The following is a 114075-nucleotide window of genomic DNA, read 5'->3' as shown; positions in this document are numbered from 1 at the left end:
ATGCTTGCACTTAACCGCTGGAGGATACGGGTTTAAGATGATTATCTTAAAAATAAGAACAACAATTCCGATCACTACCGTCTGTTTACACCACTCACTCCCAGGAAACGGAACAAACTGGTTTTACTAGTAATAGAACCACACAAATAAGAAAAAGAGCTCACCCAAAGAACCCTGCATTGGTTGGGCCGTTTCCTTTTTCTGGATTTTCTTATTTAAAATGCTTGAAGAGCACATTTTGACTAAGTTGGAGAACAAAAACATCAACTTCAACTACAAAAATGAATAAACAGTCACATTGAAGGAGAAGAGATGATGCTGTTTGGGAACAGATCCAGGTGCTTTGTGCTCACAAGCTTCCTGTTTATCACAATTCCACCCAATTTACCGTGATATTTTCACTGCTATTGATTTTTAAAAAATGACAGTTTGAACCCTCTTCTTCTAGGTCTTCGGAGAAGGTCTGATTATTTCTGTGAAACAAAAAAATTCATGTCTGCAGTTCATCTGTCGAGCTCAAGAGACTTTATTGTCATCTCAGCTATATATAAGTACACAGTGATATGAAACCACATTCCTCCAGGACAATGGTGCAACACAGGAACACAAGGGTAGACCAGTACAATATACACAGTGCAGACAATACAGTGAAATAAATACAAAAGACATTATAATAAATGCAAAACAGGACACAGGCAGTACACGGTACTGAGAATAAGTTGATTGTGCAAAGCAGGATGTAACATACTATGACATATTAGCAGATAGCTTAGCATATATGAGGATGGCAGTCATTGAGGTAACAACGAGAACAACATCAGCGGAATACAGTATTTGTTTGATTCAGCATTCTAGCAGCTGATATTGTAAAGTATATGAAAGGTGCAAAAATGCAGGTAGTTAGATATGAAATGAAAGACCACCCAGCGATCAGGTACTGTGTCTGTCCGCTGCTGACGTGAGAAAAACTCTGGACTCTAGACCAGACAATGTTCCTGGCTGAGAGCTCAGAGAATGTGCTTAAATTTTAACTCACAGATTAATAATCTTGCTTGTTGTATTTAAAGTCTGCAAGTATTGTAGTACTTGATTTCATTGCTAAGTTTTGGTTGGAAACCAAAGGGTTAAAATCTTGAAACGGCCAATCAGGTTTGTTCTCTCCATGCTAACTAGATAGATACAGCCGAGCGAGCTCTCCCATTGCTTAGGACTTCAGGAGCTGCACTGAAGGTCTTACAGGTTAGATTAACTACCAACATAATTAGAAACTCAAAGAGGAATCAACCAGTGGGACCAATTTAGTGAGAAAAAACATCACTGTAGACCTTCTGGAAGTTCTGGATACGTCACTGACTGTACTGTCATACACACTTAAAAATAAGCTCTTCAGTGGTTCTTTAGTAAACAAAATGGTTCTGTATAGAACCATGAGCACTCCAAGAACGCTTTGCATAATTAAAAGGGTTCTTTGCATTGTGAAAGGGTTCTTCAGACCAACGGAGAATGTGTTGTATGACCTTTTGAAAAGGGTTCAATTAGTACCAAAGAGAGTTCTTCTATTATTACAAGCTTGGCATCAAGAAGGTTCTATCTAGAACCATTTTCTTTACTAAAGAACCTTAAAGAACCATCATTTGTAAGAGCGTAGTCTAAGCAGGTTTGGGTTAGTAGTTAGGAATGGAAAACGGTGGCGGCAGCTCTATGGCAGGACTCTTTACTGAAAGAGTCACTGTATAACTGATACATACAAGCTGAGTGTATTCTAATAGTATGTTAGTGTATAAATTGCCTGGGTTTTGATGTTTATGGACTGACAAATCTAATTCTAATACTCCAGGTCTATCACTGTTCCAAAGGTATCCGGATCCTGTACGAGTGACTCCACACACAGTCTATCAGGATATGGGGCAGGGCTTAAGCTATACATGCATAAAGCAAATGACTGGATTTTTTGTTTATGAATTTTAGCAGTTACAATTTTTGGTGCCAATTTTGTTAGAGGGTGTCACAGCAGGCATTTAAACACAGTTTAGATGTAGTCACATGCAAAATTTTGAATATTTAGTCAAGGCCATTCCTCAACAGAACTTGCATACATAGGAATAAAATGTCACTCTCCAGGTCAAAATAAATGTTTTGCTGACTTTCTAAGTGAGAATAAGCGAACACACTTCAATATGGCATTTTTCTGAATATTGTAGCATACAATTTCCATTGCTGAGTTTAACATATTAAAAATGAAAAAAATGAGTCCTCTCAACAAAAAGCTGTTCCCAAGGAGTCCATGTTCCTCTTCAAGCAGACACTAACATTCACACAAGCGACTACCCGAACTCTTCTTAACTGCCTCACCCATTTCTCTCTCACAAGCATCTAAAACAGCTAAAGGAGGTATTTCTGAGGAGATTACATGTAAGATAATCCAAGCAGATTGGATACACCAAATACTGAAGCATTAGACGTAGATTCTTATGTCAGTAACTGTCTGTAAAAAAAACAGTCTCTGCTTTTTCTGTCATTGGAAAATGGATAACTTGTACTTAAAGACTGTGCTGACCAGAAATGAAGTAAATAAAGGGTATATAATTATATGTCACTGCCCAAGACTATTCTTTCATGTAGAATATCTCTAGTCTATCTACATAAGTAGTACACACCTTTTTCATTTTCCAGTGGAGCTCAGTAGACGATTCTGGGATGGCATTTGCAAAATGCTCATTCAATATTTTGGATCATTGGCCAGATGGAAGACCCAGTGATGACCCTCTTGTAGCCTTTTGGTGGAGTCTAAGAAATCATACAGCCTAACAAAGTTCTGAGAATCTGATTAGCAAATTCCAAGTCTTCATGTTTGTGCTTTGATGAAAGTAAAGACTGTCTGGCAACCCTTTCAAATACCTGCTTGGCATGAAGGTGACACCTTATCATAGCTCTCTCTGAGAGTAGGACGCCAACGTCAACAGTTTTCAAACTATTATTACTGGATCATTTTTAGTCTCTGTAAGAATTCTGTTTCCAGGTGTTGTATTGATTGACAAATGAAGGTCAGAAATCTTCATTTCTGTGTTCTCATGCCTTCATCCTTCTGATTCTTTCCATTTTTAAGGCATTGTGGCTAGGGGACTTTCCATTCAGCTCTTCTATGTGAATTTTGACAATGAGAATAAAAAAAATGGATGGAAAAGTCAGAAATTTGAAAAATTCCCAAATCTCACAAAAGACAACTTTCTGCTTGGAGGTAGAAAGGTTTCATGGATAAAAAAAAGAAAGGTAAAAAACAGTGACAGAAACAGATTTTTTTAATAAATGATGATATAACAAATTCAGGTGTTTCTGTTTCATAAGACGAAAACAAACGTGGTAGATGAAAATCATCTCAAACTGCATATATCAAACTAATTAGTACACCAAATTAGTACAAAACCAGTGGTGCCACTACTAATGTGAACATACTGGTTATTTCAGCAGTATGTAAACTGAAACACAGTCACTGACTCGTTTGGACTGACCAAATATTGTTTTCCTGAGAAAATGAAATCATTTTCTTCTGATCTTGAGAACAAAAGTTTTATTTCTCATGAAAAAAACAAAGTTTGATTGTCACGAGACCTCAGGAAAATGATTCCGTTATCTCCTAAGTCTCTGTGTTGCTGTCTGCGTTCTTCACCTGAGCTCTGAGTCTGTTTACTGTGTTTGGTTTTCCCTGGTTTTGACCCCGCTACTCTTTTTGTTATTTCTGATTATGGATCTGCATCTTTTCCTGCCTGCCTGTGTGTTGACCCCTGCCTGCTACAACAGTCAGTATCAGAATGCCCCTAATAAAGGCACTTTGCACTTGCAACCTGCCTCAGCCCCTACTTTACAGTTTGAATGGAAACTCTGCTACTGTCAGTCACCACATTTACATGCAGCCTGAAAATCTGTTAATAATCCAACTAATAGCTCAATCGGATTAGAATACGTCCATGTAAACACCTCAATCGGAATAAACTAGTCCAGTTGGGGCCATTTGGAATACAGTTTCTATTCGATTGAACGAGGTGGATAATCCTGTAAATAAACCATTAAATAGAAGAATAATAACCGTTATTCTACAGGGACACCTATGCTCAAATGCTTGGGCTGACATTCCAAAAGTCATGGGACAGGATCTAGTATCGTGTAGGATTGCAGCAACTTGACATGGTGTCGATTCCACAAGTGGACGGAAGCTGTCTGGAGGGACGTTGAGCCATGTCTTCCCATAAATGCTCGATTGGGTTCATGTTGGGCAAACATGCAGGTCATACCATTTGTCAGAGCTCTTCAGAATGCTCCTCAAACCAGTTCTGGACAACTTGGGCCTGATGGCACTGTGCATTATCCTGCTGGAACGTTCCATCATTGTGGGGGTACATGACATCCATAAAAAGCTGCAAATGGTCACCAAGCAATGAAACGTAGCAGTCACCGGTCAGTGATGTGTTCAGGCGGACCAGTGGACCCAAACCCATGCCATGAGAACACACCCCAAACCAGTATGGAACCACCACCAGCCTGCACAGTGCCTTGCTGACAACTGGGGTCCATGGCTTCGTGGGGTCTGCGCCACACACATGAACCCAATCAACAGCCTCGAAACAGTTGGTACTATGCCACATGTTGCCAGTCTTCTAGGGTCTAGTTAGTAACCTCACCCCAGCCCAGGTGAGGCACTGTGTCCGGTGTCATGGTGTTAACAAAGGCACACTGGTGGGTCTTCTGCTCCCGTATCCCTTGGAAGCTGAAGAACACTGCACTGACCTACGGGATATGCGTGTGGGGCCTCCCATTGAATGTGGATGTGAATTCGGCCAGAGTTGCTTGTCGGTTTGCACAAACAATTCTAGTCAGTTGCTGCGAGTCATGATCATGAAGCACCAGTAGGCGGCCACTGTGCTGCCCACTGTGGGTAGTAATGCCTTCTATGATGTATTCCTGGTACACACATGACACTGTGGATCGAGGAGTGTTAAATGCCCACACAGCTTCGGAAATGGAATGACCCATCTGTCTGGCACCCACTATCATGCCTTGTTCTCTGATACTCTGATAATTCACGTCACCTTGCCATGAGCACACTGGCCAGTGTTCAACCTCACTCACACCTTATCACACCTTATACAGGTGTGGGCGTCCCAAGCCGCCCCCTGAAGAAACGCCACTTCATAATCAGTTTACATACTGCTATCCCATGACTTTTGGCATGTCAGTGTATTAACCGATTATAAACACTAGGGGTTGTCCCCAGGTAGAAGGTCCTTTGACTACCTCACTGCCTCGCACAGTGCACATAAGGTAGTGTTTACAACTATAGATTGCTAAACAAATAAACACTGATGGACTCCACATTGTCCATTTGCTTGTTTTGCTTCTAATTTTTTCAAGACTTGCAGCCAGAGAATCAAAGCGTTTGTGTGGTCAGTAGAGAAACTCGCTTATACCAAACCTCTACCTCTATTATGAAATTATTAATCAGAGTTTTGCCACATTACCACACAAATCAGCAGTAAATAAGAAAAATATATTCTTTGTTTGTCTGGACTTGTGATAGTGTCAGCTGGAGGGCTATAAAGTGCCCCAGCACTGGGTAGTGGAGCAGTGGAACCACGTTCTCTGGAATGATGGAGCACCATCCAATATTTCTGGGATGAGTTGGAGTGATCCAGAACTGACCGCCCAACATCAGTACCTGACCTCACTAATGCTCAATCAAATTCTCACAGCAATGTTCCAACATCTAAGCCTTCCTAGAAGAGTAGAGGCTGTTACTGCAGCAGCTCCTTCCTTATGAGACTTTTGAGAAAGTCCATCGAACAGCAGTTTGATTTTAAAGGGGAGAGATGGCCTTGAGACGTTTAACGCATTGAGGTCACTGTTGTCTGTCAGTTCCTGCAAAACTCTCACAGGCCAGTAATAACAAGCGCTCATTCTCGCCACACTGCATCATTACCCACAGGGCTGAAAACATTAAAAGCAGCATTATGTAATTTGTTGATAACTTTAAAAGTCATAATAAAAGCTTGGCTCAGTAACCTACTTCAACATACAAAAGCGTTTTGAAAGTGGTTCTTTGTATTATTCCTGGAAAAGCTGATGTCTCATTACACGCCACTCTCACTATGAAATGCTGGAGGCAAGACTTCCACCTCAGAGCAGAGTGAGTCTGTGCCTGTGATGTCTGTAAAACAATTACTGGAGAGGCTCAGTGACAGACAACAATGGATCCTCTTTGTATGACAGAGCAGGTCCCATTAAGAGGAGAAAACCACTAAACCGCAGATACTGGTACCCACAGGCACTGTGAATGGAGCAGATGCAGAAATAATGCTCTGCTAAAAATAGGATCTTGTCAAGTGAAATTATTTATATCTAGTCAATATATCTAATATTTCCAATTTTGAGATGGTTGTGCACTTATTATAAGATGTGAAAAATGTCTAGAAATCAGTTAAATAACCTTAAATTAAGCTTGCAACAATCCCAACAGGAAAAATATCAGATTTCGTGACTATATTAAAGCCAATCTTATTTGGACGTCTCAGTAGCGTCTATGAGGCAAGGCCAGTGCCACTGCAGAGCACACACTGCAACAAGATACCATTTTTTGCAGTGTGTGCTCTGCAGAGGCACTGACCTTGTCTCATAGACGCTACTGAGACGTCCAGTTGCAGGTAACACATACAGTGTTACTTGCAACTGAGTCCACATTTAAAATAGGATATTCTTTCATTTAGACCTGAAAATAAAGTTTTTAAACTTTGAAATTTTTGAAAATTTTAAACGAAGAAGTTATGACAACTAAAATGAAGAAATTTTCAACATTCTGGAGGTCACTATTCAAATTGAAGCAAATTTTAGGCACTGACCATGTACAAAAGGTCATTTTTATCTTTTCTCTTTCAAGAAAGGTCACGTTCAGACCCTAAGGTGGATCTGACCTGCTCATTAGAGGCCTTTGCACAAACGTGTGGAGCCCACTTTATGTTTGTGTGAGTTTATGCACCAGAAAAAAATATCAGTAAAATATACATATAATTACATATATAAATATAGGTAAAAATATATGTAAATAAGCTCTGTTCTGATTGGCTGCCTCATTCAAAAAGCAGAAACATTCCTTATAACTTCAGTGCAAGTGGGCAGTGCTGAACTGTGAATAGGCGAATATATACAGTACTATGCCTTCCGCCCAATGACAGCTGGGATAGGCTCCAGCACCCCACCGCGACCCAGAAGGATAAGCGATTTAGATGATGCATGTATGTATGAATAAAAGTACTATGCAAAGGCAGAAATTTAGAATTATAAAGCTGTTCATCTGGTCAGTAATGTTTGTTTTTTTTTTTTTGCTCAGTAATAAATACAGATACTATTAATACACTATATGAACAAAAGTATTGGGATATCATTGAATTCAGGTGTTTCATTCAGTCTCATTGCCACAGGTGTATAAATTCAAGCACCTATCCATGCAGTCTGCCTTTACAAACATTGGTGAAAGAATGGGTCGCTCTAAAGAGCTCACTGATAATTTGAGTGTGGTTCTGTAATAGGATGGCCACCGTTGCAACAAGTCAGTCCACAAATTTCTTCCCTCCTAGATATTCCACGATCAACTGTGAGGGGTATTATTAAGAAGTGGAAGCGTTTAGGAACCACAGCAACTCAGTGGGAGACCATGTAAAGTTCATAGTGCATAAAAGTCACCAACGCTCTGCTGACTCAATAACTGCAAAGTTCAAAACCTCCTCTGGCATTAACATCAGCACAAAAACTGTGCGGCAGGATCTTCATGGCAGGGTTTCGATGGCCAAACAGCTGCATGCAAGCCTTACATCACCAAGCACAAGCAAAACATCGGATGGAATGATATAAAGCACACTCACTTCTCTATCTGGCAGTCTGATGGACGAGTCTGGGTTTGGCAAATGCCAGGTGAACGTTACCTGCCTGACTGCATTGTAACTGTAAAGTTTGGTGGAGGAGGGATAATGATATGGGGTTGTGTTTCAGGGTTGGTCTAGGCCCCTAAGTTCCAGTAAAGGGAAATCTTAATGCTTCAGCAGAACAAGACATTTTGGACAATTGTATATTTCCAATTTTGTGGGAACAGTTTGGGGAAGACCCTTTTCTTTTCCATCGTGACTGTGGGCCCCAGTGCACAAAGCAAGGTCCATAAAGGCTTGGCTGAGTGAGTTTGGTGTGGCAGAACTTGACTGGTCTGCACAGAGCCCTGACCTCAACCCCATCAAACACCTTTTGGATGAACTAGAATGGAGGTTGCAAGCCAGGCCCTCTCGTCCAACATCAGTGTCTGACTTCACAAATGCACTTCTGGATGAATGGGCAGTAATTCCCACAGACACACTCCAACCAAAATCTTGTAGAAAGCTTCCCAGAAGAGAGGAAACTGTTGTAGCTGCAAAGGGGGACAAACTCCATCTTAATGCCTATGGATTTAGAATGGGATGTCATGAAAGCTCCTCTAGGTCTAATGTGTAGGTGTCCCAATTCTTTTGCCTATATAGTGTACTATAAAGAGTGATTTCACACAAATCATAAAACCGAATAAGAAATTATTGTTACTGTGTTTATGTTGATTTGCACTTATTCTAATGATATTCTAATGATTTAAAAAAATAAGAATAATAACAAATAAGTGTGGTAAAAACACATTTATTGCCCAAGCAAAAATGGGTTTACCCTGATAGTGTTTACATACTCTTATTTAATATAAAATGAGGATAAGTTGATTTTCCATGATATGTGCCTTTACTAAAAGGGGAAATACAAAAGCGCTGCAAGAAGCTGAAGAAACACGTGACTTCTGAAGAGGATGGAAGTGGTTTGGTAGCTGTTAGCCATTTTGTTAATAAACACTGTTTACAGGAACTCCTGTCTTCATGCCCAGTGAAGAGTGCCTTAACTGACAATTAAGCATCTGCTTCCAAATGAGCTGGAGATCACAGTAAATACATTACATCACCTTCAGGACAATCAGGGTGACCAAAGCCCTGGCTGCTGCAGTGATGTGAGTGACACATTAGTCCAAAACAAAACATGCCATTCTTGGTATTTGAGGCAATTTTAGACTTCAGAATTAGGAAAAACATTACAAGCATTTTTCATATCTTCTAGCAGAACGTCTGAAGTGTTTCTGACAGAACTGCTGTTTTTGACTCGGGTGGGGGGGGGGTAGGAAACCCCACTTCTATGACATCACTTACAAGCACAATTAGCTTGATGTGGAAAATGGGTCTTGAATTGTGGTATATCGTGATGCTTTCAAGGTGCAGCTGCCAATCGAAGTGCTATTCTGGGCCTTTTAATGCCCCTCTCAAAAACACCACACACTTAAAAATGATGGTTCATCAAGGGTTCTTCTATATAAAACCATGAACAATCATGCAAAGGGTTCTTTGTATCATTAAAGGGTCAGGTTTGGGAACTTTTCGTGTTTCTCCTTCAGACAAATACTTCCCTGATCCTCAGCTTTGATACCTGCTCTCCAAACACAGTTTGAAGAGCACTTTGGCCCATTTCCCCCTGCCCCTACCACTTAGCCCTACCCCTCTGTTTTGCACGCTCATGTCTAGGGTGACCTGATTGTTATTGAGATAGAGGGGTATGGCAAAGTGTTAGGGCTACATGGCCCTCCAAATAGTGTTTTTTCAGAGACACACTCCAAACAGAATGTTATGAGTAAAAAAGAAAAACCAGCAAGATGGCTACACAAGCGACCGAAGAAACCCACAAATGTGAGAATCTTCTCCATTAATAAGTTATGATAACCATGTATTATCTTAGTTTAATGTTGTTTCAATGTAATATGGTCCTTTTCTTCATTGGGCCTTTGTGTCTATTGGTCAGCGCTCCATGTAGTTTGATTTCTTTATGATGTAAGTGATCTTCACCCAAGTGGTGGGTCAAATGCCTGTTCATCTCCGTGGTTCCGGCAGCCCTGTGTAGCAGGGTTCAAGCAAAGTGTTACTTTTGGTTCTTTAGGGAACCAAAAGTGGTTCTCCACTCAAGGAACCCTTTGTATTTAAAGAGTGTGTCTGGAGTGGTGGAGTACAGCGGCTAAATGGCAGCCTATCTGGAAGATCTCATCCATTCTGAAGCTTGAAGGTCCATACTGAGACACCTAATTCACTAAATGATGCCGATTGTTGTTGTGTGAAGCCTAAGGAACTCTCAGGAATCTTTTCATTTTTTTCCCTGTTAGGTCATCACAAATATCTCTGGGGTTGGAACATGTTGGGAACATGTCTTTGAGTGAGCATATTCCCATTGTTATTCCTGTCCTCCAGGCATCTCCAGTTGACTGTACAGTCATTTTGGGATTAGCTCTGTGCTGTGGAGGTGCATCCAAACTCTGACAACATCTCAACTAGATGACCAAAAAGCACAGCAAATAAAAACAATGTTTAAAAAGGAATTCCACCGTCTTTTTTGAATTTATGAATAATTTGACCACTCAGATGTAAACAAAGTCATTCAGGTTGATTTAATGTGAAATGATTTTTCTGCATAGAACAGAAGTTACCATTTTTTGTGTGTGACAATGTGCATGTATTTAAAACTACTCCTCACCAGAAGCCCTCTAGTGGTATAAAAGGCTAAACTCATGATGAGAAGCACAAATTCCTATTAATTATCAGCTAATTCAGCATAACTGGCCTAATGATCAGCAACTATTGTGCTTATATACTATAAAATGTTTCGCAAATCAACATAACATTTCTTATAGTGGTAGCGAGCAGTAAATAAGCACTTTGTTTGAAACCGCACACAACATCTAAACCGCTTATCCTTCTGGGTTGCAGTGGGGTGCTGGAGCCTATCCCAGCTGTCATTGGGCGGAAGGCAGGATACACCCTGGACAGGTTGCCAGTCCATCGCAGGGCTGTTTGAAACCAGTCAAAGTAAAATAATACTTTAGATGAACAGCTGCATTATTTTTCATCAGTTCAAATCTTAAAACCACTTCAAATCAGCTTCTGTCCTGCTCCACTGTTTACAGTCTATAGAGAGGGAGCAAACAGGCAGACTGTGCTGATTTAGGCTCACAGTAAAAGTAAATTAACACATCAAGGAACATCTAAAGATTGATTATGATGATGTACACTGTGTCTGTTGTTTTAACATTTAATCAACATTTTATATTTTAGAAATTCAATGCAAACAAGTAATATATGAAAAGTATGAAATCAATTGCTTGTAGGAACTGTGTTCTCGCATTAAAGGTGCAGTGTGCAAGATATAGTGGCATCTAGTGGTGACGTTGCAGATTGCAACCAACTGAATCTCTGTCCCTCACCACTACCTTTCCAAGCGTGTAGTAGAACCTACAGCGGCCGTCAGGTTTTCTGTCATCACCTGTCCAGATTTGATTTTGCTTCTTTTTGTTTTCTCTTCTTTAACGGCAAGGATTCACCCTCCCTCGCTTTTTCTTGTGCTAAATTATAAGACTGATTCTATGTTTGTGTCAAAATTTGGGTTCTAAAACTTCTCACAACACAAAATCAGCCAGCACCGGCAGCAACCACTGATTCTCTACATCATTTTTCTACATCTTCCAAATGGAGCTACAGCACCACTAAATTCAATCTGCTACTTCAACCTAAAAATGTGAAAGGCGTCCTCTAAAGCCAGCATTTGGTTTGTCCGTTCTGGGCTACTGTAGAAACACTGTGGCGCAACATGGATCTGTTGGAAGAGGAGACGCTCCCTATGTAGATATGACGGGCTCATTCTAAGCTAACCAAAACACAATGACTCATAGTTACAGGTGATTATACACTAATGAAGACATGGTTTTGTGTAGTATATTCCATTTCTGCTAACAGATCCTCCTAAATCTTACACACTGCACCTTTACACAATTATTTGTTCAAACTGAATTCTTATATGTGAACTTTTAATTACTGTTTAATTGTTGTTCATATTTAATTTTAACATGTTAAATGGAAAGTTGTATTTTTAAGAACTAAATTTTTATATGAAACACTTCAATTCAGTGTTGTTTCATAAGCTACTGGGGATTTTTAAAGGGAAGTTGTCAACTTTCTAGCTACTTAGGGGTGCATCTTTGCTAGCCATAAATGAGCATTGTAGGGATTAAGATTAAGTGACTCATATTAGTCCCACAATGGGGAAATTTCACCTCAGCATTTAATCCATCCGTGCAGAGAAACACCACCTACACACTAGTGAACACATACACTAGGGGGCAGTGAGCACACTCGCCCGGAGCAGTGGGCAGCCCTATCCGCAGCACCCAGGGAGCAGTTGGGGATTAGATGCCTCGCTCAAGGGCACTTCAGTCACATACTGTCAGCTCAGGGGATCGAACCGGCAACCTTCCAGTCACAGGGCTGGTTCTTTAACCTTCAGCCCATGACGGCCCCTGATAATTTAGCAGTTATTGCATACAGCTGTGCATACATATGTTTTATTAAGTGCCATTTTTAATCACTTTGTTCTTACGTACCGATATAGCACACGTTTTCACATGCTTTGATAAATAAGACCCCGGGGGTTGTGATGTCTACAACACAGTCATGCATTTACTGTCCAATAGCACCAGTAAACCTACATGTGTCGGCTGAGTTTTTACATGGGAGCTTTTAGAAGTGGACATCTGGTTTCTATCACCACCACTGTAAACAATTCTGACTCAGTAAGTTTCTCTAGAATGGAGCATTTCACACCAAACCACTCTGAATGAATCTGTTTACATCTCAACCACTTATTTATGCTGAAATTTCTTAAAATGAATGGATGCAGATTCACCACAGCATGTGGGTGCCTTGGAGCAGTCTCAGTGACCCAGCAAGAGGGCTGGGCACGGTGATCAGCTCACCAAATTGTGCCCATGGCCATGGACAAAGCCGTCCATCGCTGCGTGCGTGCATACATGACCCAAGGGATGTGCCAGTGGGTGGGTGGGTGGGGGGCACTTAATTTTAAATTAAACCTGATTAAGGAACAACCATAATTATTGTAAAGTGACAACCTGTCACTACCTTCCCTTTTTGCCCACTTCATACTCAGCAATTAGTCCATCTCACTTTTTCTCTCCCTCCTCACGCTGCTCTTGTTTGTCTGGACTGAAGTCAATAGAAGAGCTAATGTTTTCTCTGTCCATCAGCTGACCTCGGCGTTCCCTTCGGTGTCCTCTGTAGACGTGGACGGTTGTGTGCTGTTATGAAGAATGAGGGGAAGCCTGATTAATGCTCACCACACCTTTCTGTCCTCCCAAAAGCAAAAGGTTACCTGATTTCCCATTTGGGCTTTCCCAGAAACTTTCAGAGCCGTCAGACGACCGTGTAGACAGATCCCTAAATCTCTGTCTCTGAAGTTAACCACAGATGGAAGGTGTGGACAGGACGCTGCTTTGTTTTGTTGACCCGCTGCCCTGGCAACAGCTGCGTTACGGCGGGCAGGCATTCCGTGATTATCGCTCCACTAAATACTGTAGTCGGCATTTTATGAGAGAAAGTGGATGCCAGTTTTTCAGGTGGGTGGTTCATCGCGGCTCGGCTGCCAAAGCTAGTAGCTCTTTGGCTCCGGAGGCCTCTGACCTTTGTTGAACTGGTGATTGATGAGATAATGGCTTGAATTAATCAAGACAAAGTACGTGTCACGCTTTTAACATGCCACTCAAAGTGAGAGATATGACCCTTTAACCCCAGCTAAAGAACAGACAGGGAGATCATGACACCACTCGCCGCTTGCATACATTATAGTCGTGTGTACACATTTTGGACATTCCATCTCTCTAATCAGACGTGAAGATAACACTCACTGTTTCAAGTCAGTTTCTAAGGAGTTACCAAAATCTGTCCTGAGCTGGAGATAAAAAATGAAGCGTCTAGACTGTGAACTCCCTGGTGATCTTAAAGATCAAATAGGGCAAACGGACACCCGGGGCTGTCGACATCCACTGAAATCGATCTTCCGCTGCTCAGCAATTCTGAATAATGCAGTAAAGCATCATTTTCGTGGAATATGGCACAAGCTGAGATCACTGACTTTGTTGCAAAGCAGTCTTGTTCGGCCTACCCACAAGAGCAAGACCACTTTGCTGTCTTAAGGCTATTTCTTTCAATCCAGATGACCTCTAGATGTGTAATACATAACAGTCATGCCTGAAATATGGAGTCTGTTCCATGTAAAGCAGTGAGGACGTTAGATAACAGATAATCCACTTCCATAAAGGTTCTCATACTGGGGTCCAAAAACTGATTAAAAGCTACTGAGAAAATGAGACAAACTGAGAAAAACAGCCACCTGGAAGACGTGGTAAACACCAAATCTCTCCCATCAGATAAACACTTTAAAGCTTTCATCTTTGAGGGAGAGGAGAAAATCAAGCTGCTTCAGATCTGAAAACATCCACAGGTGTTTCTGTCCATCCTTCCACTGTCAGAAAACAACTCAGTGCTATGGGTCTGAAAGGATGTGTAGCTGTCAAGAAGCCTCACTGAGAAAAGGAGACAGACACAAACAAAGAAGCTGAACAATGGACAGATCACCCCAAAGTCCAACTTCTTGAGCCTGTGCATTGGACATTAATGTCATGTGGTGTGAAAACTCCCAACCCAATGCTTCTGACCTTTAAAGGACAAGTTCAGGCTTTACAGGTCGACCCTCACCATATTTTAGCCTGTTTTTATTCTCCTCACTCAGTAATGACACTTCTTTCAGTTTTACCCACAAAATCTTACGTAGTGCAGCTTGAAGAAATAGCATGGAAGCTCCTTAACCTCAGGATATGTTAGCATGTCTATTTGCATGGGATGAACATAACCTGGGGTTGTTTCTATGTTTTGTTGTATGGTAGGTAGAAATGACATTACCCCACCTCCCCTAGGAAAACTAATCTTGCCACACTTGTAATTTGGCCAATTTTACAGCAGCCATTAAATGCAGGTTCCAAAGTTTCGATGAAAAGGTGTATGATTTACAAAACCAGAAACAAGCTGGATTTTTGTCTACATAGGTGAGCAGGCACTTCAACATCTATAAAAGTTGTTTTTATTGTGTTTTAATGTTGTTTATTGTGTCAGTTGTACAGAATTGTTTGATATGAAGAAAGCTCCAAATGTCTGTTTTATCTCAGCACAGCTGTTTTTGTGGAGAGGTGTGAACTGTTTTTAACAACAGGGGGTTTTCACCTCTCCCCTTTCAGCCCTCATTGCTCACTAGCAGCGCAACAACATTTCACACGCACAGAGACAACAGAGTCCTTGTTCATCTGATAACAGAGTTATGGGGAACAAATCTGGTGTTTGATTATATTAAATCAAAATATCTGAGTCAATTTCCACTCTACCCACTAGGGGGCTGCAGAAAGAGGTCAGTCGACTAATATCCAACTGTTGGTGACTGCGTCCTCTGTAAGGAAATAGATGGGAACTAAATAAAAATTGCTATTAGTCAAATTCTACAGAGCTCTGATTGCACTTTTCAGTCATGATGCAGCCAGTATATGCCATGTACAGTGCTGTATAAAGAGCAGAAGCAAATTTAACAACCAAAACCAAAACTCTTTGAAATGAAAGAAGTCTTGAGGGCTGGTAACCAGGGCCAGGTTTCAGTAATGCATCACCGCGCTGTTACTCACTCACAGGAAATTCTTAACCTTTGGAGAGAATGTTCAAAATAAAACTTACAGTACCATCTTTGTGCTGGGATGCTTTTGAGAAACTCACTCTGGATAATAATTCATAGAAATCAAAGGCATCACCCACTCTGGGAGACTCCCTGACTTCCTATCTCTGTTTGTTTTTTAATTAAAAGACTGACAAGCCTCCCAAGCAAAGGGAATGTCCATTAGCTGAGCTCATCAGACCCTGGAAAACAAGCAGCATCCCCATCACAGAGCTGGCCACTTTATCAGAAGCCTTCGGCCAGTTTGTGGAAGCAAAAGGTGGGTGCTTTTAATAATGTGGCCAGTTAGTAGACGCACAAGGCAGGTGTTTCTAATAAAGTGTCCAGTTGGTAGACACACAAGTTAGGTGTTTCTAATAAAGTGGCCACTCAGTGGATGCACAAGGCGGGTGTTTCTAATAAAGTGGCCAGTTAGGGGAAGCACAAGGTGGGTGTTTCTAATAAAGTGGCCAGTTAGGGGAAGCACAAGGTGGGTGTTTCTAATAAAGTGACCAGTTAGTGGATGCACAAGCCAGGTGTTTCTAATAAAGTGGCCAGTCAGTGGAAGTGCAAGGCAGGTGTTTCTAATAAAGTGGCCAGTTAGTGGATGCACAAGGTAGGTGTTTCTAATAAAGTGGCCACTCAGTGGATGCACAAGGCAGGTGTTTCTAATAAAGTGGCCAGTTAGTGGAAGCTCAAGGCATGTGTTTCTAATAAAGTGGCCAGTTAGTGGATGCACAAGGTAGGTTTTTAAAATAAAGAGGCCAGTTAGTGGAAACATCTATATGCATCATGCTTCCATCAAATCTATGTAAATTTTTCCTTCATTACATTTCATTTATGCTTTACTGTTTGACAAAATGACCCTTTAGGCTATATTTAGATGTCCAAAATGATCTCAGTTCCAAGTACAATATTCTGATTCCTTACAATAAAACAAAAGAGAAAGGAATTCTCATTACAAGGTAACTAACAGAATGTCTGCCCTCATTAATGCATTTCAGTCAGCTGTATTGTGATGAAGGAGGGCGGGGTCTAAAGAATCCTAATTGGTAGAAGGCCAAATACTGACTGGAGTCATTCCAAATGAACTATTTCATGGTTGTAATTTCTTCAGTATTATTGCAAAACATAAAAGCAGTCAGAAAACATATTTTACAGAAAATAACACAGAAGCCTCAACAACTAACTCTAATATCAGATGTTTCAGATGTTAAAAGATGTTCCATTCTCTTCAGGAGACTCACTTTCAGTTTCTCAAAGAAATCTGCAGACACACCTCCAAAGTTCAGTCTTAGAAGTCGGTCAATCATTTTCTGAAGTAATCCAAACACATTCAGTGCTGTTGAGGTCTGGACTCTGGGGTGGTCAGTCCATTGTTCAGCTTATTTGTTTGATGTGTCTGTCTCCTTTTCTCAGTGAGGTTCTTCTTGACAGCTACACATCCTTTCAGACCCATAGCGCTGAGTTGTCTTCTCACAGTGGAAGGATGGACAGAAACGCCTGTGGATGTTTTCAGATCTGAAGCAGCTTGATTTTCTCCTCTCTCTCAAAGATGAAAGCTTTAAGTTTCTGTTTATCTGATGGGGACAGTTTTGGTGTCTACCAGGTCTTCCAGGTGGTGGTTAGGAAAAGGTATCTTTTAATCATTTTTTTGAGCTTCAGTTTGAGAAACTCCTCAGAAATATCTTTGGAAATGAAATGAATTAAGGTAGGTTTCTGAGTTTTGCACAGAACTGTACAGTAATATTGCACATTGTACCTACTGTAGCTCAAAAATTCAGCTGAAAATAATGTGGTGAAAACTGAGATCTGCTGTTTATGCTTTCGTGGTACACAAAATACTACCGATTGTGGTGGAGGGTTCCTTGTTGAAGTGGTTCTATATAGAACCATAAACACTTAAAGAACTATTTGCATGCTTAAATAGTTCTTTAACTCATGAAATCATTCTTCAGATTGATGGTTCTGTATAAATCCATTGTCTCTACTAAGGACCCTTTGTAGAATCATCTTTTTTGAATGTGTATGAAGCAGAGATTCTACAACGTGTCGAAATATTCTGGTTCAGCACTGTGGACTGTGGTTTAGCCTGGACTTTGTGTGCGCCTGTACGACACAGGATGGGGATTTAAGGAAGAATGCAGTAATTACTCTGCAAAGTGGCTCGGGAATGCAGGCAGCTTCGCTTCAAGCCATTCAGCTGTGCTGGTGCTCCCCACCGTAACCCGCCCTTCCAAATGTCTCTTTTCTGAGTCAGACATCCACTCCACACTATTTGCGACAGAATCAGCTGGCCAGACTCCTACTGTAAATCTCTGGCGCAGAGGAGTGATGGGAGGAAAACAGAAAGGAAGGGAGGACAAGCTGGAACACTGATTTGTAGTATGACACACCAGCACATTTCAGAAAGAGAGACCCCCAACAAAGGTCTAATTCTTTTTCATCGTCATTGTTGACTGCCGTCGCCAGAGGCATCCAACCACAAACTTGTTTTTCACTGGGAAAGCTGGGCAGTATCTCTCCAGTTGTGACATGATATCCTGCAGTATGTCTCCTGTGGTCAGCAGTGTTACAGATGGCATGTTTCAGATACAGTACTGCACTGTGCTGCGATGACACAAGCACAAATTTATGATTTTATAATTTTGAATTTATGAATTTGACACATTCTCAGCTGAGCGAACTAAACACTTTCTGTGGGCAACACTGTGTGCTGAACTAACATCAAAGCCCCGTCTGCAAATAGATGTATGAAGCACTGTGTGTACCTTTCAAAAGTTAATATTTTGTGTCCACCTTCATGGGAACTAAGGCATAAACCCTGAAAAACAGCCCCAGCCCATTATCCCTCCCCCACCAAACTTTACTGTTGGCACTGTGCATTCCGGCAGGTAATGTTCTCCTGGCATCTGCCAAACCCAGGTTCGTCTATCAGACTCCCACATGAAGTGAAGCGTGATTCGTCACTCCAGAGAACACGTTTCTACTGCTCCAGAGTCCAGTGGTGGCGTGCTTTACACCACTCCAGCCAACGCTTGGCCTTGCACATAGTGATCTTAGATTTGTTTGCTGCTGCTCAGCCATGGAGGCTTGTTTCATGAAACGTGTCTGAAATGTGTCTGAAATTGTGGAATGAAGTAAACATATGTTCATTGTTATATGACAAAAAGTTCATGAAATGACTGCAATATACAGTGATGGGTGACTGAATGTTCTTCTTCTCATTCAGCAGTCCATGGCTGCCTAGCAACAATACCATACTCTAAAGTATCTACATTTCATGGCAAAATACTTGTTTGTGTTGATTATAATTAATAATAACTTTAATTAATTTTTGAAAAATTGTGCATTTTATCATATTTTATGCTGGCCACCATTTTATAAAAGCAATTTGCATCATGCCTAAGAAACCCTTCCCTGTGATAAAATCACAGCCTCAAGTGACTTATTGCTTTATTATAGTATATGTATATGAACCATTCTGCTGAATTAGTTCAAACTGCTGTCCCTCTATAAAAAAATGAAAAGCAATTAATTATTTAAACAGATAAGGATATTATGATCTATTTAAAGCCAAGACATTAACTGAGACGGTAATAAGCTCAATATATACAAAATCATCAAAATCAAATCAATTTATAGGGTTCTGAAAATAATGCATACATTTTTAAAAACTCATTTTAAACAGATCTTTTTTATTTCTTTTAAAGTGAAGTTGAAAGATTTAGATTTATCATGAGTTTAATGATCTGTGCTGAACAAAATATGTAAAACAAGTTATGGCTAACACTAAACATACAAACAAAAATACACACAACACTAAACATACTTTTACACTTAAAGAAGAATTCTGTCAATTCAATATTTCTGCTTAATATTATTAAGATGTAAACTAAGTCATTCAGTTTGATTTGGTCTGAAATGCGTTCTACAGAATCTTACTGAGTCGGAATCTTTCAGAGTCTATTCGGAACAGTGGTGGTGATAGGAACCGGAATGTCATTACACAAAATGGGTTTGAATAAGTTGCTTAATACCAGAGACACTGCTTTTAATAAAGTTTTGACCTAAAACATATTTTTCGAAATCTTTTCATGGCAGAGAGGTACATGCAGGTGTTCTCAGCCAAAATAGTCCCAAAAGATAACTTATTTTTTAGATTTACCACTATTTCACCATCATCTACTTTACATGTAAACACCCAGAAGGAATATTAGTAACATCAGCACTAGTGGAAGGTGGAAAGCTCCAGTTCCCCTCAAAACAAGAGGTAAGTTAGCGGTATGAGAGCGACAGTCGTGGAGTTGGAACATGCAGCCACTGCTGAAAACTGGAATCTGTGTTCATGTGATTTTATGTTCAGGTTAAAGTTGAAATTCTGAAGGAAATAAATACATTCTGATGAAGCTGATTCTGTCCACTTATATAGCTGTAACAAACTGCACTGCTTTTTAGATGGAAAAGAAATGGAAAAGGTCAAATTAGAGCCACAAATACAAACATGATTAATTGTGATTAAGTGCACAAATGAATCTGATTAACTGTGATTAACTACAAATGCTAATGAGATTATTAATGAATACTAATTACTAATCCATTATATTTTCTTGTGTTTTCATGTGTTTTCCTGGTAAATATCTAAAACCAAGGTCTTTTTTTTTAAACAGGACTGCATGAAATTCAGAAAACATATTTGATGTTTTTGTGGAATAGAAGTAATAGATGTAAAGGTTGCCAAGAGAATTCCTTGAGTTAATTATTTCAAAACAGTAACAACGTTGGTATGTCCGTCACCATGTGTAAATGATGACCAAACCTTCCAAACCTTTGTGCAATTTGCCACAGCCTAGATCAGTGTTTCCCAGCACTGGTCCTGAACTTCCTCCTGCCTCGCATACTTTAGTGTTTTCCCTGCTCTAACACACCCGATCCAACTAATCAGCTCAATAACGAGCCTGTCCTGAGCTAAAGTGGGGGTGTTGGAGGAAAAAAAAACACCAAAATGTTCAGAGCAGGGGGTACTTCAGGAAACATAAGGCCTTGATAATATTTTCATAACCCAAGAGCTGGGCTATGGAGGGTGGGTCATATGTAGAGTGTTTTCTTGTTAAAGGAAAGTTTGGGTTGTTGCACACCGTTTCTGCTGGCAGTGGATGGAATGAGTCTGCCTTACACACCACCTTTGCCAGAGGTTTTTGTGCAGACACAGCTGGCTTGCCAGGACAGTTTACTGCCCCTGGAACAACTGAGCCATTTGGCGATCTCCACCTACTGCAGAGAAAGTTGAGGACCAGGCCCACCAACCATACTGTCCACCCATCAGCTGACTTACATACAGAAACCATGCAGCCATATTTAACACATGTAAAGTTTACAGTTAATCGGTAACACAATATGTGTATATGGTCAATTCCACCGAATTAGTTCAAACTGCAGACCCACTGTAAATAAAATAAAAAGGATATTATGATCTATTTAAAGCCAAGACATTAACTGGGATGGTAATAAGCTCACAGAATCACCATTTATACCGTACTAACCCCTAAATTTACACTTGTACAAGATTTAGATTTATCATGAGTTTCATTTTTCAAAAAAACACTAAACAAAAAATGGTGCCCTATGTTTTCACATCACTACCAAAACACAAAGAGTTTTAGTCTTTAGGCAGAGCCTTATTTTAGCCACACCCCAGCACTTTAGAGCAGGAAATGAGACTGCATCCCTGTCCCTCATGACCACATGGTGAGCAGTTAGATCCCATTGTTTTGAAGCGAATGTGTCCCAAAGACTGAAAATCAGTGTGAAACATTAAAGATGGTCACCACTTAAAAAGAAATTTTAATTTTTTGTGTTTCAGTAAAAAAATATAATGATTTTATGTGCGTGCAGCTGTTAAAAGCTGTGTTTTCTAGTCGTGTTCTGGCTGAGTTTTTGAGCTCATAATGAGGTAAAATTGTCACTACCGAAACAGTCTGTTTGTCAGTCAGTCAATTTGATAAAGATTTGGGTAGTGTTATGATTGCTTTCGTAGTTGTTCATTTAAGGTAGTAGTTCATTTAAGGTGGAATGGAAAAATTCAAACAAGAAGCTGGCGAACAGCTGATATCAGCTTCATATCATATCATTCATATTAGGGGTGGGCGATAACAAATAATTGTCCCCTCCTTCTTTGAAGGCATATGATGCCCTAGCACAGAATAGCAGAATAACACTGCTGCACTAGTAACATCCACAACAACATCAGAACAAATGTCTCTCTTCTTACAGAGGTCATGGCGCCTCCCGAGAGACTCTTTGCATGGCCATTTTTCATGGCAACGCCTACCACGCTCCCACAGCAGCACGGCCAGTGGTGGATGCTTCACTATGCATGAAAGGGCAAATCAGAGTTAAAATTGGTCTAAAATTGTGTAGTGTAGGCCTGGCTTAACACAGTCCAAAGCAGTAAATACTCCATTGTAGTTTATAAGGTGAGGTAAGAAAGCCCTCAGTCACAAACAACTGATAATCGTTGCGTGGTTACACTTGCCTCACAGTGATGATAAAGCTCCTCCAAAACCGTACATTCTTCCCATAAGATCACCTCCCGTCCCACAGCCGAGTGCGGTAATCCCAGGTGGAGGGTGCAGGTGCAGAGCCTGACTCCATTTTGCATAGGGGCCTGCACCCATAGAGGTGCAGGTGGGCTGCTGGTTGCCAACAACATTTACACAAACCACTTTAAAGAGGCACTGTCAGGCAAACACACATAAACAATGATGGAACAGTTGACGTTTTGTGGAGATACCACATCTACGGCAGGTTTCCTTGGATATCAGAAGGAGTTTAAACATCAACTCGAAGGGGGCTTGCTAATTTTTCCCTTTGTCACTCACAGACACTCGTGCTCTTTTTCCTACTGGGGAGAATTAATTATGACATCATTGCGGAGGCGAAATCAGTGCAGTGACAGATCAAGAGCAGAAAAGGCAAAAAAAACACAAATGGCCATTAAGCCCCGAGCCATGACCTCACTCTGAAAGTGCGTTTGCGGGGGTGGGTATGTGAAAAAATATTCTTTTTTCATCCTTTTGCATGGATACATCAAAGCCGTAGGTGCCCCTACAGCCTAGAGGTCCGCTACCCAACCGGAGCCCAATGTTGCCTGAAAAAATATCAGGTTTCGGGCTGATTCGTCATGCACATCAGGCTTGAATCGGCCAGGGATGTAGGCAGAAATAAATTATTGAGAAGGCCTGTGAAAAAGCGGGTGGGCCAACTTGGTAAATACAGTTTTCAAACTACCCTAACTGTTCCCACTCCTCGGCTCTATGGTGATACAAAACAACAGCAATCAACCAAAAATATACCAGATGCCACTACAGCCTAGAGGTCCACTACCTGACCTGGATTCAACACAACCAGCACTTTACATCAGGGGTTTTCAGCCTTTTCCACCCCAAAGCCCATCTGTATATAGCTATGAACCATAGCAGCCCACAGGAAAACTAATATCAGCTTTATAACTACAATTTTATTTTTCTTTTCTTAAATGCTGACACTGAAAACCTGAGACTTGAGGCCTGAAGAAGATCAGATCATCCATTCTGGTTGTCAGTAGGTTTGCAAAATTTGCAGGTAGTTTAAAAAACACCACATAATGTTAAAAACATATGGGTGTGGTGATGTTAAAAAAGAGGAAAAGGGAAAACATGAGTAGAATTGTAGATGTGGTCTGTGATTTGGAGCTGCAGTCCATCAGGTTTTCACTGAAAATCCTCCACTAGCCTTTACACTGCCTCTCGAGATGTCTCTTTAGTTATAAGGATTTTTGTGATTCATTTGAAACCTTTATATCTGCTTCTTTGTGATTGGTTTATCAATCTGAGTTGAATCACTCAGGTCTAAATATACGCTCCTTGATCTGTGAGTTGAAATCAAATGCAAACCTTCGCCATTATTTTATGGCTCATCTGTCGTTTTTAACAGCAGCTTGTGCTGAAAGTCAGTAAAGATTCAGATGTTAAAACGTACAGATCATGCTGACTGTACCGCACCGACGTGCTGCCGTCTGCACGCATGCCCACAGCTGTGTTGTCTCAAAGTGAGAGTTTAATTAGCCTAGTAATGCAGCGTTCTTATTTGTCTCTATTGATATTTATATCGGTTATAATTTGATTTTTAATTATTATGTTCATTTTTTCCCCTTATGGTTTTTTGTGGCTTACAGTGACACTACTAGCACACTATGAACTACTGCCTCCCCTGAGCACAGGCCTGCAGACCACTAGAGGGTGCTTCACAGCCCACTGGTGGTCTGCGGCCCATAGGTTGAAAAACCCTGCCTACACTATAAAGTGCACGCTTGCTCAGTGAAGACAACATAACTGAGTTCAGTAAACCTTAAAACGAGTTCACAGTAAACCTTAAAACATAATTCTAATCATGCTAGACTAAAGCACACTGGCATGTCAGACTCATAGAAGACATGACTGAGGCAAAATGGGCAGCTAATATGTGCAAACTTAAAAAAAAAAACTAAACCTAATCATTAGGCTAAAGAATACTTTAGCCTAATGATTAGGCGGGCATGAAAAATGTTTATGGTCCATTCATGTCTTACCTGTGACTCAGTAATGTTGCACTAAAGTAATGTTAGAAGTTTGCTTTGACATTTCCCCAAAGACAATGTCCACTTTTGCATTAAAAAAGGACTGTAAGTACCAAATTCACACAAAACTGATGTCGACAGCATTTTTTAAAATTGTTTTTGGCTTTGGATGGGTAGAAAACAACATACTCTACTCTATCAGGCATGGAAATTTTACTTTTATACGTCCTACAGGTACATCTTTTAAGTGCAACTTGAGCTTTAAATTCAAACACTGGCACACTGATAATGAACTGAATGCTTGAGGCAATGGGGAATAGCAACGGTTGCTAAGCAGTGATTGGAGGGCTGAGAAAAGAAAACAGTTTGGGCAGAGAATGCAATGATTTTATTGGCCAGCACTCACAGAAACAAATCAAGTTTCATTATCTTATCTGAATTTTGTTTCCCCATTTGATTGGGTAGGCTTGTGTTCATCATTCAATATAGAAACGTTTTCTTTACTAAAGAGCCCTTAAAGAATCAGCATTTGTGTAGTGTGTAGCCAACATACTGTAGTAATTTTAGAGTGTTTATATTATGTATTTTAAGTATTTTGTGTGTGTGTATGTCCTAAATTTTGGCTTTGGCCAACAATTTTCATTGTCGTGCATCATCAGTTACACGTTAATTGTGATTTTTTAAATTGCAACTTTAATATTATAAAGACGTAATTAGAATTTGCAGTTGTATTACAAAGACTGTGCACACTAAATTCACAATCACCCTTGTAGATTCACAAATCTGATTGATCTGAGTTCATGTATGATTATTTTTCACAGAAAATTAACTCCATACTTCTGCAGCCCCCTATGATTAGATATCAATAGCCAAAAACTAAATAAATAAAAACCTCTTCAGCTCAAATTTGTGATCCAGTTACTCAGGCCTTGAAACTTTAGACTGTAATCTTGTACTGTAGAGCTTTTCAGATGTTTTACAGTCATTTGGCACATGATATATTAGTGTAGATCAGTCCAAAGTTAATACTCTTTTGATCGAGGCTATTTATACTTAAGTGGGTAGGCAGGATCCAGCCAAATATGCTGATCCAAAGCTACAGCACATTGTTAATCATCACTTGGGTGCGACTGTCCATAGACATTTTAACCAACATCTGGAAGGAAATGTCTTAGTCCAGCCAACATGAAGCCCTTTTTATCTCACAGGCCAAAAGAAGAAGACAGAAACCTGACGGCCCAGATATACTTCCCAAATCTTCGACGTGCATAAAGATACATTATTGTATGTCTGCACTGTCCCCTCAGGGAAATCTAGTTGCGTCATTTAATAACAAGGCGTTCACAAGACACATCACAAGGGGAAAAAAGGAAGAGAGGAAGTAAATGTAACATCCAGAGATGGTGCGGGTAGTTTTGCCAGAGGCCAATAATTGTAAATAATTCAAAATGTTTTCAGAAAGGCTTATATTTATGGTTTATTGCACCAGTGTAGAAATGGAGGGAGGCCGTGCCAACGTAAAGAGGAGCGTTTGGAAGCGGGACGTAGACAGGGTGGGTGGGTGGAATAAGATTAATGCACCGCCTCTGAAAACAGAACCTCGTTGCTGGGGTGGATCAGTTGGAAACTTTTCCAACGTGCTGTGCTTATGAACGTGTGAGAATGATGGTAAATTAGCTTATTTTGGCTCATGCAGCCTTTCAATAAACAATTATCCACAACCCACAAAACTGCTGAAGATATTTACATTGAACGGCAGCACAAGATGAGAATAAGTTACATATGAACAAAATAAAAAGGAATTTTTATTAATGTGCACCTATAGACACCACAGTCAAATTACGTGTTTTGTTGAATTTCTAAGTGAAAATAAATGAACACATCATCCACATACAGTGAACTTAAGTATAACATTCTGATTTCACATTTTAGTGTACAGTTGCTATTTGCATGTGATGGACAGGCCGCTAGTCCATCACATGACACACACAGACATACACATCCACACCTATGGGCAATTGAGCACCTACTGAAATCCACAAACATGGCGAGAACATGTAAACTCCACACAGAAGAACCCTGGTTGCCTGGCTGGGGAATCAAACCCAGACCCTTCTTCTAAACAGTAAGTGTGCACTAAAATGTGCAGAAGTGTGTCTCAGTAGAGGATTGTTTTACAACAGTTTTGAGAGGATTTTGGCCAAAAATGTCTTTTTTTAAAACATTGATTCATGGCGAAAGTGTACATTCAGGACGTTGTGGGGCGAAGTAGTCCCCAAAAAAAGGTGAAGACAATTTTGTTGGGGGGGGGCTTTACACATTCAAGTGAAATCAAAGCTATATTATGATTAAGATCAGCTTTATTAGAGATTATACGTCTGCCTTTATTCTATTCAAAACTAAAATATCCAAAATGATCACAGAAAATGAGTATACAGCATTTTGGAACAGTTTTTTTTCAGATTTATGACTACTCTACCATCATCAACTTTGCATATAAAACTCAGAAGACAAGTTTAGGTTCCCTGGTGGTTTTCGATAATAAATAAAATGGCTATGTTTGTGTTGTAGACATTGAGACCCCGGTTCCCAACAGAACCACTGTAAGGAAATCTGAGTCGGTAAGTTTGAATGACTTTGTTTACGTCTCAGCAACTGAATTATGCAGAAATTCTGGAAAATCTGTGGACTTACAGTGCATTACGCATATCTTCAGCTCTCTCTCCCAACATCCTGCATTACTGTATCATACCAAGATGCTGTGTAACAATTAGGTGCTACTTCCGGTACAGTTGCTGTGAGGGCATAAAACATGTCGTGTCATGCCAAATCAGTTTCTCCAGAAAATGACACACTCTGACTTACTTGTGGATCTAATAAACGAGGCTCTACCATGACAACTTCAGACACAAACAGCCATTGATAAGTGCCTTTCCAACACATTGTAGAAGCACGTGTCATAGCTGTAATGGATGACTGTTCATTCCAACGCATTTTATGCACATGACAGCACGCAGGGTCACAGGGTAGTATTAGTTATTCACAGCCTGTTGTTGCACAATCTGACTTTAATTACAGAGGAAAAAGTAAGAATGGGAAAACTGAAATGGCACAAATTTGCTTTAGCATGTGGCTCTGAAGGCCATTCTTAATGAAAGAGAGTTGGCTGTGTGCCGTTGGTAAGGCGACCAAACATCCTTCATTTATTTAACTTCCAGTCAACACAGCCATCAAATACAAACTATTCATTTTTCAGGAGATATGCAAAAGGAAGGAGAAGTTCAGAAACTTATTAAAAGCTACTGAGAAAATGTGACTCCTAACAACCACCTGGAAGACCTGGTAGACACCAAAACTGTCCCATCAGATAAACAGAACTTAAAGCTTTCATCTTTGAGAGAGAGGAGAAAATCAAGCTGCTTCAGATCTGAAAACATCCACAGGTGTTTCTGTCCATCCTTCCACTGTGAGAAGACAACTCAGCACTATGGGTCTGAAAGGATGTGTAGCTGTCAAGAAGCCTCAATGAGAAAAGGAGACAGACACATCAAACAAAGAAATGGAAAAAAAAAGAAATGAAAAAGAAAAATAGCTAGTATATAATGGAAAACAGATTTATATTTCTCTAATGAAGATGAGATGAATCATAATACAGCTTTGATATTTCTTGTGTGTGTAAATCTCACTCCCAACATTGCAGAGCAGGAAGTGAGGCTGCATCCCTGTCCCTCGTGGCCACATGGTGAGCAGTTAGATCCCACTTTTTTGAAGTAAATGTGTCTCAAAGTCTGCAAATCAGTGAGGAACATTAAGAATTGTCACTATCGAAACACAAATTTTCTGTAATTAAGCAATTTTTTTGCATTTTAATGAACAATATGATGATTTCATATGTGTTCAACTGTTCAAAGCTGTGTTTGCTGGCCGTGTACTGGCTGTGTTTATGAGTTTTGACTCATAAATGAGCTAAAATGACAATTGTGGCTAATTTGAGCAAAACTCAGAAACTATAGCCAGTGATTGTTTTAGTAGTGGCAAAATGGAATGTTTTAGATTTTTTTCCCTGTAAAAACAAGGTCTCTGCATATGTGTATCTTCATCAGTCTGGTTAGAAAAGCATCTCAGATCCTTCCTTTTGAAGCTGCTTGAGAGAACATTTACTAATGCAACTCAGTCTTAGGCTAATTTCTGAATGAATCCAGATTTTTTTTTCAACATTGTTTTTGTCCTCGTGTGTTTCTTCATTGTTTTGATCTCCTGGCTGCAAAACAGTAAAAGTGAGCAAACTCTCCTCTGAGGAGGTGTGTCCAAACTTTTGACCAGTAATGTACGTGTGCGATTGCTTCTAATTACGTACAAAGTGCAGGTTTGGTCGAACGCTGTGCAATCTCGAGACAATCGACTGTAAATCAAAGATTTAACACACCCAAAGAGCAGATGACTTCAACTCCTCTCCCAGCAAACACTACCAATACAAACAGGGGTAAAACAATAACTGTATAAAACTGCCATAAATTCAGAGCAGAGAGGAGTGTGTGTGGAGGTGATGCAAAAATGGGAGGGAACTTCATATTTGATTGCCTTCAATTGTGTAACTCCACCTCTATATCTCAGCATGCCACCTCTCATCTAATTCCCTCCTACCTCAACATCTCAGGTCTTTAAAAGCTGTTGAGGCTGCAGGCTTCCACAGCAGCTACTCATTCACTATCTTCACATCACCATCGTACGGTGCTCTCCACTCAGAGGTTCTTAAGGCTCCTGGACTGAAAAGCAAAGAAGGACAAGTGCTTGCCCACGTCTCAGGTGCTTGCAACAGGACAGACATGCCTTCTCTTCAGGACATGCTCACATTTCTGCTCACCATACAGCTTCACCTGTATGGTTGCTACTCCCTCGATCCTCAAGTTGGACTCAGGAAGATCTGCCCATCCTGCCCTGGTTCCATCGGGAAGGGCCATGTAGCTGCTCCTCAGTCCAGGGAGGAGAGCACAACCGTGCTAGCACTAGGAGAACCCTGTGGGGTTTACACACTAGCGTGCGGAAGGGGTCTTCGCTGCATGCCTCCAGAAGGAGACCAAAGCCCCCTTCAGGCACTGCTCCAGGGAAGAGGGGCCTGCAGGAGCATCAAGACCAGCATTGAGACCGTCCGACCCACAGGTAAGACTGCTAACCTCAACAAGTGCCAACTAGCACAGTCTCCCTGGGGTCAAACTCCTGAGAAGAGTTAAAGCTAATGACTAAGTGATATTCTGTACAAAATGAATAAGAACCTGGTGTCATTTGTTATTGAATTGAAAGAGTTTTGGTACAAACTGTTCAATTAGCCTTCCTAATTATCTGTATTTACTCTGTAACTTTCTTATGCATTTAGTTTTTTTAATAAATTTTGTTGGCTGAAAAAGATTATGAGATGGTTCACGAGATGAAGTCATATATTTCTGCATCAAAGAATGGAAAATATAACATGTAATACTCAGTAAAGATCACATATATGTATATTATAATGTAATAGCAATAATATTAGCAATAGTAACTTCATTTATAGAACAATTTTCATACATATCGTAGCTCATATAACGTGAAAATATAATAAAAACTAAATTTTACTACATTAAAAAGGTTATATATATATATATATATATATATATATATATATATATATATATATATATATATTTATTTTTTTTTAATAATACTCCATTTATTAGAGGAATTAAAATGTGTTTTTCTGTATACATTAACTGTTCTTCTTTTCAAAAACTTGTTAAATCCAAAATTGGTCCAGCCTTTTGGAATGAAACTCATCATATATTATAATATGTGTTTTTTCTGAGAAAATAAACACTTTCTGCCTACATTAGAAAACTTTTTTTTTCAAATCAAAATTTCTCACCTGCTTAAACCTTCTCAAAGTTTACTTTGAACACCCTTGGTGATATTTAGTAATGAAAACTAGTCATATCCAAAATGTGTCCTGTTTAAAGTCAGCGATTTAACAGTAAGCGTGCATTAAAATGTGTGTTCTCTATAGAGGACGTGTTCACTTATCTTCATTTAAATCAAGATGACATGGAATTTAACCAGGGGTGCCCAAACTTTTGCATAAGACTGTATCAAAGTATTACGACACCATCCATAGCCATCTGAATAGTCAAACCTCCTCTTAACTCATTTCTCCCACTTTTTCTGTAGCCTTTCTGCTTTCAGCATCGGAGCTTTTTCCAGAATGAACCATATTTCTGTTCTGTTTTCAGAGTCTTGGCCGTCGATCAGTGACAACAGTGAAAAGGTAATAATTCTTACCTCACAGTGTTTGAATAGTTGCAGCAATGAATTAGCCCAGGATTAGGTGTAGTGCATGAGCCACAGAGCAGCCTAATGTTGCATTTCCCTTATTCACAGTGGGTTTGTATGAGAATTAAAATGCAAATACATGCACAGCACTACACAGCAATCACTGTGCTGCCTCTTTCTGTAGGGCCCCTGCCGCAAACTGCTGAACTCTGTCCTCCAAGGAATTGACCTCACAGCGATCCAGCGAGACCAAGACATCTACATCCCCAACTGTGACAAAAAAGGCTTCTTCAGGAGGAAACAGGTCAGTTGATTCAGAGACTGCCAATCTAACCAGCAGTCACAGCAGATACTTGGCATCAGAGCATTTCACACTTCATAACACATCAAATTACATGTTTTATTTTTCTTTTTTTTGAAAATGAGCTAACACATCCTCTACAGAGAACACACTCTATCACCAAACTGTCATTGAATTCTCTTTCATCACGCTCAAAAGTCAACAAAGCACAACCCATGTTATAAACTTTTCTTCCGCATACCACGTGCAATTACGCATCTCCACCAGAGAGGGCTCAGAAACGCACAAACTTACATAGTGTAGCTTTCATTATGTAGAATTTTTTAAAAATCAGTGGCGTACCCCTTTAATGGCAATGTCAGCAAACTGTATGCACCTGTATACGTAGTTTGACATGTTTTGTGAAAATAAGTTAGCATCTAAAATAATAAATACATTTTCAGGAAAATCATTTATTTTCATTCAGAAAATCAACAAAACATTATTTGGCGAGGGCTAAATGAGCTTTGTTCTGATTGGCTGCCCTGTACTGTACCTCATTCCAAAAGCAGTTAAGGCTGAATTTAAATGTAAATGTGTTTTTTGTGACATCACAAAAACAGTTAATTCAAAAACAGGCTGTTTTTAGTAGTTTAGTTCCCGTATATGGACTGTATACACTGGGGAGTGAACAGTACGCTGTGAAACTTCATATGTAAGTTCACAGTGATTTGTCAAAAGGGGGAATCACACATGTTTCTCTGAAGATGACGTGTTAACTTTTTTTCACTTAGAAAATCAATAATAAATTCATTCGATCAACCTCAATTTGACTGTATTTAAAGGCAACCGTAATAAAACAGCCTTAATGAAGTAAAGCCTGGTTGGAGAATGCTCATGTACAAATGACTTATGGCTGTTCTTGGTACATAAACCCACACAAAAAAAAAATACAAAAACAAACATAGGATATGGGCCCTTTAGATCATTACAATCAGCTCAAATAACTTCAATCAGACAAATATGTAATAATTGTAACAGGACTAATTACAGCAACAGATGCTCTGCAGTAAAGAACTGAAGCCTGGATTTAAGTGCTTTATGCACATTATTAATATTTTTTCCCTTTTCCTGTACAGTTGCCATTTTATAGTTATGAGGTTTTGTTGACAGCAATGCCATGTAATGCCCTGGATGTAAATCTGAGTGAATGTTCTCTTTTTCCCCACAGTGTTGGTCATCGCGGGGAATGCAGCGTGGCCAGTGTTGGTGTGTAGATGAGAAAGGAACCAAAGTTCCGTCACGCACCAGAGATGACGGTTCTATTGCCTGCAGTGGTGCTTGAGACACTAGTCTAGAGATTCAAGTCAAGTCTAAAAGAAATCACAACACAGGACTTTAATGGGGAGATGATGAGACAGACGGGTGTCTTTATTGCTTTCTTGCTACACGTTGAACCAGACAGTAAGCCAGGGCTCATTTTATGGTCCTATGATGCCCTCTACTGGGCCTACTGCATTTCTACTTTTCTAATATACACAGATCACAGTAATTCGTTCAGGACAGATTTCAAAGTGGTTATAATTTATCAGTTCAGTTATTTCATCTTACCTAAAATGTTTTCTGTGTAATGGACAGCTACACAGAGTGAGGTGAGGGGGATCACAGAGAGCAATCGTACTAGGGCCCATGGTGCAGGATCCCCCTAAAATCTTTATTGAGCCCCTCATATAAATAATGACCACGATTCACAGCAAAAGATCTATTTTCTTAACAACATACCTCAGTAGTTAGCTTCCATCAGCACTACACAGAGAGAACTGATGTCTGTTTATCTCCCTTGTGTTCTTATATCTCTGTTTTTTTCTTATTTGGCTTAATTTGAGCGGCCCTTTATATAGTGTTAAAATTTAATGATGTATAAACTAATTTAAATGGTCCAAAAATTGCATCACGTTAACTTATTATATTATTTATAACTCTTAAATCTTGAAAGATCTGAATGGCTGCATTCAAGTAACACATCAAAGTATGTACATTATCAAAATATATATGTCCTAAAATCAAGTTTTACCCAAGAGCCTCTTCTCACAGGCATGATAAAATTAGGGCTAATTTTTTATACATCTGTACATATATTTAATACTTTTTATATATAACACACAGACTTTTTTATACATCATTATTCTCAGTTTTCCAGATGAGAGAAACTTTGTATAGCCTATTTTCTTACAGTATGTATTTCTAACTTAAAATCAAGACATTTATTTATTGATCTTTCCTGTTTTTTTACATATTTGTTATTATTTATCTTTTCTAACGTTCAAACTGCAGCTTTTGGGGGATCAAATAAATGCTAATAAGGAACTAAAGTCTGTGATTTTCAACATTTGATGGTTCGGTTCCTCATCTGTGAACATATTCATGGAGTTTTGTTTTGTTTGTACTTAAAATATCTGAAGTAACTGTCAATAAAGTGCTGTAACGAAAGGTACAGAGAACGTTGTTTGTTTATTACTGTAAATGGGCTTTATGTCTGAAAAGTTCACTACCAGGTTCGTATTCACTTTGCAAAGATAGTTAGTGAAATCTTAATAACACATCTATAAGACGACACAAGAGAACCAAAAGGGGGACCGATTTTTCAAAGATTGTTATTCAGAGTGGTTTGGTGTGAAATGGTTCAGATTTCTTTACAGTGGTAGTGATAGGAACCAGGGAGTCACCATGACTACAACACAAATATAGACATTTTATTTACTATCCAAAACAACCAGTGAACCTGACATGTGTCTTCTGAGCTTTATATGGAATGTTGATGATGGGGAAATAGTGGAAAATCTGAAAATAATAATTTTGGGGGGGGGGACTATTTTGCCTCACAACACCCTGCATGTATCCCTAAACCATGAATGACTTTAAAATATGTTCCCTATTTTTGATTTTCAAGTATCCATTATAATTAATGAACTGATATATGAAACTATATATAAAAATGTAGTAGATTTACTATTTTAGATGAAAGCACTGCTGTGTCTGATCCACTCACACCAGTGCAGCACATACTAACACACCACCACCACGTCAGTGTCACTGCAATGCTGAGAATGACCCACCACCCAAATAATACCTGCTCTGTGAGGGTCCTGACCACTGAAGAACAGGGTAACAAAGTATGCAGAGAAACAGATGGACTGTAGTCTGTGCTGTGGAACTACAAAGTGCTACTATATGGTCAGTGGAGCTGATAAAATGGACAAAGACTGTAGAAACAAGGAGGTGGTTGGAATGAAGTATATGTATGTATCAGTAGATATTATATAATGTTCATGATGATATAATGAACCCCGTCTTCAACATTGATCAAAGCCGATTTTGCATCAAAACCAAATGAAGCGCATTGTGGTTTTTCAAAGGCAAATAACATCAAGCCTTAAAAGCTCAACAAGGTTCTACCTAGAGCCTGAGAGAGAGAAGGGAGAGAGAGAGAGAGAGAGAGAGAGAGAGAGAGAGAGAGAGAGAGAGAGAGAGAGAGAGTGAGTCACGTGTAGATCAAATGACCCTAGCATTTTCCTTCAGGAAAAAAAGACACAGAAGTGACATTCCAAAGCCTTAACAGTGACTCAGTTCATAGCAGAGACACCGTACACTGGTTTACTTCTTGTCCATTCAGCACTTTTACATTATTGTGCTTCTGGATCTTCTATAAATGACTTTTCACCAAATCTGAGGCTGAGCTCTGAGGGGAACACCCACCAGCACTCACCTGAGCTGACTGTCCTCTATTCTTACATTTCACTGAGAGATGTCTGAGCAGAGTGGCCGCCTGGCCTTTCAGCCACAGAGGAACTGAAGAAGTAAGGATTAGCTCAGAGATCTTCTGAAGAATGTTGATGTTTCTGCTTCACAGTGCTGAAAGCTGGTCTGTTCTGTAGCTTACTCAGTCTGTAGCTGACATCCTCTGACCGTCTCAGTGCTGAGGGTCATGGCTTCCCCCAGTAAGTCGGCTGCTGTCTTGAATCCTGCCTTTAAACTTTCCCGGACCAAAAGCAAGAAAAAGCACTTTGTGCAGCAGAAGGTGGAGGTGCTGAGAGCGAGCGACCCGGTCCTGAGTGTCTTTATGTGGGGGATAAATCACACGGTGAGTCGTCCTTTCTATCCTCTCTCTCTCTGAACAGAAAGTAACGCAGGGGCTTGTGGACCCCCCAACACTGTGAACGTTTCCTTCATTAAAGCACAACTGATTCAGCTCATTAACTAATTAACAACATGATGTGCTGGTTCATATGGAAGCCCACTGAAAACAGAGGAAAACAACTGTGTAACTGCGTCAAAATATTGACAAAGTATACAAATATTAATGACTTTTTTTCTCAAAATATTGACTAAGTTTATTGAAATAATGACTTCTTCACTCAAAATGTTGACCAAGGATCTCGAAATAATGACTTTTTATCTCAAAATGTTGACCAACTATCTCGAAATAATGACTTTTTATCTCAAAATGTTGACCAAGTACCTTGAAATAATGATTTGTCTCAAAATGTTGACTGGTTATCTTGAAAAAATGACTTATTATCTCAAAATATTGACTAAGTATCTCGAAATAATGACTTATTATCTCAAAATATTGATTTAGTTTCTCAAAATAATAACTTATTTTTTCAAAATGTTGACTAAGTATCTTGATAAAATACCTTTTTTTCTCACAATATTGACAAAGTATCTCAAAATAATGACATTTTCAAAACATTGTATAGTTTTAGTATCTGGATATAGTTACTAATTTTCTGAAAATAATGACTTGATGAATAATTTGCTCAAAATATTGAATTACATCACAATAGTGACATAAGATATTAGAAATTTTGATCTAATATCTTGAAATATTAAATACTTTTCTAGAAATGAATGACTATAATATAGAAATAGTGACTTAATATCTAGAAATAATGACAAATTTTATCGAATTGTTGACCAATTATCTTGAAATAATGACTGCTCTTCTCAAAATACTGAATTAATATCTTGAATGATTCATTTTCTTGAAATATTGACAATGTCTTGTAATAATGATTTTCTTAAGATAATGAGACGCTATGTCAAAATAAGTGATTCAATTTGAGGAAAGCAAGTAATTAATTGAGGGAAATGAGTCTTTATTTTGAGATAATGTCATCTCAACATAGTAAGTCAATGTTTTGAGATACTAAGTCATTTTATTTTGACACAATAAGTCAGTATTTTGAGAAAATAAGTCATTATTTGAAGATACTAATTCAAAATTATGACGTAGTGCTGCCAGAAACAGAGAAGGACAAAAAAATCTTATGTGTTCTCCTGTAACTGGTGGGAATGAGTTTCCAATGGGGGTCAGGTGTAAAGTAAATGAGGGGAGTGCGGGGTCTGCAGGATTGACATTGGGAACCACTTAATTACAGCTTAATGGTTGCTATCAGCACCTGCCCATTACATTTACTTACAGTGTTTCTTCTGAAATGAAGGGTATTCTACACTTCTCTACACTTCTGGGAAGGCTTTAAAATAGAAGTTGAACATTGCTGCGAGGGTTTGATTGAGCATTAGTGAGGTCAGATACTGATGTTGGATGGTCAGTTCTGGGTCACTCCAACTCATCCCAAAGGTATTGCATAGAGCTCCATCACTCCAGAGAACACAGTTCCACTGCTCCACAGCATGGTGACCTTAGGCTCATGTACATCTCAATGCTTTTCTGTGGTGCTTAAAGAAACTGAGCTGATTAATCCTCTGGATACTTTAGGACACATAGTGTACATGGTTGTATGCTGTTTAACTCTGTGTCCATTTCCCCTCGGCAGGTGAATGACCTCTCTCAGGTGCCAGTACCCGTCATGCTGCTTCCAGATGATTTCAAAGCCAGCAGCAAGATCAAGGTCAACAATCACCTGTTCAACAAGTACGACCCACCAGACATAATCTGCAGGAAAAGATCTGCTAGCGTAATGGTGCTAGTGTAATTAGCTGTCCTGTATTGTGCCTCATTCAAAAAACACTCCTTGTAACTTCAGTGTGAGTGGCCGAGGCTAAACAGCCTGTTTAATTCTGAGGGATAAAAAGAGGTTATTTAAAAAAGTATTATTACAAATTTTATGCTACATAGAAAGATTAGATCTCAAAACTGGACCTCATTGAAAAAAAAACAAAAAACAAGAAAAATCTATGAAATAGGCCCTTTAAAAGTTTAACAGTGTTTACATATTAAACCTTACAGGAAATGGGCCCTTTACAATGCAGCCACTCAGTTTTTATTAAAGTACAATCAAAAATCAAAAACATTTATTAATATATGAGACACAAACAGCAATATTAAGTAACATTTGTTGTCACTGGCCAATTAAAGCAGCAAAGCAGGTGCACAGCGTAGGAGTTCAACCTCACCTGAGCTCACTGTATTCAAATGCGCTCCTGATGCCACAGAACCTGATTCAAATTACATGCAACTAATTATGTGTTGGTCTGTGTGTGTGAGGGGGGAGGTGGGTTTTCAGGGATGTCCGAAAAATGTTTTTAGATGTTAAAGGAACAGTTTGGCAAAAAATTGAATTCACGCAATTTTCACAGTTGTATTGAATAAGGATGATTTGTGTCTAAGGGTTGCATCTTTAATAACAGAAGTAATACAACACATTTCCAAAAAATGATGTGCAAATCATTTAAACACTATATTTCATTGAAAATAGTACAAAGACAACAAATCAAATGTTGAAAATTAGAAATTTTATTGTTTTTTGAAAAATATATGCCCATTTTGAATTTGATACCAACAACACGTTCCAAAAAAGTTGTGATGGGGGCATGTTTACCACTGTGTTTCAGCACCTCTTCTTTTAACATCACTCTGTAAGCGTTTGGGAACTGAGGAGATCGACTGCTAGTCTTGAAAGCGTATTGTTTACTCGTTCTTCCTTGATATAGGATTTCAGCTGCTCATCAGTTCAGGGTCTCCTTTGTCATATTTTTCTTTTTATAATGTGCCAAATGTTGTATCCAGTGGTGACAGGTTTGGACTGCAGGCAAGTCAGTTTAGCACCCGGACTCTTTTAATACAGAGCAATGCTGTTGTAATACATGCAGAATGTGGTTTGACATTGTCTTGTGAAATAATCAAGGCCTTCCCTGAAAAAGATGTCATCTGGTGACAGCATATGTTATTACCATATGCTGCCATCCAAAACATATATGTATGTTATTATGTACCGTAGATGATGAAAAGCAAAAGTTCTCCTCCTCATCTTTACTTCTGAAAGACTCAGCCTCTCTGAGGTGCTTTTTTATACCCAGTCATGTTACTGACCTGTTGCCAATCAACCACCAGGTGTTTTTTTTCAGCATTACACAACGTTACCAGCCTTCTTTTGCCCCCGTCCCAACTTGTTTGGAACGAGTTGTTGCCATCAAATTAAAAATGGGCAAATGTTTTTCAAAAACCAATAACATTTCTCAGTTTCAACATTTGATATGTTGTCTTTGAAGCATTTTCAATGAAATATAGGGTTAAAATGATTTGCACATCATTACATTTTGTTTTTATTTACATTTTTCACAGCGTCCCAATGGAGTTGTAAAAAAATGGCTCTATATAGAACCCTAAACACTCAAACATCCTTTTCCATTATTAAAGGGTTCTTCAGAATGATAGAGTGTGTTTAATAGGTTCTATATGGAACCATTTTGAAAAGGATTCTGTATAGCACCAAAAGGGTTCTTCTATTGTTACAGGCTTGACATCAGAACAATAGCAGAACTCTATTTGGTGCTATATAGAATCCTTTTTAAAAAAATGTCTATATAGAACCATTTACAGTACATTCTCCATCAATCTGAAGAACCATTTCACCATTCAAAGAACCCTTAAATCATGTATCATGTATTCTACATAGAACCATTTTTGTTACTAAAGAACCCTTGAAGAACCATCTTATTTAAAAGTGCAATCTATGCAACCATCAAGCTAAATGTCAGTAGTCACGCACTCCTAAAAAAGATGGTTTTTCAAGGGTTCTTGAGTAACAAAAATGGTTCTACATAGAACCATGAACACTCAAACACTCATTTGCATGATTTAAGAGTTTAAAGAGTTCTATATAGCACCAAAAATGGTTCCACTACTGTTACAAGCCAAAAAACTTTTCTGGTACTATATAGAACCCTGTTTGCTAAGAGTGTGCTGTAATTCTGTGTACTCAGGAGAAGTCTTTGACATACTGTTAGCTAGTTTATGATAATTTTACTTTCCTACTTTATTCTGTTCATTCTGTTCATTCATTTTGTTTATGTCCAGACTCACTGCATCCTAAAGCTATAGAGAAAACAGTGCACACTGACCGACTTATTCCTGAATTATAAGAGTGAGGAATGTAAGCCTGGATCCGGTTTAAGAGGTTAAACGTTCACGAAAAGCCATGGGTCCACCAGCAGGCCCAAAGTTTTATTACACACTTCTATAAAATAAGAATAGCTCCATTAGTTTGCTTTGAAGTTCCTGTAGTTACTGAATAATAAGTCTTAGTATGAAGTAAACCTGAAATGTTAAGTGGTTAATATCTACAGCATATGTCCGTAGAAAGTAAGGACACATGCTCGATGCTTGTTTACATGACTGAGCAAAAACGCTGCACAAAGAGCCTTTCTCCAACCCGTAATCCGCCCTGGTATTCTGATACATGTGCTTTTCGGGGGATTTTGAGATTGCAGCACTGAGGCACTTTACTGAACAGGGTATATGTGTCTCAATCTGAACATTTGCTCCTTCTGCTATAATCTGACCCCATCATTCAAACATAATAAAAGATTATTATCATTATTTATAACCATAATAATATTTATCTTTGGAAAGAGTTATATTTAACTACTTTTTGATGCACTTTGCACTTTATGTACAGTAGTGGTGAAAAATTGTATTTGTTAAATCTTTATCATTTTATAAATATAATAAAGCTTTTGATTCAGTTTGTGTAAAAGTGAATTCATAATTCATTCTAATTCCATATGTGTATTTGCGAGTGTATTAGTTATGGTATCAGGGAGGTTCTCCAAGCCAGCTGAGCGACGAAAGAAGGAGATGAAATTTGATGTTATTAGTTAACACATTTTTTTTCCCTGCCCGCTGGTGCACAGTGACATCATAAAAAATCAGAAGATGTTTTAGAGGCGGGGCTAAAGTCATCGCATTTTGATGGAGGAGTACAAAGGAATCAAGACTTCGTCTTTTAAACGATATGAATTGTGCTGAATGAGTGGGCACATAAAAAATGTGTTATTTTTTATGTATCATATCATACCATATCAGTTTTCATATGAAGCTGACTGTAACACTGTGTTGCTAAATAGTGATGCACCAAAATGAAAATTCTTTTATTATTAGTTATTACAGAATTATTAGTTATTATTAGTTATTACAGAATATTCGGGGCCTCTTTTGAGTGAATCTCCCTGTAGTATAGTTGATTACGCACTCTAGATTTGTCCTAGCCAGATATCACTTAACTAACTAGACACAAGCTATACTACTATCTCCAAAATATCATTAAAAGAGCAAAGAAGGTCACATTGTCTTATAATGCAGAGAAAAAGGTAACACTGCACCTGTGTCCATTTTGGTCGCAGTCTAGAGCCCGCATTTAGAAAAGAAACAGCCACAAACCCACACCAGCAGGATCACACCAAGGTATGCATGTTTACACTAACAACTTTCAAAGTTTTACCAAAATATTATTGATATGATTATTGGTTATTGGTGTTTTACTGTTAATCTTCTGCTGCTCAAACTGTTCGAATGCAGCTGTGTTAACTGGCACAGAAGAGCAAAGATTATTTCTCAGTTTCATTGCCATTCAAACTATTTCCTATTAAGCATTACATTTTGACACTTCATTGTAGTCCTATTTAATCTTTCGCACTTTTCGGTCAATATTTATGACCTTTTTTCTCCTTCTCCTAAAAACAGAAAGTGCCACTTTTGACAGTTTTCATGAAAAAATATTTGGTGACATTTTTTGGTGGAAATTTCAGTGCATCTCTACTGTAAACTGCTGAACATTGGATTCATTCCTTAAACTCTAGGTGCATTATTCAGTCATTACTCTTAAACCAAATCAAATTTACCCAGTTTTCTCCTTTTACTCCAAATGTAAACAGTCAGCCACAACATGTTTGGTATCTGAAGTTCTTCTTTAGTTTTTGCACTGAAGCTACAAGACTAAGGTAGCGATCAAGTAATAAAAGGTTATTTACCACAAATTACCATCGTCCAAACTGTGACATGCAGAGGACATGCTGTTAGCTATAAAAATGGGATCTCTAGTAGTATGTCAGCGCTTCAGCAATTCAGATTTTTTTTCAGGACTTTTTTCATTCTATATTAAAGGTAAACATTTGACTCTTTCAAAATACATTTCATGTTTTATTTGAAACTTGTAACGGACATTTTCATATACCAGAGCTCGTATGTATCAGTTTTACAGTACATAGAGCTGCTGCCGCTGTTTCCCATTCCTAAGAACTAACCAGAATCCGCTTAGACTACAACTCTATTCAGGGTCAGTGACGTATCTAGAACTTCCAGAAGGACTACAGTGACCTTTTTCTTACTAAAATTGGTCTCAAAGCGTGACTGGTTGAGTTCTCTGTTGAGTTCCTAATTATGTTGGTAGTTAAACAAACATGTAAGGCCTTCAGTCCAGCTCCTGAAGTCCTAACCCTAGAAGAGAGAGCTCTACAGGACTTGCAGAGTTAAATACATGCTGATTGTATTAAAGAAAAATGAACAAGGGATTACAGTCATATTCTCAGATGCCTTCTCTGGATGCTACTACTGTATTCAGTTATGCTAATGTATGCTTATCCATATTTCTAGATAAGATACAGTGTCAGAAACCACATGAGCATCTCTGAGGGTTTAACTCTTAGTAACTTCACTCTGAGTTTCTCATTCTTTGTGTTTGACACAGGGAAAACCTTCCAGGACACTTTAAGTTCAAGGAGTACTGCCCGCAGGTGTTTCGCAACCTCCGAGAACGGTTTGGAATTGAGGACCACGACTACCAGGTAGGAGCTGTGATGTTCTCCGCATTTTCTGATTGTAAGCTCTGAGTTGTGTTTTAAGATTTAAATTAACAGAAACATAATTAGAGATTTTAGGCCTCACCTTAGCAAAAATGGTTCTATATAGTAGCAAAAAAGGGTTCTTTGGGCTTTTAACAATAGTGAAACCTTTTTGGTGCTATATAGAACCCTTTTCAAAAAGGATCTACAAAACATTCTCAGTCAATCTGAAGAACCATTTCATAGTTCTGTATAGAACCATTTTTTTGACTAAAGAACCCTTAAAGAACAATCTTTTTAAAGAGTGATGTTACAGTTATTACTATTGCCTGATTTTTATTATTTCAACTGATTACAATTATTTTCTACAGCTATTAGCTTTCACAATTACATGTTTACTTCACAAAAAAAAGAATGTAAATTAGGTGTGATGTCATACGTTGAGGCAAATATGTGTAAATTAAAAATGGGAAACACATTTACATATGATATATGGTGTTTTACAAGTACAAACACACTTATGGCCAAAAAAAATAGTAATTAAATTTTGGATCATTTCCATTGGTCCATTTATCATGAACATGCCACACAGTGCAACAGGCAACTAGCATTTTTAAATTAAGTAAAAAAAATGTTAAAAAAAAAGACAAAAATGAAGATACTCATTAATCTGATAAACCATTTAACAGTGCAAAGAACCCTTTAATTATACAAAAGATTCTTTAAGTGTTCATGGTTCTATGTAGAACCACTGTCTTTACTAAAAAAAGACAATCTATATTAAATATGAATGTGTTCCCCATTTTTTATTTACACATATTTGCCTCATCTCATATGACATCACACCCAATTTACATTCTTTTTATTGTAAACATATGATTCTGAAAGCAAACAGCTGTGGAAAATAATTACGATCAGCTTAAATAATAAAAATCAGGCAATACTAATAATTCTGACAGCACTCTTTAAAAAGATGGTTCTTCAAGGGTTTTTTAGTCAATAAAATTGTTGTTGATACAACAATGAACACTTTGCATAATTTAATGGTTCTTTGCATTGTTAAATGGTTCTTCAAATTGATGGAGAATGTGCTACAGATGGTTCTATAATCTATATCAAAAATAGGCATTGCTCAAAGGTTTAGAATTAAAATAAAGCTCTTTTTTGCAGGAAAAGGCACAATTTCTTTCATTAAGATTAAGGCTGTCCAACAAACAAGCGTTAATCTGAGTTGGCCCAGGCAACAACTGACCAACCCACAAAAACCCATAATTTTAAACACTTTCCTAGGTAACACCTTTTCTGGGTAACATCTGGCTCCTCCTTGCCCCTCCCAAATATTTCAAATCTTTTGATTTGCACACCATTATCTCTAAACCTTACACTGTTTCTTTACCTTGCACGTCATTATTAACATCATCATCTTTTCTTATCAAAAATTCCACCATTTTTTCCAACTTGAGGAGTAACATATTTTTTTAATAATCACAGGCCAAGGCCACAGTCAGGCCCAGGCCTTTAAACCTTATTCACTTCATGTATTACTTTAATTCAGTATGGTTACAACTGAGTCTTTCTACATCTGTGCTTTTCTCCTTCAAAGACATGTTAACACTCATATGAAACAAACAGGTTTTTCTCTCTGCCCTACTTGGCACACACCAAATATTCAGGGTCACCCACGGACACACACACACACACACACACACACACACACACACAGGGAGAAAGTATAATATAATATGATTAGAATCATTTATTACTTTAAATTTACCGTAAGAATCTTCCATACACTCGGGAAAAAAAAGGTACTAAACTGTGACTGGGGCAGTACCCCTCTTGTCATTGGGGTGGTACCCTCAAGGGTACATCTCAGTACCATTAGTCAGGGAACATATTTGTACCATAATCCATTGAAATTATATTTTCTAAGTTGTATTGACTCCACACACCCCGTCTCGTCTCCAGGCTTTTTATTGTTCTGTTTTAAAACAATAGGTTATGAAAAGGTAGACATACATACTTTTCACCTGGAGAAACCTATTAAAGGTTCACAATTAGACCTTAAAACCACTGTTTTCAGTTCTATATGTTACTCAGTACTTAAAGGGACATTCTGGTAGTGTTTAATCTGTTATTTGTTATGTTATATGTAATATTTTGTTGCATAGTACTGCATCCCTCAGCCTCATCGGTTCAACTGTTCTAGTGTTTTTTTCCATCAGTGTTGTCTCACTACGATAGCCAGCAATAGGCCCTTTTCACAAGAAACAGAAGTGTGTAAACGCTGGGTAAAACATGTTCTGCTATTGCCTCACGGGCAGTTATTAACCTCAGAAATACAGGCGTTCATATCATTTTAGCTCACCACAGAAAGGTGTGTTACTTTTTCTTTGTCATAGTTGCCAAGATTGAATTTCGAGGATGTGTCCAGAACTGTTGGAGAGTCAAACACCCAAAAGTCTGGCAGTCCAAACTAAATAAAGGATATAAATGATTTGTGAAAAAAAAACCTTCACATCTATCAGAGTACAGTAACAGCTAACATCTACAGAGCGATAAATTGATTGAGGCGAAGATAACTATAACCAAAATGCTAAATCACTAACAAAAAACTAGTTAGGAAAAAGCTAAACACGCACACATGCCGGCAGGGGGGCACACCTGGTCGTCATGGTCCGTAGTGTCACTGTAGATGTTTTACACAAACAGCGGCTCCAGTGAACGAACATCTACCCCCTCCTGAGCACTCGCTCTCTCAGACGCTCTCTCAGAAATCTGTTCCTCTGAAAGCGGCTGCAGCAGCAACTTTAAAGAACAAACTGCATGTTAACGTTAGTCAGCAGCGGTGAAATGCAGACACAGAGGTTCTTTTCCTCGGTATGACAAAGTTTATTCCTTTATTAACTGCACAAACTCAGTTCTCTTCTTTTCATGGTCTGCAGATAAACCACTGAAACTGAGATAAGGCTGTTTTTGTTTCAAACTCAAACACTTGAGTGAGCTGTACACACATTACTCATCATCGTGGTGATTGTTATTGTTCTAGTGGAAGCAGCGCTACCCTGCAACAACTACGTCCAGTAGAAAGAATGCAGAAATGTGAAAAGGGCCAATCATTACATAGATACATCACACAACTGTTGGAATCCCTGTGGTGTCAACAAATCCTGGCTGCTAGCCACTGATCTAAAGGCTAATAAAATCACCTGTGGTGCTGGGTGTATTCATTTGTTTCTTTGTTAAAGGTATAATTTAGTCCAGCTAGCAAAATAAATAAATACATAATTCACACAGCCTCAGGTCCAACATCAGTAAAAGGGGGTTTAGTCTTTAAACCAGGACATTTCACTTTAGAGACACAGCAGCTGTTACAAGAGTAATAACAGTAATTCTACGGTTAGAATTCCACTTGAACTTTGTTTCTATCACCTACCGTTCATGTACAATTCCACCCAAAATGAGGGGAAGTGCAGTGTTACAGTTTAACCCATGGGTGGGTTTACTGTAACAGACAGAGGGTCAGTTTAACACCTGCTAGAAAAGTCTGATGAATCAGTGCAAAGTTAGTTCAATATAATTCTATGCTGTAAGAAACAAACATATTTTCCAACCATCCTGCATTATATATTATCATCTATAAGACAGACAGACAGCTTAACTGATAGATGCACACACATCAAATTATATAGGAACACTGACAGGAGTCTGTGTGTCAAACAATGACAGGTTTATTTTTGTCCAGTGAAGGAAAATAAAAAACATCACACATTAGTAAAATATGAACATTGTTTCTGAATAACTACAGCTTTATCAACTGTTAATGTCAATTTCATTTATATATTTATTTAAAACCTAAATACTAACATCTGAAAGATACTAATGAAGTAGAAGAAAATCCCTGTTTTCAGATGTTTCTCTTTTTCATTTTAAAATCTGTGTAAACATACAGAACACAAAAGATCACATGTACTTTACTTGTCTTTGTTTACTAAAGGTGTCTGAGCTGCATTGTTGTGTCCCGTGTCAGGTTGCTTCCTGCGCTCCCCTACTTCACTGCAGTAGGATGGGCTTAGGACGCTCTACATGTCAGTTCAATTGGAAATCATACATTTCATTATTAAATGAATCACCAAGTCCACAGTTTCCAAATTTTGCTGTAGAAACTTTGTTGTTTTGTGTGCTACTTTATGAGTCCACTTTCTGACCTGTAAACTGATTTTTTTTTTTTTTACTGGAGCCGTTGGCATTCTGCTTGTGCAATTATGGAGGTGAGCTGTGGAGGTGTCTAATTCTTTTTCCTGTCAAATGCATTCCCCCAGAGGAAAACTATCCTCACTGGTATTTGCATGAGTGTTTGCATAAAAACAATCCCAGTGAGCTTAGTGTTTTATGGATGACTCCTGTGTGAAGCTTACCAACCAAGTTCTTTGCAGCTGAAAGAGCCTCCACTCTTCTGGGAAGCTTTCCACGAGATTTTAAAGTGTGTCTGTAGGAATTTGTGCCCATTCACTCAAAAGAGCATTTGTAAGGTCAGACACTGATGTTCGATGAGAGGACCTGGCTCACAATCTCCGCTCTAGTTCATTGCAAAGGTGTTCAGTGGGGTTGAGGTCAGGGCTCTGTGCAGGCCACTGGAGTTCCTCCATACCAAACTGGTCACACCATGTTTCTATGGAGCTCACTTTGTGCACAGGGGCTCAGTCATGCTGGAACAGGAAAGGCTCTTTCCCAAACTGCTGACACAAAGCTGGAAGTGTATAATGGTGTAAAATATCTTTGTGTGCTGTAGCATTAACGTCACCCAACAACTAAAGGGCCCAAACCCTGAAAAACAGGCCCAGCCCATTATCCCTCCTCCACCAAACTTTACTGTTGGCATTACACACTGTGGTAGGTAGCGTTCTCCTGGCATCCACCAAACCCAGATTCACCCATCAGACTTCCAGATAGTGAAGCGTGATTCATCACTCCAAAGAACACGTTTCCACTGCTCCAGAGTCCAGTGGCAGTGTGCTCATAGTGATCTTAGGCTTGTGTGCAACTGCTCAGCCATGGAAACCCATTTCATGAAGCTTGCAACGCACAGTTCTTGTGCTGTGTTGCTTCCAGAGGCACTTTGTAATGAGTGATGCAAAACAGCAGCCCTGTTCTGTGAGTTTGTGTGGTCTACCGCTTTGTGGCTCAGCTGTTTGTTGCTCCTAGATGCTTTCATTTCACAATAATAGCACTACTGACTTGTGGCAGAGGTGGCACCCAATGACAGTCATGTTTAAAATCACTGAGCTCTTCTGTACAACACATTCTACTGCCAGTGTTTTTCTATGGAGACTGCAAGGCTATATGCTTGATTTTATACGCCTGTTAGCAATAGGTGTGGGTGAAACACCTGAGCTCAGTAATTGGCAGGGAGATCCACATACTTTTGGCTATATAGTGCAGAAGCCTATCAGAATGTTCAAATAGTCATAAAAGCTTTTAACAAATCTAATAAATTATAAATAAATGATTCTCAGTATGCAAATGAGCTTGTCTCTAATGTTATACATTCCCAGAAAAGCTGGTTAACAGCAGCATTCACCTTCTATAACTGCTTTGTCCTGCAGCTCCATCTGCTAATGAAGGTTTTCTCAGGTGCTGAGCATTATTGATGTTTCTTCTTCTTTATTTTCATTCAGGTCTCTTTGGCCCGCAGTCCCCCCATTAAGGACAGCAACAGTCAGGAAGACAGGCTGCTGCTGACCTCATATGACCACACGTTGATTATTAAGCAGATCTCCAGCGAAGAAGTGGAGGATATGCATCACATCCTGTCAGAGTACCACCAGGTGTGGCATTGTTTATTAGTGACTGTGTCATTTAAAGGGGGATTTCACAGATTTTTTTTTTATATTTCTGCATTAATAAAGGGTTGAGATGTAAACAGAGTCATTCGGGGTTTTTGGTGTGAAATGCTTTGTTCTAGAAAAACTTAACAAGTCAGAACTGTTCACAGTGGTGGTGATAGGAACCAGATGACCACCTCTAAAATAACTCTTCATTATTTGAGCACTACGGTTGCCCTTCACATTGTGTGAGAATTTCACGATGAATGGACCAAAAGAAGCACGCAAAAATCACTTCAAATAAAAATACTTTCGCATGAATTAATGTTAAAAGTAAAGAAAGTTTTTTTCTCTTCTCCTGAAAAAGTTACTATTTTGGACCTGATGGTTTTTTATTTTTATTATTTTTTTTCAACACACCCAGAAAGTCACGTGTAGGTTCGCTGGTGGTTTGGATAGTAAATAAAATGTCTATATTTGTGTTGTAGTCATGGCGACCCCTGGTTCCTATCACCACCACTGTAAAGAAATCTGAACCATTTTACACCAAACCACTCTGAATCACTCTGTTTACATCTCAAACACTGAATTAGACAAAATATTTTAAAAATTGGTGGATCTCCCCTTTGATGACTGCTGGGTTGAATTCAAACAAGCACATGACAGTGAGGTTAATATCTGGTTATCTCTACACCTTATGTCCAAATGTCTGTAGACACCTGCTCATCCTGCGTTTCTTTCAGTTTGTATACTAGTGAGCTGATTTTGCTCGTCACAACAGTATACAGCATGTACAGCATGTTTTTGGCAATCGTTGGATCTGAATCTCGTATTTGTGCTGTTTAGCACATCGTGACATGCCACGGCATCACGCTGCTCCCCCAGTTCCTCGGCATGTATCGTGTTACTGTGGATAATGAAGACACATACCTCACTGTGACGAGGAACATGTTCAGTCACAGGCTGATCATCCACAGGAAGTATGACCTGAAGGTAACTTCTGAGGAAAATGCTCTCATTTGTTCCCAGCATGTTCTTTATGAGTGGACGCCTAGAGCTGAAGAAAAACACTGACAATGGATGATGGGTTCATGGGTCATGCCACCCATAACCATTCTAAGTGGATTTTTAAAATAATTCATATACCTTACTATTATCTCAATTATTTACAATGTAAACAACATTTGTGATGATGTTATTTGCTTTTGAAAAACCACAATGCGCTTCATTTGGTTTTGACGCAAAATCTGCTTTGATTAATGATGAAGACGGGGTTTATTTTATCATCACATTTAATGAAATATAAACATATATACACCAACTGGCTACTTTATAAAGTCCACCTCCTTGTTTCTACACTCATTGTCCATTCTATCAACTCCACTGACCATATAGGAGCACTTTGAAATTCTACAGTTACAGACTGTAGTAAATCTGCTTCTCTGCATACTTTGTCACCCTGTTCTTCAATTGTCAGGACCCCCACGGGTGGTGGGGTGGTGGATCATTCTCAGCACTGTAGTGACACTGACGGGGTGGTGGCTTGTTAGTGTGTGTTGCGCTGGTGCGAGTGGATCAGACACAATAGTGCTGCTGGAGTTTTTAAACACTGTGTTCACTCACTGTCCACTCTATTAGACACTCCTACCTTGTTGGTCCACCTTGTAGATGTAAAGTCAGAGACGACAGCTCATCTGCTGCTGCACTGTTTGTGTTGGTCATTCTCTAGTCCTTTATCAGTGGTCACAGGATGCTGTCCACAGGACGCTGTTGGCTGGATGTTTTTGGTTCTTAGTCCAGCAACACTGAGGTCTTTAAAAACTCTAGCGGCACTGCTGTGTCTGATCCACTTGTACCAGCGCAACACACTAACACACCACCACCACGTCAGTGTCACTGCAGTGCTGAGAATGACCCACCACCCAAGTAATACCTTCTCTGTGGGGGTCCTGTAGGCGTCCTGACCATTAAAAAACAGGGTAACAAAGTATGCAGAGAAACAGATGGACTACAGTCTGTAACTGTAGAACTACAAAGTTTATAGTTTTTAAGCATTTGTACAATACATTTTTCATTAGTTTCAAAAATATGTCAAATGTCTTAACAACAGTGCTACCAATAACACAAGAATTATAACACATTTCAATGTTTGGTGTAGTTTCTCTGTAACAGGCATAGCCAATCTGCTGGAAGAGGCGAGTCATTATTTGCCCAAAAACTGGACCTTTTAATCACCAGCAAATGTATTTCATGGAAACAAGTGTCTTAAACAAAAAGAATTTGATGTCTTAAAAAGGATGGTTCTTCAAGGGCTCTTTAGTAAAGACAATGGTTCTATATAGAACCATGAACACTCCAACAACCCTTTGCATTATTAAAGAGCTCTTTGCATCATGACAGCGTTCTTCAGATTGCAGAATGCTGTAGATGGTTCTATATAGAACCTTTTTGAAAAACATTCTTTGGAGCACTGAAAAAGGGTTCTTCGATTTTTACAGGCTTGACATTGTAACAATACAAGAACCCTTTTTAGTGCTATATATAACCCTTCTCTAAAAAGTGTTCCATATAGAACCATCTACAGCACATTGTCCATCAATCTGAGGAACCGTTTAATCATGCAAAGTGTTCATGGTTCTATATAGAACCATTATCTTTACTAAAGAACCATTGAGGAATCATCTTTTTAAGTGTGTAGTGTGCGTTGTTAACATTTTTTTATAATGCAACCCACCTACCACCACCATACAGTTCATATATGTCAACTAAGCTGCAAAACCGGCCCGTTTTGAATTCACTGTTTTTGTGGTGTCACAAAAACCAATGCATTTACATATAAACCTATTCAGCCTACAACTGTTTAGCCCCGCCCACTCACACTGAAGTTACAAGCAGTGTTTCAACCTGAACTGCTTTTTGAATGAGGCCAATGAGAAGAGATCTCATTTACATGTATCAGTCTTAAAGACAGTAATAAAAACAGAGAATCTGAACCATTTGATTAAAGAACCATTTAAGCATGGATTTAGTGTTATTTTATACACTCCATATGTTTGTTTTGCCTTGGAAGTAATCATTATACTATATTTAACCTGAAGAAAGTCATTCTCTCATTATAGGGCTCTTTGGTATCTCGAGAAGCAAGTGATAAAGAGAAGGTGAGATTTTAAAGAATTGTGCTGTATGTGTTGTATCGCTGATTAGCATTACTGCTACAGAGTGCTGATTAGCATTAGTGCTACTCAGTGCTAATTGGTTAGCACTACTACTGAGTGCTGATAGGTTAACATTACTGCCACTGAGTGCTGATTGGTTAGCATTACTGATAATGAATGCTGATTGATCAGCATTGCTACTACTGACTGCTGATTGCTTAGCATTACTGCCACTGAGTGCTGATTGGTTAGAATTACTGCTACTGAGTGCTGATTAGTCAGTATTACTATTGAGTGCTGATAGGTTAACATTACTGCTACTGAGTGCTGATTGGTTAACATTACTGATACTGAATGCTGATTGGTTGGCATTATTGCTACTTTTTGTGTGTGTACTCAGAGAAAACTAAAGCAGTAAATACAGGCCAAAATCTGTTAAACTTGGAAGGCAGACTATAATAAACCTGCATAAACTTCACTAACGCTACTGCAGATGTCTTCTTCTTCGTTTTTAAGGATTAAATTGCATTCTCATCATGTTTTGTCAGCAGAATGCTCTTTTTCCTTTATGTATTTACACTCATACGCTTAATTTGTAATTATTCGCATGCTGCCATCTAGTGGTTGTATGAATCAGTGAGACATCAGAAAACAGTCAGGAATGTTAAAGCAAGTGTGAAAACATGTGTTTATGTGTTAAAGGTCAAGGAACTCCCCACCTTCAAAGACATGGACTTCAGGAATAACATGCAGAGAATTTGGATCAGTGATGAGGAGAAGGAGAAGCTCATGGACAAGCTGAACAGAGACGTAGAGGCAAGTAGTTTACAATGTTTATATGTTCTGCCAAATGCATTTACAATACAGAAAAACACTGTTTATGAGTACTTTCAGACCTTGAAAATACTCATAAATTAAAGGTCAGTGGTCACTTACATGAAACATCTGAAGTGGCCTTGCATTTTGCATAAAATCCCTTGAGGTAATTGTTTAATTGCTTAACTGTAACACATTTTTTTCAAGTTCATATCACTATAAAAGTGAACCTCCCATAATCATGCTAACACATCTGTGTGCAGTGACCGCTCATTGGCTACTGCTAATAACCCATAAAGGTTTAAAGGGAAATTACACTGATTTTATTTTAAAAATCTGCATTATTAAATAGCTGAGATGTAAACAGAGTCATTCAGAGTGGTTTGGTGTGAAATGCTCCATTCTAGAGAAACTGACTGGGTCAGAATTGTTCACAGTGTTGGTGATAGGAACCAGATGTCCACCTCTAAAAGCTCCCTCACAGAAAGTTATTACATGAAAAGGTTATGAATACACTGCCTGATGCCTGAGACACTGTTTTACAAGAGTTTTGGCCTTAAACACATTATACAAATATACGAATATATGACCTTCATGGTGGAGGGATACATGCAGGGTGTTGTGAGGCCAAATAGTCCCCAAAGAAAACTTTTTTTTTAACCATTATTTTACCAACTTCAACATTCCATATAAAAGCTCAGAAGACATGTGTAGGTTAACTGGTGGTTTTGAACAGTAAATAAAATGTCTTTATTTGTGTTGTAGTCATGGCGACCCCTGGATCACCACCACTGTAAAGAAGTCTGAGTTTTCACAGGATCTCCTGGACAGTCTGCTGCTGCTCAGAAAGATTGTTACTGATCATTAGGAGGTTAGAATGGGTTGCATAACGACTATCTTGTGCAACAGGACAACTTGGCTCACGCTCACTCTTAAGGAAAGATAATATTTTTTCTGATGAGCAGCAACTTTTGACAAGTGTAGATCCTGTTAAAACAACAGCAGGAAAAGTGCACAAATGAAGGAAGACTAAAACTTTGACGATGAGTGTTTTCTCAGCTGTGAAAAGCATTTATCATGCTTGATACTTTTTATTCAAATAACTGTAATGTTTAAGGTAAAATGTGTTTTTTTAAAAACAAGCACTCATATAACAATAATTCATATAAACTCAGGGGGATAATTGACAGCATGATTCAAATAAAGACAGATCAGGTTAATTAGCTAGACAGACCTGTGTACAGTCATATGCAAAAGTTTGGGTGCCCCTGGTCAAATGAACACAGAAGGTCAAATAAGAAAGTTATTACTCAGAAGACACATGTAGGTTCACTGGTGGTTTTGGATTGTAAATAAAATGGCGGTATTTGTGTTGTAGTCATGGCGACCCCTGGCTCCTAACACCACCACTGTAAAGAAATCTGAACCATTTCACACCAAACCACTCTGAATCACTCTGTTTACCTCTGAACCACTGAATTATGGAGGAATTTTGAAACATTGGTTCATTGTGTTTGTTCCATCATATCTAACCTCAGAGAAATTTACATGTGGTGATGTACTGTGTATTGTGCTTTTGGGGTCCTACAGTTCCTTGTGCGTTTAAAGATCATGGACTACAGCCTGCTGTTAGGGATCCATGACATGGAGAGAGCAGAGCGAGAGGAGGAGGAGGACTACGGAGAGCCGCTGTGTGAGGAGGAAGAAGAGCCGGAGAACGGTGTCTCCACCGGTTCTCCAGCTGTAGGCTCTCTCAGCACCTCACCTGAGGGAATCGCAGGCTACATGAGCAGCCAGAAGCCTTTTGGTCCAGGAGAGTTTGACCCGTATGTTGATGTGTACGCCATCCAGAGTGCAGCTGGTGAGTCTTTATTCATTACAGTTCAAAACAAACAAAACAGTTCAAAACACACAACAATTTGCTTACCTTGAAGATACATTATATATATATATATATATATATATAAAATGTATCTTCAATATGTATCGGTGTGTATCAGGCATAACATTATGACCACCTCCTTGTTTCTACGCTTATTGTCCATTTTATCAGCTCCACTTACTATAAAGGTGCACTTTGTAGTTCTACAATTACAGACTGTAGTCCATCTGTTTCTCTGCATCCTTTGTTAGCCCCCTTTTACCCTGTTATACTCTAGCAGCACTGCTGTGTCTGATCCACTCAGACCAGCGCAACACACACTAACACACCACCACCACATCAGTGTTACTGCAGTGCTGAGAATGATCCATCACCCAAATAGTACCTGCTCTGTGAGGGTTCATGGGGGTCCTGACCACTGAAGAATGGGGTAAAAGGGGGAGGAAAGTTTACCCATCAGTCACTGCAGGTCTCTTGAAGATGTATGTTTGATTATGACACTTCAGGACATTCTGAATTATCAACTGAAGTTTCCTTAACTGAAATCCAGTGCAGTACTGCTTAGGGACCCTGTGGAACAGAATGCGGCTTTAGTTTTAGTCTGAAGGCGGAACCTTATTTTAGCCAGCCCCTGCATTTCAGAGAAGGAAGTGAGGTTGCATCCCTGTCCCTCATGGCCACATGGTGAGTAGTTAGATCCCATTGTTTTGAAGTAAATGTGTCCCAAAGTCTGCAGTGTGAAACATTAAGGACTGTCACTACTGAAAGACAGATTTCGATAAAAAATATGATGATTTTCACAACCGAAACAGTCAATACTGAAACATTTGGTAAAGTTTGGCCAGTGTTATGATTGTTTTGGTAGCAACAAAATGGAATGTTCAATCATTAGTTTTATTAAAATAAACATAATTAAAGTATAGAGTCACTCAAAGCAGAAGGGTTTTAGTCTAAAGTCTAAGAACAGTTAAAAGTCTGAAATATGTTTCAGGTCAGACCTTGAACCAGTGCGGCCGAATGATCCACACATATCCATCATGTTCTGTTTCTTATTGTAAATTTTAATGAATTTGTTTTAAAAAATATATACATATGTTTGAAAAACTCTCTTTTCTCTGCACACACTTACTTCATTATAATAATCTCCTCCCTCTATTCTGCGCTTTGAGAGAGAAACTCATATGCATATGCAAATGAGGCAACAGCGCAAAAGAGCAACGACACCACTTTGATCTTATTATGGCAAAATTAAGTTTAGGAGGGTGTAAAATCTTAGTAATTCTGCCCATAGAAGTCAGATAAACAAAACTGTAAAGCAACTTCACAACTTGCTGGAGTTATCTCAACATGAGAGTTCTCAAACAAGCTGCCTTATAACTGTAAGTTTGATCCGACTTTAACATGTTTTACAGTTTAGTCGTGTTTGTTCCTTCATTAGAATCGAAAGTTCTAAAAGATCTCTCTTTTTTTTAATCCTTCCTAGGTGCTCCACAGCGAGAGGTATACTTTATGGGGCTGATAAACATTCTGACGCATTATGACACCAAGAAGAAAGCAGCTCACGCAGCAAAAACAGTCAAACACGGGGTGAGTCAATCAGTTATGGATTTTGGTCCAATTCCATATCACCTCTCTCCCCTACCACTTAGCCCTTACCCCTCCATTTTGTGCGTTCACGTCTAGGAGTAGGGTGTCCCAATTCTTGTTGAGATAGAGGGGTAGGGGAAGTGTTAGGGCTGCATGGCCCTCCAAACAGAGGTCTTTCAAACTGCAAACAGAGTGTTATGAGGAAAAAAGAAAAACCAGCAAGATGGCTGCAGAAGCGACCAAAGAAACCCACAAATGTGAGAATTTTCTCTGTTAAAAAATCACAATGACCATTGTATTATCTTACTTTAATGTCATTTCAATGTATTAGGGTCTTTTTCTTCATAACAAGCATAAAAAATCACTAGTAGTATGCAGATGTCTTGCTAGCTAGCTAAATTTACCATTCCACTTGAAATGGTGCAGCAGTTACATTCTGGTGCCTCAGACCATTTAAGGTGGAACAGGAAAATTCGAACAAGAAGCTGGCGAATAGCTGACTTCAGCTTCATATCACTGAATAATTAGGGGTGGGCGATAATAAACAATTGCCCCCCCTTTGCATGCATATGATTCCCTAAATATAACTAAAGCCCAGCAGCGAGGTTGTCGAACTTTACCCTCCTCTGCTATCACTGCAGACTGACGGGGTCACCTACAGAGCACCGCTTGTAGCCTTTTAATGAAGTAATGTCCTTCTTTATTCTTCCCGTAGGGAAGATTTCAACTCCAACCCCTTGTTTCAAGGGGCAATGTGACACTTGAAAACAAGGGGTAGAGGTAAAAATAAGAAATGGGATTGGGCCGAATTTGACAGACAGACAGCGCTGTTCTCTGACTGTCAAGTATCACCAGCACTGTTATGAATTATCACACACAAGTGGTCAAAAGGAATTGATCAAATGATTCCAGTAATGATCACTAACGCAATAATGCAAAACACAGAAAGGAGACTTTATAGCTCCTTCTCTGTTCTCGATGACCACCTACCACGATGTTTCTAAATGATCTAAAGCATTTTCCCAGGCTTCTGCGCTGTTGTCCACTGGCAGTTTTTAGTATTTAGTTGCCTTAACAGTATTTTTTGATGTTTCTTCTTTTCCTAGTCTGGTGCAGAGATCTCCACAGTACACCCTGAGCAGTACGGCAAGAGGTTCCTGGAGTTCATCGGCAACATCATCGCTTACTGAACCCATTTCATTCTCATTAATGAAGAAAAGATCACCTTCATGCTTTTCTGTAGCCTTTATCAGATTCTGCTGTTCATGTAAATTGTGTATGTTGCTGTTAACAATTTCACTCTTAAAAATAAAAGATGACAAGTGGAACCAGAAAGGGTTCCACAGTACAGGGGTCACCAACCACTCCTGGAGATCTACATGCTTATCAATTGGTTCTTTAAGATTTTTTAGTAAAGAAAATAGTTCTATAAAGAACCGTAAACATTCAAAGAACCGTTAGCAGGATTAAAGCGTTCCTCAGATTGATGGAGAATGTGCTGTGGGTTCTCTATAGCACCAACAAGGGTTCTGTTATTGTTACGGTGTCAGGCTTGTTACAATAGAAGAATCATTTTTGATGCTATATTGAACCATTTTTAAAAAGGTTCTTTATAGAGCCATATAAAGCGCATTCTCCATCAATCTGAACAACGATTGTACCATGCAGAGAACCCTTTAATCATGGGTTCTTTCAGTGTTCATGGTTCTATAAAACCATTTTCTTTAATAAAGAGCCCTCTAAGAACCATCTTTTTAAGTGTGTAGATCTCCAGGAGCAGCTTTGGTGAACACTGCAATAGAAGAACCCCTTCTGGTTCCCGAAGAACCTTTCAGTGGAAGGCTCTATACCAGTTTTACAAAGGGGTCTCAAACTACACGTCATATTTGTAATTTGTCCTTAAATCCTCGCAAATCATTTTTTCGTTTTTCTGCTGCTAAATATTTATATCTGACGAGTAGATTTGCTTCATCCACCAAAAACTGTGATTGATCACCCAAATATACTACATAAAATCAGCTCAGGCTGAAGATTATGATAATAAAATCAACAATAGAGCTCAGCACAGAATAGGAACCATTCAAACGTAAACCTGGCGCAGTATAAACGCTGCACACTGAGCTTGACTGTAGTTTAGCTACTAATAACTCAGCTATTATTCCAATTTAGACCGACAGTTAGTTAAATCTACCTTTGTGGATTCATTCAGGACACAACAGGGGATTCAGCACATAAGAAATGAACTGAATTATTCAACTAATCCACTGAAAACATAGAATTGTGCAACACTTCTTTCGCAGTAACTTCAGTTCAGCAGGAACACCAATACACACAGAAATATACACTCAACCATATATAAATATATCGTCACTGTCTAAAGAAAAGCATGTATCTACGTTTTTGGCTATTTTTCTACATTATTTCAACACACCAGTTCTCCTTTACGTTGTGTGAAAATTTCATGATGAATGGACCAATAGAAATGCTCTAATATCACTTGGAATATATAATAATAATACATTAAAAACTACTACTACTACTACTAATAATAATAATAATAATAATAATAATAATTGATAATAGTAATAATAATCAACCGACCTAGCAGAAGACCACCTGGCTAGTAGCCCCAATTTGAGATGCCAGTAATAAAGGTTTTTCTTAGAACTGTATGCCTCAGTCAAGAATCATGTCTTTTTAAGAGTGTTCAGTTTGATATTTTGTAGTGTAAAATTATAATCATTGCTTTTGTCACTTTAAATGTGACTTTATGTGAATTTTTAAAAATCCCCTTTGCTGTCATGCACTGTTTGCTAATCACAAATGACAAAATTTATTTTGCTTATTTTGCACAAAATCTGTGCTGTTTTCACTCATCAGATGTCGCTTGATCATCACAGACGTCTTGTCTTTCTCTTCATTGTATCATTTGTGTTGTTTTCAGCTCACAAACAGTTAAGAGCAAAATCAAAGTGAGAAAACCTCTCTGGGATGAAAAACAAGTCAGACGACAACAATAACTCAGGCAGAAGGATTACGTGTAGTATGTGTGTGTTCTTGCATGTACACAGAGTGCCTACATAAATCTGTTGATGCAGACACTGTTTTTGGTTGCCATGGTATCCGGTGGAAACTGTTTCCTCTTGAGATGGTCAGAAGCTCAGAGGTTATTGTTTGTCCTTGCCGTTTGTCATAAATCACTTCATAATCCTGCTGAGGGGAACAAAATGGTCAGGAAGCTCAACATTTAGTCAAGGCAGAACTTGTTTAGTCAGATAAAGGAGTGATTTTTTGTGTGCGTCTCATTCCTACCAGCACCAGTGAGAGTTACCCAGCTTTCCCTTAAACCTATTCATGTTTTAGCCTGCAGGTAAGTGCAGCGGCCTTAATATTCAATTGCTTTAATTGATAATAATCTCAGTGGTGTTTTTAATAGATAGTTATTTAAATAGTGCATAGCCTGTCGCACTGGAGTATCCTTTGACGTTTTTGTTTGGTTTGCACTCTTTTGTAAGACTTCACTTATTGATTCAGTTACTGGGATGTAAACAGGGTGATTCAGAGTATTCAGTGTGAAATGGTTCATATTTCTTTACAGTGGTGGTGTTTGGAACCAGGAGTCACCATGACTACAACACAAATATAGCCATTTTATTTACTATCCAAAACCATCAGTGGACCTACACATGTCTTCTGAGTTTTATATGGAATGTTGATGATGGTAAAATGGAGGAAAATCTGAAAATAATAAGCTTTCTTTGGGGAATATTTGGCCTTATAACACCTTGCATTACCTTTCTGCTATGCTTGGATTAAAAATACATTTTAGGCCTAAACTGTAATGTTTCAGATATCAGGGACATATTTCAGCGTTTCTTCTGAAATGAAGGGTATTAATAGTGAGCTTGTGCTGCAGTAACAGCCTCTACTCTTCTGGAAGGCTTTACACTAGATGTTGGAACATTGCTGTGAGGATTTGATTGAGCATTAGTGAGGTCAGGTACTGATGTTGGATGGTCAGTTCTGAACAGAGACAGATCACTGTCTTGCGAGGCCCCTGAGATTAAACAAAAAGTGAGATTAAACAATATTTTGCATTGATGTGCGGATTTGATTTTTTAATATATAATATAATATAATATAATATAATTAACTCTGGTTCTGGATCAGAAACTCATCCCAAAGGTATTGGATGGTGCCCCATCATTCCAGAGAACGCAGTTCAGCTGCTCCACAGCCCAATTCTGGGGGGCAGCAGATCCAGAGCTTTTCTATGGAGACTGTACAAACAACAACAGTGGACATTGTCAGCAATGGGTGACCTTACTTTAGGGCTGTCCGGATACTTTTGGACATATGTACATGATTTTTCTCAGATATCTATTCAGTCAAAAAATCAACGAACAATCAATTAAAGCAAACAGCTGCCAGTTATACAAATAATCTCTTGCTAAATGACTGTAGACAAAATTCAGAGAAAGTCCAGCCTCCCTTAGTTACTGTTGCTATGTCCGTCAAACTTTCAGCTCAGGCTATCTGGTAGCATCCGCAACATAGGATGACCAGACACCCCTGTTTTCTGGGGACAGTCCCCGTTTTTGGTGGCCTGTCAACGGCTAAAGCTGTTGTCCCTGTTGTTAACTGTGAATTCAAAACACACTAGAAAGTTCTAAGAAAGACCTGCAGCAGACAGGCCTCACGTTGTGTTTGATGTGGCCAGCAGAGGGGGCTGCTGCTGCTATCTACTAACCACTTCTGCCACTTGCTAGCCTTGTTTTAGAGAATACTGCTGTGTAAAACTTGACCAGAAGCTAACAAGTGTCAGCTGAGTCCACAACATCACCACAAATGTCTTTTCATCACACAAGGTGACCCAGGGGTTAAAGCAGGAGTGGAGTTACGGGACTTGAATCGTACTACCAGGTGATCAGTGATTTATACAGGCAAACAGTCTACTTGAATGTAGCCATGTCATCTACAAATAGTGCATAATGTTTTTTTTAACTGTGTCACTTTTTCATCCTCCATATATGACATATATTGACAGAAGCCATCTCTGTCTGTCCAGAACTGTCCAGAACTGGAGCTGCCCAGGGTGTTTATTGTCTGGCTATTGGGCTACAGCCACAGGGTTTTTTTCTGTAGCCACTGGTCTCTTTTTACTGCCAAAATATTTGATATAAATGTGAATTATGGGCTCATACAACCACTGAATCTTCTGTGGTAACAGTATCCCTGCCTCATCCTTTTATTATCAGCTGGCCTTCACTATAATTTATTACGGTACAACAGTTACCATAGTCAAAATAAATTAGCTCAACTGGAATTATCTCCCTTTTTATTTCATAGATGAAAACATTGGATATTTTAATGATATATTGACCGCCAAACTGGAAATGTCCCCAGTTTTCATTTCAGAAATCTGGCCACTTTACCAAAAAACCTGACTAAGACTTATAGTACTAACAGGATAGCATCACAAAGGAAAGTTTAGAAAGACACAGAGCAGAACATTTAAGACATATTTTATCCAAAAATTAACTGGTTTTGCAAGCTGCTCAGTGCAGAGCATGTTTGAGAATCAACAAAATGGGCATGTAGGCCAATTTAAACTGAACGAAAAAATGGATTTTGGAAACTATGTGTGTATTAATCAAACCAGGGAAATAGTTTAGCCACTTGACATTAAAGCAGCATTTTTTATGTCTAAAGGAGGTTTTAGCCACAGCAACCTACTCCTTCAGATAAGCTAATGCTAAAGCTAACACTGTAAGCTAGTCAGACAGATTCTGAGGAGGGTTTGTCGTGAGAATTTCCAGCAAACTTTAATGAAACAATGCAAGGAATGGTACGTGTATGAGTGCATTAATAGCTTAACATTAATATTTTAATCAGAAATATAAGCTAGTTAGCTAACTGATCTTGACATTGTTCTGTACTGTTATTTATCATTAGATGTGATTTTTAGCAAATACAGCAACCCAGATAAAGGTTATCTTACCTTAGAACCTGTATAATTCTGTCTGGTACACTGTTAAAAAGGGTTCTTCAAAGGTTCTTTAGTAAAGAAAATGGTTCTATATAGAACCATGAACAATTAAAGAACGCTTTGTATGATTGAAGCGTTCTTTGCATCATGAACGCGTTCTTCATATTGATGGAGAATGTGCTGTAGATGGTTGTATATATCACCAAAAAGGGTTTCTCTGTTGTTACAATGTCAAGCTGGTAATAAAATAAGAGCCCTTTTTGGTGCTATATAGAGCATTTTTAAAAAGGGTCTATATATATATTCTTCTAGAACCTTTGGAGAACCATCATTTTACGTATGTATATTATTAGATATACTATTATAGATAGTAGTTTGGATGCTGAGCCGTGGGTTTGGTCTTCCACAGAGTTTAATCCCAAACCTTTTTTTCAGCTTCAGGAATGCAATAAAAACAGCTCCACCTCCAGACAGTGTACATCAAGCATTATAGCCGCATTCCTTTCCAATAAGCAGTTCTGTTATATTCCCTACGCACTTGAACACTGGATTTTCGTTGGGGGAATTGTAGTTAATAAATACCCTCATTCAGAACATCCTGAAGCATCATCATTGAACACACATCTTTGAAAGACATGTAATGACTCATGGGTAAACTTTCCTGTAACTTCCTGTGAAGTGATAAACCATTGTTCACTCCCTTCCAACGGAACTTTTTCACTCCCTGTGGTGTGGAATCACCCTTAATGTCTGAATACCCAGTGTAGTACACTTGGCAATTGAAATGCACCTTATATGTTCCTCAGTAACACCTTTCCACCATCTCTTAGTTTGAAGGTACTTGCACACCGGACACGTTGTGCCGTGTAGAATGGTGTAGCATACAGTTTATTTCCCAGGCCATTTTTACACTTATATAGATTTAACGAAATAAAACATTCAAAATCATTTATCACATTTTGTGAAGAGGAGAAGACAAATAAGGCTAGTAACATTAGCTGAGATAACAGACCAATAGCATTTTTCAGTTGATCTAAAAGACTGACTGCCTTTCTTTCTTTCATCTACTATGACTTGTGGTGCACTGAGAAACTGAGTGCACTTACTGCACTGTTGAAAAAAACAGCACAGACTAGCATGATAGCTGGTCACCAAGTATGGTCACGCTGGTTGACCAGCACAGCAAAATCGAAAACACAACATGTGCTGGTTTTGCTGGTGATCAGTCATGCTGGTCTATGCTGTTTTTTCTAGCAAGGTGAGAGATGTGTCAATCATTGTTAGCCATGTTAGCATGTTTGCTTGACCTATTCCTTTACCATTTTGCAAATTTTCCCTTTCTCTCTGAATAGATGGACTACTACGACAATGAGACGGAAGTCTACCTGTGCAACATCAAGGTGGACTACAACTCCCGGCGCATCGGCCTCTTCCTCCTCCACCTGATCACGTTCATGGCGGGCCTGGTGATGAACATGACGGTGGTGTGGGTGAACTGGCACCGCCGACACTCGCGCAACACCGTTCTCTTCTGCCTGCTCAACATGGGCCTGGCCGACACCATAATAATGCTCATGTTGCCCATCTACATGCTCGAGGTGGTCCTGGACCATGTCTGGTTGTGGGGAGACTTCCTCTGCCGCTTCTCCAACCTGGTTGTCGTGCTTAGCATCTATGCTAGCTGCTTCTTCCTGGCCTACATGTCTGTAGAGCGCTACCTGGTGGTGACACGAGGCTCAGCACCCAAGACCCAAGGCCCAGGTATGCCGGACAGGCGCAAGAGGAACATGATCTGCGTGGGCCTCTGGATGTTAGCGCTGCTTTTAGCATCACTAGAGACGGCCCATGTGCGCATTCTTCACTTGCAGGAACCGGGCTGTTATTTGATGCCAGTGCATGCATTCACAGCATGGTTCACCACCATCATTATCATCCAGTCTTTAATACAGTTTGTAGGGCCAGCAGCTATTGTAGCTACCTTCAACGTGCTAGCGGCTCGCGCGGTGCGGGCATGCCCTGAAGTACAGGCACGTAACGCGAGTGACGTTTGGCTGCTGCACGTGTACTCGCTTGTGTTTATGGTGTGCTGGCTGCCTTACCATGTGATAATGATGCTCATGATGGTGGACACTCTGAAGCCCACCTTATTTGACTGCAACATGCTTGAGCAGCTTTTCTTCGCCTATGCGGTGGTCAGGGCGACTGCTATGCTTCACTGTTTGGCCAACCCCGTTCTCTACAGCTTCTTAAGCAGGAGCTTCCGCAGCAAACTTGTTAACCTTGTCATGCGCCATTTGCCACAAGATGTCGCGTCCGTGCAAGGAACAGGTCAACATGGGAACAGCCCCGCCCAAGGGGAGTCTACAGTGAAGGCAAGTAATGTGGAAGAAAACAGCACCAGCCAATCAGATGGATCCTAAAGGGAATTAGAAACCAGTTGCAGTAGTAGTGAATCTTGAACGTGCTATCCACAGAGTAGTCTGCACAGTTTTAAACGGCTCCTTCTATGAAAGGTGGACAGTTTGGTTTGGGTGTTAGTCTTTATTTCACTCGTGTTGATGGTCCCCATCTGTTTCAGTTTTATCTGTGAATGTTTATCTGGAATAAATACTTCCTCTATGCTAGATTAAAGGGCCCATATCCTGGAAAACTGTGCTATTTTACATGAGTTTGATATAGTAGAGCAAACACTGTTAATGGTTCAAAACTCCTGAGTCCATACAGTTCATAGAGTCATATGCAAAGGTTTTTGCACCCCTAGTCAAATAAAATTTTTAAGTGACAATAAGTGAACACATCCTCTACAGGGAACACATACTCGCTTAATTTATTTGACCAGGGGCGCCCAAACTTTTGTACAGGACTGAATATGAAAACAAAAGTGTAAAAACAGCCTGCTTTGCATTCATTCTCTGTGATGTCACAATATATCCAATGCATTTATGTATATCTGCCTTTTCAGGCTGGAGTTATAAGGACTGTTTAAGTCCAAACTGCTTTTTGAATGCAGAGCAGCCAATTAGAACAGAGCTTATTGGCATATGTTCAGTGTTGGGCAAAATACATAACGTAGTGATGGCTGAACACTGTGTACACTGTTGTAGATGTATTCAGTAACGTATTCCATTACAGTGCATAAAAAATGAACAAATTCAGAATACAATTAGAATACACTTGGAATAAATCTCAGTAAAGCAGATGCAGTAATTTTCATTAAATTCACACTGTTCCTTTCTGTTACAGGTTGGCAGTTAGTTTAGGTTAGTTTTTTTTATGTAATTCTTCTGTCAATACATTTAATGAAAAAAATCTCAACATTACCCTCAACATTATTTTGGCTCTATGAAGGACACAATTCACCATTTTGATAACAAATTCTTGCAAATTTGACAATAAAGTGGGTAGCTGTAATAAGTCCAGTACACCGATACTACACTTATCACTGATGAACATCATCGTCCAATGTTGAGGAAACTGTTGAGGTCCATTATCCCTCGAAAGAGTTTAATAATGCTGAAATTAATAACTGTTTCATCAGTCTAAGGGATAAAGAGAGGCTGGAAAATGGTCATGTAAAAATGAATTATGACTGGTTTTGGTACATAAAGCTACACAACTGTTATAAGGGGACTACACAAAAATGTAGGGTATGGGCCCTTTAAAGCCACAAGGTTGACATGGCAAACCTGACATCCCTCTCCATTATGAGGAAAGCAATGAAAGATAGATAAATACCTCATTTTACATTCCACAATGTGCTTTATCAGCTCAAATGATGTCATTTCCTTTGAGTCATTTCAATGTTATGACTGTGTGGATATTAAAAAATACAGACACACAGTAAAGGGGTTGATGTAAAGGTTTGGGGAAAGAAAGAAATGTCTTGTCAGTTTTTCACAAATTTTGACAATTTTGTTTTGTTTAGATTGCAAACTATTCTATAAATGTTTCATCAGGATTTGAATGGACCTGTGGGACGAACCAGCGATCAATGAAATCAGTGATCATCAATGTAAATAATTTTCAAATACAATTGGGAAAAAAAGGAAGGTTACAATATATCTTTTTTTACAACACACATACAATAATGTGCAAAAGTCAGACCCTTCAATATTTTAATTTCCAAGAACAAGTTAGAATAAATTTTAAGTACAAGTTATTCATTTTTCAAAGCCAAGAAAAAAACAGAAAACATTTAACAGAACAACAACTAAATAAAGTAAATCTAATATCAGGTGTATGAGGGTTCAGAGTGTCACTCTTTGCGTTTATTACAGCTTCCATTCTTTTCAGGAGACTCACTTTCAGTTTCTCAAAGAAATCTGCAGACACACCTCCAAAGTTCAGTCTTAGAAGCTGGTTTAGCACTTTCGGCTTCTCAAGTTAAGTCAAAGTTTATTTATACAACGCTTTGTACAGCAGACGTTGTCATTCCAATCATAAATTGTGACTTATCAGTTGGTAAAACCTCACTCCACATGTCAGATTTGCAGTTTCAGAGTTGCAAATATTCCTCTTTGTTTATTTCCTTTTCTCAGTAAAGGCTCAATTAATCTTGTCAGAACTTTTACGGCCATTTTGATTGGAAATTAAATACGTGAAGGGTGGTTTCTCACTTTTGCACAGTACTAAATACATACATATGTAATATAAATATTTTATGATTGTCTTACTTTCATATAATAAGTTTGGTCCAGGATGCATACTCACGACAGTACATTCAGACTGAGACAAAAAATAATATGCAAAATATACAACACAAATAATGTGAAAAGTAAAATTGCAATAAACGAAATGACTAATGTAAAGTGGTTAACTCAGTGCATGAACTTTGTATACATGTGATCTATAAAGCTAGCCATTGCATACAAATTTAAAAAACTTTGGCATAACTTTTATATGTGATCATGTCATTACCTGTAAACTGCAATTAATGATTTTATTAAAAATATTGTGCAGTCTTACTTGCTGTCTGGGTTAATCATTTACTGGCAATTTCTGTCACTATGTGCTGCTTTTACAGTCTACAATAAAATCCAATGCAAATTTGTTAGTGTTATTTAAAATGACAAAGCGTAGTTCATGATACTTAAAGACTCCCTGCACTCAAAATGTGTTTAAATTGTTAAACTCCTTATTGATATTTGTATCAAATTGTACCAAAATTTTCCATTAAAAACACAGAGTTTCTCAGTATCTCTGAAAAAAGCAATTTGTGGGCACTATATAGCAGCTAAGTTTTGTACATCATGAATGAGCCGACACCTGATGCTGTTTTAGTAGCAGGTAGCCGAAGTAGCATAGCACCACAGCTCAGGTTAATTCTGGCTCATTGAAGCCTCACTGATGCAAGTTTGAAGAACAAAGACTCAAATCTGAGCAAATAAACCTGTTTTTTTGTGTGGGAGGCTGTTAGCCTAAGCTTTGCTCCATATTCAAACACATTCGCTAGAAGCTAACGTTAGCTTAACCAGAAGGGCTAAGCTTTACATACACCATGCAGGCAAGGCAGTCTCTGGCATTTTGGAGGCCCCAAGCAGGATTTTTTTCGGGGGCTCCCATGTGCCAAACTGTGTAAGTGGGTTGGTGAATGAGGCTAGGGCTTAAAGCTTAATCGTTTTTATATCGAAATTGCAATTATTGACAATGTTGTCTTAATTGGGGAAAATTAACCTAATATCAGAGTTTGTAAACTGCCTGTAGATGAGTTTGACCAATGAGAAGCAACCAAACATCTATACGCTGTGAAATCACAACCACAACTGGCAGTCTGGCATGTTCAGTGTTCAAGTCTCAAGCCAGAAAAAGTGGATGCTCTAGTATTCTTGGCCAAAATAACAGGCCTGGACTTTTTTTTTTTTTTACAGAAAATAATCGCAATTTAAATCAATCGGTACAGAGCCCTGCTGTCGACATACCGTATATAAATAAAAATAATGCGTGGCCACAACTTAATAAGGCGTGGGAACGAGATCCTAATGCGTGGCCACGACTTAGTAAAGCGTCTGAATAAGATAATTAAGGCTTTAACACAGCTTAATAAGGCATGATCTCATTCCCACGACTTAATTATCTTGTTAATGCCACGCATTAATACAGCATGCCAACACGTTATTTTTATTATTAAGTCACCAGCAGGGCTCCGTAAAGCAGAAAAATCGGGATTAGATATTTTTCCCAAATCGTTCAGCCCTTTAAGGCCCATTGATGGATGAAAGCGCACTCACTGAGGGCGGGGCATCTAGGGGATAGGGAGTAGGGCGTAGGCACCATCGCTCCGGAATGGAAGGCCCTCACCGCTAGACGCTGCGCTCAGTCCCATTCACAGCGCTCTCCGCTTACGGCGAAAGCGCAGTTCCCCTCCTATCACACTCGTGCCTGCTCGTTTCGTCAGCAATGCAGAGCGTTCGTGTTTTCGGCCGAAAGCCCCTTCACCATATCGGTCTGGTTGCAGTGCGGTGAGCGTGTTTTTCCGCCTAGCGGCTCAGTTCGGTCCGCTCGCCGGCTCTCCGTCCTCCTCCGGCCGCTGTCGCTGTGCGTAAAGACGCGCATGGAAGTCTCTCCTTCTGATTCTGTGCGGATTCTGCAGCCGCAATCTGAGCTGTGCCCTCCGCTCCCCACGGCATTCCCCGTCATGACCTCCTACAACAACACGGCTCGGATTCGGTGAATGGGATTTATCGCTGATTTTGACCTCGTGGAGATTTTACCGGCTGCTTTGGGCTGATAATCGAGTCGTTGACGCCGTTACGGTGAGCGCACTAGCATTTCATATCACAGTTATCACAGGCTGAAATTGTCTTCTTGTTCGATTTCGCCGTTCCACCTTAAATGGCGCAGCAATTCCATTCTGGCGCCTGAGGCTGAGAATGGAATTGCTGCGCCATTTAAGGTGGAACGGCGAATTCGAACAAGAAGACACATTTGGCTTCGTCTGGCGTTGCACTGTCACTACTGCACAGGGGAAACGTTTTTATATCACAATAGAGGCGAGGAGACTGAAAATAATCACTAATATTGATTCATGTCTGTTATTTCTATAGCTACCTAAACGCGGTTTCTCCGTTTCTTTGCACGCCGTTTGAGTCAAACGTGGCCCTCATGAATCACACGAAAGGTTTCAGACATCTGCCTTTCTGCTCTTTTTGGGTAAATCCTACAAAGCAAGATGAGTAGTCGGACATACTAGACGACTTCTGGAGCCTGGACACTCGTTTGTTTACCTCTCTTTGTAGCAGAGCACTGTGATTGTCAGCTATGCTATATGCATTGCTGGACGACATTCATCAGATTCAACATTGCGATATTTTCTGAATATACCGCGGTACCATGATATCCCACATAAAACCCTGTAAAAAAAGACATGAAATATGAGTAAAAATGTTCTCAATGTTTAAGATGACAGGTTTGCTGGGCCTTTAACAGAAAACACATGATTTATGAAACAAAAAATGTATTAAAAATAAATGTATCATATGAAACTGCAGGCTTTTACGTTTTTATGCTACCAATAACTTACTCTGGGGGAGGTGGGCAATATGGCAAAATGTAATATGATACTTTGGGGAATTTTTTAACGTGCATGATGTGTAACGATCTTTATTTTTCTGACATCAGATAAGTTACAACAGACAAAGTAGTGCCACATTTTAAAATACTATCAAAATGATTTCACACACTGTGCTGCACTAATACCAGTTTAAAAGCACCTAGAGAGCAAATTCTGCTCTTTATTTAATCAAACATGCAGTTGGAAAGTGATTTTTAAGTACTGACAATATTCATGATATGCTCAGAAAAGCATATTGTAAAGTAATTTATCACAATAATGGTAAATATTGCCATATTGCTCAGCTTTAGCAATATGTTGTAAAATATTTATATTTCTCTTATAGTTCACTAGGTGTGCCTCCTTTCAGAATATTGCGATAAAACAAAAAACAACTAAAACAAACCGCTTAGCTGTTATGGACATAATGCTGTTTATCTCTCAGATATAATGTGAATAATATCACTAAAATTGAAAAGCAATATCATGGTATTCCAGTATGGACACTACGTCATGCACATGGTTGCCTTAAAAGGGAATTCCACCGACTTTTCAAAATTGCTGCATAATTCAGTCATTAACATGTAAACAGAGTCATTCAGAGTGGTTTGGTATGAAATGCTCTCTTATAGAGAAACTTACCGAGTCAGAATTGTTCACAGTGGTGGTAATAGGAACCAGACGTCCCCCTCTAAAAGCTCCCTCACAGAAAGTTTTTGCATGAAATGGTTATAAATACACTTCCTGATTTCTGAGACATTGTTTTATGATAGTTTTGAGAAGGTTTTGGACTAAAAATACATAAAAGTATATTTATGACTGAGAGGTACATGCAAGGCATTTGGAGGCACTGGTGGTTTTGGATAGTAAATAAAATGTCTATTTGTGTTGTAGACATGGCGACCCCTGGTTTCTGTCACCACCACTGTAAAGAAATCTGAACCATTTCACACCAAACCACTCTGAATCACTCTGTTTACATCTCAAACACTGAACTGTGCAATAATTTTAAAACGGGTGTAATTCCCCTTTAAGGCATCTGCAGTTTTGGAAAGTTCATTTTGTGTTTGTGACTTTGTCCTTCATTCAGTTCTGTAACCCTGAACGTTTCATTTGTTTTAAGCCTTTGTTTTCAGCCAGAGGCGAGCAATTGTGTCTGTGCACATTTCAAACAACTTGTCTCTCCATGGAGTCTATCTGTGAACGCCAGAACTTCCTCTGAAAGACTAAAGATAGTAGACTGGGTGCGTGATGACATCAGCATCGCCTTTATACCATCGCTACTGTGGACCAGTTCCTGATAGGGAGGGAGTGGCATTGTTAAAATGCAGTGAAACATAAAAGGCATTTGACAACAGGTATTACTTTGATAGGCTGTTTATTGAACCTCTTATATTTCTTTATAAAAGAAGAAATCAAAGACAATTTAATATGAAATTAGTCCCAGCACCTTTTATTATTCAGACTATAATATTCAGACCCTGTTGCAGTATAGCTGTTTACTTTGTGACTTTGTGTAAAAAGCTCCTAAATGTATAGTTATTTGATTTAATACATTTTAAATGGGATGATTATTGTTAGGTTTGTACTGCAGTTTTGACTATAACGGACTAACTCTAACTAGATGCTTAAAGATGGTTCTTTAAGGGTTCTTTAGTAAAAGCAATGGTTCTATTTAGAACCATGAGTCCTACATAGAACCATTTAACCATTAAATGGTTCTTTGCATGGTGAAATGTGTCCATACTGGAATTACAGTATTGACACTATGTCCTGCACATGGTTGCCTTAAAGGGAAATTTCACCAACTTTTCCAAATTGCCGCATAATCCAGTCGTTAAGTTGTAAACAAAGTCATTCAGAGTGGTTTGGTGCGAAATACTCCATTCTAGGGAAATGTACCCAGTCAGAACCATGAGTCCTACATAGAACCATTTAATCATTAAACAGTTCTTTGCCTGGTGAAAACATTCTTCAGATTGATGGAGAATGTGTTGTGTATGGTTCTATAGCACCAAAAGGGTTTTTCTTTTTTTTTTTTGGTGCTATAGAACCATATACAGCACACTCTCCATCAATCTGAACAACATTTTCACCAAGCGAAGGACCATTTAAGCATGGAATGGTTCTACGTAGAACTCAAGGTTCTAAATAGAACCATTGTTTTTAATAAAGATAATTGAAGAACCGTATTTTTGAGTGTGTAGGGCTCAATTTAAGGGTGGGGCACAGGGATGCCATCCCCTCTGTAAAAAAAAAAAGAATGACAGAAATCATCCACTGTGGAAAAATTAAAACAGTCCTATCCATCTTTGAGTGACGTTTAACATTGTTACAATAATAACAAGCTCATATTTCTGCATAAACAAATCAACATTGTAATCACAAATAAAGATTTCAGATATCTGAAAAACAAAAAAGTGAGCATTGCAAAAAAGCTCTGCTAGCATACATGCTAAACAAGCTAGAACTAACTAACAAATACACAAACATTACTCAGCGCTGCCCTCCAAACATGGAAGAGCACCACATTAATGATGAATGAATTTTTTTGTTTTCATGAGTCCCATGATGTCTCAGCGACTCACTTACTGCTTCCTTTTATTTACATTTATTTGCCTCAACCCCACATGGCCAGTTCACATTGTTATGACTGTGAAAATTAACGCATGTGAAAATGACTGCAGTGCTGAGCTGTGATGTTTCGTCCAGTATCTTGTTATTCTTTTAGTCTAATCTCCTTTGGCTGCACCTGTAGCGCACTGTCACTGACCTCAGGCAGTAGCTTCAACACATTTCCCCACAGTTAGAACAGAAAATTCACTGACTTGAAACCCACTTCCCATAGGAGCCAAAGGGCCATTACTGAATTCCATCAGTAAACGTTTTTGTATAATCCTTTATGAATTTTTCAATTAAATATTTTCTTAATACTGCAAATCTGTAGAAATTTGTCTTCAGGAAACCTGTAGGCCATTGTTTTATACACTATGGGTCATGTTTGAGCTGGTTGCCACAAGGAGTTAGTGTCAGTAAGTAGCCAAATTGAGTGATGAGTCTAAGAACTTTTCACACCAACTCGGCACGTTTTTAAAATGTACAAAAACACGTACAGTATTAATGCTGTTTTTCCACATTAAGTCCATTTGTATTTTCTGTGTTGAGGCCACCTTAATCAACACACATTGTCGCTGTCATGCAAAAACCATCTCCATTTTGTTTTACTTTTTTTATAATTTGAAAACTTCTCCTTTATATTGTTGGTCCGTTCGTCATAATTTTAACACAGAAATGGTCCAAAATTGCAAAATTACTCAGAAAAAATCACCACCTTGACTTCCAAGTATTAATTTCAGTGTACCAAAGTATACAAATATATGATATGGTGCCTGCTTTGGGTCTTTATGTCATATTACCTAAACCACACTGTGTGTTTTTGTGTTTGCATAGTGTATATATGTATGTATGATTTTATTTATCCAAACATATGTAATAAACACACACACACATACACACACAGGGATAGTGGTTTAGGTAACATGACAGACAGGTCATGAATCGCAAAGCCATTATGTTATTGTGTTTAATTAATTGTTATTTAAATGGTAATTAAAATTATGTTCTAATTAATTAACATAGCATCTTAAATCATCCCAAATTACCTGAATCTACCTTGTATATCTAGATCCCACCAATAAGCACGCGCAGTCGAGAAAAAGCACATGAATTGTGCTTGAGTGTTCAGATTAAGGTCGTGTGTCCACGAATCGGATACGTATCCGATCTAGGACCACATATGAAAGTGGCTCAGGTCGGATTTGTAAAGATCAGATATTTGTGCTTCCACACAGCCCTGAAAACATCAGATCTGAGTAACATTAGGGCAAAAAATCGGATTTGGTCCACTTCAACCTGGTAATGTGAACAAAAACTCAGTTTACTCTGTTGCTTCAGTTTTGGAATGTTAAATGAAAAATATTAAGAATATCTAGAAGTAAGTTTTGATTGAATGAGTTTTCTGATCCTTTCTAAGTGCAAAGCAGTGCGATGAGGTTTCTGCGGTAATGACAGCACTATAGAAACACCATAGACAGGGATTAGATTAAAATTCCTCCTTTAATGCATAAAGATGACTTACAGGATGAGGCGTATCAGCGAGGATGGGTGTGTAATGAAGTTTATAGGCAGTAACCGTCCCTCCTCTGCTCCTAGGCCTACTTTTGACTCACTGACATTAACAGTCACTTAAATTCAGTGCAGTTTTATAAACCCTTGGGTCCTTCATGTTTGAGATTCTTGTGTGGAAGTTATATAAGGACAAGCTGACCTGTCTTTTGTACAGGCAGCGGAAGTACTGCACATTTTATGTCATTCTCTATTGTTTTGCGGACTGCCAAGGAGACTAACAGATAATACATCAGAGATTGGTTGCCAAATACGGAGCAGGGGCAGTAGGCTTGTTCACAAAGACGTTTATTTCATAGCTCTGCTGATTCTTGTCACAAAAACAGATACTGCATCAGCATTCTCATTCAGAGATCCTTTATGAATATGTCCCGAGACTCTCCTGTCACAGCTAGCTGTGGCTGATGATGTATTTCCAGGCAAATCAGTTAAACTACGTAATAAGGTAAGGAAACGTTTGTAGATTCGTTTCCGGCTGGCTAGCTTAAGATACAGCCACCAAGCACTAGTACATGATGATTAAGTGCACCATGGGATCATTTTATGATGTGACAAGTTTGCTAGCAGCTACAGGATGAGTTATTTATGCACTTATTTATACACTCTCAAGAGAAAATGTACATGACCCTGCTCTCTTAAAAAAAGATTGTTCTTCAAGGGTTCTTTATAGAAGCATGAACACTCAAAGAACCCCTTTGCTTGATTTAAAGGGTTATTTGCATCGTGAAATCGTTCTTCAGATTGATGGCGAATGTGTTTTATATGATTTTACATAGAACCTTTTTGAAAAAGTTCCATATAACAAAGAAAAGGGTTCTTGTATTGTTACAGGCTTGACATCATTACAATAGAAGAGCCCTTTTTGGTGCTATATAGAACCCTTTTCAATAATGTTCTATATAGAACCATCTACAGCACATTCTGCATCAATCTGAAGAACGTTTTAATGATGTAAAGAACCCTTTAATCATGCAAAGAGCTGTTTGAGTGTTCATTGTTGTATATAGAACCATTTTCTTTACTAAAGAACCCTTAAAGAACCATAATTTCTAAGAATGTGTGTAACTGCAGACATTTGTGTTAGTGATAGTGCGAGTATCATCTTAGATGCCTTCATCTTAGCTAGGGTTGCCGATCACCCTCCACCCCCCAAATTCATGGCAGCATATTACCAAGGCCAGGGGTTGTCACCGTAAATGTTAAGAAGAGCCATTTTGTCCTTTCAATAAAAATGAGACCACCTTGGGAGCCACATTTTATATCCATTTTACCAGTATGTGCTAATGTCCTAGTATAGGCTAAAAAAAAATAATATAAACGAAAACACACACAACTTGCTCTGCTTTAAGCTTTAGCGCAGCTATAGCCGCTTTTCTCACATCTCTGGTAGGAAACTTTTCCACAAAAATGGAATAGTTTCTTGTAAAATATCTCTCAATGTTCTCCTTTTTACAAGGCTGAAGTCTGCTTCTCAATCGCCAGCTTCTTATTCGAATTTCCTGTTCCACCTTAAATGGTGCCTGAGGTGCCAGAATGTAACTGCTGCGCTATTTAAGGTGAACAGGAAAATTCAAACAAGAAACTGACTTCAGCTTCGTGACTTTTTAGTATTTGACAGTTTCTCGTTGCAGATTAAATGTATCAAAACCGGCTGGAGTGATTATAAAAGTTCATTGATCTCCAAATTATCGTGTCTGTCTCTTTGCCTTTTCATTAGCTACTAGCTAGGTGATTCTGCATTGTTGTCTGCGTTGCTTTGGTGACCAGCAGTCTGTGTCCCAACCTTCAGGGCTAAAGCGTGAATTAGCAGTTATACTTAAACTCCAGCATTTAAGACCATTCATTGTTTAAACTTGTTTTAGACGATCAGCAGAGCTTTATTTTACTGTAAAGGAGGATCATTTTATTTTTACCTAAAAATCTAATTCTGCTGTGGAGCCACAACAGGGCAGTAAAAGAGCCGCATGTTGTTGACCCCTGACCAAGGCAGACAACACTTTAGAAAATCTTCTTACAACCCTTTGCAAACGTAGTTCGGACAAATGCCATGATGTAACGTTAAAACGAACAATTACACAGCAAGTAATGTAACTAACTAACATTAGCTTGATTGTGGGTTAGCAAACCGTCACTGCAGTTGCTACTGTGAAGCTAACCACAAACCGCAAACAGGACAATAAAATACTGACCTAGTGTTAAACAGCTAAAATAAGTTAATGTTGCCTGTCAAGCAGAAACAGCAATATTCTCATCCCTTTTCATGCCTTTCAACTCTTGAGGCTGAAGTCAGCTTCTTTCTCGCCAACTTCTTGTTCAGATTTTCCACCTTAAATGGTGCAGCAGTAACCATTGAAATAACCAGAGGCTACCCAGCCGAGACAGCTAACAGAGCAAAACAGTCCTCCTACTTCACAGATGGTTTCAAATGTACTGAGGAAGCTAAAAGGGCTGACACATAATTGTTTTTGTAGTTCTGCGTCTCATTTTTATTTTCAGCCCCTTCCAAAGCTGTAGGTCATGACGTTAGTGCAGCATAAGCTAAGCTAAGATTAGCAGTCAGATGCTAACAGAAAACTTTGACAATAAACCACATTAATTCCAGCTCTACACACTCACACAGTGAGTTTACAGCGAAATAGTAGCCAAGTATGTAATAAAATACTTCAGGAAAAATGTTTTTCATTAGTGAAATCAATATGACGAGGCTAAAGTTGGCTTCCTGTTCGCCGGCTTCTTGTACAAATGTTCCCGTTTCACCTTAAATGGTGCAGCAGTTACATTCTGGCACCTCAGATAAAATATGGCTCATATGTTTTACGTCACTGATCAGCTCTCAGATGGGCTAAGTTAGAGAAATATCATCTGATCACATATTTAGGCTGGGATATCAATACATAGCCAATCAATCCTTCCATCTATAATCTTAGCCACTGCTGTCATAATAAGAATTCCTTATAATTGGACTGTAACTAAAGGTAACTGACTTAAACAATAGTAGTCATTGTTGTTTTGCTTTTTTTTGGATAATTTATGCCAAATAGACCATGTCATTGTGTTATAATGTGGTGAAAGAAAACACATATAATGTTGCCAAGCTGCCATTCAATCACAGGGTACTGTTGACAGTGAACAACAAACTTTTAATATATGTAATGAGCTTGTAAAATGGAATATATTACATATAATTTCATGTTACATTGGCATTTTCTTTGAACATTATTTTTCAAGAATTTCTGTATCCTTTATTCTTCACTGAGGTGCAAAAAGTATCAAATGAACAAAAAGCTGAAGGAGACAAAAAGATTAAGTCTCCTACTACATGTTAATTATTAGAAATAGTAGTCTCTATTATTATTCTCCAGGGTATATTTTGGTTTGTCCATCTGAATTTACATGACCAAATCGTAGGGCAAATTATTCAGTAACTGCATGAAATAAATGTAATTTTTTATTTTATTTCTTTATTCTTTGTAAAAGCTCCCCTCAAATCAACAGAACGTGTTTTATGATCATACACATATTGCTACAATTGTTTACAATTTACTGCTGAAAGCCAAAAATCTTAGATGCTCTTTGTATTATTTTATAAAAATCATTTTTACAGAGCAGATCACTGAAGAGACGCCATCTGTTTATAGTTTATAGCCCAGATTTGTGGAAAAAAAAATTGCGAGTTCAGCTTCTTCTATTATAAGGGTTTAAAATTACATTACCCATCTATTTGACTGGAAAGAAGACAGTTACTCTCATATGGCACCCACCTTGTGAATGTAGCTTATGAAATATGAAAGTTATGAAGAATATGACGAAGTGCGTTTTGGAACCACCGGTGGTCTCAAGGAATTGAAGAGGTGTTTATTTATTTTTTTTTAGATGTTTGTAGGCCACTGTTTAAGGTGGTGGTTCTCATGGGGTTGAACTTTGAGACAAGTGTTGATAGTTGCTGGTATGAAATGCATAATTTGGCAGAAATCTGTTATCTGTAAAGTGATAAACCACATGAACAAGCCTGCAGCACCTTAATGAAGAGCTGGATGTGGTTTGAGCAGGTTGAGAAGGTTTGAACATGTATTTACAGACAAGATTTGGGTGATCATTTGATTTTTTTGCTGAACTTTTCCTTTAAAGCCTATTATACACTGACTTTTTCAGAAGTCATCAGAACAGTTTTGTTGTCTGATGACTTTTGGGTCTTTTGAGGATGTAAACCAATCTGTACACCAAAGCAAAAGTCTGTAACTTTTTTTTTTCTTCAAAAGCTAACGCTAGCTTGACCCAGAACCATCTGGTCACTCATCTTCAGCAAACTCAGCGCAGCGTCATAATCATCTGCGTTCTTTACGGTGACGTTTTAACCAAGCCGCTGTTTCTACAGGCCCATTAGTGTGGGTTGCTGTTGATCTGGATTATGTGGCTGGAGTGTGTGCCTGCACCTTTTGGGCGATCCTGCTTTAGTCATATTACAGCAGATGTCACTGGCAACACCCATCAACAGGCCTCTATTCATCGCCTGCAGGGTGTGGAGGAGAAGTCAGGACTTGTTGAGAGGGCAATCTGCATTCCAAAAACGGCTGTTTCGCACAGCTCGCCTCGTCCACTATCTTATTTTCTCAGCTGCTGAAGACCCAAAACTTACAAAAATAAAATACAGTTTCCACGCATGGCCATCATGTTTATTTCATAAACAGAAGACTGTACATCTGCACCCTTCAGTCATTCCCAAGTAACAGCACCACAGAAAGTAATACAGTTGTTTTCGGCTTTCTGTGTACACCACACTGAAAATGTGTTACTGATTTCACTGAAACCTGAAAATAAATAGAATTTTTGAAAAATTTAAAGCAGAGAAAAGTAATGAGACCTGAAATGGAGAAGAAGTATTGATGTTTCTGCACTATTTCTAAGTCACTGTTCATATATAAGCACATTTGAGACACTGACCATGTCGAGGCCTGTGTACAGATAGGTCAGGTTGGTCAGGTGATCAGCTCATCGGATGCTTTTGCACAAACTTGCGCGAGTGCACGCTGTCTTCAAGAAAAAAAGGGCAAGCGAAATACATAAAGATGGTTTTTCAAGGGTTCTTTAGTGAAAAAAAAGGAAACTCAGTGAACCATTTGCATATTTAAAGGGTTCTTTGCATCATGAAAGGGTTCTTTAAAATGTGTTGTAGATGGTCCTGTATAGGGTTCTATATAGCACCTAAAAAGGTTCTTCTGTGGTTAGCTTTTCAAAAAGAAGCACATTCTCCATCAATCTGAGAAACCATTTCATAATACAAAGAACCCTTTAATCATGCAAAGCGTTCTTTTGAGTGTTCATATTTCTTTATAGAACCTTTGTCTTTGCTAATTAACTCTTGAAAAACCATCTTTTCTACAAGTGTAAAAAAATGTAAAATTAACACATACTCATAAACACTTCAAAGATTCTATTTTTTACACAAGTTTTTGCACTGATAATTTTTTAAGTGAAAACTTTGTATGAAATTAGAAAAGAATGCAAAATAGAAGCATGTTCACTAGTACACACTTAAAATGATGGTTCGTCAAGGGATCTTTAGTAAAGAAAATAGTTCTATATAGAATCATAAACACCCAAATAACCCTTTACATGATTAAAGGGTTCTTTGCATCATGAAATGGTTCTCAGATTGATTGAGAATGTGCTGTAGATGGTTCACCAAAAAAAGAATCTTCTATTGTAACAAGCCTGAAGTCATAACAATAGAAGAACTCTTTTTGTTGCTATATAGAACCCTTTAAAAAAGGTTCTATAGGGAATCATCCCATTCTCCATCAATCTCAGGAACCCTTTCACAATGCAAGAAACCCTTTAATCATGCAAGGGGTTCTTTGAGTGTTCATGGTTCTGTATTGAACCATTTTTTAATGGAAGATCCCTTGAAGGACCATCTTTTTAAATGTGTAGACTTTTGCGTTCTCTTCCTCCTCCAATCTTACTTTTTTTCGACTGGTAGTTTTAGGTGTGGTTAGTTCCAGTTTATCCACATTTCTCATGAAAGAGTGAACTTTCAGTATCAATGCTGCTATTTTACTTCTTTCTTTCACATCTCAAATCTGAAGTTATGACAGACGCTGTGGCCACAGGATAGATCGTTTATTAATTATCACAATACTGTTCTGATGAGTTTCCTCATATGTCTCACGTCCAGAAGGGACGTTCCGGTTTCACATATTCTCATAATGATAGACCAGACCTAAAATATCCCTGTTTCACAATATCACAGTATTGAAGGGGAATTCCACTGATTTTTCTAAACTTCTGTGTAATTAAGATGTAAACAGTGTCATCCAGTGGTTCGGCGTAGTTTGGATGTAAAAAACAAAGGGCCCGTATCTTTGATGCATTAAAAGCCGCGTTACAGTTCACTCCCCAGTCCATACAGATATTTTTTAAAAGCCATTAATGGTCGAGGGATACATGCAGAGCGTTGTGTAGCAAAATAGTCATTGTATATGTCAAACTAATTTAGCTTGATTCAGTGATTTAATTTTTAATTCATTTTGGGTGGATTCGCAATTCTTAAAGGTTTTTTTTTCTTTGTTTTTTTGTTATTTTGGTTCTTCATTCACCAGTCCACTAATTGGTGTGCTGAAAGATGAGCAGGAGCAAAAATGGAGACATGGTTTGATTCCTAGAATTAATTTCCTTTAGCTCCTTTCACATTGACTCTTTTATGTCCACTACATAATTTTATTTATTTATTGCTTAGTTACTACCTTATTTTCTTTTCAGTGTTTGTTATAGTCTGTGTGCTGGTCTGGTATGTTCAGTATGGCTGTGTTCACATTACCAGGTTGAAATGGCACAAATCCGATTTTTTTGCCCTAATGTGACTCACATCTGATGTTTTCAGAGCTGTGTGGACACACAAATCTGATCTTTTCAAATGACCTGAGCCACTTTCATATGTGGTCCTAGATCAGATGCGTATCCGATTCGTGGACATGCGACCTTATTGTGAATGTTCAGATCGGAGTTTGTGTGCTTTTTTTCATGTGTTTTTTTTTGTGGCATCATTCAGTGTTGCCATGGCAGCTGCGCCAAACAGAAGTTAAAGCCTGTAAATGATGGGAAAGCAACACATCTCACCCTTTTCGCCTTCTCTGGCTCTAATAATGAAGAGCTGAGAGCTGTTCAGAGTGAATTATCTTTGCAGCGAAGGCTTGTTATGCTCGTTTCTTTGCTGATGATGCACGTGATTCATTCACGGGACGTTACTGAGTGGGTGTGCGCATGCGGGTCATTTCATGGCGCTGGTTCGTTCACATTAATGACAGACTTACCTAAATGAATGTGAACTATCATATCAGAGAGACCGGATTTGAGCAAAAAATCTGATTTGAGCAACGAGACTTGTAATGTGAACGTAGCCTTTGTCTCATCTCATACACGTCTGCACTCACCTAGATGGATTCCTCACGTGTAACACACTTTGTGAACGACAACTGGAAGACAGAACTGCAAACTTTCTATGCACTTTCTCTGATATACAAGCCCAGATCATTGAGTTTTCAGGCCCTGGGCACAAATGTTTGGGGGGCACCTGTCTGGCAACCAGGGAATTTTTTAATATCGCAACAGGTCACATGAGGGCTGTGAAGCGTCACAGTGGCAGCATACTGACTGCAGTGTTGGGCACATCACCACTACATGTTTTTTAAAAATGACTGTTTTTGAATGTTCTGACCGAGCTGCACAGTCTGGGGCTTGTGGTATACAAAACTAAAATCAGGTTATCCTAGTGGTTCTTGAAACAAACCTCTTGAATTAAATATTTGTGTTTGGTGTGATTAACTTAACATAAAGTGAAATTATTCATCATCTATTTGTTATTGTTTAAAAGGAAGGCTACTGTGTTGACCTGCGCTGGTTGCGTAAAGACAATACCAAGTTGACAAGCGACACATTTTGTAAGAGGTTATAGTCTACTGCTGACAGCGGTTAGTCATCCTCCTGCATATTTCAGTACGCTATTGTGATAAAAACAGAACCCTAACAAGATTATGCATATATGAAGGTTAACATAATCCCAACAAACAGTGCAAAATGTCCTAATACAGCACGTGTCCAATCTTCACAGGCACATTTACTTTGCCACTCAAAAGTTTGGGATTTTATTCATACAAAACCAAATTCTTCTGTATAAAATGATTCTACGATGAAACTAGTTATAAACAGTTTGTAAGAAGACATTTTGGATGATAAGCAGAGCTGTAAGTGATTTTATAATAATTGAGAAATCTGTACAGCGTTCAGAATGAACTTATAAAGAAACTGACATCTACTGTGTTTCATATTTGAAGAGTGATGACCAAATCTCACTAATTAAACAGCTGTTCAGTATTTTTGTGGCAACAAATTCCTATGAACAAAACATTGATTTATTATGATTTATTAAACTTATTATTTATTAACACTTCCATTTTTGTCTGTGTCCTGACATTATGTTGTTCCCAAAATGCTCTGTGGTAAATAATTTGTTGATTCACGCTTTGGTGTATAGTTTATAGCATTTCATCCTACGCTGTATGAGGTATTACTGAATGCCAATTATTATGATAAGTGACCCCAAACTTTTAAGCAGTAGTGTACATAACAAAGACGAACAAAACAACACCAGCAAACTTACCCACGCAAAACTCTCGACCATCCTGAGCTAAAGCACACTGCCACCGCCAGGTGGAAACCCAAGGGATGATCCAGGCCTGCTGATGCACACTTACAGACAGAATGGATCAACTGTCTAATCGTGGCCCTGTAATCAGGAGATCGCGAGTTTGTTCCCAGGTGATGCTACAGCCATCCATGGCTGTATTCACAATTGGCTTTGCTCTCTCTGGGTGGAAAGGACGGCCCTGTCTCTCCCCCCATCACTCAGCACGATGCTGTTCAGCATAGCGTCTGTTAGCTGACATAACAGAACTGGCAGTAAGCGTTCTCCTCTGAGCACGTTCGGCTGGCGCTGCGTGAGCGACAGTTTGAAAAGATGTGGTGGTGCTTCACAGGTCTTTTTGAAAAGGGTTCTATATAGCACCAAAAAGGGTTCTTTTATTGTTAAGGCATCAAGGTTATAACAATATAAGAACCCTTGAACCATACACAACACATTCTTCATCAATCTGAAGAGCCCTTTAATCATGCAAAGGGTTCTATGAGCATTCATGGTTCTTTATAAAACCTTTTTTTTTTTTTTAACTAAAGAACTCTCAAACCATCTTTTTAAAGAGTGCAGGGTATGTGTTTTATGTATTTTTTTAAATTAGGGAAGAATAATTCTTGTGTTTTATTTGTTGAATGGAACATTTTAATCCCAGACTAATATCTTTTTTCAAAATAATCGATTAATCAAAGTCATTATTGATCAACTAATCACTTATGAAAATAGACCTTCCTTGCAGCCCTAAACTGAACTATGGAAAGTAGGAAAGGTTGAAATTAGTGAGCACCTTAATAATTTGTGCACTGCTTTTCAAAAGAGAAATTTGGGGGTCTTTGGGGTCAAATTTGAGCAAATTAGACAAATACGACCAATTAATCACGATGAACTACATAAAAGGATGTGATTTATCGTGATTAATTATTTCACTTGTTTAACAGTCCAAATTGAAATAAATGAACTGTACCTTAAGTGCATCAGTTTATCTGTAATGCATTTGATAGTACACTTTTAAACAGGTGGCACAAAGTAAGAAAAAACACTTTTAGATGTTCGATAAAGAGATTTGTGAGAGTGAAGAATCTTTTAAACATGTAAAGAACCTTCACATAATGTACAGGTTCTTTGACCTCAAAAAAAGGTCTTCAAACTGAAGAACCATCCATTGAAAGAGTTTTGGGGAACCAAAAGTGGTTCCTCTATGGCATTGTGCAAAGAACACTTTCTGGAACATTTTTATTTTTTAAAAAGCATAGCACCACACAATGACAGTATCAGTAAAACCTATATAATGATGGGTGAAGCCTTGCATTATGACTAATAACAAGCTTAAAGGGGAACTCCACCAATTTGTTAAAGTTTCTACATAATTAAACAGTTAAGATGTAAACAGATCTATTAATGGTGGAGAGGTAGATGCAGGGCAAAATTGTCCCACCCCAAAAACTTGTTTCAGATTTTCCATTATTTTACCATCATCAACTTTCCATATAACACTGGATAGTAAACATCAAACCACTCTGATGGAATTATACAAAAATTTTGAAACATCTGTGGAATTCGCCTTTAATGTCCCAGCAACATGTGACATAAAAATTTATTTAATTTTAAAAAAGTTTATTAATGCTTTGTTTTGGTCTTGTTTTGTTGAGTAATAAACAGGCACATGTAAAGCCCAGTTCATTGGTCCAAAAATATCAGTACCTCACTAAAACTTCATGTTAAGCTTTTCCTTTAATTGTCTGTCCTCCTCTTATGTAACCAGAGCCGCTTCAGCTGTGTGACTGATGCTGAAAGGCTTTTTTGCGTGTCCAGCATGCTTCAAGTTCCTCACAGCGTTTCATCTGCGTGTCGATCTACTGACTCATTCCCAAACTTTTCCATTTCTTCTTTTTCAGAAGTTCGTGTTTTCTCAAGTGTTCATCACCATCAGCATTTTTTTATTTTTTTTTATTTTTTATTTTTTTATTTTTTACAGATTCACCTCCTATTTGGCTCAAAGTGGTTCTCTGTGGAATTCGTGTAGGCCCGTCACAATCACAATTTATTTGAAATGATTGCAATTATTTAAGCTGACCGCAGTCGTGCTCCACAATGATTAGTCATTTCACAATCATATTGTATCACAAGCAGAATGTGAGGTGTATCATTTCATCAGTTTCAGTTAGATAAAAATAGATGGTTTTAGCCTGCAGTGTTAAGGGTTGTGTCTCATGAAAAACTGAAATACAGCCAGTTTATCAGAGGCTATCATTGCTTTTTTGTTGACGCCCCTAACTCGGAAACTTGGGGCTCATTGAAAAATCTGGGTTTCCCACTAGTAAATACGACATTGTGGTGGCGTTGATTTGCGTTCATCTCATAAATCTGATGTTTCCGACAGGACTTGAAGGCAGCATATACCACAGAGCTCTTTCAGCAGTCTGTCAGTGTAGAAGGAGAACTCATACTTTTCTCATTCATCACCAGAACTTCTTACAGTGAAATGCTAAAGTTAATCTCCTCTTTTCTCTTCAGGGGGGTTCAAGGGAAAGAATTCAGAAATCACTGATCTTACTGAGATCTGCTTTACTTTTTTAAGACAGTTTTAAGAAAAACATTATTTCCTCTGGGCAGTTAGATGAAACTAAGCGTGCTGTGCCGTGTGGCACATTTGGCCTGCTAACTAAGCTCTTGTTAGCTTAGCCAAAATGCTACAGTCCCAAACACCAGAGAACAGGTTCAATTTCAGCTTTCTGTCACTCCAACATCAGTCACTCCACTTTTACTCTCTTAGACATCAGTTTTTATCATGTATACTTGTGTCAGCAGAGCAGCAGTAAGTCAGAATCAAGCCTGTACTGTGGTGAGTGGTACTGTTTGGGTCTGTAGCCTGTTCGCTAAGCTAACGTTAAGTCAGCCGATCAGGCTACGGATCCAAACACCACAGAGCAGGTTTGATTTCTCCTTTCTGTCCCTTCAGCGGCAGCTTCTCCACTTCACTCCCTCAGATTTGAATTATGATCATCTAAACTTGTGTCAGAGCTTTAGTTAGCCACAGTCCAACATGTTCTGTGGTGATCAGAGCTCTTCTCGTGATAGCTAAGCTAATGCTAATCAGTACTTCTAGCAGCAACATTTATCAGCCCCTCTAAAATATAAATGGGTGGAACATGTTTATTTAGCCATTCAGGCGTGGAATAGAGAAAGAAATTTGTCGTCATCGTTTTTAATACCATCATAATTTTTAAATATTCTGTTTTAGAGGTGACAAAAATGTAATATCACGACACTTTTAAAAGTTTTCACAATACACGATATGGTACAATATATATTTTTTCTGACATCTGTTAAGTTGGAATAGACAAGGATAGTATTTAAAAAATACTATCAAATACTATGAAAACATTCATTTCTATTCAGCATATCACACGCTGAGCTGCACTAAATCTTTTTAATCATGAATGCAGTTGGAAAGTGTTTTTAAGTATTGATTATATCCACAATATGATCAGAAAGACGTACTGTCAAATACTGTCACATCATTTGTCATGATAACTATCAATATTGTCATATTGTCCAGCTCTGCCCTTTTTCTGCTATACCACTCAATACCGGTGGTACCATCTAATCCTTAGTTCTTCTTTCTAGCAGTAACAGCTGGCCTCATAGAGGAATGCAGCTGTCTTTGACTCCACCTTCTGGAGAGTGTAGTTCTTGAACCCTGATCTCCAGCCATGATCCTGAAGAGTTTAGTCCCAGCCCCACATCTAACATGCTGACCCCCTTCCCCCACCTTCTCCACTCACACTAAAGCACCTGATCCAGCCACTCAAATATGTCTGAAGACATTCATTAGCTGGAGCAGGTGCGGCAGATTATGGTTGGAAGGTTCTGCATGGAGTCCGTTATCAGGAACAGGATTGGTGACTGTTCTAGATGTTCTGCATTCATTTAGCCTTTCGGAAAACTAATCATTTCAGTGTAATGTTATTCTTTATTCTGCAAGCATGAGCTTACAAAATGTTGCATTGACTTTTTGGAGCTAAAGAAATGATCAAAAAACGTACTTATTCACTAAACAAGGAAATATGCATCATTAAAATAAAAAAAATGTGTATATGTATTATATGTACTTCACACTTCTTGAACTTGAAGAAGGTGGGTGTTGGAATTTGGGCTTAATGTGGGAGAAGGAGGTTTTTGGAGAGAAGGACTGAAAACTGGTCTGAAGCTGGTAAGAAGCTAATGGGAGCTCCTTGTGTTGTATGGTCTTGTAAAGTGTTAATAATAGTGTTGGGACTTTAAACTATATTCCAAGTTCCCAAACTTGTTTCGCTCTCTGTGTTATCGGTTGGTTTTCATTTAATGAATTGTTTCTTCCTTTATTTTCCTCAGGCCTCACAATGGGGGGAACAAAGAGTAAGACGAAAGACCCAGGCCAGAGATCCTTGAGCCTGGATGGCACCATTGGTATGGGCTCCTCCAGTGGACATCATTTCAGCTCTGGCCCTCAAACCCAGACGCCCAATCGGAGCCCTGCGGTGGGGACCAGCGCGCAGAGCAACGCCTATCACACCAACAATGCAGAGCTGGCCCTTTTCGGAGGTGTGGAACACCCAGGGAGCATCATGTCCCCTCAAAGAGGTGAATTTTAGTGACTGACTTTAGTCCTTTAGTCTGTGTTACTGTGTTACTGTGATCCAATAATGACACTGTCACACTAGCATTTTCCAGTGAATACACTCTCTAGCTCTACCACTAGCACTACTGCTTTGGTTGTGTTGATCTTAGAAGGGCCGGGGCTTCATATAGCAGTAATGAAGACTCCAAAACGGAGGAAATGCTAATTTTAGCAGTGTTTAAGCACAAACCTCTAAACATTCCTTTCCCCCTGACTATAAATAAACACATGGAAGAGAGACTGCATGATAAAGTCAGTCAGACTGTATTATTATCTTTACTTGCTAGGCGAGTTTGCAGCAAAAGTTTGAAGACTCATTGGTCAAATTACATCAGTTTCTAAGTGAAAATAAGTCAACATATCCGCTAGAGAGAGCAGACATAAATTTGGCATATTAAAAAATATAAAATGTGGCATAACTTTTGTACAGGCCCCATTTTATGTTTGGTTTTTTATGTTAAATTTGGTAAATAAACAGTAAGTGTGCATTAAAATGTGCAGAAGTGTGTCTCTGTAGAGGACGTGTTCACTTATTTTCACTTAGAAAATCAACAACAGCATGGAATTTGACCAGGGTGCCCAAACATTTGCATATGATTGAATGTTAGCTCCTTAGCTAACAGCAGCTGTACACAAGTCATGCTACTATTGCCAACCACATCAGTTGTATACACTTTTTTCAGTGTGCAAATAGTTATTCAGAGGGGTTTGGTGTGAAATGGTTCAGATGTCTTTACAGTGGTGGTGATAGGAACCAGGTGTCACCATGACTACAACATAAATACAGCCATATTATTTACTTTCCAAAACCACCAGTGAACCAACACATTTTTATATATATTTTATATGGAATGTTAATGATGGAAAAATAGTGATAAATGAGAAAAAAAAAATCAAAACAGAACAATTTTTCGTGCCGAAAGCTTTTCGTCCAACTATCATAAACCAATGTCTGGTTCTTATCACCACCATTGTGAACAATTCTGACTTGGTAAGTTTCATTTCACATCAGACCACTCTGAATGACTTCCCACACCGAAGCCCACCAGATCCTTCAAACACTTTTTTTTTGTATTTATTGTCTATTAAATTTGTGCATTTCTGTAATCTTCCATCAAAATGTGATGACGTCTGCCCCCCCTCTGATTTCTCAATAACTGCACACCAACAGCTCACCAAGAGTTTCTTCTGGATGGTCCTCAGCTTTAACCACAGTTTTGTTTGTTACTCACAGGAGGCATCACTACATTCGTGGCTTTATACGACTATGAATCTCGAACATCAGCAGATCTCACGTTTAAGAAGGGTGAACGACTGCAGATCCTCAATAACACGTAAGTGAAGTTTCACCAGTTCCAGCCACAGGATCTCACTGAAATTGTTCTTGTTACCGCTGACTGAAAGGGAGGATATGTTAATGAATTTGGCAGGAAACAGGGTACCAAAAGGTAAAATCACAATAGCTAGAATTTAAGGCAATATTCAAGGCCAGTTCATTATCAGGTCTATTTATTGTTCTTCCTTGAATGAGGAAGAGAAATTATTATGTATGTCTGTGCCCAGACAGTCTAATTCCAAGTCATCAGGGAGTAGTCAGACTCTGAGTCATCAAGTTCAAGACAAACAGTTCCACAAACAGAAATACTGTATGATTCAAAATGATCCAGGCATGAATTTGTACTGATTCACAAAATATATACATATATACACACACCATATGGCCAAAAATATTTGGACACCTGACCATCACACCTACATGAGACAGTTGAACATCCAATTCCAAAATCATGGGCATTAATAAGGAGTTGGTCCCACTTTGCAGCTATAATAGCTTCCACTCTTCTGGGAAGCTTTCTCTGAGATTTTGGAGTGTGTCTGTGGGAATTTGTGCCCATTCAGTCAAAAGAGCATTTGTGAGGTCAGACACTGGCTCCAGTTCATCCCAAAGACATTCAGTGGGGTTGAGGTCAGGGCTCTGTACAGCTCACTGGAGTTCCACTACACCAAACTTCTCAAACCATGTCTTCGTGAACAGGGGCTCAGTCATGCTGGAACAGGAAAGGTTCTTCCCCAAACTGCTGACACAAAGCTGGAAACCTATAATTGTGTAAAATGTCTTTGTGTGTTGTAGCATTAACATCACCCTTCACTGGAACAAATGGGCCCAAAACCTGAAAAACAGCCCCAGCCCATTATCCCTCCACCAAACTTTACTGTTGGCACTATACATTCCGGTAGAGAGCATTTTCCTGGCATCCACCAATCCCAGATTCATTTCCTCAGACTTACAAATAGTGAAGCGTGATTCATCATTCCAGATAACACATTTCCACTGCTCCAGAGTCCAGTGGCGACGTGCTTTACACCACTCCAGCTGACGTTTGGCATTGCACATAGTGATCTTAGGCTTGTGTACAGCTGCTCAGCCGTGGACACCCATTTCATTAAGCTGCCGAAGGAAGGAAGTTTGATATTCTGTAGTAAATAATACAACAGAGGATAGGCAATTTTACATGCTTCGGCACTTGATGCTATTGCTATTGCTCCTAAACATTTCCATTTCACATAATAGCACTTACAGTTGTCTGGGGCAGATCTAGCAGAAATTTCACAAACTGACTTCTGGCAGAGGTGGCATCCTATGACAGTGCCATGTTTAAACTCGCTCAGCTCTTTAGTACGACCCATTCTACTGCCAGTGTTTGTCTATGGAGACTGCATAGTTATGTGCTTGATTTTATACCTGTTAGTAATGGGTGTGGCTGAAACACCTGAACTCAGTAATTAAGGGTGTCCACATACAGTGAATATATAAGCTTAATCAAGCATATTTCACAAGGCAGTGTTGACACTTATACACTCTCAAAACAGACTCATAAAAACACATTGTGACATTATCTGTTCTTACTCTTTTAATTGGCTAATATTGCTACTCTGTTGGTTTGTGATAATTACAGATGCATTGATGTGTGGATTCTCGGCCGATGGCGACATCGTTCTTTTTTTTTCATGTACATATTTGCCGATGTCAAAATATTAGGATTACTAGAGTAGCATTACAGTGAAATTGTAGGGTTATGCAGATATTTTAACCACTTTTCTCGCCATTTAAGTTTAAAGTTTAAAGCATATTCATTTCATAACTGTCATCAACTTTCCATGAACCGCCTGATTAGAATAAAATATTAAACTCATGCACAGCTGCAGGACATCTAGTCTCCCCTGTAAGTGTCAGCTGTTTTAATTGAATGTCTGTCTCGAGTTCAGCAGGCTGCACTTGGTTTAGTTAACAGACTGCATGATGTCCTCATGCAGCGCTACACCAACTAATCTCACGAATATTTAATGTCACACCCACACCGTTCTTGCCAAATCAAAGCATTACATAATAAAACCACAAAAAGTGGCCTTTCGAGCCATGTTTGAAAATGCTTTCATATCATATTCATCCATAATCTGTGAAAAATGCAAGCGCTGGTGCAGATCAAGTGCCCTTTCTTTAAAATACTTCATGCGTAAAGTTTTTATTTGTGTGCATTTCTGGTCACAATCCATTCATTAAATGTGTGACTTTATGAAGTTTGAACAACCACCAACTTTTTTTTCTCTCAGCAGTGCACTTCTTTAAAGGGGACTTCTGCTTATTTTGATTACAGGCACATCAGCTTTTTACTTTTAGTTTGTTAGTTGTTTTACAGATGGTGCCTTAAAGGGAATTTCCACTCACTTTTTAAAATTTCTTTATAATTGAATGGTTAAGAGTTAAAGTCATTCAGAGCGGTTTGATGTGAAATGCTGTTGGCCCTTTGAACTTTTCAGATGTCTTATTTTATTCACCTCCACTGTAAATAAGTTTGACTCGAGAATTGAGGTGAAATTCCTCTTAAAATACATTTTTAAAAACACAGCCCACTTTACTGATGACTTGCTGTGGCAAGATAAAGGTCATCCTTAGATTTACTCCTCTGAGACTTTGAACAGTTATTTTGCCAAATTCAGTGGAAAACTCTTTTTAAAGGGTATTCCACCCTTTGAAATTCAAATTTCTGTATAATTCAGTTGTTGAGATGTAAACAAGTCACCACTGCTTTGATCAATGCCTCAGTAAGTTTCTCTAGAATGGAGTATTTTACACCAAACCACTTCTGAATGACTGAATGTTTTTGAGGACTCTTAAATGTTTTCTTGAATGGTGAATGGTGGTTTTTATCTCTGCTGTTTGTGATTTCTTTTTCCTCTATGCTTCATGGTTAAAATTAGGAGAAAGTACAACTACAGGTCAGTAACACTGTTCTGCTCTTTTACACTGAGTTTTTTATTTTTCCTGTCACAGTTTGGGTAAGTGATCTGTGAAACATGATCCGTGTAACTGGGGTCAAACATATGTAGAAGTACATCATTTTGATAAAGACTTCACATCTGTATTTTAGAACAGGAATATATGTTCTACCAGACAAAGCACACATACTTATGGAACAGGTTTTCTTTTTATTTTCCAAAGCTGTCCATCTAGACCTGTCCAGCTAAACCCAGCTATTACCAAGCTAAACCTGACTGTGGCTGAGCTAAACCTGAATGTGACTGAGCTAAACCCAACTACGACTGAGCTAAAATGACTCATAAACAACATACAAGTGATGGAAATGATGAAACTTGCTTAAAATTATGGTTAATAATAAATCATAAATATTATTGTTTTTAAGGGTTATATGAACAAATATTGGAGTACCTGTACCAGCAAATATTCAAAGCTCTGTCAAAGAAATGCAAAATACAAAACTGACCTCATTATTTCTGACAACAGGTAAAACTGAGATGTGTTTGTTTCTAATTGCATGTGTGATTCTGACGTTCAGTCCCAGCTTCAGTTCAAATCCCTCTAAATGTTTTTTTGTGTTTTTCTTTCAGTCACACATTAAACATGGTTGCATATTTAAATATTTTGTATGTCTGTATATTGTATGTTGTCTTTTTATCTATGCACAAGCTGAGTTGTACGTTTAAGACAGGCAAGGTACTGCGCTGTGTTCAGATAAAATAAAATATCCTTAAAGTGATGGTTGAGCCAGATTTTGACCTTAACCCCAAATGTTTGGTGTCCAAGTTTGCATCTTTAAAGCTGCACTGTGTAAGTTTTTTATTGTTAAAACTCAAAGAAGTATCACTACTGATTGAGGAGAATAAAAACAGTCTAAAATATGGTGAGTGTGCACTGATGCGAGTCGCCCTGTAAAGCCTGAAATAATCATTTAAAAGTCAGAGACATCGGGTTGGGGGTTTTTTCACACCACGTCATCTTTACGCGTTAATGTCACATGCACAGCCACAAAAAGAAGGTCCGGCTCCATGTTTAAGTCTCAAATGATCTCAAAATCAACATTATACTGTAGAAGATATGATGACAATTGTGGATAATTCACTCACATCCTTGGAAGATGTGTCCTTCACCAAGTTTAGACTGAGTTCTCTTTGAATCCTCTTTCAATTAGATTCATCTGTTCAGGGAAGTGCAGCCCACTCTACAAAATGTTCCTCACGTTATGTGCAATGACACATTTCCACCAGAGAGGTCTCCAAATCCCCAAAACCTACATAATGTAGCGTTAATTTGCTTGCAGCTGTTCAGAAATCACTAATACTGTGGTTTTTAATCTGTGGGCTGCAGCTCCCCAGTGGGCCGTGGTGGCTGTTGGCCAGCAGTTTTATTTTTTAACTGCAAAAATTTGTTTTAATAGTTATTTAACCAAATGTAGTTTTAAAAATGACATTTTCTGAAATTTTAAACAGTATATTCAGGGCGTGGATGGTGACGTCATGCAAAATGATCTGACTTTTTGTGATAATTTGCATCAAACAGAGCGTCATGATGTGCCGTGATGTGGCAAAAGACGACAGTATACCCGCATAACTGACCCATCAGACTGCTGATGCACACCCTGATTTCTCTTCGTTCTCTCCTTCAGGGCGAACTTTAGGCGAATGAGTTGAGTGACGTCCAGTCAACGACGTCAAGTCACCCACAGTCACACACTTGAACACACTCCGAGAGGGAGATATGACGGTTGATTAAAAAAATAATATTTTCAAAGTGCAGGACATCATTATGGCTTTTTTTTTTTTGTTTAAAAACAACATTAGGCAGGTTTTGGGTTCAGAAATGGCCTAAATCTCTGCACACACTTTCCCTCTTTGCACCTCAACCTGTATGTATTTTAGTGACACGCCCCAAAGCAGCCAGCAGGGGACAAGGGAAGCAGCTCGGCTCACTGTAATGAGGATTATTAAGGTTTTTAAAGTGTATGAATAAGGCGTAAAAATACAAACTTTACCCTAAAACAGGCAGATGTAGGTCCGTACTATGTTCAAAGTAATTTCACGTTTAGATCTTTATCTATATTTTAACTGTTTGCAGTTAACCAGCCTTGAAATCTGGCACCCCCACTTCCCACATCCCTGTTTTCAGTTCAAGTCAAAGTAAAAGTGTTGATTAAAATGAGTGTCTTTCCAAATGAAAGATGCTCGAGCTGAGAAAACTCAACATAAAATAAAAAACAAAGAAAACACAGCAGTGGGTAGTGTGAGCCGGGCTTCACGTGCATGGAAACTGAAAATGAGAAACTACCGCTCTGTACTTTTTGTTCAGAGGTTTTTTCACATGAAGCTAAGAAACCCAACAAGTTGCATCATCAATCGGAGTCAGAAAAAAAACGATCTGATCAGGCCTTGGCAGCTTTTGTGGTCATTTGTGTTGCAAAAGGTTGTGAACCTCTGCTCTAACAGGCATGCTTATGTGGTTTCTAACACTGTATGACACTGTAAAGCCTCAGTCACACTAGAAATTGTTTTGTTTCGCCTTGTAAAATGGGCTTGAATTAGGCTGGTAGGGAAGACAGAAATCCATTTTTGGGCAGTTTGCAGGCTAGCTAACTCACTAACTTTAAACAGTAACAACACAAATGTAAATATTAATACACCAGATAATTATATACTCACAACATAGTGCTGCATGCTGATTTGTAGTGCAACAGTATACGTAACTGGTGGCAGCAAGCAGCTGCACTTAGCCAAGCAGCTAACAGAGCAGTTAGCTATGTTTACTTGCTTACCATACACAGTAAGAGAACTAAAGTAAAGATAATTGCTGTTGAGTGCGCATAAAACATTCTTTTTTTCAAATTTTGAGCCATGCTAATTGACACAGTGGAGGCTTCCATTACTTTGTAGCTACATTAGCCTTGCAGCTCCAGTGTAAAATCTAAAGAATCAAACTTCAGACACCAAACATGTCTGGCTGTTCAGCAGGTAAATTGACTGTCACAGTGGTTTGGTTTATGTCTCATAGTTTGAGATATTGATGTTCTGATTGCTGTATGTGTTTCAGGGAAGGAGACTGGTGGTTGGCTCGTTCTTTGACCACAGGAGAGAGCGGCTACATCCCCAGCAATTACGTTGCTCCCTCAGACTCCATCCAAGCCGAAGAGTAAAATAAACACTTTTTTCTTTCTGTTTAGCACTTCTGATGAATCAGAAATAGAAAAGTCTGTGTTGTCCAGGGTATCTCTTGAGGGTGGATCAGGTAAAAGCACTGCTTGGTGCACGCCCGGGGTGTTAGTTATTTAAGTAAACTCAGTGACTCAGTAGTTGAGTCAGATATACCTTTTTGCTGAGTCAGCAATTTGCATGACGATAAGGCATTAAATTATTCCCCATATTATTTCTTATTTCCTTCCTTATTTATCTTTTTTTTTTTTACAGTAGTGTTTTCTCTGTATGTTTACTTATTGTTCAGCTAAGTTTATTTTTAAGATTTGACCTTTTTTTTTAAACACTGATTTCAAATAGTCATCAGAATAATTGGTAAATTTCTTCATAACTAATATAACTGGTAGTGACAGCTGTAGACAGTACATTACAGGTGGAATTCAGGGTTTATTTCCATGGCTGGGGTCACAACCGACCATTCCCTCAGTGACAGAAAAGCGTGATAGGAGTCTTCTGTCTGTAATTATTGGGTATTTTCTAGAAAGTCAGGTATTTGAATGGAAAAGATTGTGATAGAAAAGAATCAAATGTTATAGAAAGAAAATCTGAAATGGTTATATCGGCCATTATATGGCGCAAAATCATATGATTACACTGAGTCGTCAGTTTTTTTTACTTTTTCCACTGATGTTGGCTGATGAATTGGCTGTAATTGTACACCTGTGATCATAAACAGGAACTCGGGAGTATAAAATGTTCCAGTCACACCAGAATGGAAACTGTATCATACAGATAAACATGTCAGATACATCAGGCATATTTAAAGTTCCTCTGATTGTCTCTGGAACAAACTATTTCAGGCCTATTTCAGTCATAAAATGAGAACCAACTAAAGAGGAATCTACATAAAGGGGAAACATGAATCTGCAGACACTGTAAGGATGATTCTACTGAATGCACATTTGGGAATCTTAACTGATCTTGGTCTTTAATTAAAGACTAAAATCCTTTTGCTTTGAGTGACTCTGTACCATAATTATGCTAATTTTGTTAAAACTAATGATTGAGTGTTCCATTTTGTCATTGCCAAAATAATCATAACACTAACCAAACTTTACCAAATGATTTAGTAGTGACTGTTTCAGTAGTTACAATTTTAGCTCATTTTGAGCTCAAAAACGCAGCCAGTACATGACTACAAAACACAGCTTTGAACAGCTGTTCACACATAAAATCATCATATTTATTAAAACACAAAAAATCTGTGTTTCGGTAGTGGCAATTCTTAATGTTCCACACTGAATTTCAGAATTAAGGACACATTTACTTCAAAACAATGGAATCTGACTACTCACCATGTGGCCATGAGGGACAAGGATGCAGCCTCACTTCCTGCTCTGAAATGCTGGGGTGTGGCTTAAATAAGACTCCGCCTACAGACTAAAATCTCTGTTTTGGTAGTGACATGAAAATGTAGGATATTTTTTCTAATAAAGTTTTGTATGTATAAATTTAACTCATGATACATTTTATTATTTCAACTTCATTAAAAAATAAAAAGCTATTTTAAAAAAAACATCGGAAAAATACAAAAATGTAAGCATTATTTTCATAAGTGTAAATTTAGAGGTTAGAGTTTGGGACAGACACCTCCCAATAGAAAGTACTCTATAAATGATGATTTTATATATATTGAGCTTATTACTATACTTATTGTCTTGGGTTTAAAAAGATCAGAACATAATCACTATAAATATCTAAGATTTGAATTATAAATTGCTTTTTTAAATACTTTTTTTCATTATAGGACCGCAGTTTGAAGTAATTCAGTAGTCCCTATAGGGTAATAATACAGTAATCAATGTAGCCTATCAGATTTCTCTTGACTGTTAATTCACACAACAAAATAAACACCAAAATGTGTTAAACATTTCCAGTTTATAGCCATTTATGTTTGATAGATACATTCTGTATGATAAAAATCTGAAAATATAAACATAGCTAGCTGGCTAAGTCCATTAGGTCACACATTGCTGGACCAGTCACCTGAGCAGTTCCACCACTGCCCGTTCGGGGACCACAGCCCACTCGTTCCAAACCCCTGCCTTAGAATTAAACAGGCTGATTTTTACTATGCCTTTAAGACAGATATATGTAAATTAGCTCTGTTCTGATTCGCTGACCTGTATTGTGCCTCATTCAAAAAAACAGCCCAGGCTGAAACAGTCCTTTTAACTTCAGCGCAAGTGGGAAGGGTCACACGCTGTGATCCAATCACTTTCAGAGGTAGTCAGAAACACACACACGCAGTGTGATCAGATCACTTGAGGTGAACGTTAATACCAGGTTTGAACGGCTATAAATAAAAAGATCTAAACAGACACACTCATATCATGATAGGAAATCAGGACTCCTCATCCAGAGAACATACAGCATCTGCTTTACTTCCTATAAACCCAGATAAGGTCACGCTCTGCATTCTTTACGTTGCAGGTGGTTTTTCGGTAAGATAACACGTCGTGACTCTGAGCGACTGCTTCTCAACATCCAGAACAGGAGAGGCACTTTCCTTGTGAGAGAAAGTGAGACAACAAAAGGTGAGCCTGTCTGATCAACTCTGTCTTTTATGGAATTCTGTTAACAGTGATTGATAATACAGTGAGAGGAAACAAGTATTCAGACACTTTTGTTTGTAATGTTTAATATACATCCAGTGCATATATCCCCTCCATATCAAGCATAAATAAAGATATGATTAAAAATACAAAAATAATAATGCTGCAAAAATACAAATGTTCCTCTGCAAATGGCACTGGTGTCATTACAAAATTGATTTCAGTTGGTTGGAATGATTTCACATAACAAGTAGTGATCATGGTGAAGGTGAAGGAGCTTAAAATTCTCAGGAAGAGCATTATTAAACAACATTTGACTGGAAAAAGATACAGAGCCACAACATTCCGTTGCTACTACACAGTCAGGTTGTTTTTGGTTGTTTTTGCTTATTTATACCTGAGGTATGTTTTTGTTTAGGCGCTTACTGCCTGTCTGTCCTGGACTACGACAACATGAAGGGGCTAAACGTCAAGCACTACAAGATCAGGAAGCTGGACAGCGGAGGCTTTTACATCACATCCCGCACTCAGTTCACCAGTCTGCAGCAGCTGGTCCTCCACTATCGAAGTGAGTTCTGTGCTCTTCACAAATGTCCCTGACTTGCTAACCATAAACATTCATTTTCAGTTTTGGCAGGATATTTGCGCAGATGTTTGGAAAAAGAAATGGCAAAAAGAGGTTTGCATTTACATTTTATTGTTTTAATTTTAATTTCTTTTTTGGCCAGATTTGCCTCCCATAGTTTTAGACACAACATCGCCCATTGTGGCAAGTTACATTCAAATTTATGCATTTTCACTGACCCTATTATCAGGAGATCGCGAGTTCAATCCCTGGTGATGCTACAGCCATCTGTGGCTGGGAGTCAGCACAGTTGTCCTCTCTCTCTCTGGGTGGGCAGGATGGCCCCCTGTCTCCCCCCATCACTCAGCGCGATGCTAGCCAGCGCAGGCGTCTGTTAGCTCACGTAACAGAATTGGCGGTTAGAGTTCTCCTCCGAGCATGTTCAGCTGTCCAATGACGTTGCGTTAGCGGCAGCTTAAAAAGAAGCTTCAAAGGACTCTGAGAAAACCTGTGTTTGTTTTCACCCTCCTGGCGCTGGTGGTATCGTGTGATTGAGGGAGTCCTTACTAGTGGGGGAGAAATAATGTAATTTCGCTTACAACATTTCCAAATATATTCATTCTCTGCCCCTATCATGAAAGAAAATTAGGGCTGACAAACAAGTTTTATAATTAATCATGATTACTCACATTATTTTGTGTAGTTAATCACAATCAAAATAATATTTGCTTACATTTTTTTCATTTTGAAAGCAGTGAATTTTGTTTTTTATCGTGTGAATCTCAACATGAAAATCACATGATTTCCACAGAGTGAATGCAGTTTCCAGTTTAATCACTGACATCCAGTGATGCATACAGAGCACTTTGAACCTGTCCTACTATGGATGGGTTGAAGGGACAGAAAAGAGAAATATGTTAACTGTGTTAAAAAATTAGTGGCGTTAATAACACGTTATTAATGGGTTAACCTTGACAACGCTAGAAAAAAATGTATGGTTTTGATTGCATTGCAAGAAATGATAGGAATAAAGCAATCAGTTAAATCGCAGGTTCTTAAATTCTATATAAATGATAAGGTTTAGAAGATGTGTAAAAATCACCTCTTTAAAATTTGTTGTCCATTCAGAAGGTTCTAAGAATATGTTAATATACACTCTCAGAAATAAAGGTATTAAACTGTCACTAGTACCCCTCTTGTCAATGGGGTGGGACCCTCAAGGGTAGGTCTCAGTACCTTAAGTCAGGGAACATAATTGTACCATAATCCATTGAAATGATATTTTCTCAGTTGTATTGACTCCTCTGTGTGGAACATTAAGAATTAAAGATCGTTTTGTCCTGTGTCCTGTTTCAGCACACGCAGACGGATTATGTCACGTCCTGACAGATATCTGTCCCATGCTGAAGCCGCAGACTCAAGGCCTAGCGCGAGACGCCTGGGAAATCCCCCGAGAGTCACTCCGGCTGGATGTCAAGCTGGGCCAGGGCTGCTTTGGGGAAGTGTGGATGGGTATGATATGAGCAAACTCTGCCATTTCTAAAGCAGTCTTGCCATACCTCTTAGAAATGGAACATCTACAAGTTATGCATGTTCATATTCGTTTACCTCAGGTCGCCACATTTTCAAAGGAGGAGTGTTTGAGGGTACAGTATGTGCCATTATAATTCCAACAGCTCACATTAACATTAAAGTACACTAACCTTTACTTCCAACAGTCTAGTATGATATGAATAATGCTACTAAATGTATTCTAACATGATATGTTAAAGTGATAGTTTGGCCAAAAATTGACTTGACTGTTTTGTCATTATGCTGTACTTTAGCACTGGTGCTACAAGGCTAATGTAGCTAGCAATAAATGGAATCCTGTACCCCACCAATTAGCATCATGCAAACTGCATGCCTGAATTATCACAGACTTGCCTGAAGTTAAATGGTAATTCCAAAGTTTTTCAAACTTTTGACATAATTCAATCATTGGGATGTAAACAGAGTGATTCAGAGTGGTTTGGTGTGATTGGTTCAGATTTTTTATAGTGGTGCTGATAAGAACTAGGGGTCGTCATGACTACAACACAAATATAGCTGTTTTATTTACTACACAAAACCACCAGTGACCCTACACGAGTCTTCTGAGTTTTATATGGTATGATGATGATGGAAAAATAATGAAAAATCTGAACAAAATTTTTTTTTTGACTGTTTTGCCTCACAACACCCTGCGTGTACCCCTCTACCATGAATAGTTTTTTAAAATTATTTTAGGCCACATCCTTCTTGTTAAACCTCAAACATCAGGCAGTGTATTCATAACCATTTCATGTAATAACTCTCTTTGAGGGAGCTTTTAGAGGTGGATGTCTGGTTCCTATCACCACCGCTGTGAACAATTCTGATTCAGTAAGTTTCTCCAGAACAGAGAATTTCATACCAACCCACTCTGAATGACTATGCTTGTTTAATTAGGCACCTTTCTGGAAAAATAAGTGGAATTTCCCCTTATGTAATCTCAAATAGAGCTGTCTGCTGTGGTTTCTGGTGTACTGTATGATGCAGTGTACATTGTTCTGTATTTTTGTCAGGGGGGAAAAACAAGGTATTTTGCCAAACTGTTGCTTTAATGCTATTTAAAGCTCTTTTCGGATCGGATTTTGTGTATCAGATGGGTTTGTGTATTTGTAAAAACATTTTTAAACGTCTCTTCAGTGATGAAACTTTCACATCCGGACAACAATAAAAATATTGCAGGACATTATTTTAGTGGGTTGTATTTTCTACAAACCCAGACGCATCACAGGAAAACAAAAAGCCGATGATATTGCAAAGATACAGTAATGCCTTACACCTGTATCTGCTAATGCCAGTGGTGGACAGTAACGAAGTAGATGTAATTCGTTACTGTACTTAAGTAGTTTTTTCGTGTATCTGTACTTTACTGATGTATTTCCGTTTTTGGTGACTTTTTACTTTCACTCCACTACATTTCAAAGTCAAATATCTTACTTTTTACTCCACTACATTATGCAAAATCTGTCGTTCCTTTTGGCTTTTGTGTGTATAAAAACGTAACATGTCAAAACAAAAGAAGTGTAAAGCAGCACACCGATCAGGGTACAGCGCGCACTTTGTTTTGAGCTTGTTTTGACCTGTTGGTCATACCGACCCAGTGCAGCACACGGTTCAACGACAGTGTAACAGCGTAAAAGTTTAGGGAATGCCTATACCTACGTAAATGATGGAGGAAACTCCTGACTCTAACCAAACTTTGTGTAAATAGACCACAATATAGAAATATGTACACATATGCAGTTGTGACTGGCATGTTTCTTTTTCTGAATTTATACAAACACTTTCATTTTACAGTAAATTCATTTTGGCTAGTTTATGTTTATGAACAGAGACCTGCAGATGCAGTATAGTAAAGGAAAACTCATTTGTGAACCTGTGTTTAAAGCAAGTTTTTATTAAACTTGAAACTTGTTTAAATTTAAACTATTTTTTATTTAAACTAAGTTGCAATTAAATCTTAAACCAAAACTTTGCTTGTTCGCAAAAGGTTATTTCATAGCCACTCGGTTCTACCTAATGGAAATTGTTTGCCTTTAGTGTTTTGTGCTTATGATCATTTTAATGGACATCAACGTCAGACTAATTAGTGACATTCTATTAAAATATTGGTACACCAAGAGTGACACTGGAGTATTTTCACCTAAAATGAGTTAATGAAGCAAGAGTCTTGTCACAAAAATGGTAATAGGACATTAGAGCCATAATTGATCTTTTAATACTTTCACTTTTGATACTTAAGTACATTTGAAGGCAAATACTTTTGTACTTTTACTCAAGTGGAGGTCTAATTTAAGGACTGGTTTGTATACTTCATCCATCACTGGCTAATGCTCTCCCAGTGTGATGAAGTTCTACCACTCAGAACAAATAAATGATCGAGAGACTCTTCCAAAGCATCTATCATTTGTCAGTTCAGGAAGTGTTTAACATCTATTAATAAGACGGATAGTTCCACTTCTATAATCTGTTTGTCTGAAGCCGTTCTAAGATACTGGATTGAATACTTGAAATGATTGCGTCACAACACAACTGAAGTCTGTATTAATGCACCGGGTCACTAAAAATCCTTGTGCTGTGAATGTTGACTGTAATGCTGCCCAAATGGCTGTTTGTTTGGGTGCTGGAGTCACTATTTTAATTCCTCTGTAGTGACCTATGTAGTGAGGAGACATACGGCTCTATTAGCTTTGTGCTAACATAAGACTGGAAATTGCATTGTCATGTTGGTAGTAATTTAGTGAGCAAAAACTACTTGTCAAGGAATTTTTCTTTTGCAGTGCTATATCTTGTTTATTAAATGACAGAGTTCATGAAATGACCGCAGTATAAAATGATGAATTTTCTTGTCCTCTCTTAGCAGTTAGTGGTTGCTTGGCAACAACATACTCTTGCAAAACTACTTTTCTTGGCTAAAGAATTGTTTATCATGATTAATTAAAACGTATACAGTTTTCAAATAATAATTTGTTTCATCGTATTTTACGTTGTCCAAAAGCAATATCCCCCTTGAGGCTGTACATTAGTGATTTTAACGCAACGTTGTTAAGGGGGTTTTTAGGCACAGTGCGAGGCAGAGCAACACCCTTAATCATGATAAAATCACTGTAATGCACGGCCTCTTACGGCTCACTGCTTTAATGTGCATTAAGAGGGTGAGTACTAAATAGGGTGAGTAACCGTGGTTTCCTGGAAAATCACAGAGAACTGTATCTGGACTGGACTAAAATGATCAGAGCACTGCTGAGTTTGGTGAAAAACAGTGATCATCTCAGGAGAAGAGGGAGAAAATGACCAACACAGCTGATCCGGACAGAAATAACATCACTGAGCAGCACAGATAAAAGAGGAAACTACCCCAAATTCCATCCCCTGCAAATTTAATCCCATCTGAATCGAGCTTTTGAAAATGTTCTAACACATAAACATGGAAGAAATGCGTTCAATTCTTAAAATCCCAGGGTGTACTATTCAGAGATATTTTCAAGTTATGGAGGTGTGTAACAAAGGTTTGGTTGTCTGGCTATTTAAGGGGTTAATTTCAATGAAAACACTCAAAGCTCAACTCAGTGTAAGGAAAGTCAGTGTGTTTTGTGATTTGAAAATAACCTTCTTTGCTGGTCCAGGTACTTGGAATGGGACGACGCGAGTAGCCATCAAGACGCTGAAGCCTGGCACCATGTCGCCCGAGGCTTTCCTGGAAGAGGCCCAAGTCATGAAAAAGCTCCGGCATGAAAAACTGGTCCAGCTGTACGCCGTCGTCTCAGAGGAGCCCATCTACATTGTTACGGAATATATGAGTCAAGGTCTGACCTCAACGAAAACATGTAGTTGTTCAGTGTTTAGGTGCTGATGCCATCCATGATATACTTAGAAAACATATTGTGACTTATTATGAAAATGATATTATGAAAATGATATTGCCCACCCTTACTACGAACCTGGCCAAGTAGGCAATTCGAATAATCTGTAATATTCTCCCACCACAGGCAGCCTCCTGGACTATTTAAAAGGTGAAAAGGGGAAATATTTGCGACTTCCACAGCTGGTTGATATGGCATCTCAGGTACTGTGCTTTAATGCTAGACATACTTTTGTTTTAAGATTTTCTTAAGGTCCACTTCAGATTTGCTGGATTGAATTCTTTTTCAGATTGCTGCTGGTATGGCTTATGTGGAGAGGATGAACTATGTACACAGAGACCTGAGGGCAGCAAACATCCTCGTGGGAGACAACCTGGTGTGCAAGGTGGCCGACTTTGGACTGGCGCGACTCATTGAAGACAATGAGTACACAGCCAGACAGGGTAAGAGCTAGAGCTTCAGAGTCTGCTGCAGATATGTACTGTACGATATCAGTACTGTTAACACAAGGTTACTTAAACCAGGTTATACTTCAACCAGATTAGTTACTTAAACCAGACTAGTTACATAAACCAGACTAGTTACTTAAACCAATTTAGTTACCTAAACTGGATTAGTTGTTTAACCTGATTTTAACTGAATTAGTTGTTTAGTGTTACTTTATCAAGATTAGTTGTCTAACTAATTAGTTGTTTAATTTAAACCAGATTCGTTGTTTGATATTACTTAAATCAAATTAATTAACATGATTTGAACTGATTTACTGATTTAGGTGTTTAGTATTACTTAATCCAGATTGGTTGTCTAACTAATTAGTTGTTCAATTTAAGACAAATTAGTTATTTAAGATTACATAAACCAGATTAGTTGTTTAATGTGATTTTAACTGCATTAGTTGCTTAATATTACTTTATCCAGATTAGTTGTCTAACTAATTAGTTGTTTCATTTAAACCAGATTAGTTGTTTCACATTACTTTAACCAGATTAATTGTTTAACATGATTTGAACTGATTTAGGTGTTTAGTATTACTTAATCCAGATTAGTTGTCTAAATAATTAGTTGTTTAATTTAAACCATATTAGTTATTTAAGATTACGTAAACCAGATTAGTTGTTAACATCATTTAAACCAGATTAGTTGTTTAATGTGATTTTAACTGCATTAGTTGCTTAATATTACTTTATCCAGATTAGTTGTCTAACTAATTAGTTGTTTCATTTAAACCAGATTAGTTGTTTAACATGATTTGAACTGATTGTTTGTGTTTAGTATTACTTAATCCAGATTAGTTGTCTAAATAATTAGTTGTTTAAAACAAATTAGTTGTTTAAGATTACGTAAACCAGATTAGTTGTTTAAAATTACTTAAATGAAATGTCAGTATTGTCGCCTATACATTAGTAATTTGTACTAGTAATCACTTTGTCCCTAAACCAGATTGCTTGTTTAACATTATTTAGAATGAATTAAATGTTTAACACTTCTTAAGCCAAATTAGTTGTTTAACATCATAAACTGGCCTATAATTATTTAAACCAGATTGTTTAGCATTATTTAAACTGGATTAGTTGTTTAACATTGCTTAAAATGATGAGTTAACATCATAAACTAACCCATAATTATTCACTTATTATTTGTTTACTTAAACCAGATTATATTTGAACTAGATTATTTGTTTAACATGACTTAAAATAAAACTAGTTGTTTAATATTACTTTTAACCAGATTAGTTGTTTAACTAATTAGTTAATAACATTATAAACTGACACTTACTTTACACTTTTAATTTAAAAGTCTGTGAATTATTCATCCAGTCCTCATTCATTTAGGTGCTCAGTTACTGCATATGCTGGTGTTTAATGTAATGGATGTTGCCTTGTTTGTACTTCCTTCAAATAAGGTGCCAAGTTTCCCATTAAATGGACGGCTCCTGAGGCTGCACTGTACGGCCGCTTCACCATCAAATCAGACGTTTGGTCTTTCGGCATACTACTGACCGAGCTGGCCACAAAAGGACGAGTTCCGTACCCAGGTAACACAAACAAGCCCAGTTTTAGTAGAAATGCGAATTGCAGTATTCTGTGATGGTCTGCTTTATGCCGGTCTGTATGAAGTTATTACAGAAGCAAGCAAAACCTCTTCATAAATCACTATCAGATGTTGGTAAAACCGTGATGAATAGTGAGAGTCGGCGACAGTTTTACAGCTGTTGTTTGTTGAATTATAATGGAACAGCTTGTAACAGTATTGAGGGACGAGTAGATCACAATACCCAGTCACTGAAATTTTGCTTGTTTTAATGTAATTATGAATTTTTCAAGAAGTGACTTATCTTTTTATTGTAGCTTATTTTTCCCTTTCACACAACCCTATGCTGTAAGTAAAATTAAGTTTAATTTGCATACAGGTTGCCCTTTTTTCCCTGTCAGTGCACGGGCCTGCTTTCCATCACCACTGCTAGAGCAGCGTGTGTTCATCGTTTTTAGTCTTTCTCTAAAAGTGTAGATGTCTGCCTATACAGACATTAAGCGTGTTTTCACATATATTTCCTGTTAAATATATGTTCTGTTAAAGTGAACCTGAAAGGGAACCAACTGCAAATGGCCTCAGTGCTTTTTGTGTTCACAATGTAAGTGAAACAATGTAAGTAAAGAGGCCTCGGTTTTCTTTCTGGCCCTTTTTAGCAATGATGAGATCTCAGACCACACCACTCACAGTGTGCACCGTGCTCACTAAATGGGCATAAATCTAGCCTTTTAGGTGGTGAGAGGAGCTACCAGACACGCCTCTCCTATTGCCCATGCAGAAACGATTGTGAAACAGTGTGTTTAAAAGAGCAGCAGTGAATTTTCATTCATTCAGCGGTCAGTGTGAAAGCAGCTTAAAGCTCTTGGGCTCTTGCATCTTATTGCTTTAATAAGTCAGCGCTGCTGTCTTGTCATGAGATCATGCACAGGCTTTATCTTGAGAAGTACCTTAAAAATGACCCCTGGTGGTCTGTTTTTACCTGCTGAAGTGCTGAAGACTGAAAACAGCCCTAAGATGAGTGGATCTCCACACTCCTCTCTGTTTTACAGTGTTCATCCCTATATTTTCATCCCTCCAGGCATGGTGAACAGGGAGGTGCTTGACCAGGTGGAGCGAGGTTATCGGATGCCATGTCCGGCCGATTGCCCCAGCTCCATGCACGAGCTGATGCTCAGCTGCTGGCGGAAGGAGCCCGAGGAGCGGCCCACGTTTGAGTACCTGCAGGGCTTCCTGGAGGACTACTTCACCTCCACTGAACCCCAGTACCAGCCCGGGGAAAACCTCTAGGGCTTCCAGTGTGAATGTGGGGACTCAGACGCGTGGGTACGTGCTCGTGCGCACAAGTTCATGTGTATATTTTGGGGGGAAAAGGGGGGGTTGACAGAGAAACTCTCTCCATTGTGTACGAATAGGATAAGTATGCCTGCGTAAGTGCGAGAGAGAGATGCAGAAATAGTCCTCCAAATCTTGAGTGAGTCTTTGGAAGGCTAGCCAAAGGGTACAGACAAACCCCTCTGTCCAGTTGCCAGACTGTATTTTTTTTTTTTCACCCAGCAGAGTACTGCCACGTGCCCAGAGGTGCCAAAGGATTGATCCATTCGTCTGTTGTTTTCGTCGCTTACTTTTTTCTCCATCCATTTTTTTTCTTTTATCCAAGTGTAATTTCTGCACCAGTAACTGTTTGCCAGTGTGCTGAGAGAGAGTGCATTGTTGTACTTTTTCCCCACCAGATTAACTCTTTTTTGTGGTACTTAAATCAAAGGGCTGCTATTGATCACGCGTAATTACGGCATGGGCTAATTTCAGTCTTCTTTTGACGTTTTAGGACGCAAACACAATGGGACAGCGTTAATCCAGCCATTTTTAATCATGATAATTAAAAAAACTTGTCTGAAATCTTGTTTTCTGTTCAGTCGCTCAGTATGAAGAATTTTAAATCGCTATACCAACCATGACACTAATGTATAGAAGGCTATTCTTGCCAGGTAGAAAAATCACCTACAATTTTTAGCTCTTTTTCTGTTTCTGGTATCAGTATGTCACAAATTTGACTTAATATCCCAAATATAATGACTTGTTTTGAGAGATTGACTCGTGTCTTGAAATAATTGGTAATTTTGTTAAATGATTGACTTAGTTTCTTAATATATGACTTGTCAAATTATTGACCTACTTTGCTGACCTAATGACTTTCTGTCATAATAATGACTAGTATATTGCAGTAATGATAATCCTTAAAAAATATACTTTCTTGAAATTTAATAACTTATTATTTCAACATAGTATATCAATATAGTCAACAATTCAAGAAAATAAGTCAGTATTTTGACATACTATTTGCTGGAAACTGAAAAACGGAAAAAAAAAGAGGTGAATGGGTTTCCATACTTACGTTTCCCTGAGCTGCTGAAAACACTTGGTCTTCTCGCCACCTTTTTCAGTGGAGAACATGAAACAATAATAGGTTGCACTAATTTAATAAAGTACCAGACATCTGTTACGTAAGAAGAGGCTTTGAATTTTTTGCATTTTCACTTGTATCCATGTGTAATTGTATATTTATTGTGAAATTCCGATAACATACAAGCTTGTAAAAACAAAACAAAACAAAAAAAACGAACTTCGCAGCTTTGTGATCGGCCCATAACTGTAATAGTTAGTTGTTTTGGTATCAAGTTTTCTGAACAGTTTTGCGTTACTCCACAAACAGACTCCTCGCCTTAGAGCTACTTTCACAGTTGCCTAACATCCCAAATTTAGTGCAGTATCATGTGTTTAAACAGCAGCGCTATCGCGCCAGTCCAGGTGACCCTGTTACAGAATATGGATTAAAGGCAGTTTATGTTTACATATAAACCAGAGAACTCCAGCTAAAGGAATGAAAAACTAATTTATGCAATTATCCACTTTCCCTAGATTTAGGTGATCAGCCAAGTCATGTTTGGTGTCAAAATTTAGATTTTTTTAGTTTGGTGTCAAAGCTAAGAGGCTAATGCAGCTAACAAACACTGCAAGTCAATAGTCACCCAAATAGTTTTTGTAAAGTACATCCCCAAAACTTCTCTCAAACAGTATCCAGCTCTTCATTAAGTATATGCAGACTATGTGCAATATGGTTTAAGACACAGTATCACACAGAGTCCTACTGTGTCCTAAACCACATTAACAGCTCTGTGTCACCTTAATGAGCAGCTGGATGCGGTTTGAGCGGGTTGAGAGAAGTTGTATTTACAGAAAAGATTTTGGTGACTATTGTCTTCTAGTGTTCGTTCAGCTTAATTCAGTGTTAAGCGTAAAGTGGTGTAAAGAACACGTTACAGTAACGTGACAAATCTTTCCTGTAACAGTGTATTACAGCTTCAGTTATTGTAATTATGTTACTTTCTTTACTCTTGTACCTTTAAAAGAGCTAAATTAATTATACCAGATGCCTTTAAATCATATGTTTCCTCTATATAGATTATCTGTGCCTGTCTTGCGTCAGATGACTGCAGCTTTGATTGTGAACATGAGCAGTGCAGTGCGAGCGCGGGAAGCTCCGTAAACTCTGCAAACAATCTGTCACATGATCTAATCATGCTGATATGAAACTGATGGATAAAGATCTCCATGCTGAAGAAGAGAGGCTCACCTAAACAGACCAGACCCCATTTACATTCACAAACAGCTCTGTAACATTTACACTTCATTCAGAAATATTAAGTAATGTAATGAGCAGTGAGTTTACTTTTTTCAGGAACTTATCAGTAAAATAATCCCATTACAGTTTGAGAGAAGTAATTAGTAATTTGTGATGGATTATTTTAAGGTAACAACCCCAACACTGGTTACATCAGCCTTGCAGCTTTAGTTCTAAACCAAATTATAAAACTTAAAGGCAAAATTTGGATACCAAACACATCTACATCTGGGCTAAGTGGAACATTGTGTAAATTTGACTCTGCGGTTAATTAGCAGGTTCAGTTGGCATGGCGAAGCAGCGAAACAATGCTGGCCCTTGTTTCCCCACCACTGATATAAACCATCTTGTTCTGCTCAGTGGCCAATAAGCAGAAAAAATTGAGTGCATAATATGCTATTTAACACAATGCTTAATATGCCTTACTACGTTTTGATTTTAATTTTCCACACATTAAAGTTCAGAATGGCTTCAAACTTTTTTTTTTTGAAAGAAAAGAAAGCTACTAAACTTGGTCAAGACTGAAGACTGTGCCTTTAAAAATGGTCTTGACTTGCGTTTTTCCTCACGGAAGCGAAGACTAATGCAGGTGAAGCAGCGTGCTCATTGGTGTCCACCGTCACACTTAAGGTCAATGTGTGGAAGAAGCTGCTTTGTTCATAATTCCTGTATTTGGGCTTGTTTTGAAGAAAAGGAAGGGGACCTGACCTTCCTAATCAGGCCTTTAACAACAAATCTGTTGTTACAAGCTCAAAATATTGTCGCTGTCCAGAATCTCCATGTTGTTTATTTATTGACGAAATGATGAACGGACCAATGCTCCGAAATTGCCCGAAATAAAATCTCTTTGCATTAACCTACATTAAAAGTAACAAACGATTTTGTCTTCCCCTGTACAGTTTTGCCATTTTGGAAATTCTTGTTTTTTGTTGGACAGCGACGATATTCAGAAAGTTCCGAAGAGATTTTTGCTAATTGAAAAGAGCTGAACTGCATTAACGTATATCTAGAAAATCATATCTGCCAGTCACATAGAGTTTTGGCAGTGTAGAACTTTCATAGGTGGTCTAACGTCAAAGGGGCCTTAGAGACAGTCTTTTTAAACCATGCATGAGTCTGAGGGATTTTGAGGCCCAGATGTTTTTAACTGTATACATCAGTGTGACTGTGGATTTAATGATGAAATTCCCCTGTAAAAGATATTATTTATTTATTTACTTCTTTTGATAGATGTAAGTCAGATTGAACCCTTTTGGACTTTGTATTATCACAACAGCTGAGTAATCGATGCTGCATGTCTCAATAATAAATGATCAAACAGTAGCGCATGCATTATTAATTACCCTTAAAAACAACAAAACAACAAGGTTTTTCAGATTGACTGAGATTGATTTGAAAAAAGTTCTATATAGAACCATCTACAGCACGTTCTCCATCAATTTGAAGAACACTTTGACAATACAAGGAACCAATTAATCATGCAAAGCCTTCTTTGAGTGTTCATGGTTCTATATAGAACCATTTTCTTTACTAAAGAACCCTTGAAGAACCATCATTTTTCTTTGCATGGTGAAATGGCTTTTCAGATTGATGGAGAATATGTTGTATATGGTTCTATAGAGCACCAAAAAGGGTCCTTCTGTTGTGACAAACTTGACCTCGTACCAGTAGCAGAACCCTTTCGGTGAGAGGTTCTATGTAGAACCACATACAACACATTCTTCATCAATCTAAAGAACCATTTCACCATGCAAAGAACTGTTCTACTATTTTTCATGAAAGTGTTTCTTTGAGTGTTCATGGTTCTTTATAAAGAACCCTTGCAGAACCATTGTTGTTAAGAGTGTACAGCTGGATAATTTGCTTAATTACGCTAGATAAAATGTTGCAGGACTAGAAGTTAACCTATCATGTGCGCCAAGTGCTCATTTCACTCGACTGCTAATTTGAAATCCAAAGCGAGGCTACAGTGGGAACATCCTGGAACCAGACTGTGAAAACAGAGAAGAAAAAGTAGGAAAATAAATATTTCTGGTTAATGATAAAGATAGATTTGGACATTTTTTACTATTCACTTCTTTTGATAGATTTAAGTCAGATTGAACCATTGTGGACTTCATCATGACAACCTCAGTACGGCTGTTCGGTTCCAGAGTCGACTTCGATTCCGATTCCAAGTGACAGGGAACTGATTGATAGTCGTTTCTGAGAGTAGATTCCACGCGGTATTCATGATTCTAAAAACCAAGGCATATACAGAGGGTCCAGAGGTCTGAGGCCACAATGAAAATTTGGGATTTTTTTTTAACATTTAAATCTGGAAATTTACAACATTTTAGAACTTTGAAAAATTTTAAACAAATGAAAATTATGATGAGTAAAAAAAAATAATAATAAATAAAGAAGAAATATTCAAAATTCTGCATTATTTCTAGGTCACTACTCAAATGTAAGCAAGTTTGTGGCTTTTAATAATGAAAAGGTTTTTTTTATTCTTTTTTAGTCTGATCTCTTCCAGTGACACTTGTGTTCAGACGACTCTCAGGCGTATTTGATCTGCTCATCAAAGGCTCTTGCACAAACTTGCAGCTCGAATGCACACGGTCATTGAAGTAAAAGCAGGACACACCACCAAATTTGAAAAACTCTGAAATTTGTGTAAATATTTCAGAGATATTACTTTTTACTATAGATATTACCTCCAGGTTTATGCTAGTAGTATAAATTGTAATGAACAGTTTTGAATGCAAAGTAGAAGCATTTTCACTCAGACTTTTGAACCCCACTGTAGAAATAATAATTATAATAAAAAAAAGAGTACAGTATTAATTACATTTCCAGCAAGGAAATTTGGAGAGCTAATTCTGGCTAAATGAGTGTATCTGAGTAAGCTGTACCTGATTCTCCTCTGTACCGATTCGCTTCTTCAGGTGGGTAGATGTTTCAGCACTGTTGTTGTTGAATTAAAAGGCATTCTTTTAACGACAGGCTTGTTTCCTACATTGTATAAAGTAAAATCCAGCTGGGCTGTGGGTGTTTGTGTTTGTTGAAGGCCGTATTTTTTGGACAGCTTGTCTAGACAGTGACAGCAGAATATCTGAACTGCGTGTTCGTGCAGGTGCAAACTCAAACGTAACTTTGGAGTCGACTCTTAAATATCCGAATGCCTGGAATCAAAGAATCAATTCTTTTTTGGATCGACTCACCTCATCTCTGCTTTGGGTGTCAAGATAGCGGTCGAGTGAAATTAGTGTGTGACGTCTTTTTTTGTTGTTAGTCGACTAATGTAAAGTTTACCTTCTTACTGTTGAAGGACTTTTGTTTTCCACACTGTTTGAGTTGACGGTTAAACTACTGACTACCCTCATGTGTGTAGGTTGAACTTAATCACGAAACCTGCTGCGTTTGTGCTGAAGAAGCCATATACACATAACTGCTGTTTAATTCTGTAAAATAATGTAATTTTTGTTATTCAGAAATCTGAAATTCAGTAATCAAGCAGTTCATTATCTGCAAACAATCAAGATGATTTGATTATGAGTAGATGTTTTCATTATTTGACTGCAAAGTTTTGTTTCCTTTTCGTTTGTGTGTGGTGAGGAGGGGGGCTTGTTCTTTTTCAAATGCAAAAAAAGAGGAAAAAAATAAACTAAATCATGGATTTATGGTGGAAGGTTTGTAATATTTCCATTTAAAAGATCTAGTTTTAGGACTGTGCATGTTATTGACATTGTACTAATGACTAATGTACGGCTACTTTGTAAATATTATTATTATTATTATTATTATTATTATTATTCTTTAATCTCAATTGGTTTGAATGATGCAATGTGAAATTTGGGCAAGAGCATCATTACCTTAAAGACCTTTATAAACCTTTTTTTTTGTCTGTTTGTTTGTTTGGCTGCTGTTTGCATTTGTATCCTTAATCTTGGGTCAAACTTAACTGAGTTTTTTGGGGGATTTTTGGTTTGCTTAGTTGTTTACTTGTTTATTTTACTGAGTGCACATTCATGTGGCTTTTGGTAACATTTAAAGAGGAAATCCACAGAAATTTTCAAAATTTCTACATAATTAAGTGCGTAAATAGAGTGAGACGTAAACAGTGATTCAGAGAGGTTTGGTGTGAAATGGTTCAGATTTCTTTACAGTGGTGGTGATAGGAACCAGGGGTCACCATGACTACAACACAAACAGTCATTTTATTTACTTTCCAAAACCACTGGTGAACCTACACAAGTTCTGAGTTGTCTATGGAATGTTGATGATGGGGAAAATAGTGATAAATCCATGGAAAATAAATTTAATGAAAATTTCCTTGCACACTATTTTGCCTTCCAGTGTCCTGCATAACCATTTCAGGTAATAACCTTCTGTGAGGGAGCTTTTAGAGGTGGACGTCTGGTTTCTATCACCACCACTCTGAACAATTCTGACTCCAATTCTGACACCACACCTCTCTGAATGACTCTGTTTACATCTCAACCATTTAATTATGCAGAAATTTGGGGAGTTTGGTGGAATTTACCTTTAAGTGAATCAAAACCAAGCCACAATTCTCAGTTTTCAAGTTCATATTCGTATTTTAGTCCTCAACTTTTTCCAGATCTGCCAGTTCAGCATGAATCTGTCATGCGTTTCTCCTGATCATAATAAACAGACACATTTAATTAAGAAACCTAGAGCAATAATTACTAATAACTCAGCTATAGATTTAACTCTAGACTATACATGTAAGCGCTCATGGTGTATTTTAGCAGCTGAACCCAACGTTAATGAGGTTTGCTTTCCCGGAAAAAAAACTTCATTTTTCTCATCATCAGTGCCATAAACTTATTTATTTACATGATTTCTTTATATTTCTCAGGAATCATTAATCTTATGTATTTCTGTAATTCACTTTGTTTGAACATTAATTCTTTGCAATACTCGCATGTTTATAGCTGGAGGTGAGGCACCTGCTATAGAGGCGACAGTGCCTCTTCCCTCCCCGTGCATCCAGTGACCGAGAATGTTAAATGTGCAAAGATCCTTGAATTGTGTGAATCACCTCTTTGTTTAACATGCAAGATGAGGTCCAGTTAGGTCGGGGCAGCGGAGTCTCTTCTAGGTACATTTGCATCAGATATTACTTCGTTTTCACCCCGGAGTGTCCGCTCTCTGGGTCACTCTGCTATACAGATCTGTACAAAGCATTTAGCTGTGCCATTGGGTCCTTCAGTTACTTAAGACTACTTAATAAGTTTGTTTTTCAGGTGTTGAAATCATATTCGCAGAGACTGAGAGTGTTTCTCATAGCCTATGCAGAAACTGGCCCGCCATGCCTGGATCATTTTCTATTAGAAACCCACTGTAAAGGCAAATTCAAGCAAATGAAAACAAAAACAATTTTGTAATTAGATTTTTTTTTGTTTTGCTTGCAAACCAGTTTGTTCAGAATGGGTCTTGTTCCATTGTATGTTGTCATTATCAGTGGATGTGCAATAAATTATAATTCAAGGCTGTTTTGTAATACAGATGTTTGTGTGGTCTGATCTGTTTTGATCAATGTCTCAACATTCAAACCTTTTTTCACTTTTTATTGTGTTGCCTTTGTTGCCTTTCACAGCACCAGAGACGATGGAGATTATCACGTCATCCCCAGTTCAACAGTTGCAAGGTTTATGTAGTTACTATATGACAGTAAACTGTATTATGTGTAGTATAAACAGTGCACTTAAACAGGTATACACATTTCAGAGAAGAAACAGGCTTTGTTTATAATAGTGGAACATGGGGTTGGTTGTCACACTGTTTTTTCCTGGAACAGGAAAAGGAGCTACACCTCATGGCCAACAGTATGTGGTGCTTTATCACTCTGTGGTCCTGTTATGTGAGCTTGTGTGACCAAACATTCCACCGCTGAGCAGTTGTTGCTCTTAGACAGCACTGAGAGTTGGCTGGGGCAGCTCTAGCAGAGCAGAAATTTGACAAAATGACTTATTGGAAAGGTGCTGTCTTC

At 38.4% G+C, this 114075-nt stretch overlaps 4 protein-coding genes across 8 annotated transcripts; all 4 read left to right on the top strand.

Annotated features, from left to right (window-relative positions):
* Positions 1-12898: 12898 nt before the first annotated feature.
* Positions 12899-32353, top strand: igfbp6a (insulin-like growth factor binding protein 6a). The gene is made up of 6 exons (XM_036560147.1): positions 12899-12964; positions 15829-15958; positions 28889-29434; positions 30532-30566; positions 30756-30875; positions 32083-32353. The coding sequence occupies exons 1-6, from the start codon at positions 12899-12901 to the stop codon at positions 32194-32196; spliced, it is 1011 nt and encodes a 336-aa protein (XP_036416040.1). The 3' UTR covers positions 32197-32353.
* Positions 32354-34413: 2060 nt separating this feature from the next.
* Positions 34414-56518, top strand: pip4k2cb (phosphatidylinositol-5-phosphate 4-kinase, type II, gamma b). Its single transcript, XM_036559601.1, has 10 exons — positions 34414-34992; positions 36692-36789; positions 41843-41939; positions 47615-47764; positions 48608-48754; positions 50881-50919; positions 51619-51732; positions 53323-53593; positions 55098-55201; positions 56308-56518. The coding sequence occupies exons 1-10, from the start codon at positions 34837-34839 to the stop codon at positions 56389-56391; spliced, it is 1260 nt and encodes a 419-aa protein (XP_036415494.1). The 5' UTR covers positions 34414-34836; the 3' UTR covers positions 56392-56518.
* A 1945-nt stretch (positions 56519-58463) lies between these two features.
* LOC118800042 (G-protein coupled receptor 182-like) lies at positions 58464-66090 on the top strand. 2 transcript variants are annotated; one of them, XM_036560189.1, is made up of 2 exons: positions 58464-58571; positions 62543-66090. In XM_036560189.1, exon 2 carries the CDS (start codon positions 62543-62545, stop codon positions 63608-63610), a length of 1068 nt encoding a protein of 355 aa, XP_036416082.1. In that variant the 5' UTR covers positions 58464-58571; the 3' UTR covers positions 63611-66090. The 2 variants fall into 2 exon arrangements, with proteins under 2 accessions (XP_036416082.1, XP_036416083.1); XM_036560190.1 differs by lacking the exon at positions 58464-58571 and adding an exon at positions 60108-60124.
* A 1510-nt stretch (positions 66091-67600) lies between these two features.
* LOC118799272 (proto-oncogene tyrosine-protein kinase Src-like) lies at positions 67601-111944 on the top strand. Of its 4 annotated transcripts, XM_036559007.1 has the most exons (14): positions 67601-67942; positions 85985-86233; positions 87505-87604; positions 90531-90548; positions 93652-93750; positions 96246-96349; positions 96786-96935; positions 98289-98444; positions 98546-98578; positions 102128-102307; positions 102491-102567; positions 102654-102807; positions 104268-104399; positions 105474-111944. In XM_036559007.1, the coding sequence occupies exons 2-14, from the start codon at positions 85993-85995 to the stop codon at positions 105680-105682; spliced, it is 1653 nt and encodes a 550-aa protein (XP_036414900.1). In that variant the 5' UTR covers positions 67601-67942; positions 85985-85992; the 3' UTR covers positions 105683-111944. The 4 variants fall into 4 exon arrangements, with proteins under 4 accessions (XP_036414900.1, XP_036414901.1, XP_036414902.1 ...); XM_036559008.1 differs by lacking the exon at positions 90531-90548; XM_036559009.1 differs by lacking the exon at positions 98546-98578.
* The last annotated feature ends 2131 nt before the right edge of the window (positions 111945-114075 follow it).

The sequence above is a fragment of the Colossoma macropomum genome, unplaced genomic scaffold (genome assembly GCF_904425465.1).
Source record: "Colossoma macropomum unplaced genomic scaffold, Colossoma_macropomum, whole genome shotgun sequence".
Classification (NCBI taxonomy): Eukaryota; Metazoa; Chordata; class Actinopteri; order Characiformes; family Serrasalmidae; genus Colossoma; species Colossoma macropomum.
Note: the sequence above shows the minus strand (reverse complement) of the source record. Positions and strands in the feature narration are given on the sequence as shown.

Excerpts from the sequence above, each read along its gene's own strand:
- igfbp6a (XM_036560147.1), top strand. The coding sequence starts at position 12,899 with ATGGCCATGGACAAAGCCGTCCATCGCTGCGTGCGTGCATACATGACC. Across the intron at positions 29,435-30,531 it reads TGAGACCGTCCGACCCACAG|AGTCTTGGCCGTCGATCAGT; the intron begins GTAAGACTGCTA and ends TTCTGTTTTCAG. Across the intron at positions 30,876-32,082 it reads GCTTCTTCAGGAGGAAACAG|TGTTGGTCATCGCGGGGAAT; the intron begins GTCAGTTGATTC and ends TTTTCCCCACAG.
- LOC118800042 (XM_036560189.1), top strand. The coding sequence starts at position 62,543 with ATGGACTACTACGACAATGAGACGGAAGTCTACCTGTGCAACATCAAG.
- LOC118799272 (XM_036559007.1), top strand. The coding sequence starts at position 85,993 with ATGGGGGGAACAAAGAGTAAGACGAAAGACCCAGGCCAGAGATCCTTG. Across the intron at positions 96,350-96,785 it reads AGAAAGTGAGACAACAAAAG|GCGCTTACTGCCTGTCTGTC; the intron begins GTGAGCCTGTCT and ends GTTTTTGTTTAG. Across the intron at positions 98,579-102,127 it reads CAAAGGAGGAGTGTTTGAGG|GTACTTGGAATGGGACGACG; the intron begins GTACAGTATGTG and ends TTGCTGGTCCAG.
- pip4k2cb (XM_036559601.1), top strand. The coding sequence starts at position 34,837 with ATGGCTTCCCCCAGTAAGTCGGCTGCTGTCTTGAATCCTGCCTTTAAA. Across the intron at positions 51,733-53,322 it reads AGCTGAACAGAGACGTAGAG|TTCCTTGTGCGTTTAAAGAT; the intron begins GCAAGTAGTTTA and ends GGGGTCCTACAG. Across the intron at positions 55,202-56,307 it reads CAAAAACAGTCAAACACGGG|TCTGGTGCAGAGATCTCCAC; the intron begins GTGAGTCAATCA and ends TTCTTTTCCTAG.